Source organism: Fistularia commersonii, chromosome 36 (genome assembly GCF_037954325.1).
Source record: "Fistularia commersonii isolate RoL2024-O1a breed Wild chromosome 36, RoL_Fcom_v1.0, whole genome shotgun sequence".
Lineage (NCBI taxonomy): Eukaryota > Metazoa > Chordata > Actinopteri > Syngnathiformes > Fistulariidae > Fistularia > Fistularia commersonii.
In genome coordinates, this window is record NC_141319.1 from 5,199,675 (window position 1) to 5,341,183 (window position 141,509).

The following is a 141,509-nucleotide window of genomic DNA, read 5'->3' on the forward strand; positions in this document are numbered from 1 at the left end:
GGCCACCAAATAATATCCCGAGAGAAGGACTTTACACCTACGGCCGATCGTCGTAAAAAGCGATTAACGGGAAAAAAAATAAAAAAATAAGGCGTTCACGCTGTTAATGAGATTTCCCAGAGATGAAAACAGCGAAGCTGTAAACACGGGCGTCCACGAGTGAGACGCCGCGAAATGTCAAAGTGCTCATTAAATATTAGCGGCTTAATCTCAATATGTCAATACGGTTTCTAATTACACAGCAGGTTTGTGTGCTGAATTTCTGGCAGCCGGCGTCGTGCAGGAGAAAACGGCTGCTGCGATGCGGCGGCGCCACCATGTGGTCGATTGCGTCGGACGAAACAGGAAGGGAGCCAACTTTGACTTACGAGTTTCAATCCATTTGCTCGTATATCAAATAAAATTTCCCCCCCGTTAAAATGCTAAATGTTTTAAATGTTTCGCTAGCTCACACGTTCACACGTGTCATGCCTGAACTCTGTTGTCTAATTTATCCTTTTCGATCTCAGCCCAATCACATCCTGCTTATTTATTTTATTTTTGTCATTGCTTTTGTTGTCACTCTGTTTATGTTGCCATTTAGTTTAATGTCTTTTTTTTTTCCCTCTCTTCTGTTGTCCATTCTTATCCTTGATGTTGTTGTTGTTCTCTCTGTCGTCTATTTATTTGTTGTTTTTTTCTAATTGTCTTCTGTCTATTTATATTTATACTCATATCTATTGACACTATAACTGCTACGCTACCGTGACAAAAGATTTTCCCCTGTGGGGATCAACCAAGTTTATCTTATGTTGTGTTTTTAAATCAGAAAAACATACCTTATACACATCAAATAATATAATATAATATAATATAATATAATATAATTCAATACAAGATGAAATATAATATAATATAGTATAATATAATATAATATAATATAATATATAAATAGATAATAATAATACAGAATAAAAGAGAATGTGAAGAAATAAAGTTTTAAGTGCATTTATCTGGAAGATGGGATAAGGATGTTGGGGGAATTTGGAAGTTTTTCATTTGGTGCCTCTATTGCTTAACTTATTGGCTCCACACTTAATGCTACAACGTGTTGCTAAATGTAACTTGCACACTTTGCCACATTTTAAAACTTAACTTCTTTCTACGCCTGACGTTCCGGCGTTGAACCGCACTTCTACAACCTAACTTCTCCATCTCTTCACGGAGTCCACAACCTCGCTAATGTTACTCCGTCATTTCCTCCGGGCCGACTGGCGGCGAGTCCCGTTGATTTTAAAACGCCGGTTCACGGCCAGCGGCGCCCACGTCGGTGTCAAACACTCGAATCATAAAGCAAAAAAAATCCACTCAAGCGGCAGATCGTATCTCGGAAAACTCATAAGTTGGGCTGTTTGTGAGTCGAGGAACTCACTTTTCGCGGGGGTTCTTGGAATGTAACTCCAGCGAAAAGGATTTCCGCAAACCATACCATTTTTAAGGTATTTACAGATAAATTAACCTTCCCCGAACCTCACTTAACCCTTCACCAACCTCCCTGCGAATACGCCATGTGCTTTTTTTCTTCAGAAGTTGCTGCTTCTGCTTTTTTTCTGGTTAAAAATGGTTTATATAAACTGCTCAAGTTACAAAAGCGGACCCGATCTCGCGACATATCTTGCAGGGGCTTTTGTGGCGTTTTTCGCGTGAGAGTGGTCTCTTCCATTTCATCCTCTTTTCGTGGCTTCTCTTCCTCATCTCGTCTGTCGTCAGTCTATTAAGCCATTAATGTCACGTCGGAGAAGCCATCTCCTCCAAAAACACGTGGCAGCAAAGGAGATCTCATATTTTATTTATTTTATAAAAAAAAATACTAGTTTAATTTCACTATATTTTCCACTTTTTTTTTATCTTCTTAGGCTAGAATATGGCGATTTTATCACAGGAAAAAAAAATTAAATACTCCAAAAAAATTACAAAAAAAAAATGAAAAATTCACGAAGTAGCGAGGGCGCGAAAGCCGAACCAGGAAGTAGCGAGGGTGCGCCGTATTATGTTAGCATCTGCAAAAAGTGTGTGAAATAAGAGTGACATAACTGCATCGTTTGTTTACCTGAAGCGACGGCCACACGTTGAAAAAACGACGGCTTCAACATAAAGTCGTCCGGACGCCGGCGAGGCCTCAGCCGGGCCGCAGCGACAAACCCGCGCCGGCAGAAATGGGCGCCGCGAGGCACTTAAAGGTTGATTTGTCGTAGGATGAGGCAGCAGTAAAGCAGGATCCACAGAGCCGCCAGTATTTCCAGCTCTAACGGGGTGATTTCACAAGAGGCCGGTAAAACCTGAAGGAAAAATCCTCGCTGGCTGTTTTGGGGAAAGGAGAGAAAACACAAAATACGATCAAATCGAAAAAACGGGCGATAAAAGACGACCGGGAGAAAAGAAATCGCTCACCAAGTTGCAGCGCGTTAATCATTGGTTTACCAAATACTCACCACCGTTTTTGTTTAAAAAGACGTTAAATATTTTCCCATTGAGGCCGAGCAACGGTTTTTCACAGGGTTAGTTTGCTGCTGGCGGTGGAAGGTTTACTCGTCCCGAAATCTGGCACTCAAATTAGAGTGGAGGGGGAAAATAAAAGGCTCTAATATGAGATCGGGAGTGTCAGTGTGATTTGACGACCTTCACGCTAATTATTATTTGGGCTGGCGAGTTTAATTCAGCGAGATCGGGACAGCATATGTTGATGGCGACCGTCGTTGCCGGCGGTAACCGTGATGTGAACAGCGCTGAAAGTGGTGATTGTCTGACTGAGGGAGTCAAAATCCCAATCATGGCTGCATTGTATCATCATAATAATAATCATAATCATAATTATGATTATTATTATTATTATTATTATTATTATTATTATTATTATCATTATTATTAGTGTTATTATTTTTGTTGTTGTTGTTGTTGTTGTTGTTATTATCATTACTATGGAGTTTGGATGACACTATAACAATAATAAAAACCCAATCAAGGTTGCATTGTAATAATAATAATTATCATTATTATTATTATCATTTTTGTTATTATCATTACTATGGAGTTTGGATGACACTATAATAATAATAAAAACCCAATCAAGGTTGCATTGTAATAATAGTAATTATCATTATTATTATTATCATTTTTGTTATTATTATTACTATGGAGTTTGGATGACGCAATAATAATAATGATAATAAAAACCCAATCAAGGTTGCATTGTGATAATAGTAATAATAATAATTATTAGCATTGTTGTTGTTGTTGTTCTTGTTATTATTATTATTATTATTATTATTATGGAGCTTGAATGACACAATAACAATGATAATAAATAATTATTGTAATAATTATACTTTTTTTAAATGGTGATTTTAATTAACAATTTAAATAATTTATTTTTAATACACAACTTAAATTATGATTATATTATAATTAATCAAAATAAATATAGTAATAAATAAAATAAAAAAATGATGATAAATATAATTGTCATCATTATTAATGTTATAATTATCTGTTATAAATCTGTTATATATCTCTGTTATAATTATGATAATGTCTGTGTGGTTCATATAAAGTCGAGTCCACCGCGCCCTGCCAGGTCGTCCAGTCGCTCACGCGAGCCTTTCAGTTTCTAGTTCGTATCGCGCCGGATGTTGCACTTGGGCTTGTCTCTTCCATTGCGCTACTTTTACATGATTTCATGAATATGTAATTCTATCTTTGATAAATATTTGAGCCTGCACTGATCCAAAAAGAACTCACACATTCACAAGTACAGTCAGTCCAAACTCGGCTAACAACTCAGAGTTACGAATTTGACCAATATTCATTTAACGATATAAATCGGTTTGAATTGGTGTATTAAAAAGATCTATAGCAATAACACCAACTCTATTGGCAACATTAGGCTAGGCTAACTTTTCACCGATAGCGGGTTAACTTTTAGGCTACCGTAAGGCTATACGGTATATACGACATAAAGGGAATCCTTCGCTTAACAACGAATTCGCTTAACAGTGCCGTCGTTGGAACGGATAATATTCGATAATATTCACTCACCTGCGGGATGGAGGGGAAGCACCACGTCCTCCATTTTTGTGGTTTTTCAGTCCGGCCGCCCCCGAGCCCTCAGCCGTCCCCGCCGGCTTACATCCCTCGATCCCCAACATCCGATGTTTCAGGTTCGGGCCCAAAGGCGCCGACCGATCCGGCGCCCCGTTCGACTCTCGCTCCTCTCTTCCATTTTCCTCCTTGTCACGAGAAACAAATGTCCTCTCAGTTTCCATCTCGGCCGTTGCTAAATTTAGGCCGCGGCGCCGGCGTCCCCCGTTTCCATCATCCCCCGCGCCTTTCTTCGTCCTCTCCAACGGCCATTTTTCTTCCTCTCCATCTTCGCCTCGCTCCGTCTCCCGACAATCCGCCTCCACGGCGGGCGAAGCTGCGTTATCGCGGCCGTCCGTCAGCGCGCCCAGATTCTCCTCCCGATCCTCTCCGCGCTCTTTTTCACCGTCATTCCTCCGACCCGTAACAACTCTCTTCACTCGGCCTTCCCCGCCGCTCCCCTTCTTGAGGACGACTCCTCCGCCGACGCTTTCCTTTCCGTCCACGTGGAATCCTCCGCGGCTTCGCGATCTCTCGGCGGAGTCGCGTTCCCTTTTCAGCCGGCCGTACGGTTGAAAGACCTCTCTGCTCACGTCCGGGATGAAGCCGAAGGCGTCCTCCTCGTCTCGGTCCGGCGCCGCTAAGCTGTAGATTCCCTCCTCCGAGCTCAAGGAAAAGCTGCTCTGCTCCGCCCGCGGACCGCCGGGGTTTTCCTCCATCCACGAGCGGATCTCTTGGCCGACCCCGCCTGCATCCAGCGGACTGGGCGGTCTCCGGACGTGACCGCTTGTCCTTTTCTGCAGGCCGTGAAGACGGTTCCCCCCGGAAGATCTCCTGGCCCATCGCCTCCAGAGCTCCAGCTCGCTGCTTTCCTCCAGGCGACGGAGCAAATCTCGGGCTTCCGCGTCTTCGGCGAGCGTCTCTCCGAAGCTGACGGACTCGACGGAGCCATAATTTGGGATCTCTGGAATGTCAACCTCCGTATCGGTCGATGGAACCTATAGATGGAAATAGTTAAAACACAATAGTTATAATAGTTAAAACTATTACACAAATTGACACAAATTAATTTTTTTAGAGTTGACTCGCTAGCGTTTTTTAGCGTTTGTCATTCAAGTTGTGTTTTTTTCACCCTCACTTTTTCTTGATGTTACCCATTGTCATTTGTTGTCCACTGCCTATTTATTCGTAGATTTGTTTCTCTTGGTATCTTCTGTCTTTCTATTTATATTTACATTCATATATATTTCTTTTTTTGGGACATTATAACTGCTGTGCTGCTATGAAAAAGGAATTTCCCCTATCGGGATCAATAAAGTTTATCTTATTTTATTTAAAATCAATATCATGTTTCAAGTGAATGGATGTAATATTGGAGCCTTTGGGATTAATAAAGTTCTATTCTATTCTATAGGGAAATAAAGTCATTTAATAAAATTATTCACTCATCCATTTAGAGCAGGGGTGGGCAAACTACGGCCCGCGGGCCACATCCGGCCCGTTGGTCTTCTCAATCCGGCCCGCCAAAGATAAGATCCATCGAATGACCGGATCAAAGAATGCGGGAGCTCAAACGGGGGATTATTATATTTTTGGAGCTACTTGAGAATTTTCCTGAGCTGAATGACACCGATTGACTTCGTGATTTAGCCTTTACTGCGGACACACCGACACATGTACGAGCTGCACGTGAAGCTACAAGGGAAAAAACAGTTTGTTCATGAAACGCAAACAGACGTCGGCGCCCTCAAAACCAAACTGGTTCCATTTTCAAAGCAAATGTCAGACAATGTTCAGACAAATGTCAGGGGAGTTTGATATGTCCTGTTAACAAATGTTGTTTTTTTTTATATGTATCATATCTTGTATCGTGCTGACCTGGCCCGTCTGTTTTGAAGTTAAAATTAAAATACCAACCAGGGACCTTCCTGCAGCAGCCAAAACGGTGCTTCCTTCTGCGTAATCTGTTTTTATCTGAGCCAAGACCTCATTCTGCGTTAGAGGTCTATTTAACACGTCGAGAAACAGGAAGCGGAGAATCGACAACAGAGACGGGACCGGTTTTCTAGATTGTATATTAATGGGGATTCGGCGGAAACCCGGTCCGGGGTGAGTCAGCGCTGGGAAAGGCTCCAGCTGTGTTGAAAATGAATCGATGATTTTTTTTTTTTGTTTGTTATATTCAGACAATCTTACACAGTGCAGGTTATCAAACCTCTCAACCACAGCCTGCTAGGATCGGTGAAATTTCCAAATAATATGCGTATGAATGATGGGGCTCGAGGGGAGACGACAGATGAGTTATCTTCATTCACTTTTTTTTTTTCCCGTCGTGACGCTGAGCTCGGTCGAACCCGGATTCCTATTGACAGACAAATATTAAACTCCGCCAGGGGCTGTTTCTGTGATTTGAAATCCGCCCCGGGCGAACAACAAGCAAGAGGATCTTTCCAATTTAGCTTCACGCTGCCAGACACGCCGAATAAGAAGCGGGTTCGAGTAAGAACCGTTGACCGGAGTTTGCAGGAGCTCAAGAACGCCGACGAGCAACGCAGCGGAGCCTCTGTTATGGAAAAAATACAGGAACGCGACGTTGCCATTTTCCATAAATTACATCAAGAAAGTCTAGTTCCATCATTCCGACATGCGCCGTTTAAACTAATTTCATCCGGAAACGTCTTTGCCGTCGTTGTATTTTCGTTTTCGATTGTTTTTTTTGTGTCGTTACGACTTACGGCAAACGTCGCCTTTCCGTCGTACCGGAATTCCGATGTTAATCGAGGACACGTAAATAATTATGCTAACATTGGCGAGCTAACATTACCACAGTTAGCTTTGCAAAGTACACATAGCGTCATTCTAGTCAATTCACATTTCACGAGAGTGACATACGGTAATGCAAAATAGCTAAAACTAAAGGTAAAGACCGTTAGAATTGCTTCCTTCGTTGCCTTTGGCAAACATCTTGGGGGAATAGTTTGATAATGCTGGGTGTCAAGGTCGCAGCTGAGGTCAGGTACATAACGCTCTGCGCTCTGGTCATGTAGATACGGCACTTTACGACTAGCGTGAGTCATCTTTTATGCTAGCCTCGAAATTAGGAGAACGCGAGATAAGTTAAAATAAGATAAAATGGGGTTACGTGTAAATATTGAAATGATTTTAAGACACTTTTAGGAGGTTTGGAAGGACACTTCCGCATGCAGACACGAGGAAACTGAAAAGTACTACTAGCGTAGCAACATCTTTCGACAGAGGGCTGGAGACAGAAGCAATAATCGCATTTTCGAAGATGGCGGTTTCAAAGAGGCCGCACCAACCTCGTCCGCTCGCGAATGGCGAGCCAGGAACATGGACACGTAGGTGATTATTGACCGCTCATCTGGTGAAGAGCACGCCACATCTGCGTCGGGGAGAGGGGAACATGAGACATTTCAGGACAAATATATCTGTCCCACATTGGAAGACAGAACGAAGTTGAAAACACACACATATTGATCACTTTTGCTTGTTATTTTCAGTCTTAAGTGGTGCTTGTTTTACCACAAGTGAGCATACAGGCCGCTGTAGTCGAAGCTTGTGTAGTTTCTTGAACCTTTTCGGGAACCCGATTTTTCAGCTTAGAAACCAGGTACCAGTGTTCCCTCTAAGCTGCGCCACTGCGCAACTGCGCACTGCTCGCACACTCTCAGCGCACGAGAGCGCACTGCAATTGATTTAGATATATAACATTTTTTTCTGTATTCTTTTGCTGTGTAAGTCTGTGAGTGACAGGTGTCCGGCCAATCATACGATACGATGCAATTACGCGACACAGCCAATCACGGCATTGATGGTACTTGCGCATGTGCTCTGCCCATGCACGCTATATAACAATAGTGACTGTATGAGTTAAGTGACGCTAACGCTAACATGCTAACCCCTTATCATGGCGAAACGAGCGGTGAATGTGATACGTCCGCTCACAAAACCAAAGTAAAAAAGAAATGCGGTTCTTTTATGCGGTCGGAGTACGTGCAAATAGAAGAAGGAGTGTTGAAACCGGGTGAGATTTTTTATCTTTTTAGAGCGAGAAAGTTCTACGCTGCAAAACATGCAGCGAAGCTAAAGTTGTAAGCGAGTTTTCTGATGGACAAATATGGACTAAATGGAAGCTATAATCCCAGGGGTGATACTGGTGTGTGGCCACAACATGCACATCTAATGTTGCTCAGTGGTCCTCAGTGTGCAGAGGGAGGTTGTCTGCATGCCTAGACACATGAAAATTTAGAGGGAACATTGCCAGCTACCATAGACTTTGGCTCCCAGAACTAGTTTAGCTCCTATTTCAAGGCAGGGTCTTTTAACTGTTCCACAGGAACTCGTGATGTAGGTGCTTGCTGATTGGTGGAACTCATAAGCCATGCCCATTACCAGAGACCTCTTGAGATGCACCATTTTCTTAAAAACTATTTTAGTCACTGGTCAGCTGCTTTTTTGGGACTTGTGGAACCAGAACCAGCAACAATCGGAGTGACTAATAGGTCCAAGCTCTTCTAGGCTGCTATGTCACAGAGGAACATGAACATTCTGGACAAAAGAAGTCTGGAGTTGGCTAACACACAGCGTAGCAGTTCAGGGAGGAAATGAAAAGACCTCAACCTATCTGATCGTCAAGAACATGACCGCTGTGGCAGCTTCGCTCTCTGTGTTGTCGGTGTCGTCTTCTTCTACTTCTTCGGGTGTTTTTTTTTGAGCGTGAAGCTCAAGGTGCAGACACTTGGGTCACTTCGGTCCCCAAACCTGGTCCCTTACTTCCTGTGACAATGCAAAACTAAGACATTCCCTTGGGGGAGTCTTGTTCCTGGAACGAAATTCGACGTTGAACGGTTCTTGGAGGTTTTGCGCCGAAAAGCAGCAATTGTGCGCTCATCTTAACTTCATGTCGACTTTTTAAAGATCCGGACAGAAACGTCCGGTGAAAACTAGCCTCTCAGGCAAGGTCTGTCTCACAATGTGGCTATGCATCGTGTGCATTGTCCCTGAAATATAGAAAAAAAAAAAGAAAAAAAAAACTCCCGTAGTGATAGATGGCGTCATTATGAAATCCTAGCAGCTATATGTGGTCGCAAATTAAAGAGATTTGATACACCAGCTAAAAAAATAGGATGAAATGTTTACCTTCAGGCTCTAGCAAACGTGGCATATGCAAGCCGTGAAGGGCAATCATGAAAGCCTGATGAATGATTTCTGGTGGCTCTTTGGACAGGCTCTCCCTCAGGTTCACCAGCGTTGGGTTAACGGACTTAATCATGGCCAGAAACACCACTCCGCTCCTCCAGCTCCTCCCAAAGTCGTGCACTTCAACACCGAACCTTGGAGTCGAGAAGGGGAAACTCGGGAATGTGTGTGTGACTCGTGCTTCTGAACGATTCTCTGACTGAAATTACCGGATTTTCACGACTGTAAGGCGCACATAAAAGTCTTAGATTTTCTTCAAAATATGCGGGGCGCCCTATAGTGCAATGGGTCCTGTGTGCGTAGTGGAGAACACCATGAGAACGTTGAAGAACGGTGAAGACGGTGAAGAAAGTGAACGTGGCATGTTAGCTGGAGATTTAGCGCAGCTGTTCAAATCAGAAACAGAGGATGAGGACTTCCGTGGGTTTGACTGATGACGATTAGCGGTAAAAAAATGTGAATACCAAACTCAGTTTAGCTCCCGCTCTATTTTTTTTAACTTGTATGCTCGTGTGTGTTGTTGTTGTAAGGCGGACGTAGTAGAGGACACCATGAGAACGTTAAAGGGGGAAGTGTGGGCGTGGATTGTATATAAAACCCGCGCCTTATAATCAGGTGCGCCTTATATGTGTGTTAAATACAGTAATGGCACACATAACTGAGACTGTGCTTTTTGCTGGCTGCGCCTTATGGTCGTGAAAATACGCTAATTTCTTGTTTTGTTTTGTTTTTTTTCTTTCAGACTCACTCAGATGTGCATCTTTGGACCCGCTGCAGGAGAGTATCGATCTCCTCCCGGCGGTACCTTCGCTCCCCGGCAGCCCTCCTGCTTCTGCTCGGCAGAGTGTGACCGCAACAGCTGCCGTCGTGATCCGGCTGGAGCGAGAGGTCGCCGGAGGAGGGGCGAGCCGTCCGCGGTGAAGACGGGAGGCTCAAAGACAAACCCCGGTTTAAACCCCCCGTCGCCTTTCTCACCTGCATCAGATGGGATGTGAGGGGAGTGAGTCACCGAGGTGAGGGTTTTTAAACATGATTTGACAGGAAGAGGCACCTGGAAATGCAAAATGACGTTCCAAATGAGGCCCAGAACAACCGAGGGGACGCCGTCGACGACGCCGGACGCGTCGATGCCGAGCAGCTTCACCTGAGGGGGGGGTTTAACTTCATACGTGGGTCTGGGAGATTTCGCTGGAGCTTCAACGCAAAGTGAAACGCGAGCTCACATTGCGATCATCCAGGAAGGTCAGAACCTTGTAGATGTTGTCCAGTCGGAAGATGCGATGAGGAGACGACCTGAACCTGTAAAGCTGAGACACGAGCATTTCAGTGATTGGTTGATTATTTTCTGCACGGCATTCAAAGCAAGATGACTTGCTGAGGATAAGATATACTTTATTGATCTCCATAGGGGAATTTCTTTTGTCACAGCAGCAATGACAATATCAATAAATGAGAGTATAAATATATTTTTTTTTCATAAATTTTAAATAGTTTAAAATATTATTTTAGATATTTTTTTAGTTTAAATTAAAAAAAAAAAGACTGTTATAGCATAACAATTACAGTGTCAATGAATATGGGGTACAACTATAAATACAGCAACGATGAAAATAGACAACAGAATTTGGAAAAACAAATACAAAAAAAAACAACAGCACGGGTGAGAATAGACAACCTAAACAACAACAAGGATAAGAACAGAAACAGGGTCAATAACAAGGACAAAAATAAACAAGATGCGAATGGAGTGACACCAATAAGGATAAAAATAGACAACGGAGTTTGTGCATCAGGAGATGGATGATATAGTCGACTTTAAATATTTCTCCATGACCCTTGTTTTTAAAAAAAAATAAAGAAAAATACAAAAATATATATAGAAAAAAATATAGAAAAATTCACCCTCTCATTTGCACTTTTTGTATAGATATATAAAAATTAACTTATTAACTCCGCGTTCACATTTCATAGACACAACCATTTACCCATTCATACAAAACTCATATAGACATTAGAAATTCCCTCTCATTCACGCGTCAGAGATTGATTGATTCATTCATTCATTCATTTATTCACAACTCTTTCACATGCCATATAGACATATAAACATTCATTCATTCACACCTCAGATAGGCATTCAACCATTCACTCATTTATTCAAACGTCATTCACACGTCATATAGAGGCACAGAAAAACTCACCCTCTCATAAAGACATACGAACAGTCCCCCTCCAAATCACACTTCATATAAATCTACAAATTTTACTCATTCACATTATACCATAATTTCTCTGCCTAAAAATAAATAAAATATATGTACATATATAGGTCGCACTCGTCTATAAGCCGCATGTTGTAACACGAGCTATTTATACAGAATCCTTATTTTAAACTTTTAATTAAACGATGAAAAAATGAAAAATAAATAACACTAGGAAAAGTCCATCCATTTTCTATCCCCGCTTCATCCGACTCCAGCTGATCGCTATCTACATCCCGCGCAATAAAACCATAAAAGTCGTCTTCTTCGGTGTCGAAACTAAACAGCGTCAGAATTTCACGGTAATTTCATCAGTCCAATGTGATGAGGTTAAATAGTTTGGCGGCTTGCAGCTTGTTAGCCCCCCAAAAAATACATATATTAGCTGCATAATTTTCAAAACATGTGAAAAAAGTAACCGCTTATAATCCGTAAATTACGGTAATTCATTCATTCACGCCTGGGCAACTAAGGGGCGCCAATGAACCTCCTGCATGTTTTTTGGAATTTGGAGAAGCAGGAGGAAACCCACGCAGACATGGGGAGAACATGGAGACTCCACACAGAAAGTGGGAATCCAACCAGGAACTTTCTTGCTTTTAGGCGGAAGCGTCTTCAGGTTGATCTCCGAGTGAAAGGAGCAGCTGTTCTTAGAAGCCGCAGAAGAAAACATGCCACCGTTTAAGGTTTTGGCCGTGTCACTGATTTACTGGTTTTCAAGTCAACTCCCAAGTCTTTACACGCCGAGCCGCACGCAGGCGTCGACTTGCACGCCTCCTGGATGACTCCGAGTCTGGCTATGCCAACGGCGCCGTGCCGGGGAGTCTCACATTCAAACAACCTTTGGGTTCGAGTCCGTACCAGTTTGCATCCGGACAGCTCCTCCAGCAGGGCCATCAGGATCCTGCCGTCGCGAACGTCCGTTAGCAGGTCGCGCACTTCCAAGGGAGGCTCCCGCTGGAAATCACAACATACACTGCTCAAAAAAATAAAGGGAACACTTAAAAAACACATCCTAGATCTAAATGAATGAAATATTCTTATGAAACACTTTGCTCTTTACACAGTTGAATGTGCTGACAACAAAATCACACAAAAATGATCAATGGAAATCAAATGTATCAACCCATGGAGGTCTGGATTAGGAATCACACTCAAAATTAAAGGGTAAAAACAAACTCCAGGCTGATCCAGCTTTGATGTAATGTCCTTAAAACAAGTCAAAATGAATCTGTGTTGCTTCCTGAGTGGACACTATGATTTCACAGAAGTGTGATTGACTTGGAGTTACATTGTGTTGTTCAAGTGTTCCCTTTATTTTTTTGAGCAGTATATTTCACGGCGCTGGCCCTCCAGCACTCCGAAAAAACAAAACACGTGTTGCCTTACTCTCTGCAGGAACACATTCATCCACCGGGCGAAGACCCTCTCCCGCACTGACTCCTTGCCATCTGAGAGGGGAAAGGAAAGAAAAGCAGATTTTGCCGTTTTCCACGTGAAGGCTTGCATGCAAACGTGTTTCTGACCCAAAGCCTTTTGCATCAACAGGACTGAAGATGTTTTGCCCGGCTGTCGGACAAACACGCCTGCAACTTTAAAGAGGTGGAAATACTGTTCGGGTAAAAAACACTGCACCCGTTTCCTGCAAGTTGAGCGATAAAACACATTAACGCAGCGGTTTACCGTTAGCGTGCTAACGCCAAAGGAAAAAAGGGATTGCATCCAACCTCGAGGCCGCTCCACTTGATTTGTGACTCCGTGCACGTCGGCCCCGTCCTGCATCCTTATTAATCCCTCGGTCACACTTGCTGCATTTAATCCGCAGAGGCTGTAAAAAGAGGAGAGCGGCCTGCCGCACCGGACACTCTTGACTAATTAGAAGCGTTTCTCTTGAGAGACGCGCTGAAGGAGAGGAAAGACCAAGTCATGCCTGGACATGAGAGGTGCTCTGCACCACACCTCCAGGATCCGTGGAGATGAGTCTCATTGGCAGGGCGGGGGGGCTTAAATTCAGAATGCAGAGGCAGAAACATACCATCTGTTGCCACGCTAGAGAATTTAAAAAATGTTTTCAAGTTAAATGAGATTATTGGCAGCGTCAGCTGATTCACTATTCTTCACTCTCGGAGGGGACACTGATTTTATTTGTGTTTTTATTGATCGATTTTTTTTTTTTTTTTTTACATTGTATAAATGATTTAGGTGCAAGTTAATTGATTTGGTGGTCTTTGGTTAATTTTTAATAAACACAATTTATAAACTTAATAAGTTACAAAAATGATTACTTTGTTATTTCTAATGTAATTATGCACAGAATATAATTTGCAAAGAATAGAGATAATAACCAGATAAGACAGTTTTATTTTCTGGTAAAGAATGTGTGCTTTGTTATATTTGTTTGTTTTTTTTTTTAATGGAAAAAAAAATTCTCAAATAGGGAATTAGTTTTAAATGCTTTTCATAACTTTTTAATTTTTGTTTTTTTTTCTTGTTATTTTTTCAGCCCCACCACAATCTCATGCTCTAATTTCCTGGCAAAGAGTGACACAACAGACAGATTCTCAAAAATAATTATATTGTTAATTATTTTTGTAATTTCAATTGAAAGAAAAAAATAGGTCAGCGCAGGTCAATGCTTCTTTAATTTTCTTGTAAAACTTGTTTTTAATCGCCAACGCAAGATTTTTTTTTCCATTACTTAATCATGGTATATCAATTTTCTTTTTTTCTTTTCAACCAGCAAGGACAAAATAGTGTTCTGGGTTTGTCATTTACCTGAGCTGTTCCTCGCGTCTCGGTCACATGAACCAAGATATATTAGACAGAGGGTTAAGAAAGCTGCTTCTAAAAGACAACCAAGCACAAAAACCGTTGTTCTTCACAGTCTTAGCATTTTATTTAGTCACATTTATCAATCACTTTAATATGTGAAACATAGACTTCCATGAAAGTTGCCAGTGAGGTAAAAAAAAAAAAAGGCTGCATTTACCCACAGACGGAGCTCTGGAGCTTCAAGTGTGCCAGCCGACAGTGTCCGACAGGAACCGCTTCCCCCGTTACAAACAATATCTAGCTGCCAGTCTTTTTTTTCTTTACCTGCCTCAAGAAAGATGATGTCTATGGAGTAAGACCATCACCGCCGTGGGAGGCAGGAGACTGTCCAAGGAACATCGCACATGAAGCTCCTGAGCCTCCAGGAGTCACGCCTTTTCATTCTTTGAGTTGCTTTCTGCCGCCTGGTTGAACCCGCGAGCAACGGCCATTGCAAGGGGCTTCATCTCAGGCTGCAAACACCCAACACGGTAAAAGAGCAGAAACTTACCTGCACTGGAGAGAAATCATTATCGTCTTAATGTACATTGATTCATTGTAAGATGGAATTTTAATAAAGGAAGTTACCGAAAAGTGGGAACTAAAAAATTGAGCTTTTGAAAGTCCAAATTCTTTAAAATTAGATTTAAAAAAAAAAAAGAATTAGTAACAAACATATTAATACGCATTTCCTTTGGGCTGCTCCCTTCAGTGGTCACCGCGGTGAATCGTCGTACCATATCACCCTCTCGTCTGCATTCTCTTCTCTCACACCAACTAACTTCATGTCCTCTCCATCCCTTCATGTCCTCTGTGGTCTTCCTCTGCTCCATCCCACAGTGTGTTAAGACAACACATTCCAAAAAGTTTGAAAGGGAGTAAAACTGGCACCCAGCAAAGGAGACAAACTACATTTGGGTCAAAAAACATTAAGGATTACTGATAATGAAAATGTGGCTTCTATAAACGTTAACATTCATTTCATTCACCCTGAACTCACTCTCTCACTCACTCTCTCACTCACACTCTCTCACTCACACTCTCACTTTTTGAGGGAGCGTAAATGAGCGAAACAAACAAAACTGCTTGATGCTAGAATGTCCAGGTTGGATATTATTTTTCTTTATTAAAAAAATATTCTTTTGAATCTTTTGAACAGATCCAATTGCATTTGAATTTTGGGGATTTTTACCTTAAAATCCAGAGGCAACAGGGTATCTGGCTAAAAGAAATAAAAAATAAATCAAATGCATTGAGGTGATGTTATAGAAAGTATGACGAAGATCAGTCTCAGATGTCCTTTTCCCTATTGGACTCTTCACTATAGTTACCATGCTTGACTGCAGAGGCCATTAATGCGCATGCGCCGCCGGAAGTCAACCATGTTTGTAGTTCTTTCTGGATTGACTCTACTCTAGAAAGAAACGCTTGTATTCCATTTATTTCCTTCCCATGATGAAACTGGGCTCCTCGGCATCATCGTCGGCCTCCTTCTCCTCTTTCTCCGCCTCGTCCTCGTCTTCACTAGACGCAGAGCTGCTGTCGGAGTCGGCCTTGTTTTTAGCGTCTAGCTTAGCTTTCTTAGCCATTTCCTTTTTCAGCTTCAGTTTGTCCCTCTTCTTTCTGCGCTTGGCGGTTCTCTCCTCGGCCTCCACTTTGTTCTGCTCGACTTTGTCCAAATAGTCCAGGTCTCTCCTCTGCTTCTCGGAGAGCTTATCGAGGAAGTCCTGCCTCTGGTACTCCCTGCGTCGGAGGTGCCGGTAGACGTGGAACTCGCCGCTCCCCGCGCCGGCGCTGGAGCCCATCACATCACGGACGAACTCCGGCGGAGCCCGCGGCGTCCACTCCTTCTGCCGGTCCGGGATGGGAGCGAGCTTATCCGGGTTCCGCATCAATCTCTCCAACTTCAGCCGTTGTTCCTCCGCCGCATTCTTAGCTATCACCAGGGGCTGACCGTCCTTCCCTCCGGTTTTCTTCTGAGTGTTGTTGCTTTTCGGAGCCTGCGCCGCCATCTTTCGAACCCCAATGATCGGTTTCCTGCTGACCGCATGACCTCGGAAGTACTAAATACGCATGCGGGACGTCACATGTACGAACCCTTTTAAACACATATTTTCAAAACATTATTAGCTCCACAAAATGGCCTAGCTTCGAAATTATTCATGTGTATCCTAATTAAATATAATTCTATTTAAACAAAACGTCAATCTAAGCGATTTTTCCTTGTGTAACCATTGTGATTGACTTGTAGCTCCACCAATGATACATCGGATTGTATTATGGCTGACAGGTCGTTGTCCAATCAACATCTTGGTCTCGACTCTTGCTGAGACTTTCGTATGTGTTAACCCACCATAACCGGTATTGCGTTGAGGGACAAGTTTGGGAGTTTTACGAGTTGTTTCGTCGTTTAAATTTAAATAATAATCAATCGAAGACAATGAACAGTCTGATCGGCTATACCGCTCGGTGCTTGCGGACCGGTGCGCTGCACTACGTGCCCAGACAAACCGAGGGACGCGTATGGACGGCCTCGACTCGTCTCCTGTGTTCGGCAGCGGACCGCCAGAAGGACCTTGGTGAGATGGTGAAGAAGGACAAAGTGGTGGTGTTTATGAAGGGGACGCCGGAGCAGCCTATGTGTGGTTTCAGTAACGCCGTGGTCCAAATTCTCCGAATGCACGGAGTCGACGGCTACGCTGCGTACAACGTGCTGGACGACCAGGAACTCAGAGAAGGTCAGCAACGCAATGTGATAAAACCGGTTCGGAGTCATGGCTGAAACTAGTAGTCACCGCGGAAAGTTGGATTTATTATATGTGTGTTTTTATATTGATTTATAAATTATGGGTTTGAACTGAGGTGTTTTATCCATCGTTCGCCTGCGCCACACCCATTAGGTAATAATGTCACTTATCTTGTTGTGCTCACCGACCTAGCTAGCTAGCTAGCTAGCTATCTTTGTTGTTGTTTATCAGCCGTCTGCAGGAGCACCGCGGGTGTGGGTGTTTCTGCCAAAATGGTCATGACTTGCGCTTTTTTAACCGTTCAGATAACTATTGTCAGTTGGTCTCGTTAGAAGTCGTACGGAGGACGTAGGGGGTGTTTCGAAAGCGACGCCATCGCCGTCACCAGACCGGTGAGTCTTCACCAGACAACCGGAATCAGGACGAAACGGCGTTTTAATCGGATCAGTAATATCATTGAATCTTTTATATGCTTTGGTTCTCAGGGTTCGGCTCACTAAGAAGAGTTGGCTCAAATCGCCGTTTCATTCGCGACCGACACACAGTTGCATTGTTCTTGGATTCCAGCCCCCCTTGTTCATTTCTTACTTTTTTCGCCATTTAAATAAGAAATGTTGATTAATAAAGTTTTTTTTAAATGCACATTTACTGTCTGAAAGGGTCCCTTTGGACTCTGAAGGACGCAAGGAAGACTAATGTGGATGGCTTGTGATGGTCGATTCTCTGTCATATTTCGTTGGGAGTCAGCATTAAAAACTAGTTGTCACTGCTGTCTGTGTCCCACAGGGGTCAAGCAGTTCTCCAACTGGCCGACCATCCCGCAGGTGTACTTCAACGGCGAGTTCGTGGGGGGCTGTGACATCCTGCTACAGATGCACCAAAACGGAGATCTGGTGGAGGAGCTGAAGAAGCTGGATATCAAGTCTGCTCTTTTAGACGCTGAGAAAGAGGCCAAGTAGAGGAGCAGGAGGAAGACCAACACACTGACAGAACAGAGGATGCATTTTTACTCCCCTTCCTCTTGAATTAGAATTCTCTCTGCGGCGACAGTGAACAGAAAACACATTTCGCAGTGCGAACGATTTTTGGTTGCGCCCGTACATCTGAGCTATAAATTCTTGCGCTTAACCGCTTTACCTCCAACGTGGACAGAATGACCCGGTGCCCTGCTTCTACCCAGTTAAGGCAGGCAAGAATTTGTGCTTTCAGCTTTTAATAGCAAGGTTGTCCTCATCTCATTGTTCTGGGAAGAATAGTTTTTTTTGCTAGGGAAACAGAATCTTTTGTAAACAAACCATACGAGAAAAAAAAACTCAACTCAGATCTTTGACCAGGACTGCAGGACAATCTCTTAAAAAAAACAATCCATATCAGCATGTAATCAATAAACCTTTCAAGAGATGTGGTTCTCCCACCTTTCCTGAAAATATCAGGTGACCAACGGGCATTGTTTTTTAAGCACTCACCGGGTGCTCCTCCTGCTCACAAATCCAAAAATCCAAATTTTTAACCCTTCATGAATCCATCACACTAAGAAATGCACTACTGGCCCACAAAGGTTCACACCAGGGAGCAAATCTGTCGTGAGAATGTCACCGCAGCGGGTTTGTAATATCAAAACCAAACGGCTCGCAATTTGTGACTCCTGACTCAAAGCGCCCCCCTGCTAACCGTGCTCAGACTGAACCCGCGTCACTGTTTCCATGTAAAATGTGCGTCCTCTTGTTTTAATGTGAAGACCCGCTGAAACGCAACAAGCATACAGTGATACCTTTGTCTTTTTCCTTATTTACTGTGTGTTACGGAAAAAGAGATTCAATTTATAGGCTTGTTTTGTCACAGTCCTAAGATCCCTCACATTCAACAGTTCATAATTCCATTTGCTGCAGTCACATTACAATAATGAAGTACACTGTAAAATATTGTACATTGAGAGTGTCAAATGTATTTTAACTGCATTTAATAAAATCCTGTACCTATAAAATATATTGAGCGATAAGTTATTTATCAAAGGTGTGCTGATTATTATCGTCCCATGACTCTTCTATAGTTGGACTGACACTCGTTTTGAAGGATTTAAAAAGAACATTTATGGTCTATGTTTAAGGTTAGATACAGCATCTGTTAACTTGTCAAACTTTTGGTTGGAGAGTTGGGGTTCGCCTCAAGTTAAGAGCTCCTGCTAATGTGGGCCTTCCATTAGGTAACGGTACTACGTATGTGATCCAATAATGTTGAAATATGAGACAATGGGCCTGAAATTAAGAAAAGAGGGTAAATGTTTATCACAGCAATGGCGCCGTGCACGTCATTTTTTTCAATGCATGATCCATCAACGCTACATCTGCAGGAGCCTGGTTGAATATCATTTAAATCTGTTGACGGTGTGTTTTAGTTCAAATCAATCTGAAATTGACACTAATGCTCGAGCTCATTCCCATGTGCTAAAGATAATTATTTTCAAATAATGTACTTTGCAGAACAGATTTTTTTTATATTACCAGTACTTGATCCCAAACCAGGAGGACAGGGTAAGGCTGTTGGCAGCTCTCCTGCCTCTCAGAAAAAAAGTTCCCAGTGCAACTGTGTGAGGATTTAGCACGTTTCCTGGATTAACAGCCCTTCTACATGCCGGAGGTTTATTAAAGACTCCTCATTGTTCTCCAGGAGAACATTAATGGAGGTTCTATGATCATTAAAACAGACCTTTTTTTCGAATTTTTAATACAAAATGCTGATTTTTGTAAAATATATCTGCTAGTACTGTACAGTAAAACTACAGTAAACCTGTGAGCTGGAGACACTGTAGTCTAGAGGAGTCCGATTGAATCCCCGCAAAGGAGGCGAAGAGTCAGAGCTTCTGCAGGAAGCGCAGCACCAGGTCTCGCAGCGTTGTGCGCAGTGGCTCGTTGTTGTCGCACACGATGTGCGTCCCGTCCTCCTCCAGCTGAATCAGTGCGTCCTCTGCCTGGAGGTGGAGGATGTGTCCGTCCGCCGTCTCCTCCACCTTTACCTCTGTGATGCCGTGCTGCAGCAGCAAGGACAAAAAAAGGGTTAACAGAACCCTCCTAACAACGCAGACATGTTTCATTTTACAAAACAAATAAAATCTTTTTTTTTTTTTTTAATGCTGCAGACAACAAGCAGTCCCAACAAGAAATCCCCAACTGCATTTCTCACAGGAAAGTGCCAGTTTACATTTTAGTAAAACACTCCCGACTTCATTTAAGAGTGAAAACAGGCAACCTGCTGAAACATTCTTCAGTGCAAGAAAGACTTGAATCCCAATTGTACCGGTTTGACGTTCACCGCTTCTCAACCCAAAAATACATCTGTTCCGAATTTGAACCACCAATGTTGATGTTACCACCGGGGCTTCTTGCCTGAGGAAACATCCATCCATGGAAACTAAAGACTTCTCACTCCGATCCGTTTTGAGAAATGCTTCTCTGAGCCGGACTCATCCGTCAGCAGTAATTTTTTTTTTTTTTTGATTAGATTTCCATCGCTCTGGATGTCGGTGGGCTCTCAGACCTTTTGCAACGTGGCGAGGAAGGCCTCCAGGGGTACCGCGCCGCTTAGCAAGGGTTTGGGGGCGAGCACCACCGGGGGTTCCTCCAGCACGCGCTTCCTCTTCTTGCTGGGGGGCGCCGGAGGGGGTTTAGGCACCAGCTGACAAAACATCGAGGGGAAACGTCAGCGTGCTCCTGAACACGAGAAATGATGATATCATGTTTTTTTTTTTATTATGGTCGCACACCTGGAGCATGTGTTTGTTGTCCTTGGAGTTCAGCATGGCAGACACCGTTGCCACGGAGATACCAGGTTTGATCTCAGAGGGCACCAGAGAGTGAGCGAGCTGTGAAAAAGGGCACGACATGATGTTTAGATTTTTAGCTCCTTTTTTATCAGACAGGCTAGAGCAGGGGTCGGCAACCTGTAACACCCAAAAAGCCATTTGGACCCGGTTTCCTCGGAAAAGAAAACACTGGGAGCCGCAATTACTTTTTGACGTCTAAAATAAATAAAGGTACCACTGTATAAATTGCTTTTTATTACCTTTACACTTTATATAAACAAGTGTGTAGTGTGTTGCTTCTGAAATTCACAAAGTATTACGGAGAAAATTAAATTTTATTTATGTAATGAACTCATTTTGAGCTTTGGGCTTTCAGAGCGTTTAGCGGAGCCTTGACCCGAATTTTAAAATTAAATCGGGAAAAAAAATCACTGTGTCAGTGAACAATAAAAAATAAATATTTGCAAAATATCTTCATAAATATTTATTTTATCTTGTTTATGGGACTTCTGCTCCTGAACTTCTGCGCACGGCATCTGCAAATCGGGACTTTACCGGCTGGCAGGTATACCGGCTACCGCCAGTGTGACGTTATTTTGAGCGGCGAAAAATAATAAATATAATTTTATTTAATATTTCAAGATCACAATAATCTTCCAACTTAGACCTAAAAGTTAAAAAAAAAGGAATTAACACAAATGAAATATACTTCAATCAAATATTTATAATTTATTTTCCCAAGCCACTCGGAGCCGCAGTGTAAAGATGAAAGAGGAGCCGCGGGTTGCCGACCCCTGGGCTAGAGGAAGCGTCCAGACGTGGCTCACCTCGGGCAGGATGTAAACCCGCTCGTATCTCCTCCTGAAGGGCAGGCTGAGCACGGAGCAGCGCCTGTAAGGCATGGGGGGCGGCTGCAGCTCCAGCATCAGGTCCGAGCGGTGCGACTGGGTGAGCGGCGGCTGCGTGTACTGCTCCGGACAGACAACATGTAGGGGCTGCAGGGGGGGAAGAAGGATACATGTCTGCTAATGGCAAAAGCGCACACACTTCTGACGCCAGTAAAATGACCTGAATCATAGATCTTTAAGCCAGAAAATATACAAAGTGAAGCAGGTGTTTTGACAAACTCATTCATATACATACCGCTTCAAAGTCTCCTTTTTCAATCAGTGGAAAGGGAGCTGATGAAATAAACAAATGAAACGCGTTCCCGGCTGACACATTAAACTGGAAGTTCATTGGTTCGAGTTTCCGCCTCACAGCAAGACGGCCCCTGTCTGGAGTCTTCACATTCTCCCTATATCTGCACAGGGTTCCCTGCCACACTCCGAAAATCTTTGTAAATCAAATCTTTGTACTTAAGACCTTAAAACACTTGATAGCCTTAACCTTGACATTTTATATTTTATTGTATTTCTTATTCTCCCTCCTTCCTATTATTGTTATGTTTTTGCTTGAAACTCTGGCACAACAATTTCCTTCGGGATAAATAAAGTTGTTCTCATCTCATCTCATCTAAAAACACGCTGGGGACCATAAATTGTCCAGACGTGCAGATGAGAGGTTGAATGGTTTTATGTGTATATGTCAATGAATGAGTGAACGGTTGCAGATCTGAATGAGAGTGAATTGTGCCGATATTCATTCATTATACCACTCATCCTGTGCTCAGGGTCGCAGGAGCCTATACTTGCTGTCATTGGGAGAGACCGGTTTCTCACAAGGACATGAAACCACACACTGAATACATCCACACAGACAGGCCTTTTGTGGCAATTAAATCTTTTGCTTTGAAGGGGAAACGCTAACCCTTAAACGTCCAGTTAAACGAGTCAGCCGGGAACAGATATGTTTTTTTTTTAAACTTTTATCAGCTCCAGTCCCACTGATAGGAAAACATGTTAAAAACAGTCAGCGAGAGCCGTCTCATCTGGGTTTCTGTGTGACCGTCCGGACAGAATAACCGTTTCATCTGGCAACATCCCTCATCCTCACACCCACTGATCCTAACGTTCAGCTGGTGTGAAAATCTCAAGAATCTGTCTTTGACCGTCTACCTGGACTTCCTTGAGCAGTTTTGATACTTGGTGGAAGTTGAGGCGCGTGTCGATGGGACAGTAGACGCACTTCATCGCCAGCGGCTGGTAGGGAGCCAGAGCGTCAAGGTAGGAGAAGTCTGGTTCTAGTGGGGCGAAACATTCGGGTGCGTCAGAATTACAGAGATGTCGTTCTTCTTTAACGCCTCCCGTGTGGAGGACAGAGAATCCGCGTCACGTTCGCTGTCCTCCTTACCCGTGAAGATGATGGTGTTCAGACTGGATTTCCCCCACAGCTCCATGAAGTGAACCACATCGCCGAAGCGCAGGGACGGGTGGCCCGTGAAAACCACGCACGGCTGACGGAAGTCGCTGCTGAAGTCTCCGTGGATGCTGGGGTAGTGCTTCAGCTTGTTGGTCTGGATCAACTACCATAGGAGGAAAAGTTCAAATTGAATTTTCTCAGGAAAGAAGCGATCGCTTTTGCATCAACTTGACGGTGACCATGACGTTGGGCGAAGTAAAATATCACTATGCAGTAGTCCCTCGATTATCGGGGGGGTTACGTTCCAGAGCCCGCCATGATAAACAAAAATCCTAAACGTAGCGACCGTATTTATAGGTTATTATTCATATATACACTGCCAAAGAAATAAAGGGAAGCCTAAAATAACACATCCTAGATCTGAATGAATGAAATATTCTTATTAAATACTTTGATCTTTACATAGTTGAATGTGGTGACAACAAAATCGCACAAAACTTATCAATAGAAATGAAATGTGGAGGTCTGGATTTGGAGTCACACTCAAAGTTTAAGTGGAAAAACACACTCCTGGCTGATCCAACGTTGATATAATGTCCTTAAAACAAGTCAAAATGAATCAGTGTTGCTTCCTAAGTGGACAGTTTGATTTCACAGAAGTGTGATTGACTTGGAGTTACATTGTGTTGTTTAAGTGTTCCCTTTATATTTCGGAGCAATATATTTTAAAGCTTTATGACCCTCCACACACTCTTATTAACCTGGTTAGCATCTTGCTCATTTGGGCTTCATCGTAAAGACTGAAATAAATTAAAAACTTTCACAGCTAATTCACACAAACGGAATACAGCGGAGAAACACTACGAGTAGCAGAGAATGATGCTGCGGTCGCTGAGCCAATCAGAGCCCAGGATACAGAACACCACACTCTGATTGGTCGCCACCCTAGAAAATACTTATTTTACCATAAAAATAATTGGAACAATAAACATATAAAAATGCATTTATACCGCAATAAATCCTGCGATAAAGCGAAAAAAACTAATATAAAATTAGATGAAAAAAAGCTTAAAATCCGCAATGCAGGGGGGATTGTAAGGGAATTTCATTAGTTATATCATAACATTTATCATAACATGCATTCTAGAAATCACCTCGGCGTGGGGGAACGGAGGTTCTGGGAGATACACTTTGGATTGCTTGTTGTGACAAAGCCTGAAAAGGGAGAAAACGGTTAAATTGCGTCTCCGGTCTGAATATCAAAGTGGATAAATCAAAAACGAGATTTTAGGGAAAACATTAGGAAGTCAGAATGACCTGACTTTTATGAAACTACCGAAATTTTCGTTAAATGATATTCAAATAATCCATCTGCCCGTCTAATGAGGACATTTATATTCTACCGAGGAGGAAAAATGCTGACCTTTTTTATACCAGTAACTGTTAATGCGACACTTTTTTTTAAAAGCCATATTCAAATTTACACAAGCAAATGCTGCCGTTTTAGCTTACCGCGCATTTTGTACTGCTACTTCGTTTCATTTACTGCCGGGTTTGCAGCTGTGTGGGAAACACACTTCTAAATCTTTGTCCCCGGTTCTCTGCTGAGCAGCCAGAGTGAGGGATTCCAGGTTACTGGAATGGGGTCGGCAGCTGCGCGGCTCTGAAAGAGGAGCCGAGCTGCAGGGTAAAGCTCTCGACTTGTCAGTATAATCACACTCTCCTGTTCACCTGCCGTCCCTCTGGGTAGCGAATGAAAGAACGAGGTCACGCCTGCAAGCAGCTTAGAGATGGAGGAGCTTGAACAGGCAGGAGAACCAAAGAAGCACGTCGCAAATTGTTTTTTCCTTCAATGTCGGGAGAAAAATCATGAAGCTGATTTTGTTTTTTAAGAACAAAGAGAACCTGTCGGTGTAAACCTTCCTTACTAATTCAGCTGAGCAGATATCAAGATTTTTGTTGATTCTGCCTTGTGGTTTTTTTTTTTTTTTTTTTTTGCAAATGAGGAGAAAATCGTAAAGGAAAGCTCTTCACCACTCGGCGAAGATCTGCGAGAACTCCAGCGAGCTGTTTGCCACGGGCGAGATGAAATAAAAGGGTGTGGTCCCCAAGTTGGCGCTCTCGATGAACTGATACAGGCACTCCAGCAGGTCGTATATCACCCCCGACGAATGGCACGGCACCAGCACGTTCCCCCCGGCGCGGATCGTCATGGCTACAGGGACGTGAGCAGAAATGGAAAAAATGAATAACGGACAGGAGCCCTGCTTTTTGCTTCACAAATCAACGAATCGATACCAAGGTTACTGCAGAATTCCCCCAGCATGCCGTCCGGGTTGGCGGTGGGCATTTGTGTGAGGCCTGTCAGGATGAGAACATCGCTGTTCTTGAGAGAGCTTTGGTCCATGGGCTGGAAGAGGAGCAGCGGAATCAGACCAGTCTCAAAGTCACGACAAAACTCGAGACTTTTCTTTTCAGACAAACGTTCTCCCAAAGACCATCTTGACGAATCCTTATGGTTGCGCTTTTCTGACTCACTAAATAATTTTGGTGGAAAATATATGATTCAATCCAAACTCTCCGGTGGAGGTTCTGCAAAGACGAGGATTAGGAGGGTCAAACCGAGTGCAAGGTCTTTAGAAGTGAGAAATCTCACACACTTTGCCCATTTAGTATATTTATGTGTGAGATACTGGCAGAGGGAAATGAGAGGGGGTCAATTTCACAAACACATTGTGATCATCGAAGGCTTGAAGTATTAAGGAGGTTGTAACTGTGTCTGCTAAGTTATATGTTATTAGGACGGTAGTAGCTAAGGCGATGCACAAAGCTGGATGCTAGAATGTGAGTTTTTTTTCTCACCCAAATTGTGTTTATTTCTTCAATATACCATTTTTTCTATTCTTAATTTCATCTCTTCTTGCTCACTGTTTACAAATGCACCTTTTTTGACTTCTCTGGCAAAAGCCCAAGGTACTTATTTCTTTCCTAATCTCCTTTAGCATAATCACTTTGTCCCCACCAGCTCCGAAAATGCTTACAAGACCATAAAACGTAGCATTCAAATATCAAGTATTGATCTGCATGATGTCCCCTCTGTACGTACCTGTGGGTGTGTGGTGAGGAGGGAGGACCCCGACACGTAGGAAACCTTCTCGTGGTGAGACTGGATGATCCAGTTGGAGCTTCCTAAGGAGTAGCCGGAGCTGAGCGGGGAGATCTGCACAGCTCCGAATAACTCCTGCGGGGAAAAAAAAGGACAAGAAAGCTTCTTGATACGAGCAGGTCTAAAAGGAGCTTCTGCAAAAAATACACTGATTTGGACATGTGGAGCAACAGAAGAATAATGTTTACGTAAAAGAAAAAGCCATGACTTTCTTAAAAATTTGATTTTTTTTTATTTGAACTCAGAGGAAGAGGAGATGTGGTTTAATGGTTTGATAGTCAGAGTGATGAATGTCTTACCACTTTCTGGGAATAACCAACAAGCTGCACTTTGCTGAGGGCCGAGTTGACCTCCTGCATGCTGTAGCATCGCTTCCATGTCCACACGTCCACCACGTCCTTCAGCGGCCCAGGGAGCAGCCTAACACAGCATTATAACTTCTTCATTCATATTAAATGAGTAAATGAGACGACTATTTATTATGATCATTTTAAATCTCCGTTTTAATATATCACATTACCTGTCAAGGCATGGACAATATGAGCAAGCCTTCTCAGGACAGAGCATTATGTTAAATCAACATTTGATTGTAGTTAGAATTCAAATAATGCAAATCCCCTCCTTATTGTCTGATAAATTCCCAATCGTTGCCCTGTAACACCTTACCGCTGACTTGTTTATTTTCCAGTAATTCCATTGTGATTTCAAGGCAATATTTTCCTGTTTTTTTTTTCTATTTATCTATTTTTGTTTACAGCATTGTTGTTGCTAGTGTAAAACATGCCTCAGATTTATTCACATTATTTCATGTCAACCACAAAAATATATGAATGAATCCAAAATGCGTATAATCGGTGAAACAATAAAGAAATCAGACATGAAACTTCCTTTTCTTTCAGCGTCTACCTCTGTATTTCCTTGTTCTTCCAGCAGGTGGCGGACTGTGCTTTGGGGACTCTTTCCATGAAGTTCACTAGCTCTTCCATCAACAGTCTGGAGAAAGATAGATACATTTGAAAATAGTCTCAGACAGGAAATGATATAATTACGCTTGTGTAGGTTTTCTTTTTATTTCTAATCAATGAAGAATGACCTCTGGTGTTTACTTACCTGCCAATCTGCAGGTTGGGCTCTGTGGCGTACACTGTCCCCGTGAAACCTGTGTGCTCAGTGATGTAGGGAAGGGCCATCATGCAGTGGTAGTTGGAGATCAAGATGACGTCGATGGTTGACAGATCCAGCAGTTCTTTCTGTGGTAAGAAGGGACCATTTGGTTGATTTGGATATAAGTGTGCATTTTAAGTATTTACGACAGCAACATTTTCCATGAACCAAAAACCAAACATTCCAGAATAAAGATTATTTTCTATAATTCTGAGCATCTGTGTCATAAATTGAAATCAAACTATGTGGCTAACTATGTGTGATGTGTTTGTGTTTGATACCTCTGGGAGACAGAACTCTGGCTGCGAGTCCACAAACACTCTCCCTGCACACTCCTTCAGCTCCTGGAGACACAGGTGCAAACAGCTTTTCGATTCCAGTCAAAAAAAAACCTACGTCTTGTTAACTTCCTATGTAAAACCCTAAACGGTATGCACTACTTTACACTGAAAAGAAAAAATACAGAAACACTTCCATTCATTGCTTTGTAAATAGAATTAACCCAAATTCTTGTCAAACCTTTTCCAAGTTCAACGTTCCATCTTTAGATATCCAGCCAGGCAGCTTTGACAGTCTTGGGCTGAAATTGACAAGTTATTCAGTTATTCTAAATGATTTAAAAAAGTTTTGGAAAATATGTAGAACAATCACTGCTAATATATGCAGATTTGCCCTTTTTCAGAGTCAACACATTTCACAATGTTAGCCTCGACAAGGACAACCACGTGCATGAAAGAGGCCACAAATTAGTCAGCATCCTCCGAGATGTAATAGGGAGAAGGCTAGTTCCACCTCTCTCAGGAGATAATCCTCACATCAATTATTTTTAGGCAGCGCTTTTAAAACTCTCTGGTAATCTCATTCATTCATACACTCATTTGTGTTACTAATGCAAGTTTCCCTTTTAAAAACAAGGGTTTACATCTTTTTTTTTTTTCATTTTCCAATACTTTGCATGCTGCTGTTTTTTTATTATAATATTTGTAACTTCACTACCTGTTCTGCACTGTCCACTTACCTCTGTGCAAATTGAAATAGGACGATTAAAGGTGCATTCTCTTCAATGCATTGCTTCATTTTCTAATGCAATCACTTTCCAATTTTCAGCAACTTTCAGACAAACGTGGGCACGGTTTTTTTCCAGTTATGTTTTATTTAAGTTGTTCAAGTGAATTTGCTGCTCTCTGACAGGCACGTCTGGTATGTGGAGGGGGGAACAGCAACACTAATACAGTACTGGATTGGCAGGCTCTCATACAAAATAAAATTAGCTGTGGATGATAGAATGATGGCAAAAGGAGTGATGTCGGTGTCTTACCTGTGTACGAGCGGAAGGGGCAAGAAGTGGAGGACGGAGGTTGTGTCCAGGCCACAGTCCAGCATGATGGTGGTGGATTTGAATTTGAGGACATTGCAGGGCAATGTAGGGTGGCCAGACAGGCAGTACTGGAAGAAAGTCAGTGTAAACTTAATATGCGTTAAGTGTAAACACTAAGCAGCGTTTTACGAGAGACCAGAATCCAAATATAAGGATAAAGGCGGTGTTTTTTAAAAGCACTATAATATCTACAAAATATAGCATAAGAAGCTGGGATGTCAAGCTAACAGTAGCTGAGACAAGCGGGTTAGTGGTTGCTAAGCTAACAGTTAGCTATACTTATGATAGACTTATTTGCGATTTAGTTGGGTAAAGCTAGACTCTGCTGCTTAAAGACAGTAAAAGATAAGTCACTAACTCACCAATTTCATATTGAACACACCCTATTAGTGGTTATTTGGGTTTAGGTACGCCAGGTTTTAGCTTCTTTTTTTGTTCCTTCTTGTGTTTATTTGTGTGTTGTGACGCAACGTGAAATGCTAAACAGCGCCCTCTCTGTTCGGGAGGTCCCCAATTCCAGCTTTCGGATTATATTTTAGAAAGACTGTTCCTGGCGTGCAAATACGTAACAAATAAACGTATATGACAGTGGCGACGGTACGTTTTAACCGACCAGGAAATCACACTGCGACACACGCAAATTCGATAGTACTATCGAGTATGTGATTTTTGTCAACAAATCCACGTGTCGACCCATCTGTCAATCAGGCTAGCCGCTCTCTCACCAGATCGATCCTTTAACAAGACACACGACAGAAGGATCATTCCCATAGAAACCCCGATATGCAGTGAATATAGTGTATATGTGATGTCAGAGAAGGAGTTAGAAAAACAAGAGTGTAAAAGTCATTGGCGGGAGTGGCCCAATTCTCCCCGCCCCTCTGTCACTGTTGCCACCACATCCTGCGAGACCAACGGCTAGCTATCACCCCGTCCATAACCTTTGTCCCTGTAAAGCCACTCCCTGTTGACGCACATCGTCTGGAAACCCATGTAAAACTCTTTCAAAACGAGTCATGTCGCTTGTAATGCTGCGAAAACGATAGGAGTCATCCCGGGGTCGAGTGAGGCCACATCTTTTGAGCGAACTAGCTTGTATGTGTCATCGAGGCTAACAGCTAACCGCGGCTAACCCCCCCTGCTCACACCGCCGGGGGAGGGTGGGAATTCATGTTTTGTAATGGAGGACTCGTCCAGGTGTTAGTCAAGAAGATCTACGAGCACACAAGGACAGGTAAGGCTTGAAACTCATTCTATTTCCCCACACAAAATCACTCTTTACATTTCCATCCCCCTTTTCCTCGCCTGCTAAAGCGTTAGCTACTTTCCTGGAGAGCCACCAGTCCCATGACAGTGGCAAGTTTTCTCCTGTCAATGAAAATGGGATGCATTTTAGATTCAAACATTACCTGTTTCACCAGACATGAATGATTACATTTATAATACAAATATTTGTAGGACCCAAACTACACCATTTTTTAGGTGCTTAAACAAAACACATGGGGAGGTGAAGAGAGGCACTGTGGAACTTTTCATTGTATGCTGATATTTAAACCGAGCTAGCATTAGCCCTCTTTTAGCTTTTACTTTTTGTTTCATGTAAATTGACTCATCACCCTTTCTAGTCACCGACATCATTTATTTAAAAAATATGTGTATGTCCTTGTTACACAGAGCAGTGGAAGCTAAAACTCGGTCTCTTCATCATGGGAAACTCCAGCAGTAACAACCTTGGGATCCCTCCAGCCAAGGGCCCCAACGCAGTGGGATGTACAGACTTTATGATGGATCACACCTTGCAGGTACAGCAATATGTCACGCAGAAACAAAGATCTATACTGAAATATTAAGGTTAAACAGGGTTTTCAAACTGAAACCACTTATAATGGATAAATGAGGTTTTAATAACATCCCTTGACACACAAGCAAGTTTCAGAGTTGAGGGATCTGAGCTGTATGACAAGGCATCTTTGGAAAAAAAAAATATATATTTTTATTGATTAATTTCTGTTTCATTACCAGGGCACCTTCTTCCGCCTTTACTATCCATGCCAAGAGACTGAAAATGCAGAAAAGCCAGATTTGGTCCCGTGCAGAGAGTATTTTAACGGACTGGCCGACTTCATGAAAATCAACAGGACTCTCAGTGAGAAGATTTTCAACCACCTCTTCGGTAATCTTTTTCTTTTTCAACTATCATTCAACACACCAGGTTAGATGATCTCTTAAAATTCACTGGGTTGAATCGTGCCTTAGGTATTAAACCTGGGTCGGTCATTCAGGTGTACTGCAGGCTGTTCCCTTGCCAATGTTTACTCGAAGCTCTGTTACCATGGATACACTGAACTTTCATGATTGCCCACCATCATCATTCATCAGTTATGTTTCTTTTCAAACAAAAGGAAGAATTAAAGAATTTTGACATTACCGAATGCGGCCATAACCACGACAGGAGTATTTCAGAAATGTGAATCAGACTTGATCGACAAGAAATTGAGAAATAACACGGATAATGGTAATCAATTAATATATTATCCTCTTTTTTTGTAGGATATTAAGATTATTTTTTTTCTACTGGTACTATCCCGAGGGAAACATTTGGCAAAGCATTTTCCTTTTTTTAAAAAAGTCTTTTCATGAAATATTAAGTTTAACACTAACAAGTCTAATGTCAGTGGGTGCAAAACACTGTCTATCCATGTCGTCTTTTTTTCATCCATATTTTCATGGAAAGAATTTTATGAGAAATGTAATTTTCTAAAATCTGAGAATGGAATCCGACTGTCATTGGTAAATTTAAAGAGTGTAGCCATTGTTGTTCAACATCAGTTTTCATGATAAGGCAAGTGAGTCTGCAAGGCCTTTGGCACACAAGCGAATCATTTCATACAGGACATTTTAAGTTTGAAAGGAATGTTAAAAAGTGAGGGAAATTGTTTGTAAATTATAGAGGAAGTTTGAGGGATAAAGAACTTGAGCAGTGGAAAATTGTCATCACCAAAATAAAGTGCACAAACGGTCACAATATGTGATCTTTGCTTTATTTCAGGGGCCTGTCGGATTCCAGCCTACTTGGACGCTCCACTGAAATCAAATGGAAAATGTCCTGTGATCATCTTCTCCCATGGACTGGGAGCCTTTAGGTACAGAACGCACACACACACACAGAGTCTGTTTTTGACACTGTTGCATTTATTTATAATCCGAAGTCTCCCACTCACTGTGGGTACCTTTTTTTTTTTTTTTTTTTTTTTTTTTCTAGGACTTTGTATTCGGCTATATGTGCAGAACTCGCCTCTCAGGGTTTCATTGTGGCCTCTGTGGAACACAGGTATTTCATACTGGACACACTCGTACGACCAACTCGCGAAGCACGTCACGTCGGTTGATCCGAGGATTCACTTACAGACTGGAGGAGACCTGTCACCAAAAGTCTACCATTTAAAACAGTCAAGTCATGAACCGTGTAAAAAAAGACACTTGAAACCAACATGTCAGTTGGAAGAAATTCTTTTTGTTTGTCAGCCAAGCAAACAATAACAGGTTAGTGTCAATAGACAAGCGGCTGTCTATCAGTGGAGTAGAAATGGAAAGAGGGGACAGACAATAGAACAAACCAGGTCATCGTTTCTTTTCAGTTTAGAGACAAGAGGACCCGCTGGGAGATAAACAGAGTGGCCACATTTGGTCCGTCAGCCGTGCGGCGTGGAGCGGTGTCACTCTGAATCTCACTGTGGTCGAAGGCTAAAGCCACAGCGACAGCATGTGACGGCGTGACCCAGTAAATCTGCTGGCTTGGGAGTCACGACACTGATCCCGTCTAGTCATGCAGTCACACTGCCGTGTGGGGAATAATCAAACACACACATTTATTCCGTCACATAACAAATGAAATCCAAGATCAGTCCCTCATGCTGTTCGAGGTTTTGCAAAGCAGAGGGAAAGCAAACAGTAAGATTAATGATTGGACAGATAGTGAGAATGTTTTACTGTCTTTGTTTTTTCAATTCAGTTTTAAATTCCCGCAAATTCTTCTGGCTGTCAAATTGTAATGGTACTTTGTCAAAATATTACATTTAATACAAGAGTGTGAGATTTCAGACGAGTCTAAGGAGGTTCATTTTAAATACAGGCTATCTATTAATGCGTTTCAAATAACATGCAACGGTACCCAGAATATTTTAAGGGAAAATTATTTTTTGACTTGACACACTGAGATTTTTTAATTGCAAAAACATCTGTGGAAAAAAACCTGTCTAACACTTCTGTGTACAATGTACACTTCAGCATGGAACATATATGTAATTCCAAACCGTTTAAAGATGTGTGTCTAAGCTATATCAGCTCTTTTGTCTTTGACAAAACAAATCTGAATACTCTTTTCTTTTTCTCCCCTATGCAGGGACTTGTCTGCCTCAGCTACTTTTTATTTCCGTGACAGAATTGAGCTAAACAAAGGCGGCGAAAGCTCGGCCAAATGCTCTGCCTCCGAGCCAGACAGGCCAGTGAAGGAATGGCTGTACTACAGACCTCTGCAGCACGGAGAGAGCGAGTTCCCTCTCAGAAATAAGCAAGTATGAAGTATTCGGTCCTTTGCAAGTAAACCTGCGCGCGTGAGCCAAACGCACGTGCTTGTATTCTGTAAATCCTGATCTGCGTTCAGGATTTATGTTGCATTACTGGGAGGCTTCATGCAAGTATGATCACAATGCTAGTCATCCTTTATACGTCACTAAGTGAAAATACTGCCATGTGCTTGTGACCTGTTTCTCCACAATTTCTCCACAAAGAAAATTGGCTGGATTTTTGTTGTTTTGAGGAACTTTTCAACATATTGACAAATCAGAGTGTGTATTGTCGGTCAGGCTGTTTGCGTTTGTGTAAGTCCCAGTGAAAACATTTTGAAATAAAAAGCTCCGCTCATCGAATAAAAGGTGAAAATATGACAATACCATCCCCCATCTCATAAACCCTTGGCTCCATGCTAAGCTCTCAATTCTAATCTTGATATACTTTTCCATGTCAGAGGTCATATCTTCTTAAGAGTTTTAATAAGTTTGTGGCGTAAGAAACAAACTGCCTTGTTAGTTTAGCAGAAAAGATACTTTTGATTGCCGTTACCAGTTACATTTTCGGTCATTTCACCCCTTTTGAGCCCGAAAGAAGCAGCCTTCGTACAAGTTTTAAGTCCTTTGGTCAAACTGAGCGCTTAGCTTATAGATTTTTCGGAAAATGGATCTCCATTAATAGTTTGACATTTGCTGGCTTTGCGTCAGCGGCAAACTCGAGTCCCCTTTTGACATAAGACGCCTGTTGCAGACAGATGGGGAGGGATCTGATTACTCAACAATGAACTTTGCATTCATGTGGCAATCGAACATGCAGCCAAACTGGGCCCGTTTAAACCACTTCCGTGTTTCTTCATGGTGTGTTGATGTGTATTTTAGGGGCTTCAAGCTGCATCTCTGTTTGCTAATTCAACTTGGCCATTCACATAGTTTTCTGTAATGGTATGCAAGTTACTTTGATTATTTGGATCTTGCAATATTAAATTTTCTCTTTCTCCTTTCCTCACCATTCCAATCGTCCCAGGTGAAACAGAGAGCAGACGAGTGCATTCAGGCTCTGGCTAAACTGGCAGCCATTAACTCAGGGACCGCAGTGGAAAATGCTTTACAAACCAAGTTCGATTGGAAAACAATGGAGGTGAGGTTTCTGTCAACTCAATTGAAGAAAGTAAATACATATCTGCTCCGCTAGAGCTAATAATGATCAGACATATTGATTTAAAAATATTTTCAAATGTTTCCTGAGAAATTATTTAATGTAAGAAAAATATGATTAACATAAGGACAACACAGCGCCACTGAACCTTTTAATCACTGGGGACAAAAGGTGAGATTTATTTTATATTTTCAGCAACTGACCATCGGGGTCACTTTGTTGTTGCTATTTAATATTTTCAAGCACAAGTTGTTTTTTTTTAAATTTTTTTTTATTCCACCAATTTATTTCGAATTGCATAAGGAAGGTCAAAGGGGATCAGAAGTATTTCAAAAACCCTGCTGAATAACAACAAAAGCATTTGTGCGTGCGAGTGTGTGTGTGTCCATCAGTAGATGTTTGAGGGCTTGAGCGGTTATACGGGTTCATATTTCATAAAGTGTTGAAATACTTGGGGAAGCAATCTAAACAGTTTATTGTGTTAAAGTACATAGTCAGGAAGCGCAGCTGTTGACCCTAATGTTTAACTTGCTGCAACCAAAGTATTCGGCTGAGCTTTACAGGCTTTCATTTAGTTTTCTCAGGTCAATACAAATATAGAAAATACAATTCTTTCAATCTTTCTTTTAAAATCAGGCAAACCAATGGTTTGCATCATGGGAAGTTTTTTTCCCTAAACACAATAACACAATAACACATTAAAACTTTAACTACAGTATAATGGCATCCAGATTGTTCCTCATTTGGCTGGATGTTGTGGGGGCTCATACTTCAATAAGGGGATTTCTAAGATCCATTTTAAATTGCCCTCTGTGGAGTACCAGGTCTCTATGAAATGTCCAATGGTTGATTTGGCCATTTAAAAGTTTGTGTTTTCAATCTTGAGTGTTGAAACGGTAACTCCTTGACTTTTACCTTCACATCACTGTCTACATTTAAGTCACAGCCTGATTGCTTCATTTGAAAAACCTAGAGGTAGCTTTTACATAAATGTGTACTCACAGTCGAACAGGGCATTGGTTTGCAGCATCTTAGCCCTCGTAGTGTTTTGCCTGGGGTGTGATCTGCTGGGCGGATCATCTGACCACCTCTCATTCCTCCCGTTCCCCAGAACACCATGGATCTGAATCGGGTAGCGGTGATGGGACACTCCTTCGGGGGAGCGACGGTGATTGAATCCTTGTCCAAAGAAGGGAAATTCAGGTTTGTTGGCATCAAATACCTGGTTGTGTTTGCAATATGCGCTTGCCTGACAGAGGACTATAGGTAACGTGTTTAAATTTCCGCGTGAAAGGTAACTGCACCTATATTGCCGCAGTCCGAGCCACTGCCATTTCAGATTAGTAAACAGATAAAGCAGGACCTGCTTGACAAGGGAGAAACACTACAAAGTAAATTCAGGGCTTCAAGCATTTCAAGAATCCTATAATTTTTCCCTTGAAGGATATTAAAATAATGGCTAGTAATCCTAGACGTATTTTCACCTGCTTTCAAAATGCACGTCATTTCAAATGCAAATACTGCAATAATGCATAGTTGGGACAGAAAAGGTTCAAATGCTATTCCATACTTGCAAATGAAATGCATAAATAAAGGTAGTATTACGCAACTCAGCCAGTGTGTGAAGTCCGTACGTTGGTGGATGTCGTGGACTCTCAATATTTTGCATCACTCTCAGGTGTGGCGTGGCACTGGACGCTTGGATGTTCCCTTTAGATGAAGAGATTTTCCCCCAAGTGAAACAACCCATCTTTTTCATCAACTCGGAGAAGTTCCAGTGGGCGGGCAACATCAGCCGAATGAGGAAGCTGGACTCCACGTCGGTCCAGAGGAAGATGATCACCATCAAGTATGAGATCTGCACTGAGCGGCGCCCCGTCTGATTTTTGAACTGAGTTTCTTCTAATAAGATCCCGTTTGTCCACGCAGAGGCTCAGTCCACCAGAGTTTCCCAGACTTCACCTTCCTGACAGGCAACTGGATCGGAAAGTTAATGAAGCTGAAGGGAGAGATTGACCCCGAACTCGCCATCGGCCTCTCCAACAGAGCAACGTTAGCCTTCCTGCAACGGCATCTCAGTGAGTTTTGAGTTCACTGCCCGCTAACGAAGCCTCACCCTCCCGAGGAGCTTCAGTGCAGGAATGACAATGCATTTACCGCTGTCTATGGATCTGCAGGTTTGGACCGGAACTTCAATCAGTGGGACGGTCTGATCGACGGAGCGGACGAAAACCTCATACCGGGAACTAATGTTACTGTGCTTACCTCTTCCATCTGACCCGTATCTGTGGCCTCACACACTGCTCTCATACCTGGGACGTCCTTAACAATCTTGCCATATACACCGGAGTCAGCGGAGTGACCCCAAATGTCAACAGACCTATGCCATTTTATGCACACGTGATTTTAAAAAGGGCTACAGAAATGTTGTGTTTTTGCTCTGCCAAACTAGAGAGATGATGGAACCCGGGGTTGTAACGGAACACTTCAGGCAACTTCCAATCAGACGTGCCACTGTATCAGGTGAGTGCAGTGTTGTTTTGAATCACTGCACTTGAATCACTGCACAGGTGTGGACCTCCTTCTAGAGCACGGTTTCCCTTTGGAAAGCCCTTCTAGAAACTGTAGGTTATCTGTGTGTTTGGGCGCGCCACAGAGCGGCGACAAACCGGGAGAAATCCAAATTTTTATCCTAACGCCGCTGTTAGGGAATACTGAAGTCAGCATAGAAGATGAATGAGACGAACTCATTGGACATAGCAGACATCCTTTGAACGTCAACACGGACCAGAGTGAGACATTTTGAAAACAAAGTCTTGGCTCTACCCTTAATAAGCCTAATTATCAAGATCATGCATAACATTAATTGCTGCCCACAATTGTTGATAGTAATTTAAGGGCATATTTATTTTTTTTATTTATTCAAGAAAACCGAGGACAACGATTGGCAGCAGCAATATTGGACTTTTAAATCAAGACAAAGCCATAGTTTGTTCAGTAAATCTATTGCACAGCAGCAAGTGTCCTGAATCACAGTCCCTTCTTTGTGAACCGTTACAACCCTCGTAGGAACGATGAGCTCTACCTCGTAAGCAGAAACCATTTTTCTTGACACTCACTGTACCAATGTTTGTTCCATGACGCCAGAATGTTGCCTCCGAGCAGCTGGACACTTTTCCCCGTCAGTGATATCTTTACATTTTGCAACCAATCTCTCAAAGGAAGTCTTCAACCACAACGCGATATTCTACGAGTGTGTAAGATATGTTATTCCTCACAAATACTGTGTGTCTCTGAAATGACCTGCGAAGAGACAAGCTACAGGTGAATGCTGTGTGATGGTGTGTCTTGGATGAGTCTTAATCCAAAACCGGCTAGGGACGGTTGATTAATGACTATTAAGCAGATACATTATAAATCTAGCCAATTTGTTAATTTCTACACACACGCCATTACGCACCGCAATGCAACTCAGTCAGTGCCAGTTAAGGGATATAGACAATAAACACTACAAGGTCAAATGTATGGGAATGCATGGGTCAATAACAGCCTTCCACTTTTATACACTTCCTGTCAACAGAAATCCAATAAAATCTGGTTTGTAATGTATACAGATTGCCCCTCGCTGAGTCAATCAAAAACATGCAGCACTGATACAGAAAATTGTACTCGCTAACAAGCGTTAACGTCAACAAAAGATCTGTTATTCCAAATGTTTCACAAAGAAACGCACAGCTTGAAATCCTATCCAACACAAACATAACACAAATGTAACAGCACATATTTTTCTATTACAGTCATTTTGAGCAGCTGCTATTTAAGGGACAACAAATGTTTTCCAATTGAACTGTGAACATCACATCTGAAATCAGTAAATTTGATTTGGAGAGCATCTTAAGTGTCCCGTGGAGAAAACGGGGCTCTTATTCTCTCAGGTGCTTTTTCGGCATCAAGAGAGAAAAAAAAATCACAGACAACCAGACACGTGAGATAAGTTGGACAGTTGGGCCTCTGAAAAGGGGAAAAAAGTTGCATTAAATATAAAGCCTAAAGCGTTCTCAGCTAGAGTGTCAAACACAACATGACAAATACCTGACAAACCATTTGACGCTGTTTATAAATCCTGAATATGAAAACATTTAGAGGGTCCTAAAGGCCATAAAACAGGACTTTCAGACAATCCTAATAATTGGTTCAATAGTGGGGAAACTTATTTTGGCTGCTTGGTCTCGAGGGTAGGAATGTAGATCCAACATTAAATCGAAGCTTCGCCTTTTGGCTCCTTCACGACAGGCCGGTGCAGGATCCGAATTACTGCTGACTGCGTAATACGCCTGTTTTTCCCCTCACTCGTGAACAAACGCCCGAGATACTTGAACTCGTCCACTTCGGGTAGGATCTCATTCTTGACCCAGAGAGGTTCAGGATTAGTAATTTCTTAAATTAGAAACAATTCCATGGATTTTCTTAAAGATTCCCCCGACTGGGGAAGAGGCGACCTCCGTTTCAAATATACAGTGAAGTCAGTGTCACGACTTGTTGCAAAATAGCTTCTTCCAAATTTTGAGCCTGACATGATACTGATGTTGGACTCGTGAAAAAAAAAAGCCCAGCCTGGTCACACGCACTAAAAACAATAACGAACCTCCAATACATTGATTGCTATGAGGACCATCTGGCTCATGATTTATAGCCAATGACTATAACTTGGTTCATAACTAAATAAATACACGTCACATGGGTTTGTAAATTCATTTTAACACACCCCGCCCATTGTTTCCAGCTAAAGTGTTAATAAATCACCCACATTGAGTGGGACTTTACCTTAATTACATTTGACCAAAATACTTTAATAATTACTTACCAAAGCTGTCACTGTCAGAAAATGTCAATTCTTCACTGAAATCCTGGAAAAAAAAAACACAACACCCGCGTGTTAGAACCATTCCAACTTTGACTAAGGCCCTTGTAAGGAACTCTGAAAATCAAAGTATTCACAAAAGTTTTATTCAAGGACAGCGTAGCACCAGGTCCCTCTAGGCGGGTATGGATTGCAGAGAGATGGGTGCACGATCACTCTCGTTCAATATCAACTCGGGCTGAGATCGAATCCTGACAGGTCTCAGGGCGTGCAGGCAGGATGCGCCTCTCCAGACACCCAGAGGAATGTTTAGGGATAATCAAAAGCAGCCCAAAAGGAGAAGAAGATCAAATGAGTGATTTATGATTTTTGGAGCAGTGTTCAACGGTTCACTTGATTGATTTATCACATTTCTTCCTGCACGAAGCCAAGATGATACCCGGTCTGCTCTTGCTCTGTAATTCAGCTGTTTTATGAGCTGCTCAGGTTTTACTCCGGAGTCGGCGGTATAAATTTTTCTTTCCACAACGGGTATCCATACGGAAGGCTGGACCATCCCAGCACCCTGAAGACAGACCACCAACCACAACAAAGGGGGGTTTTAGGAAAGCTTGGAAAAAGCCACTAAGAGAAATTAACAACATTACATCATATTACAGTCATTTGGCAGACGCTTCTATACAAAGCGACTTACAAAAAGTGCAATTCAGTCACCGAAGATCCAAAGTACCAGTAGTTGGAAGTCACAAGTGACCACTCAACCGAATAGCCATCTCAGAACAATATAGATACATTCATACATTTCATCCTTCTTTTTTTTTTTTTTTTACAAGCAGCCAACTTTCCAGCCACCTCCTCCTGTGGAACATCAGCTTCGACAGCCTCTCCTGTGAAAATAAAGAAAAAAAAAACAGCAATTAATTAAGACAAAGACATTTGGGGCTACGGAATATGAATAAATAAGAAGAGCAAATAATAATAAAGAGGTAAATGATTTCAAATAATCCCCTCTTCAATATGATGCTATTTGTTATGTAAAGATAGTAGCTCACCAACTGACTGTTGCTTAGGAACAACACTAGAGAGCAGCACTGATTCACTTTGGACCTAGAAGAGATCAAAACTGGAATACAGGAAGGTTTTTTTTTTTCCAGTAAGAACTATAGGAGGATATGACAACATGTACTTGTATAGTAAGAAAACACAGCTTCCCACACAATAACATACAAAAAAAAAAATATATATTGTAAATTTCTGATAAATTGAGTTTTGGCCTATCATGCTAAACGGTATCCCCTTAGTATATAGATGGATAAAAATCTGCAAACTCAATTTCCAATTCTGACAGCTCAGATGTTTTATCATCTGTCTTACTAATCAATACACAACTGGATCTTTAAGAACACCAAACATTTTCAAGTAGGAGCATTTGATAGCTATTTGACAAACATGGACAAACTCTGTGTCTTCAGATGCTGGTTAGTGTCAGGTGCTGATTTCAAAAGTTACATGATTTCAATGATGTCTTTGGCATTAGAATGACTTGACTTTATAAAATAATTCCAGGAAAAATTCTATGAGCCCACCTTACTTTAAACTGCAAGATGTTCAGGTCATAATCTTAGGTTTATGGATATTTTGTATATAGTTTTAGTACCAACGGCAGAGATTGTCAACTTTTAACTGGAGAGCCTTTATCGTCTCAATGTTCCTATCAAGTTGACAGTAAAACCAACTGACACTGTTCCTACATGTGACTGCGACCTGCTCCTCTGCCCCTATTTTGATGTGATGAGTAACAATATGTGTCAAAATGAGAAGATTTTCCATTAGCTTTCCTCGGAGGTGCACTCTTGACAAGATTGATCATAGCGGTGGAGATATGCTCAAAGGGAGTTTCTAGATTCACAATGTTGAAGACAATGTTCTGCTCATCGCACAGGACAGCATGTATGGTACACTTCAATGTCCCAAACTTGAATGTAGCAGACATCACAAAGTCAAAAAATCTTTTGTTTGCCTCTTCAGTCCAAGCGTTTACGATGCCAACTTTGATTTTTGGGCCTGACACCTGCCAAAGAGCATTTCAGGGCAAGACATGGGAGCTTTTTGAACTTCTCAGGAAGGGTCTTGAGATTATACATCTCAATTTCTGCGGTATCTCCGTAATCCACAAAGAACAACTTGATATGCGTTTCACAAACTTTAGAGACAAATGCGCTGTAGAATTCGCCATCCTGTAGTTTGGCAGCACAGCAGAGTCCAACCTTTGGGTTTCTAATCACATTTTTGTTCCCCAAGTGTTTGTAAAGATGGTGGATACTGTCCATTAGTGTACCCAACTCATTTGCGTAGTTACGTCTTTGAATCCAGAACTCTAATGGATCTGATACGTGCTGTACAACAGCCACGTATGCAGAGTTGAAACAGTTTTTCTACAGGAACCTTCACTAGTTCCTTTCCTTCTTCAACCACAACATCTGGTCCAGAGGGCAATTTAAATGTTTGATCATTTTGCTCCTGGAAAGGAAGCTGGCTAAGTGCTACGCTTTAAATAGCATAATCTCCAAAGGATTTCTCACACTCGAGCAAGCAGCTCTCTTGAGACACAAAAAAGTTATTAATGTTTGCCTTTTCATCCACATATAGCGTAATATGGTAAATCCCCCCAAACATGCTTTGATACTCAAATTTAGCCATCACTGTCGTGTGAAGAACACGAATCCTAAAATTGTCAATCTGGGTACTAGTCCAAGCATTCTCTTTCGCGACAATCCCATGGAGTGAGTAGGTATAAGTCACAACACGCATTCTGAAAAATTCATTTGCTAGTGGTCTGATATTGTCAAATTTGACATTTTGTTTAGTTCCATGGTCACTATTCAACAGTTCCACCATTTTGCTAGTTGTAGACACCTGTAACACAATGCATCAATACCGGAAGTGGAAGTAGCATGATGGTCGAGTGCATTAGCTATTAAGGGGGTCATATCAATTAGCTAGCTAGCTAGCTAAGCTAAAATGTGAAATTTAGCTAACATGAAATTTGCAGATTTAGACATTATTTATCATATTAATTGGGATGTGGAAATTACTAAACTATCACTCACCGGTTCCGGTGTCGCTGACTAGCCGATTTAAAAGTGAAGTGAGAAAGTCTGTCAGCTTCGAAAGCACTGACGGTGGCGTTGAACGATTCTCCCCGCTAAAGTTATCCAGTTCCTGTGCTAATATATGCCCTCACACTGTTTTGTCAAATAAAAGCGTTAGTGTCGCGAAAAAATTGAATAAAAATTAATATTTGTGGCGGCTAACACATGAACCGACACCACAGCAAAAAACTTGTCGGCAACGATCGGTCAAGTTTAGCCGTGACCCAGTCACGTGCCAAAAGTTCTTACGGGTTCTTTTTTTAAGCCACGCCCCAAAGCCGGAAGTGTTTTTTATTTTAATTCGTTAATTAATTTTGTTATGAATAATAAATGTAATAATAATAAAGGATTCAAAGTGTTTATTATCAAATGTTGAGTGAGAAAATGTGTTTTTTCCCTGTAAAATGAAATTTTGTTGTCCGCAGTGAAGCCAGACATTACTATTACTACTAATAATAATACATATCAATAAAACAAAAATCTATTATTATAATTATTATAAATGTCCTCCATCTGACCCTCTCTTTGTCCTCTTCTCTGGCACATTATTATTATTACAATTAAAATAAAACAAAAACACCACATTCAATGATGGTTCATTAGAGGGACATTACATATTTATCCATATTTTTTACATTTGATATATTTGAACCTGCCTAATGTGTTGGCACTTAATCCACTGTGTTTCAACTAAAATGTATTTTTGTCCCAAGAGGCCCTGGTAAGGAGATTCTTTGTTGATCATTTTTCAAGCCGGCGCAATGAAACATTGAATGAAGCCCCCGCAATCATTAATATTACGAATGTGAGTGGGGTGGATTATTTAATTAAGGTAAGGAAAAAAAACAACCTCCATTTTTTTTCCCAGTTTTGAATCCAGTATAGTATGAACAACGTAAAGGCACTTACTGAAGTGTTTCAATTTGTGATAAGTCTTAATTTGAGAAATACTTTTCAAATGGGTGACACAGGAAACCTCCTTTCAAAATGAATTTCATCGCATCCTTTCCCTGTACTGTGGGAGTACAAGACAAGTTCATGAGTTCATCTTCATACAGCAAGTCTGATATTAAATGAACGCTTTCATTAATGTAAGAAATTAGTCCGATTGTGTTTCTTATTTGAACAATTCCTTACTTATTTCCTCATGTTTTTCCTCTGTTAATGCTTGTTAAACAAATGTCAAATGAACCCTCAGTAAGTAAAACAACTGTAAATGACTTTGTGGCAAAATAAAACAGAACTGAAATTGAAGGACATGCAATATAAATTTTGTACACGTTTAGTGCTATTTATGTTTATATTTATTATGTTGCAGTCAAGATATATCCAGAATGACTTGTTTAAAATGGCTTCATTGTGGTTTCTGGATCTTTTCTTCTATGATGATAAAGCGTACCACGCGGAAACAACAACACACGAGCATCACGTTTGCATTTTTGCATCACAAAACACGATCTGATCCACAGAGGCGGCGAAAGCAACACACAATTACGCGACACTCGACCTTCTTCTTCCCCTTCCTTTGTCTTTTTTTTTCCTTTGGTTTATTTGTTTTTACAGTCACCAGCCACATCTTTTTCTTCTTAACACCACTGTTACACATTTGTCGACGTGGGTTTCCTCCCGCATTGCAAAAACACGCAATAGGTTTAACTGTTGAACAAAAATCGCCTGTGTGTAAGTGAGAGAGTGAATGGTTGCATGTATCTATAAGACGCCCAGCGGTCAACTGACGACCTGTACAGGGTAAAACCATCCTATCGCCCAATATCGCAGGGATAGGCTCGATAATGGATGAATGAACCATCAATTAATATATCAGTATTTGCAACCCAATTTCTCATGAGACTTGTTGTGGAGGGTTCAATATTCCATGGGTTTGCCTTGAGACATTTTGCCATTCAGTTAAAATTCACGGGGCCACCGGCACACAGATTATTAGACTTCAGACTTGGCTTTTTTTTTGTTTTTTTGGAATCGAAGTCAAGGTCAAGATTGACCAATTAGAATAGTTGGATCTTGTATTGGGGGCCCGTCATGCTCGAGAAACCTTAACTGTTAATAAAAAAAGCCAGGAAAAAAAAATCCTAGTGTGGTTTGTAGACTGAGAACAAACAAGGAGGCAGGACTTGAAGGCCTCAGCAGTTATGAAGACAAATATTTCCCCTTTGGATAAGTAAAGCAGCGAAAGGTGTGCTTGGAAGTGAGACAGAGAGGCGCTTTGTGTCCCCTCCTCCAACAGGCCCGGCACTCACCAGGCCCCACAAACACTCTCCCTCCTCTGGCGCTCCCTCCCCTCAAACCCACCTCCCAGCTCCCACATCCCCCCCGAGCGCTCCTGGAGCTCACACCGAACGACGTACTTAAAGAGATGCTGTCGTTCCTCTGCCGTTCCGTCCTGCTCGTCCTGGCTCAACAGGTAGGATGACTTTTATTTATTTATTTATTTATTTATTTATTTATTTATTTATTTTTTCGATTCGAACCCGGCGGCGGGAAACGACAAAGATGCTGGATTTGTCTCCGTGTCAACCGGCCCGGCATCTCGAAGTATCGCGTCAATGCAAATAGCAGCGCGGCGTGGTCTTTAAGTGTCCATTTTAATTACTAGCTTCGCATATTTAGCATGAATCAGGAGTGTGCAGTAGCAAAGGAGTGTGTGGAGTCTTTCTATTTAAAGCTCCCGTGGATCTCCTCACACCGCGCAATGAGCTCATTCAGTAAACCTGGCAGAAAGGCTTCAGATTTTTGGAATAACCCTCGGTAACCCCCTCCGACCCCCGACGCCCAGCCACCCCCCTCGAATGCACGGACACGACAGGGGCACTGGAGCACGACAAGTGAGCCACATGTAGGGGTTGCGTCATCGCAAACAACAAGCGGCGTCGACCAAAACCGAACGGTCCTCGGTGGAGGCCTGATGGGAAGATGGGGCGACGCTCGGCGGCAGAACCGTCCCCCTGGTGCAGATCCCTGGTGAACAGACACCGATCTAGGTTTAAACCTCCACATCTTGCGGCAGTAATACAACGACTTATGTCAAAATCTTGGAAAAGCGCACCCAGTGGTTGCGGTACATGGGAGAAAATGCGGCAGAGGATTTTAAATCACGCTTATAGTTGGACAACAATGTAGATTATCCGCATTGTAGTTTGGCATCAAGATATGGAGCGGAGCAGTAATAAGAGATTTAGAAAATGTGCAGCCCCATTAGAGTAGGTTTTCACTAAGCAAAGATCCATCGCCATTTTTCTTACATCTTTAATTCTAAACAAAATCACACACAAAGCTTTTCAAACTGCTCTCTATCACTAGCCCCTAGATGCCTTTCAACTGTTTTGAAAAGGAAGGACGCCGTTACAAAAAGAAGAAAACAAAAAAAAACGGGAAATTTTTCAACTACTTTAGAAATTGTATTGCAAGCCTGACACTGGAAGGGATAAAATAAAGTAAAATTAAAATAATGTACATACTAAACAAAACATAAAAATCAGGCAAAACAAAATTATATAAATTATAGATAAATTATATAAAATAAAATGACAAAATAAATAATTATAAAATAACATAATACTTATTATGTTATTAATAATAACACTTATTATTTACCATTATTTGGGAAATTCAATTAAATGTCTTATCTTCATATTTTTGGAAGAATATGAACAAAAAAAGAAAAATTTGGAAAAAAAAAATTAAAATCACTTTTTGTGTTTGATATTTTGGGGTAATATTATCAGATAAATATTATATCATGCTCACCTTAGTCCAGAAAAATAACATAAATATAAAATAACACTTCCATTATTTGGCAAATTCAATTAAATGTCTTATCTTCATATTTTTGGAAGAATATGAACAAAAAATGAAAATTTTGAAAAAAAAAGGAAAATTCCTTTGCTGGTTTAATATTTTGGGGTAATATTATTAAATAAATATTCTATCACGCTCACTTTTATCTAGAAAAAAAACATGCCTGCTTGAAAGTAAGGGAACTTGAATTATGCACTAAACATCTCAAACATTCATATTGTCATGGTTCATGCTGAAACCATGTGACGGGAAGTGAAAACACTTCCCAAAATAAAATGCAAAATATCTATATTTTGAAGGAAAGGAGAAACGTTCCTAACGTGCCGCGTGTTTACAACTTAATTTGGCAAGTGTAAAATAACGGCGGCCGTGTTCCCGCTGTCTCAGTGCCTCAGCAGGGCTCAGAACAATGGCCACCCGCTGGTTCGCCAAACCGGGGCCGCCGCCGCCGCCGCCTCCGAGAGGCAGCAGTTCTGCCACTGGCCCTGCAAATGTCCCCGGGACCGACCTCAGTGCGCTCCGGGCGTCAGCTCCGTCCTGGACGGCTGCGGCTGCTGCAAGACGTGCGCCCAGCAGATCGGGGAAGCGTGCAACGAGAGGGACATCTGCGACCCCCACAAGGGCATGTACTGCAACTTCTCAGCCGACCGGCCCAGATTCCAGATGGGAGTGTGCGCCTGTGAGTGCCGCCGCCGAGCTTTCCTCTCTTTGTCCGACCGAGACGTCACGCCTTTCCTTTTTCGAACTCCGGGCTTCAATTTCTGCAACAAAGCATCTGCAGGTTTTGAGTTGCCCTTTTCTTTTGGTTTGCAACTAACAAACATAACAGAAAAGGTGGGATATCTCGCGTTTTCCCCCGGTTCTCCGACTTTCACGGTCGGCAGGTAAATTGAAGATCTTAATTCTTGTATGTTGTATGTTGCTGTGCAATCGACAGATGAAACCCAACCTCTGGCCTACTGTCTGCAGAGACTGAATCAATTATTTTAGAAATGGTCTTTGAATATTTGGTTCTTCACCAAAGCTCATCTTCAATAGTACTATTCATTCTTTTGATCACAGCATACGTGACTTAGTGCCCCGAATAAATTCATGTGAGGTTTAGTTTTCAGCATCATGACATTAAATTCTTCAAAATCAATGTCCAATATTGATACAAATGGACTCTGTCAACAGAAGTGGGTTCATTTTTGTTTTTTAATCAAACTTTATTCAACTTACAACCATTTGCAATCATTTTTTTTTCCCCAAATCTAAAAGAAAAGAACAAGAAAACAACATGATGATGAACTTGCCTTCCAATGAGGGTGACATTTGACTGACACTGAATTTGTCGTTTGCAGGGAAATGTAATCAGAATATGCTAACCAAGAGTGAATCTGAAATATAAAATAATATAGATATATATATAAAAGTCCCCTGTGGTTGTGCCAGATCTGATGGCAGTGGGCTGCGACCTGAACGGAATTCACTACGAGAACGGCGAATCCTTCCAGCCCAGCTCTCTCTATAAGTGCACTTGCATCGGCGGCGCCATCGGCTGCACGCCGGCGTTCTTCCCGAGGCCCGCGGCTCTCCTGGGCCCCCAACCCCTCATGAGCAAGATGCCGGCCGGCCTCCGCAGCAGCAACAAGGGCCAGAAGAAGCACCAGCAGGACACGACCTACATGTCCGGTGAGCGTCCGGAGGCAGGGGGCGTGGAAAAGGGACGCGGGCTTCTTTCTTGGATCACCTCAAAGACACCAACCCTTTCTGAATATCGACTAGATCCCTTTGCTCGACACGCCTCTCTATCGGCGGCATTCATCGGGTAGAACGCTGCTTTAAGCCGGACTTTGTGAGCTTTGGCGTTTCCAAGTGGGTCGCTTCATTTAATAAATGAAGGAGGTAATTCAAAAAAATATATATACATGGAGGAATTGAGCAACGTGTGCGAGGCTAAGTACCGCGGTGGGACAAAATCGATTTATTCGACAAATATCCTGTAAGAATGAGCCGAAAGCATTTCAATAACATCTAAAAGGATGATTTTATTCCTGAGGAGGATTTTTTTTTCTCTCTCCGAATTAAACCCGGCGCGACATCCGATTCCACTTAAATCGAACATGAAAAGATCTGGCGGTCGGCGCGGCCGGGAGCGAGAGCTCGACTCTTTTTGGGGGGTTCTGACACGAGACAAAGAACCTATTTGGCCTACAGCGGGGCAGGATGTGCACGGCTCGGCTTTGCACAAGCGGGGCCTGTGAGTGCAGGATGTTGTTGACACAGTGCCTTTTAACTGTAACGCTGAAGCTTACAGGGATCCCCCTTTAGCCTGGAAGAAGAACTGCCTGGTCCAGACCACCCCGTGGAGCCCCTGCTCCAAGACCTGCGACCTGGGCATCTCGGTGCGCGTCAACAACGACAACAGCAAGTGCGAGATGAGGAAGGAGCGGCGCTTGTGTCTGCTGCGGCCGTGTGACAAGAGCCTGCTCCGGAGCGTTAAGGTGAGGACAAGAGCTTCTCCGAAAGGCAAACGCGGACACACACACACACACACACATACACACACACCGGCATCCTCTTATCTCCAGGTGCCGAAGGGGAAGACGTGCAGGCCGAAGTTCCAGGCCAAGAAAGCGGAGAAGCTGACCCTTTCGGGCTGCACCAGCACCAAGAAGTACAAGCCCACGTACTGCGGGGTGTGCACCGACAAGCGCTGCTGCCTCCCCAACAAATCGCGCATGATCAAGGTCAACTTCGGCTGCAAAGGCGGCGCCGTCACGCAGTGGAAGATGCAGTGGATCACTTCCTGCGTGTGCCAGAGGAAGTGCGGCAATCCGGGCGACATGTTTTCCGACCTGAGGCTGCTGTGATCCGCCCGCTTCCCCCGAGACGCGGCCCTCTGCTTTCTGCCCGGGTAACTAAGATGCATCCCAGAGCGATCCCATCGGCGGTGGGAGGAGCCGAAAACGGCGAGGAGCGTCGAGACGCATTTGAGGACAGGTTTGAAATGTGATCGCACGGAAACGCATTCACGATGCACGGCGGCCGCTTCCTTTCGGTGGCCGTTTCCGTCCTGCACAGAAATATCCGTCACGTCTAGATTTGAGCCCTTCTTCTTTTAAATTTAGATTTCTTGATAATCCAACTCTTAAATGTGTCTCTAATAACCATCGACCCCCTTCCCCTTTCAGTCCTGGAGCCAGACTAAGATTCCCCTAAAAGCGGGATTGAAAATTATACGATTCTTCCTGGCAGGAGAGCCAGTGTCTTTTGTAATAAAAAAACAAACTAACAAAAAAAAAAAAAAAAAACGCAGTCCCAAGTAAAAGCATCATTATTTCGGTTCGCTCCGATCACAAGCAGCCGCTCAAAAACATTGAAACGGAAGCGAAGCAGCCCCACCTTTGACCCGCTCGCTTGGGGATGCATCTTGCCGCCAGGCCTAAAGCAGGGCCGCCGACGGAGGGTCCGGACGCGGCGCTCTGGATTGACACGATCAGTAAAGCTTGGTTTATCGGCGTCTGCGCCACACCGTGCTGTCACTGCAGAACATCTGCTGGGGGAGGTCGTCGTTGCCCTCCACGAACACTAACATCCGGACTTCTGCGCCTTCCGGCGGCCGACGCGCGGCGCTCAGGCTCAATCCCGAGTGTTACTTTTGAGTGATTTTGTTTAAAGCGAAAAGATGTGAATTCGGATTCACGAAACGCGTTATTATCCGTGAAATATTATGAATATAAAATATAAAAGTCTTCAACTTAGGTAGAAATGAATGTGACACTTTAACGACCCTAGCTGTAGCTGATTTAATTCAAGACCCGTGTAGGGAGTGTTCAGCGTTTGACTCGTGCTGCTCAGAAGTTGGATCTCGCGAGGCAACGGTGATCCGACTTCTGCCCGTTAACTTCAAAATCCCGTTAAAGCCTAAACTGGAGACGCCTGTGACCGTGTTCACCTCCAAACGGATCCGCGCGCCGCTGCAGTTTTGATTGACATACGTGTCCAGCACTCAAGAGCTGGATGGTCACGTGGCGATGCTCAGTCTGGTCGCGTCGGGCATCAGCGTCCCTTTGGTGGCGTCCAGTTGGTTGTACTCCTCGATCAGCGAGCCGAGGGAGGCGACGGCCTCGGAGAAGAAGCTCTGCTCCATGCCCTCCACATGCAGGTAGTGATGGAGGTGAGCCTTTAGGGGGCGAAATGCGAGAACGCGGGGTAGTCAGCCGAGCCGAGGACGGTCAACAGGTAATCGCACGCCGGTACGAATTCCAGCTTTATGTCAAAAAAAAAAACAAAAAAAACTAGCTTATGGTAGTGCCTTTACAAGAGGCACTAAAAACCTTGAGTCAGGAAACAGCAGAGGCACCTTCTCAGTCGAAGGTCATGTTTATGAAGCGACCGAATCCTTGCAGCCAGTAAAGGTTTTTGAAGAAAAATCCCCGCCAAAAATGTTTCCCAGTGGACGTAAAGCAAAGGAAGGGGGACAGAAGATGCCTGCCGCCCCACCCCCACCCCCCATGTTGCCACTGACAACAGCCAGCTGTTCAAACAAGACACATTTGGGGACAATTGCATGGAGGTTTCGAAACGACGGCGCAAAAAAAAACAGAGGCGCCCAAACGGATAACTCACCCTCTTCCTGTAGAGCTTTGCGAAGGACTCCTTCAGCTCCACGAACGTGGGCTTCACGCAGGTGTTGTTGGCCAGGGCCAGCAGGGCGTGCGAGTGTCCCGCGGGCGGCACCGAGCACAGGCTGGTCTTCCAGCCCTCCGCGTTCCACGAGACGAAGGGCAGCGAAGGCCTGAGCCTGTGGGGCGGGAGGAGGGGAATCACACTCTCTAAAATCATTTATAAAGCGAGTATACGGATGGATTCAAACATTGCTTTCATTGTGACGTGTGAAAAGGACAAATAGGTGAATTGTTGTATTTTCACTGCAAAAAAAAAACAACTAAATAAAACAGGAATTAAATATGTCTTTTGGTGAACATCTCTGACTTCATCCTCCAATCCCGTGCTCCAGCACCGACCTCCGCTCGCGGCTCCTTGGCTAAATGCTAAATGCTGAAACGCGAAACAAAGTTTAACGGGCTTTGTTGGCTGTTTGGACGGGACAGGACAAGGACGCTCTGACCTCTCGATGTTCCTGCGGAGGTCCGACACCTGGACTTTGCCGCGGACGACGAGCGCGCAGGCCAGGTAGAGGCTGCGCTTCGGGTCGGCGCGGATTAGCATGTGGTTTTTGTCGAAGGCGTCGCTGAAGACCTGATCCAGCCTGGGGGGAAAAAAGCGAGGAGGCCGGCTTGTAAACTACATCCTACCACTTTTCCTCTCGTACCGCGTTTACATTTTCCGACAAATCGGTGCGCTCGCCGTCCCCTTGGGCTCACACTGGGCCCCATTTATCAATCGCGGAACACACACACTTGTGTGGGTCCGGGTGTAAAGATCACTTCATGTAGGACTAGGACGCTCTTTTCATGTAGGGGGTCGTACGCGCGTTTCCTGCCGGACGGCGAGCTCGACGGCGCGAGCTGAGATTGGGGGGGAACGGGGGTTGGCGCGGGGGGAACGTTTGAGGAGAAGAAATTTTTCATTCACCTTGTATTTACTCAGGGAGGTTCTGCTGAGCGGGAGAGGTATTTTTAACCCTCATACAGTCCCATACATTCATATCACCTGGGTGTTAACCGGCGCAAACCGCCGGGCCCGCTGGCCAGCGAGCTGCCCGGCTGCAGTGTGCTGCCGTACGTGGCTCGCACAAGGCCACTTTCATAGCAGTTGTTGTTGGGGAGGAGGTGGTTGGGCAGCGGGTTTTGGGGGGGGTTGTTTTTCCTATCTAAAACTCTTAGGCAGTAAAACTTAAGCTGCCGCAATCTCAGTAGATGGGCTGTTTTACAGACTTATAACTCGAGTCGCATTTTTGCTTACATCAACATCAAGTCTCGCACCTCGGGGGAAACACTTGATTAGGGAATCTCGAAAATGCAGCGCAACACAGTAATAGTGGAAAAACATCACAAGCAGAAACATGAATAGCAACTTGATTTTTTTTTTTTTTTTTTGGTCATTCGGTTATCTTTTAATGAGGGAATACGCCGGGTAGACGTTTTAAGTTTTTTAAAGAAATAAAGCAGCTTTTGAATTACAATTTATGTGTCTTTTTTTACAAACGTCAAAAGAAGCTTTTTTTTTTTGATTAGCCTTCCACCTTTTGTCGCTGCTGATCATCATCAGTATCATCAGAAAGGGGATTCACTAGAAGAAGGTGACGGAGTTAATTTAATCGTCAACACTGAAATAAAACCGGGAAGAAAACAGCAAACCTCCTGCTAGGAACGTTGACGTCGGCCAGCGTGTACAGGGGGGTGAGGCTCGGCACCAGGTACTGCAGACGCGGGAATGGCACCAGGTTGGTGGCAATTTCATTCAGATCCATGTTGAGGCAACCCTCAAAACGGGCCGAGCTGCAAGGCAGTGTTCAGAAGAAATCAGGTTCAAAAAGATTCCAGATACAAAATTTACATATATATACTGCTCAAAAAAATAAAGGGAACACTTGAACAACACAATGTAACTCCAAGTCAATCACACTTCTGTGAAATCATAGTGTCCACTCAGGAAGCAACAGATTCATTTTGACTTGTTTTAAGGACATTACATCAAAGTTGGATCAGCCTGGAGTTTGTTTTTACACTTTAATTTTGAGTGTGATTCTTATCCAGACCTCCATGGGTTGATACAATTGATTTCCATGGATCATTTTTGTGTGATTTTGTTGTCAGCACATTCAACTGTGTAAAGAGCAAAGTATTTCATAAGAATATTTCATTCATTTAGATCTAGGATGTGTTTTTTAAGTGTTCCCTTTATTTTTTTGAGCAGTATATATGGATCATTAATTGGTATGTATGCATATATCTCACACACACACACACACACACACACACACACACACACACACACACACACACACACACACACACACACACACACACACACACACACACACACACACACACACACACACACACACACACACACACACACACACACACACACTGCCTGCACCATCAGTACAGTGATAATCCTCTACCCAGTATCACTCCCTTACCTGGTAAGATTGAGTAGCATGTTGGCGACGATGTTATTCATCCCATCGAAAGGCCTCTCTGCCCCGCCGACGCCGCCCTGCCCGGTGATGACCGTGCTGTCGTTCCTGATCGCCGCGGCCGACTTCCCGCCGTGAGACATGTGTTTGATCTTGTTCACGATTTCAATCAGCGACTTGGAAGGAGAGTTGAGAGGTCAGGCGGGTGTATTGATGACTTGCAGAAAAGGGGCGGGTGGAGGGAGCTCGCGAACCTGGTTCTCCACGGGCAGGACGCAGTCGGCATGCTCCGTGAGTTCTCTCATGGCGAGGACGGTGTTGTAGGGAGAGATGATGACGTCGTCCTCGGCGGACGGATAGATGGACGTGACGATTCGACACACCTTGGGGAACTCGTCCTCCAGCAGGCCAAGCACCCGGGTGCCCAGGCCAGAGCCCGTGCCTTCGAACCGCAGGCAACACATTTCACGTTTACAAATAACGAATATCAGGAACCAGTGTAAACACAGCTGAAAAAAAAAAAACTTAATTTTTAACGTGGTCGGATATGCCTCTTTCAGGCATTAATATTCAAAACCAAACAAAATGTAGTGACAAAAATAATCACACGAATCAGAAGCGGTGCAATTTATCATGAATTACATGCCCAGCATATTTGATCCAGGATCACCAAATCATGGCATGTTGGGAGTTATAAAACTACAAACTAAGTCTATGCTCCCTTCTCTTTTTTTAATTTAAACCAAAACTGGGCTTCTTAGCTTGGATCGGATGCCTCACCTCCTCCCATGGAGTGGATGAGGAAGAAGCACTGCAGACAGTCACACTGTTCCGCTGCCCTCCTCAGCTTGTCCACTATTGATTCCCTGTAGGCCGAGCCGTACGTCATGTAGCCGACGGCCCTGCACGGGGATTAAACATGTTACCTAGGACGTGCGATAATTATCCGTAATTCAATATTTTGAAGGAAGCGCTGCTTAAAGGATTCATTTTCTGACATCGGTCAGATGTCAAAGGGGCGGCGTAACTCAAGCTTCATTCAGGAAGGGTAAAAAGGCAGAGCGTAATTTCCCCGCATGGGATTTGTAAAGTATTCCCAATAACAAAAATATTCAAAAATATGGTTTAATTTGTGAGCTTGAAGATAAACAGCAGCAGAGTGATTCCAGAATCGATGACAGCCTGGTGCCATGCTGGTAAGGTTGTCGAAGCGAGTGTGACCCCTGGTGGAAAAACTTGGTTTTAACTTGAAACCGCTCTTACAGACGCCAAAGGCAGCCCAGATCAGTCAGTGTCAGAGAGACGCCTGCAGGCCCAGATCGGGACGTAAAAATCAATATTCAGATTCACGGCAAACAGGCAGAAGGTGATTAGGCCATGCATGAATGACAGGCAAACAACACAATAATGGATTGTCAGTTCATGGATCGTAGCTCAAGGCTTATAGCGAGGAGAGTGCAAATTTAATACACTAGTCATGCAATGCAGCTTTATTATCATACAATTATAAAACAAAGCAAATATCCTGATCAAGTAATGGTACCTGTCCCTAGAATACAAATACAATCACTTTTAAAGCGTCTTTGAATACCATGAAAAGCGCGATACAAATCCTATGTATTATTATTTATTATTATTACTCTAATTTGAAAGGTGACCGGATGCGTTGTCAGCTGTTCTCTCACCAGTTGTTGCCTGACCCTGAAACGTCTGTGAGGAGCTGAGTGCTGTCGAACACCTCTCTCAAAGGGCCTTGCAGGATCTCATTGACCACACCTTCCTCCATGTCCACCAGCACAGCCTGCGGATGCAGAGGGCATTACAAATCCTCCCACAGATCCCATATCTACCTAAGACTTGTAGCCAGACCCTCTCCAGATATTTTCAGGGATACAAGAGGACTTACTCTGGCTTTAAGATGTCGGATTCTCCCCCCAACAGCACACGTTCTACCATCATTGCTCCTGAAAGACATGAATTGTAACACTATGATTTGGAAGAGTACACCCGTGTTTGCATGCATTGTCGCTGAATTAGGGTTTGTGTGATCACCTTGAGTCCACATTCCTAAAAAAGCTGCTGAGGGCCTCATCATATACTCCATTCTAGGTATGGGGGTAAAAACAACAACAAAACTTTATTCACGGTGAGGTGAGCAAATCTTAGATGTCTTGTACTGCTACTGAAGCACAAAGTCAACTTTATTGTCATTACTGCCACATGTTTCACACATATAGAGGTTTGAACTGCGTTCCTCTAAGACCAGCAGTGGACTTTTAAAAAAATATAAATATCACATTAAAGAAGTGAAAAAGTGCATATGCAATTAGTGATTGGTGTAGGGTGGTGTAGCCTCCACCTAACCCTCCATCAGAAGGACACCACATGTTAGATGTTCTGTATATATATTCAGACTGCGATGGTTTAGTGCCAGTGTTAGTATTCAAGTATTAAGGATTTTTTTTTTGTGTAGTGTTGCGTTTATGGAAGAGTAGAAACCACTTACACTGTTGACATGGGCATGTTCTCGTAAAGCCAGATCCCAAAACCTCGAGCCAACCTGATTGCCACACTGCCCAACTAAATAACATAGTTATTATTATTATTAATAATAATGATATCGATACTATGGTTTAATGATATTAGACGCCGTCGATGCAAAACTTATAGATCACAGCGGTTTGCTAACGTTATGAAGGCTAGGTTCTCTACTCACCTTGAACTACTATTGACTGTGTCATGGCGGCAGCGGTTCACTAACTTCTTTCAGCTCATTGTATAAAACATTACTAAATTTAAAATGTCACGAATTCAATAATAATAGCGATAAAAAACACTAAAGTCAACAGATTGAACACTTGTTCCTCTGGCGGTTTGAGTTTCGTGTTCAGTCGTGAGATGATGACGTTCAGTGATCAGGTGATTTCATTCGGCACAGTGGAAATCCCTCACAGATACTGGGATTCGATTGGCTGAGACGATATGCATTTGTCCAATCACAATGGGTGACATCAAGCAGAGGCGGGGCATAATGTGTATGGAAGCACTAGCTCTTATTATTATGAAGGAGAGAAATGTGCAGAAAATGTGATGAGTAATAACATTATTCTATTTTATTTTATTTTATTTTACTTTATTTTATTTTATTCGAAATGAACCATCTAATTTTCAATTCATTATGTTTGTTTCAGGGATAATATCGAAGGGGTGTACATTTTTTTTAAATGTTACGTTAGTGGAAGGGTGACACGAATTTGAAAGCTGTACTAATCTAACCATTTTTTTAGCGTTTCATTTTTTGTCTTCTTGTTCATAGAGAATGAATAATAATCACTGAGTGTTACTAATGTATAATAATTTATACAATGAATAATTACCAAACCAAATTATAGGAGGGTCATTTAAAAGTAATATATCTAGTAATTGATATTTTGAACTGTGAGTTTCAGAGGAGAGATGTTGAAAGGAAACAAATAAATGAGTCTTTAAGAGTATACGAGGTAAACAAGCAAAGAACATCCGGGTTACTTTTCCAAATAAAACGTTTTCCATTACTATTATTATTAAAAAGTAGCTGCCTTACTTCCAGGACTAATGTCAGATCATAAATGGTTTAATTTTCCCCTTAATTTTACAGATCATAATTGCTATTTGCCGTGATATTCACATAACTAATATTCATCTAATATCAACGATTTGTTGTAAAAAATGTGTGAGGCGTGTCGTCGTTTGGAGATTTTATTTTGAAATTGCACACCGGAAGTTGTACGGTTTGACGAGCGATGCCGTCCTCAAACAGCTGGTAGCGACATGGAGGCTGCAGCTTTTTCCGTGCATTAGCAGAGGAGAGATGGAGCTGCACCAACAACAATGTTTGCACGCCGAAACAAGGCATCCCGCTGAAGGTTTGTCATAATTTCACGACGGAAACGCTTTAAGGAACTTGTGCTGCTACTAAAACGAGCTAAAGCGTCCATCTGGAGCCTGTTAGCTGCAGCATGCTCCCAGTTTAAACTGTAATTTAGTGAGTCATCAATCCAAGATGCGTTTTTGGGAAACAGTTTTCCAGCTTTTCTTGTGTGTTTTAGTGATTGCATAAACCGTGCGTTTTGAAATGCACACCGAGTTGGAGGGTTGGTTGGTACTGAAACACCTGTACTGATGTCAGTTCGCTTTGTAAGTTTTCCCAGAGAACAGTTGTACCCCTTGCTATAAATCAATTTGAGGTTCTGCATGTGCGTTTGAGTTATTATCCCTTTGCAAAATCTAACCAAGTCAGATTTTATTTCCATGGCACTGAATCACAACACTGTTAACACAAACTCTTTAAATTTAAACCTATGGAAAAGCACTCGGGGACAGGTCTCCGCTCAGTGTGGGCGGCCTTCTGTCTCGACCGGTCGGGGTAGAAATAAAGAACGTGGGAAAAACGTGAACTGCAGCTGTAATTTTGTGCTGACACTCCTCAAACGTTATCTTTTCTGAAGTTAAAAAAAAAAAAAAACATGAAGACTTTTTAGAATAAATCTGCCTGGAGAGGAACTGGCTGCAGGTTAGCGCTGCAAGACATCCATGGAGGTGTCTCAGCACCAATGCAAATAATAAGATTCTCAAGAAGGGACATTTTATATATTTATCTTCGCAGTAATATTACTAATATTTGTTTCCAGAGTTTTGCTTGTTAATTGATTGCCGTGTGCTGTTTTTTTAACAGCGATCGTCGACACAAGCGATCGGCAACCGTGGAGCTCCGGCGCACCCACGGAGGATGCAGAACCACAGCACGTCAAAGAGGAACGTGAGGAGCTCCGGATCGACCAGCTTCGGAGGCCGGAGGACGGTGGGATCGGCGGTGCCCTGATCTCTGTAAAGAGTGAGGAGGATGGAGAACTTCAGCAGACTCCAAGCAGGGAGAGCGGAGAGGCAGAGCCTGGAAGCGGCATTGCGGTTTGTTATATAAAAACAGAAGTGGACGCAGAATCCTACGGAGCATCGGCTTTCGGATTAGATGGAGATACACTTTTACGGCTCCGGACAGAGAGTCCTGAACCTGAGACGGACGACAGTGAAGACTGGAAGGAATCCAGCGAACCTGTGGAAAGTGATAAAGACCTCAGAGGTGATACCAGATTTCACACTGGCAGGAAAGCGTTTTATCTCTGGCAAACGCTCGAGAAATGCGTCTTTGACCATCTCTGTTTCTTTAAATCATCCATTACAGTTTTAATGCGCGGCAAAATCGGGCCACAAATATTCAGGACTGTCTCAGAAAATTAGAATATTGTGATAAAGTTCTTTATTTTCTGTAATGCAATTACAAAAACAAAAATTTCATACATTCTGGATTCATTACAAATCAACTGAAATATTGCAAGCCTTTTGTTATTTTAATATTGCTGATTATGGCTTACATCTTAAGAAAACTCAAAATTCCTATCTCAAAATATTAGAATATCATGAAAAAGTAATTTTTGTTTTTTTCATTGCATTACAGAAGATAAAGAACTTAATCACAATATTCAAATTTTCTGAGACAGTCCTGTAGTCATACGACTATTCGCTCTCTTATTCACGTGACATATAGAGACATGCAACTGTTCACCCTCTAATCCAAACGTTTTGGAAATTTCAAGTCTCCTTTTAACCTGCAGCGTGTTTTGGGACTGTGGGAGGAAACTTGAGAACCCTGATGAAACACAAGCACCTGAACTGTATTTTGTAGGCAGTGCATGTGATGTGATAATCCTGATGGCCAGGAGATGGTGATATCGATAGTTTGGAAAGGTTGTCGAACGTTATCAGACCAGGGATCATGAAGCAGCTATTATTTGATGAACTAAAAAAAAATGTTTTGAAAATAACATGAAACTTGGAGCTGAAATTGGTTTCCTGGATATATAAAGCTGGCTAGTTCATTTTTTTGTTTGTTTTTTTGGATGCGGATCTGTCTAAGTACTGGTCCTTATGGTCCTGATTTGAGCTGCATTTTCTTTTTATAGCGTCTGGATCGATGTCAATATTGGACGGTCGCTCGTTTCAAATAAAACTTTATGATTCTGTTCGTGCTGGGGGGTTTAAACTGAAAAACACTAACTTTTGTTTTCCATGTGAAAGCTTCAGCCATGTCTGGCAGAGATACTATGCTAACAGAAGCAGTAATGCTAACAGATACAGTAATAACGCTGAAAAATGCAATTGTACATGAATCGGAGGGTTTTAAGAGATGTTTAATAAGAATATTATGAATTATGTGACTTGTTGAGATTAACACAAATTAATATTCACACCCTTCCCTCTCTTTGTTTTGATTTGGTCCAGCAGATTGCCCGAAGATGCCGCCAACTACAGAAGACATCCACCTTAATGTTAAAGAGGAACGGGAGGATCTCCGCATCAGTCCGGACAAAACGGAGCTCCGAGGCCTGAAGGGGATGGACGCCACAAGGTGTCCCTTCACGGTCGTCTGCGTGAAGACTGAAAACCACGAGGAGGTGCTCGACATCAAGACAGAAAGCGATGGATGCCGCCGCCAAACCTCCGAACCAGCTTCCGTCTTAGACGCCGACGCACCTTTACTCCAAGACGCTGCCGACAAGACGTCGGACGCTACCGTGTCCGACTCCGATGACAGTTTCGTCTGGTTCAAACCCAGTAACACTAAATCGGGCTTAGATTCACAGAAAAACATGGATTTCCCCGTGAATGATAAAGGAAGCAAAAGAGAACAATCGACCACCTGCATCGAATGCGGGAAGACATTTAGCTGCAAGTCGAGTCTAAACAGGCACAAGAAAATGCACTCGGGGGAGAATCTGTTTTCTTGCTCGGTGTGCAACACGGGTTTCACGGATCGCCACACGCTGGCCCGCCACACGAGGACGCACACCGGGGAGAAACCGTTCATCTGCTCGATCTGCGTGAAAAGGTTCTCGGAGAAGGGAGACATGACGAGGCACATGAGGATACACACCGGCGTGAAACCGTTTTCCTGCTCCGCCTGCGGGAAAAGATTCTCGCACAAGGGAACTATGACCAGACACATGAGCACACACACCGGAGCCAAACCGTTCAGCTGTGCGTTTTGCGGGAAAAGATTCTCGATAAAAGTGAACATGACCACGCACGTCAGGATACACACGGGGGAGAAACCGTTCGGCTGCAGCGTTTGCGAGAAGAGATTTATTCGAAAGTTCCAGCTGAAAAGCCACAAGTGCGCCGGTAGAAATACGGTTAAGAAGGTGTGAATGTTTTAAAATCTTCAAGCCGGTTGCAGAGATGAGAAAAGGAAAACTCATTCTAATTCCTCATATATTTTTGATATAGTTATTGACTGTATTCGAGGTCATATTTATTAGATCCGTGTGTACCATAGCTCCAAGAGTTAGTCAACTTAAATGAGACTACACACGGAAAAAAAATATATCAGCACCGACACTAACCTCCCGGGAGGTTTGCTTGTACACACACTGCACATACAGACACTGCTGTGTATGCGCGTACACTCAGGAATAAAAGATAAGTGGTTTTTTTTTGTTTGTTTTTTTTTTTTCAGATTTTTGCGCACTAGTGGTACATACAGAAATAAAACAATTTTAACTACTTGTTTTCTGATTGCACAGATATGGCTCATTGCAAAGGGAAAACACAAAATCATGGATTAATCAGATATACCAACAAGTAAATAAATGTGTCGTTACCACCGTTTATGTCTCTTGAACTGTATCATTGTTTAAAAAAAAAAAAAAAAAGGCAAATGAGCCAAAATCAATGTTGTACATGTTTGAACACATTTTCTGTGTAAATGTGCACCAATTATTCAAAACCACATACGCTCACCCGGGGCGGCAGCATTGGATAAAATAGGTGATAATTAGATAGAAGTCACCTTAAATTGTTTTTCTACTACTTTTGGCTTGCTGCCTGAACGACAGTGAAAATCATGTCATTCACACCTTATTGTGTTTGTCACTACAAACACAGTTTGAAGCTTCAGTCTTAAAGAGTCAATTCTCCAATCAGCTGTTAAATTGAAATCGAATGGTATGTTTTTAGTAGCTCATCATTTAAAAAAAAAAGTCTGAAAAATAAGTCAGGATAGTTAATGGGAGCATAAAAAAATAAATGCACTAGGCGAAACCCTGACCACCACCACACCAAACAATAAACTCATCTGTTCTGAGAGGACAAAACTCTGTCCATGTCTCCAGCATTGTGCCTTTCTCCCAGAATCATTTGTGTAAGATAATCTTTGGAATGTTTTGCATATTCAATAGAAAATCGCTTCAAATTCAGTAACGTTTAACAAGGAAGACCATTCCAAAATCGTCACATTTTAGATATAAATCTAAGGAGCACGGATTGGCAGTATAAGCGTTTACTGCAGACCTTTATTTTGAAATGCCGCCGCCAATTTTGCGCTTCCGGAATAAATTATTCGCACTTCCTCTTATGTGTTGATGTCTAGCTTGACGCAATGATAGAAGAAGAAGCCGTGGAAAAATTCACCGGCGCCCTCCGACAGTAATAACGGCTTCGTTAACTTGTATGGAAATAAATAAGAGATGGGCCGATACTCTCACATTGCTTCGTCCTCTCAATTGAAGCTACCAAATGAAGGTTTGCCTTTTTATTTTATTTTATAAAACACCGGAAACGGTTTTACGCACGATGTAGAGATGAGGCTAGGATAGTGTTAGCTAAAACATCTGGACAGCTGCTGCCTCGGCGGTGTTTGTTTTGCCACCGTCAATGTTCAGCAAGTTTACCAAACGGTTACACGTCGCTGTCCAATTACTTCTCTGTGTGTTTTCTGTATAAATAATAAATATTTAACTTGGAATCAGAACAGCCCTGCTACGTGTTTCCTCATTACCTACAGTAAAAGTTGCCCCGGTGAGTCGATGCCAAAACACCGCTTACCTGAAGCTAACGAAACTAGCTAACTGGCGTCACGGAAAAAGCAATAACTTATGATATTAGACTTAAAAACAACGGAGACATGCATTGGGAGAAATATTGTGTATCTGTATACATAAGAAAACTGTGATTATAAGAATCTGGAGTTAAGTGATACCTGTTCCAATATGATCCTCATCATTTTTGTGCCCATCGAATGAATGACCCGCAGTAACTTCATTAACCAAATACACTCAATGAGTTTGCTGCAGTGGATTTCAGAATAACGTGTCTTTTAAAGCCACAATCTTGTGTTTTTCATGTGTCATTAAAAATCTGATATTCTGTTTTTGTGTTGCCGGACAGATTTCGCCAAGATTCAAGTCAAGAGTGTTACACACCTGGTCCCAGGAGGTTTTTGTGTACTGAAAACCTACAACTGAGCTTTCACGATTTCACAAGGGTGAGTAACATTGTTTGTTTTAGTGTAGAGGTGTTTACTTGGTTTGCATTAAATCAGTTCAGGTAAACTCCCAGACTGGACTGGACCAGTAAAGCCTGAAATTTTACTGATACATTATTATCATCCGCAGTGTGTGAGGGTGTGTGATTTTTTTTCATATTCATGATCTGCCACTTGAGATGCTGCTGTATCCGTTTCACACACTGTTTGACATCAAGAGGGAGAAAACAGCATAATGTTAAGAAACATTCAAAACAAAAACTTCACAAGTTTAATAGCAGCACTTTGTAGATTGATAAATATATGTGTTGACATGCTGATGCATTGACAAGCACTACAGACTCACAGCAAGAGGGTTCCTGGTTCAATTCTGACAGGACGTGGCTTTCTGTGTTGAGTTGGCATGTTCTCGCCTTGTCTGTGTGGCTTTTCTCCGGTTTCCTCACATGGTCCCAACATTAGGTTCATTGAAGACTCTAAATTTCCCAGACATGTGAATGACAGGGTGAATGTGATCGACAGGCGGCCGGTCCAGGGGTGAACCTTGCGCCGCGGCCAATGATTGCTGGGATAGACTGCAACCCCACCTGTGACCCTGACTGCAGGATAAGCGGTACGGCTACTGAATGAATGAAAGATTGATGCTTTATTCGTCCCCTAGGGCAGGGGTGTCAAACTCATTTTCAGAGAGGGCCACATCAGCATAATGGTTGCTCTCGAAGGACCACATGTAACGACAACTGTGTTAATGTAACTAAATGTAACCAAATTTAATGTAAAATCAATGTAACTACTCCTTCATGTTAAATAACTCTGAATTTATAACTCACTCAAATCCAAAATGTTACATATGCATTCCCATCTTTCTTGAAACAGCCTTCTATCTGCATCAACTTTTCTCTTCCTGGACATTCAGGGATCATTTGTATTTCTCAATTCCACGTGTCGAAAATGGCATTGATGTGGATAAACTGCGATCTAATGGCAGGACGCCGTCACTTCGCAGGTAACACGATCGGCATGAATTGTGGGAAATGTAGTTTATGGTCAATGCGCGCGTTTGACTTATTTATCTTAAGACAATCAGACCTTTTAAGACGTTCTTGTGGGCCTCATAAAATGACATGTCGGACCACATTTGGTCCGCGGGCGTTGAGCTTGACACCTGTGCCCCAGGGAGACCCAGAAATTCCAGCCGACACGCAATGTTGTTTGTTTCAGCTTTTCCTTTGGAGGCCCAGATGATGATCATTGGTGAGGAGGAGCAGCTGGAATCAAGCCTCGGTCCAACCACAGAGGATCCAAGCTCCGCATTCATTAAAGAGGAACAGGGAGATCTCTGGATCAGTCGGGATGAAGAGCAACTCCAAGGCCTGGGGGCTGTGACCACCGATTCCCCATTCATTCCCGTCCCTTTGAAGAGCGAGGAGGATGAGGAGAAACCCCGGCCCTCACAGCTCAGCCACAGTTACAGTCAAACCGAGCCGAGCAGAGAGACCGAGTCCTTCAGTCGCAGCTCAACTCTGCAGGTGAAAGCAGAATGCGATGGAGACGACCGTGGAGGATCAGAACCGGACAGAAACTTTGACCTAAATTCACTTCCACAGCCTCACAGCGATGACAGGATATCAGATGCTCTGGAAGCTGAGACGGACGACAGTGAGGACTGGATCATACCCAGTAGCACTCTTTCAGGTTTACACTCAGGAAAAAACACACCGGTCCCTTTAAGCGATTCAGAATATGACATGAACGACAAATCGACCACCTGCACCGAATGTGGCAAGACATTTAGCTCCAAGTCCAAACTGAATAGGCACGTGAAAATTCACACGGGAGAGAAGCCATTTTCCTGTCCGGAGTGCGGCAACAGATTTTTACAAAAGGTACAAATGGTGAGACACATGGTGGTTCACACGGGAGAAAAACCATTTAGTTGCTCCGAATGCGGTAAGAGGTTTGGTTTCAAAGGAGACCTTAAGAAGCACTTCAGGATCCACACGGGAGAAAAACATTATTCCTGCCCGGTTTGCAGCCACAGCTTCACCCTGTGCCGAACCCTGGTGAAGCACATGAGGACGCACACCGGGGAGAGACCTTTTACCTGCTCAGTTTGCGGCAAGAGGTTCTCGGAAAAGGGCAACCTGACCACGCACGCGAGGATGCACACCGGGGAGAAACCCTTCAGCTGCACCGCCTGCGACAAGAGATTCACGAGAAAGTTCCAGCTAAAGAACCACAAATGTGCTGCCAAGGATGTGGACGCTAACTGACGCCGCCACCGAATCAACGGAGAAAGTGAATCTCCCAGCTAGTTTGATTCGTGGAGGTAAAAAACAAGCATAGAAATATTATAATGTGTAAAACCACACTCATCTCTTGAGGTCTGATTTCCTGTGGTCTTCAGAGTGGCCATCCTGTTCTCTCTTTACTTGTCACTGTTGTTTTTACCTGTCAATAATGTCACTGGGTATTCTGTGCAATTACAGCATGTCTAATTTTATATCTTTTACATCACTGTCACTGTACACAAGACTGTATTAACTTGATGTTTAATGTATAAAACGCAAACAACGACTGCCATCTCATCTCACTCAACTCAGGGGGAGTTGTATGTAAATTATGGGGCGTCGCATACCTGCCGGTGGGAGGGGTTGAATCAGCCCATCCCTCGAGGCACCTGGAGGGCAGCCAGGTGGTCGGGCTGGAGCCGTACAGCAGAACACATGGTTGCAAATCTTTACTTTTTTTCCCCCCCCCTAATGTATCCTTGTAAAGCGCCAGGTGAAAGGAAATGAACATCTTCACCGTGATCTGGGATTATGAGACAGCAGGGCGGCGGCGAACAACAGGTAAGAGGGCTGTTTTTGATGTTTTAATTTAAAAGCTGGGGTTCCTGTTAATGTGCTGGTTCAAAGCTAAAGTGTGGAATATCTCTGATTCTTGTCATCGTATGGCCTTCAGCAGTCTCCTCAGCAGTAGATGAGCATTGTCATATTTTTTAGTTCTTCTCTTGTGATGGGCTGATGCTATCTGCAGCACGTGCACCTGCGTACACGTACACTTGTGTACTGTTCCTTCTGTACTCAACACATGATTTGCATGTAACGCTGCACTTGTGTGCTGAGGTTGCAGTGGGACATTGACTTGATTTATTGCCACCAATTTCACAAACAGCTCCCTATGCCTGCTTGGAAAATGACCGACATTCCATTAAATATAAAGCATTAAAAAAAAATCAACAACGTGGATGCAAAGTATTTATTATCACAAATACGACAGTGTAAATCTTGAGCATAAACTCAAGCAAGAAATGTGCCATTGTGTTTATAAAGTCAGTGGAATCGAATGCATTGACATTATACGCATCTTTAATATAAGGCAAAGTACAAGTAAATGAAAGATGGATCATCAAGACGTTTTTAGTTTTTTCCCCAATGATTATCTTTTTTTTTTTTTTTTTTTAATCTGGACGTCTTGGCAAGGTAAAGCGCAAAACAACAGAAAAGAAGACACATACAGGACAAAGCTTATTAACATTACTTTCTAATGTTTGGTCAGTGCTGTATTGGGGTCAGTGGTTGGGGGGGAAGGTTAGGTAGGAGGGGAGGCTATGCGGCCGGGCAGCTTCCTACGCTGACCGCTCCGCTCACAAGCGCCGCTTTGGCGAAGCTCACTTGGCTGCCGTTGACGATCACGTTCCTCATGCAGCCTACGAAGGCCTCGCCGGTGGCGTTGGTCTTGGCGACTGACAGATCTGAGACAAGGGAAGAAGTTCGTTGTGAGACGAGAGGCTCGATGATTGTTTTAAGCGTCGGGGAGGAAATAGTGCGGTCTAACCTGGAGCGCCGCCGATGAACAACGGCTTACTGGTGTCAGCGGAGCTTGGATTCAGGAGACCCACCACGTGGTTGACCTCAGAATCGACGTCCAGCTGGACAACGTTGGCGTCTCGGATAACTGGTCAAACAGGACAGGAGCGGTCGGTGAGCTTGTTTTTATTCGGATAGAAAATCCGTCAACAAGCCACTCCATATTGGATTGTTGGATGTAATGTTGCATTTTATTGATCGGCTTTGTTGATCTGCTTTGATTTAACTTCCACCGGGTCCACATTTCCAAAAGCAGATGTGACGGAAGCGATTTTAAAACACTGAAAAGCTCAAACATGGGCGAAGATTCAAAAATGGGGCTTTGTCTTTCCCACCTTTCTTTCCCACTTAAACTAGTTCTATTAAATCTTTGTACTTAAGACCTTAAAACACTTGATAGCCTTAACCTTGACAATTTATATTTTATTGTATTTCTTATTCTCCCACCTTCCTACTATTACCTATTATTGTTATGTTTTTGCTTGAAACTCTGGCACAACAATTTCCTTCGGTATAAATAAAGTTGTTCTTATCTTATTTATTAAGCACCCAGGATTAGCTAAAAGCTAAGAAGGTGCCACTTCGGCTCAAGGAGTCAGAAGAGAAAAAGGGCCCATGTGACTGTCGCAGCTTTCAAATCTTGTGTTGATTATGGGATGGCTCACCGGTGACCTTGTGCCAGTGGCCGTCACACAGGCCTTGCCTCAGAGATACATTTGTGGAGAACTGCTGAGTCCCGTCATTCACAACCGCCACCACCTTGGGGGGGGAAACACACACACACACACATTTTAGTTCTCCCGGTGTGAGCGCACATCAGTGTGAGCAGCAGCCGCGTGAAGACTCACCGCGTCTTGATGAATGTAAACAGTGAAGAAGCCCTGTGATAGGCGCACGTGCAGCAGCACACCGGAGGCCGCGCGAGGACGCACCTCCATCTCCATCTCAAACCTCAACCCCAGGTCAAAAGTATCTAAAGGAGGTATCAAGGGCAAGATTAATTGTTTGCGGTTGTACGCGATCACCTCGTCCAGGGGTCGGCAACCCGCGGCTCTTTCAACTTTGCACTGCGGCTCCGAGTGGCTTGGGAAAATAAATTATAAATATTTCATTGAAGTGCATTTCATTTGTGTTAATTCCTTTTTTTTTTTTACTTTTAGTTCTGGGTTGACCTGAATTTTAAAAATAAATCCGGAAAAAATCACTGTGTCAGTAAACAATAAAAAAAAAAATATTTACAAAATATCTTCATAAATATTTATTTTACCCGGTTTATGGGACTTCTGCGCACAGCATCTGCAAATCGGGACTTTACCGGCTGGCAGATATACCGGCTTCCGCGAGTGTAACGTTTATTTTGCGCGGCGAAAAATAATAAACATAATTTTATTTAATATTTCAAGATCACAATAATCTTCCAACTAAAAGTTAAAAAAAGAAATTAACACAAATGAAATACACTTCGATTAAATATTTATAATTTATTTTCCCAAGCCACTCGGAGCCGCAGTGTAAAGATGAAAGAGCCGCGGGTTGCCGACCCCTGACCTAGTCTATAGATCGCTCACGAACGGAAATAAGTTTTACCCTTTTTGTAAAATCCGTAAAGGATTTTTCATGTGTTGCGTTCATTAATACACAGGACAAGGTGTCACCGTCCCTTGTGCCAAAATCCTTGGTAAAAACACGTCTAGAAGTCCAATCCAGGCTGAAGGGAAGCTATCCAAAACAAACAACAAGCCGGCTAACAGCTACCACTTACCGACACAAATCGACAACAGCCTGAATCTTATCGTCTGGATTTCCAAATGGGCACCTTCCATCATCAGTGTTTTGTCAAGTTAGGCCCGTGACACCTTACGAATGCTTGACGGTGCAATCCAGCGTCCTGGAAACACCCCTTCCATGCTACTTAGCCGTTCCAAAAGCTAACTATCTTTAGCAACCTCCCCAGCTACCATGCTTCCTCTTAAGCCACAACCAATCACTTGCTCGTTCGGCTGCCCGAGACACGTTACTGACCGCAAGTTTCAGGCTCCGTCTGCGAACGCCCAACTCGGTCAAACGCCTACCAGAGACTCACCTAGCATGATGTATCCCCCTGCTTCTGAAAAGAATGTCCCCTGCTCCTCTGCTCCCTCAAAGCACGGGGTGACGCCGAAAGTCTCGGCCACTGACGACAGCCACTCGCCGTCGAGCTGCAGGTTCTTCAAGCAGCCGGTGAAGCTGTGTGCGGAGTTTCTCTACAGAGGGCCGCGGATCGAGTTTGGAGACGTTCAGAGAAGATATATAGGCGCTCGAGTCAGCGTGGTATCCAGGGCTTAAATGTTAAAATTTACTCCCTGCATCCTCATACCTGGATATTTGTCTGAGCTCTGCCCGGGGGAACTCCTCCGAAATAGAGGGGGCTGCTGACATGCCAGGAGACGTTGCTTTTTCGAGCCCTGTCTTCCAGCAAGGTTACCCCATCGATTATCAATCGTCCCGTATTCTTATCGCGGATAAATAACACCTTCAGAGAGAAAGAGAAAAAGAAATGATTTCCTGATCGAATCATTGACAGCAAAGTAGAGGTGCATCCATCAGGTGACGGGTCTCACGTTATGCCATTCGTCATTGTTGTACTTCTCCTCGCTTCTTATTTTGACCCTCTGATCGCCCACATTGAAGGTGTACACGAGTTTGCCGTGGGCGAGGTAGAGCGCCATGAAGTTCTTCTCTTGCATATCAGACACATAGAAGATGAGGCCAAATAATGACTGGGTCTTCAGGGACAGGGAGAAATGGGACCTGGTTCGGTGGAAGACGCACCCAGTCAGGCATCTAGCCTACATGTCTACGGCGGTGCGGCGCAAACATACCCTTACAGATAGCATACCTCTCGGCAAAGGACTCGGGGAGGTCGGTGTAGTGCTGCCTGCTGTTGGCGATGCTGCCGTAATGGAAAGCTTGAGGGGTTGCTCTGGGACTTTTGGAGAGGTAGCAAGGGGTGGCCACCTCTATTCGCTCTTCATCGTCGCTTTTAAGTTCCGTCAAGCCCAGAGGGCGACTGGGGTCGTCCCTGCTCACCTGGAACAACAATCAATTCAGGACAGGGGAGACACATTCGCACAATGATATGGATTGGAAAACATTGATCGGAGTCTTTTTTTTTTTTTTTTTAATCATTTTTTTTTTACTCTCCAACATTCGGCCTCAATCAATTTGAGCCTAACAGCAAAATAAAACTTTTTTTATTTTATTTTATTTTATTTTTTTTTTTGGTGAAAGTACCATAATTTCCGGACTATTGAGTGCACCACCTTCCCTCAGCCGCGGGGAATCTTCAAATCTTTGTTCTTAATCTTTGTACTTAAGACCTTAAAACACTCCTTGACAATTTATATTTTATTGTATTTCTTATTCTCCCTCCTTCCTACTATTATCTATTATTGTTATGTTTTTGCTTGAAACTCTGGCATAACAATTTCCTTCGGGATAAATAAAGTTGTTCTTATCTTATCTTTCCTTAATATTAGCCGCACCGGCTAGCCGACCGCTATCTCGGGCTTCCTCCCGCGCACTAAAACTGTCAAAGTCGTCTTCTGTGTCGGAGTTGAACGGACTCAGAATTTCTCGGTCATTTCATCGTCCCGATGTGACGAGGATAAACGCTTTAGCGGCGTGAAGCTCGTTAGCGCCCCCCCCACCCAAAAAAGTCCATACATTAGCCGCATCGTTGTTTACGTGAAAAAAGTCGCGGCTTATCGTCCGGAAATTACGGTATTCAGAGGTTTCTCAAAACCTCATTACTCAGTGCAGTCGATTGATCAATCACTTAAACATAAGCCTAGAAAAACATCGTGATGTCATGTATGGCAAATAACATAAATGAATATACTGAGCTGTTTTCATGAGCAGATAAAGAGCCATTTTTAATTCATTCATTCACTATCCATGCTGCTTTTCCTGCACTCTGGACTGCTGGGGCTGATCCTGGCTGTCACTGGGCCAACAGCAGGGTTCACCCTTGGCCGGTCATAATATTCTTTTGGGTGGATTTGTTCCTGTTGTACCTTCTTGGAGAGGCTCTGTCTGGCTCTTTGTCTGGACAGCAGAGCGGCGGGCGGCTGCTGCACCGGACACTCCTGCAGGGTGGTCTGGATTTTCTCTGTGTACCTCTGGAAGTCCTCGGGCTCGATGTCACGGTCTTGTCTACAGAAAAGAATAGGTTGAGAAGGAGGGCTTGGGTCGGGATGTGAAGATAACTCCAAGATGTGGACTATTTATGACGACATACATCACATTTAGCGCTGTCTCTTTGTTACAACACGTGAGAAGCACAATGCAAGTACAGTAAACCCTTGTTTTTTGCAGGGGTTACGTTCCAAAAAGAACCCGTGATAGGCAAAATCCGTGAAGTAGAAACCTTTTTTTTTTTTTTTTACAATTATTATACAATTAAATACTCTATTATACATTGCTGCTGTCGTCCTTTTTTTTTTTTCTTCCTTCTTTATGGGACGAACGGAAGTTTTATTAATTCCGTAATGCCGACCTACAGCCGCATCGCTTTTACCTTCCCTTAGCATGTCCAGAAGTTTAAATTTATCTGCGATAGATAGCATCTTCCGCTGCCTTTTGTCGCTCCAGAGCGTTTTGTCAACATTATGGGTTTCAGAGAAACTCGAAATTGTGAGAGAATTTGCACGTATGTCATGTAAATTTGGCAAGCTGTTTTACGTACGTGTACATATTAAACTGCAACGTTATTGACGCACAGGTAGAGAAGAAGCGGAGTGACTTCTTAGCCAATCAGAATGCAGAACACAATGCAAATCCGTGAAGTAGTTAAACCGTTCCGCGTTATAGCGAGGGATCACTGTAACCCAAATATGATTTGGGGAAGACAAATTTGACTTACCTGTTGATGTAGGCATGGCTGATGCAGCCTGTGAAGTTCTTGAAGCTGCTGCTTGGAGATCCACCGTAGTAGAAGCTCTTTATAGCAGGCGTCGATGAAGATCTTGCAGCTGAGGATGGACGTTTCTTCTCCTGCTTGTCCTTGTCATCCACCAACAGGATATACCTTTGGGGGGGGAAACAGAAGAGTCCCGGTCTCGGTTCTGACACTTCGAAGCGTTATCTCCTGATCTTGCTTTCAGCTGTTGGAAAGTACCACTGAGTACTTGTAAGAAATGACAAGTTCTCAGTCCAGTGATCTGTCGCCTTAACAGATGGCCACTGCTCTGGCACCTTTTGTTGAAAAATTCATTTAGGATAGAAAGCCAATTATAACAAACATTTCAAACCTGCTGAGTCATAGAATAAGACACATTGCCGTTACATGACTATCGCACCCGCCTGTAGACGCATGCTTACTTTTGGTTGGTCACAGACGCCACTAAGAAGTGTGGTCTTCCGTCGCTATATTGCTTCTTGTGCGATTTGACCCTGGTACCTTTGGTGTTCATCACCACGGCTCCATTCTCCAGAGAAATGCTAAATTCATCGGCCTGCGGCGGAAGGAGAATATTTTGATGCCGATGACATTTTTAGAAGTATTGAAGCAATAACATGCATTCTTAATCTACGGGAAGTCGATTAAGTACCCCTTCGCTGTGGTAGAACAGGAGTCCACTCGGCTGAAGCGTTCTAAAGTTGAGGCCTCCTTCAAAGTTGTCAAACGGTGAAATCTTGGCCGTGGATCCCAGGTAGCTCTCGCCGTTGAAATAGGCTTTTCGGGACATCTGTCACACAGAGAGGCGTCATGCTTCTTCCCCGATCACAGATCGGTACGTCCTCTAATGGACGGAGAACTCACAAAGGACTCTTCAGGGCAGCCGCTGCTGATGCCGATAGTGCCGGGCTCCTCCAGCAGGTTGAAATCCTTCTTCTGGAACTGGAAACCTTTGATGCAGCCCTTCAGGCCAACCACGGCCGACAGCTCGGGCCTGCGGGAGCATACGTGTCAACACCCCTAAAGCTGTACTGGAACTACTTTATTTCAGTAGTTCGGTAATTTCGTAATTTCGGTAATTTCGACTCCCACTGAACTCACCTGGATTTCAGAACGTGTGAGGGAGCCCCGCCGATGTAGATATCGGAGAAGGGAAGAGTTGTTTTCGTGTTCTCCATAGATTTAACGTGACTCTTGTCCACCAGCAGGATAACTTTCTTGTACTGGTGGTAGATTACTGACACCTGCGCCAACACCGAGCAGAAGGTCAAACAACGGGAACTAGAAAATCGGGGTTCGTTTGTTTGAACTTTGAGAACAAATACCTCATGATATCTTGCATCATTTATTTGCAGCTTTGGTATGTTATCCTCCAGAACTTTAGGCCCGTCACTGAAGCCAAAGTCGTACATTAGGCGCAAATAGCCATTCTTTATTTCTAAAAGGAAGAATTTTTCCTGAAAATAAAAACATCAGAATACATTACCACGTGCTTGTTCGTGATGCAAGCATACAAGTTAGAGATGATGGACAGGGGCAAGAAAGTCAAAGGGTCTTTGGACTTACCTCACTGGACATGAGGAAGAGAACGCCGTCGTTCACGACCGTTCGCACCGAAATGTCAAATCTCGTGACGACTCCAAACTTCCCCCTTCGCTCCATTTTACTAATGAGCGCGTAGCCCGTTCCGTCGAACAGGTAGCTTGCGATACGACTCTGGGAGAACGCCAGTTTGTACCTGAGAAGAGAAGGAGGAAGGCAATTGGCTACATTTACAGCCTCACCTCTGCGTAAATATGACTCCCCAATAGTCCTTTTAGTGTCACTTGACTAAAACCAAATTCCTAGATTATTATGTTTCCATTTACAGAGTCATCGTGGTGTTTTGGGTTCACATAGCTCGGGCAGCAATTCTGCGTACCTCGGGCACGGCGGCGATGCCGTGATATCCACATTATGAATCTCCTTAAAATTGTACGCGCTGATCACGTCATTGTTTAGCGAGGCCAACTCGATGCAGCCCACGAAAGGAGCGAGACTCAGCAGCGGCGGGAGCTGGAAAACACAAAGAGGGATGTCAAAATGTGATAGCAACAACTGGTGTCGATGTACGCTTGTGAACGTCATGCGAAACACGTCACCCTGACGCCTGGCGGGACGCCGCCGACGATGAACACCATGTCTTTGGGGTCTATGTCAAATAGCGAGTCGGTTCCCGGAGCTTCGCTTTTCTGGATGAACTTCTGCTCATCTGAGGAGCTCTGACTGGGGATGGTCAGGAAGACTTTGCCGTGTCGGCCCAGCCTGGGCGAGACAAAGGAAATTAAGACCTGAAATTCACTTCTGCCAGAGAAAAAGACTGGCGGGAGCTGGCGTAGGAACGGCACCTTTCCAGTTTAATGTAGTTGAAAACCGCAGGCCATTGGCTGACAGGCTTGGAAGCCAACGGGATTTCGACATCTTTCCCGCCGAGGTTGTACATGTACACCAGGTTGTCGTTCTTGATGGCCAGTCCCATGTAGTCTCTCCTTCCCTGGGGAGCGATGCAGAAAAAACAGGCAAAAACATTTAGATAATAGCTTATTAACCGTTTTAAAGTCTTCGCCAGGTCATTCTCAGTGTCATTTACGCAGGTGAATTACTAACAGGCAGGGTAACTTACAAGAGTAGTCAGATTACAAATGGATTGGGGAGGTTAAACGCTAAGAAGAGTCTTCAATGGACTGTTTCGATTGGTCAATCATTCAATACATGTCTGGTTTAAACGTAGAATCCTCACATTTCTGTCTCCAAGGTACAAGATGAAGCGATCCTCAATGGGATCCTTGTCTGGGTCGACTCTCAGGAACAGGCTGATTGACGTCACAGTCTTCAGGTCCTCCAAGTTCGAATTGGGGTGGATCTCCACCGAGGACTGACCATTGAACTTCATGGATACTTGGACCTGGGAGGAGGGAGCGAGACCGTCATGAATAATGTCTTCAGTCATAAACTCTCAGTGGGACTTCCTTCCAGCACCTTCCCACTCAGTTCATGAATAAATGTAGTTACTTTACAAGGGGAAGAGTGTTTGGGTTAATCAGCCGGTGTTCTTCTCAAAGCATCAATTCAAGTATGCTTGAGGGACCCAAGATTGCACTGACTTTTCTGGCCACGCTCCTGGCCTGGGCGATGAGTTCCCTGATTCTTATGATGTTGGTAGTCACGTTGTTGACGGGCTTCTTCTCCTCCACCACCTTCAGCTTGTCCAGCAGCTCGGGAACGAGAACATTGAGTTTCTCCGCTGCGGCGCACAGAGAACGTCACTGCGACGACCGACACGCGAGACTCGGCAAAGCAAAGAAACGAGTCCTCGCCAGCATACCCGCTGCCCCGGCAGTGTCCACCGCCTGGTCAAAGGCTTCCGTTGAGTACTCGTTGTTGCTCAGATTGGTAGCCCACTCCTCCACTTTGCTTCTGATGGGTGAAATAGCCTGAAGCACTTTGGCCGATTGGTTGAGCGTCCCCTCGGCCACCTGCAGGGTAAACTCCAGCCGCTGCGGCGTTCTGTCTGGAATATCATTACATGTTAGAATGGAGACGCCATTTGTCGTAAGGTTCCTTGTAACAAGATGAGGAGCCGTTCTTTTCTCTAAGCTTCATTACGGAGGTGTCTGAAATGTCCGCCACCGCTGCTAGGGTGAAATAAAATGAGCCGGAATACTCATTCGGACTCTTTCCGAACCGCCGCGGCGTGCGAGCGGATCGTGCATTCAACAGCTTACGGGCTCATAACAAGAAAAAGACAAGACCTTGTAATTCTTATCTAACTTTATAGCCATTGTTACTTTCCTGACTGAACCACCGATTCCAGGAAGCTCAAAATATACAGACGGTGTCAAAGGAAAAGTAATCTTTTTGCAGCAGTAAAATGATTTCATGCTGGTGATTTTTATCATATGTTGCTCTATATCACTTTTAGTGCCTGTAAATGTATGAGGTAGTAAAGACTGCTTTATATGCTGCTGGTAATTAAAGCCATGAACTTCACATGTGTAAAATCAAATACCCCCAGGGAAATAAAAAAGAAATGTGAATCAAAACATTTATTCCAATTTTTTTTTTTTCCCCCATGAAGAGGGCACATTTTTACCTGCATGGATTCCGTTGATATCCTCCACCAGCTCCTTGAGCTTCTTGCTGTCTTTATCCATGGTCTCCTTGGTCTCCTCGATGTACTTGAGCTTGTCGACGACTTCGGCCTCCACATCTGTAACAGCAAATCACGTTTGCGTATTTATTTTTGACACTTCGGACGACGGTCGTGAAAGATTAGCGGACAAACACGGGACCTCCTCTGTGACGGAGCATACCGTTCTGTTCCGCATGTAATGAGACCGACTCCTTGAAGACGTTCTCGCTCTGCGTCACCAGGTACTCGAGCTGCGTGCTGATCCCAGTTGTAGCCTAAGGCAATCGGAGGGAGGAGGGGGAAAGAATATAAAAGAAATATCGACAACGATGCAAGAAGATAGATGGGGTGCGTCGGGTGTTTTGATCCAACCTACATCTTCAGCCCTTTCGGATAAGTTCATGGTGGTGAGCGAAGTGATGTTGGCGTCGTTGATGTACTTCACGATGTTGTTGTAGACGTTGGCGGCGCTGATGGCCTTCTGGACAAAGCCATTGGCGTCGCTGTCTCTCAGGTCCCTGGGTGAGACGAGGTGACGGACACCACAGCTGGATTTAATGTTTCTAAAATCCATTCCGACGTACTCGTGTCAACAAAACTTCATTTTTGGTTCATCTATTCTTCAAAAAGTCATAAACCAAACGTCGAACTCGAAGAACAGAAATGCTTTGGCTCCTATCACCTTTCAGAAACCGATGTATGGCGACAATTACAGGCCGCAGCTGAAGAACTTAATACACAAATGAATATAGAATTAGATGTTTGCGTAAAATTCATTATCTATAGTGCTCATCAGGGTTGTAAATGTAGAGGCATGCAACCGTTGACCCTGTCATTCATACGCATGGAAAATTTAGAATCATTAATGAACCCCTGCAATGTTTTTGAACTGTGGAGGGAAATTAACCACTACCGTGTCGTCCGTTATTAAATGTAACATTATGAATTCATTTTCATGTCAGTTGTCTGAAAATACTCTCTACGATGTGACTTTTGGCAAGACCTTCTACAGATGTCCTTCAGGGGGAGCTATAGTTGTTTTTTTTTTTTTTAAATACAATCTGATACTCATGCTGATGTACAGGACTGTCTCAGAAAATTAGAATATTGTGATAAAGTTCTTTATCTTCTGTAATGCAATTACAAAAACAAAAATGTCATACATTCTGGATTCATTACAAATCAACTGAAATATTGCAAGCCTTTTATTATTTTGATATTGCTGATTAAGGCTTACATCTTAAGAAAACTCAAAAGTCCTATCTCAAAATATTAGAATATCATGAAAAAGTAATTTTTGTTTTTTTTAACTGCATTACAGAAGATAAAGAACTTAATCACAATATTCTAATTTTCTGAGACAGTCCTGTATGTGTATACATGTCCCTGTATATGTATCCAAAATCATTTCCTCAATTTTATTATTTTATACACTCGGCCTCCGACCCTGCAGCATCCTTCTACCCACATCTTCACCATCCTTCCTCTGTACGAGTCCAAACCATCTCAGTCTGAATTCTTGTTGAAATCTTCTTGTCAAGTCTTGGCAGGTGGACTTGGATTTGATAGTTCTGCTCTGAAGAAGCCTCTCAGATGAGGGGTGAAATGTCTTTTGGGGAAGAAATTCAAGTCCAGTTGTCAAGACAAGATTCACCATGACCTGGATGACTGAGAACTTCCAAAGACATGTCAGTCTGACTTTATCGCCGTGATTTAACAGGTGTTGTCCCTCTGATGGACACATTCCTGATCCTATGATCACATCATCATCTGCAAACATCGCGGAAACATCCATGGCAATTCCTCTTAACCTCCTCTGTCTGCCTGTCCATCACCGTAGAAGAAGAAGAAGGGATGCAGAGCTGATCCCTGATGTGCTCCCCTACCCATTATATCTTTCATTATACAGTATACCCTTCTTTTTCGCTGGGGTTACGTTCCAAAAACAACCCGTGATAGGCACAAATATTATACAATTAAATACTCTATTATACATCGCTGCTGTCGTCCTTCTGTTTTTTTTCTTCCTTCTTTATGGAACGAACGGAAGAATAATTCATTCTGTAGTGCCGACCTACAGCCGCATCGCTTTTACCTGCCCTTAGCATGTCCAGAAGTTTAAATTTATCTGCGATAGATAGCATCTTCCGCCGCCTTTTGTCGCTCCAGAGCATTTTGTCAACATTATGGGTTTTAGAGAAACTCGAAATCGCGAGAGAATTTGCACGTACGTCATGTAAATTCGGCGAGCTGTTTTACGTACGTGTACATATTAAACTGCAGCGTTATTGACGCACAGGTAGAGAAGAAGCGGAGTGACTTTCTAGCCGATCAGAATGCAGAACACAATGCACCATGCAAATCCGTGAAGAAGCGAAACCGTGAAAAGTAAAGCTCTTTATAGCTAGGGATCACTGTAATTTCAAACTTAGACTATTTAGCAAACATTGGTCATTTTTCCATCAATAAACTCCTTATATACCGTAAACATTAGCATACGCCGACACTGCAAAAGGATTTTTAAGTTGGATCCAGGCTACGGTTTCCCCTCATTTAAACTCAAAGCCATCGCATGATTTGCGTGTTTTCAGCCGACAGGAGCTCCTCTGGATCACCGCAGCCTCCGAGCCGTTGTTTGCGGACATTTGTTTCAAGAAAAGTGCTTCATTGTGCTCATTGAAGTTGTTGTTTATGTATTTCCTTTCCCCCCTATTCCGTGACTAGATTTCAAACATCAGGTCGGTTATAAATATTGACCTCCATAGTGATCCGCAGTGTTTACGCGTTGTCAAAAACATGAACTTGAAGTTAATTCTCTTTTCATGGATGGCATCTCATGCAGTTAAGCTTAATTCGGACACGATTCTTACTGCTCCAGGTCATCGGCCTGTCTCTCCAGCTCCTCGGCGTGCTCGGAGGCCCTCTGGACCAGATCTCTGTCCACCAACGAGTTTCTCTCCATCTTCTCCTGAAGCTTTTGGCCGGCGCCGTCAATCGCGGCATGGTACTGCGTCACATTCTGTCCCGATAGACGGACATGGCCGGACACACGTGTGAAGATATGCAAGCACAGATAAGGATAATACCTTAATGATCCCCATTGGGGGAATTTGAGATGAGTGAATTCTCAATATGTGCATTGATTGGATTGTATCCTTAAGTCGAATGAGTAAATTCCAATCAAACCCCATGATATGACACAAATATGATAAATAAATTCATAAATTCTCAGCAGCCCTGCAAACCCCTCCCCCGCCGACTGTAATGCTGCTCATTATATTTTTATGATCTACTGCTCAAAAAATAAAGGGAACGCTAGAATAACGTATCCAAATGAATGAAATATTCGGATGAAACACTTTGTTCTTTACACAGTTGAATGTCAAATCACACCAAAATGATCGATGGAAATCAAATTTGGAGTCGCACTCAAAATGAAAGTGGAAAAACACACGAAAGGCTGATGCAACGTTGATATTATATCCTTAAAACAAGTAAAATGAGTTGATGTTGCTTCCTAAGTGCGAAGTTTGATTTCATAGAAGTGTGATTGACTTGGAGTTACATTGTGTTGTTTTAGTGTCCCCTTTATTTTTTTTTTGAGCAGTATATAAATGCAGAGGTAGCTTACTTACAATTTGCACAATTCTGTACAGTCATTCATTTATTTATATAATTCTTATATTTTAATTGTATTTTTCTTTATTTATTTACATTATTTATTTATTTATTTATTTATTATTATCATTATTATTACATTTGATTCTTTGGTATTCACAATTTGATACTGCTACCCTTATGTGCCCCCCCCCCCCAAATTGCTCCTTGGTGACAAATATTTGATTCTGATTCTGAAACCTTTCCGTAGGATTAGACTAAACACGTAAAGGTTTGCACATAAAACTCATGCCTCACTTGCACCATGACGTCCATCTCGGCCGCGATACCCTCTGCTTCGGAGACGTGGTCTCCGGCCGTCCCCAGGGTTTCGTTGACCTCATTGTAGTCCTCGATCAGCCTCTGCTGCTTCGCCTGGGAGGGTTTTACAAGGATCCGGTTAAAGTCGGGCATTGTTGCAGGAGTCCAGGGTGCGGCGTTCACCCTCCCCACCATACCTTGAGTATGATGGCTGCATGACTGAGCAAGGCATGATGGGGAGACCATTTGATTTGCCCGAGTGGCCCGGCGGTGTGTTTACAGCCGATGTGCAGCTGGTGTAAACCGGTTTGTTTTGAAGTGAGGAAGAGCCACAGATTAGCCGGGGCTCCGTGTTTGCTTAGCAGACCATTCATGGCCTTTACAGCGGAGGGCCTGATCGTGGAGATCCCTGCCCCCGATAACACACATTCAAAGACTGGAAACTGAATTTCTAGGTTTTTTTTCTTGCTGGACCATGTGACCTAGCGTCATGCTAAGCGCTCCAAAACGACTAGAGGATTCTCACGTGAAAGCACAACAAGAAGTTCCACAAGACCAAAATGTCAGATTTGGAGAAAGATTATAAATAAAATGGGATTTTAAGGAGCCCATATTACTATCATACCTTGCTTGACTAAAAGCATTAAGGATTAAACTTAAATTACAGATATAAGGGTGCCTCTTTATTTATTATAGTAGTAGAGCTTCAACTATGTTCTTTGGCAGTTACAAGAGTAGTCAGATTACAAATGGATTTGCGAGGTTAAACGCTAAGAATAGTCTTCAATGGACTGTTTTGATTGGTCAATCATTCAATACATGTCTGGTTTAGACGTAGAATCCTCACAGGGATCAAGGAGACATCAGACGGACCGTTGTCCTTAAAGCAGGATTCTCCTTGTCGTGTCCTCACCGCAGCCTCTTACCCTGTCATTTGGGAAACTTGTTTCACGGCTTGCACAAGAACTGGAGGCAGACGTGGGAATATGCACAAGACGTGATACGGGAGCGCGGTATGCATGAGAAGAACATCTCTCATGAGCCCTTTTTGCAGTTCCTAGAACCTTTCCAGTAACTATTTTTTCATTCAGGGGCCGCAGACTTCAGCTCTTAGGACCATTTTAGCTCCTACTCAACGGAGAGGGTCTGTTTTTACATCAGAACTATGAGGGGTAAGTGCTTGTTAGAACTCATAAGCCACGTCCGTTATCCGATAACTTCTTGTGGACCACAAAGCACCATTTTTAAAAACTTCGGTGGTCATTTGTTGTCTTCCGACTTGGGACAAAATGGACGGAACCAGCTAGAAATGGACCAACCGAGAGGTCCAAGGCCTTCTGGCCCGTTAGGCTACAGAGGGGTTTCCAGGGCTTGCAGCAGAACATCAACATTTCGGCCAAAATAAGTACAGATTTAGCTAACGGAAGCAGTGCAGGGAGAAGATGATAACACCTCAACCCATCTGATCATCCATGAACACATTGGCAACTTCACTCCATGTCATCTTCCTCTTCTTCACAGTATATTGTGTGCTAAGAGTGCATGTTGCAGATGCTCGCGTCACACTGCTCTCCGCCGTGGTCCCTTACTAACTGTGTGGATGCGACACTAAAAGGATCCCCTGGAGCAGGCCAGTTCCCGGAGCCAAAATTCAAGCTGGGTAATTCGAAACCGTCCTGTCCGAAAGCGGCTATCCATGCACCGAGTTTGGCGTTTCGCGCTTTCTCACCCGAGTCCGACAGGAAGCCGTGACACAAACAGGAGCAGAGCGACAGCTCAACAGACCATTCGTCTGAAACCGAAACCCCTGCAGCATCGGAGAAGAACCATCCAAAAAATTCCAACATTTTTTACTGCAGCTTTGACTTTCTCAAATTTCTCTTCAGCGGTGCCTTTATCAGAGCTGATTAGATCATATAAAGGTGATAAAAGGGAATCACCAAATGGTTGATGAGTCTGTGCCTTTTCCGTTCTCTGCAACGCGAGAACTCCCGCTGGTTGAAACTTTTACAAAGAAGGTCAAATATCTGTGCAAAAGCCCTGGAAATCAGCACGGATCGAAATTTCGCCGTTGAAACTAGCGGGACTGGGACTTTAGCTTCTCCCCCTCGCTGGGCCTCCACTCAGAGCAGCTCCTCCAAGCCACAACAGATGGTGTTGAGTTACATTTCTAAGCGCTTCGGTACCGACATTGATATCCCGATTTGACACGCCAAGTTAAGCAAAACCCGATATCTGTTTCTCGCTCCCACAGTCTTTTACAAATACATAAATGAGCTGTGTTTGAAAAACGACGTGCAGAGATAAAGCTGGCGGCGAGGAGGAAGGGCTTTCACTTGGTTTATCATCAGGGAAGCCACGGAGGCGCCTCAGGGAACCCGAGGCCGTCCGATCGACCCCCGCTTTTGGTGTTTTAGCACGTGAAGGGTGAAATGAGACAAGAAAAACAATATTCCATATAGACCAAATCCATCCATCAAACACCCTGTCCTTTGGCTGATATTACAACTATTGTTTTTTTGTACAAGTTGTCAAAGTTTATTCGGTAAAATGGTCGACGCCTGTTGTGATATCACATGTCTGGATGTTTCCTTTCTGAACGTGCAGTTTTGACGTGTTTTCAGGAAACCGTTGGGGATCTGTAGTCATGTGTGTTGCGTTGTCAGGTACCGATTTTGAAATATGTGTATTTGTGTTAATGTTTGGGTGATATTGCCCACCCACTAATGGTATCGCTAAAGACTACATCGAGTCAGCTCCCCGATGGGGAATCGGAGGGGCAGCATGAGTTAGCCACCGCGGTTTGCGACCGCATTGTTTACATAACGTCGACCCAAAACTAACAAACACGGAGCAAGAGGGGAAGCTGGAGGAGGTCATGGGAAATCACCTCATTCCTCTGGAGTTTCAGGAGGTTGGCTCTGTTTTTGTCCCCCGTCTCCTTTACCACGCCGTCCGCTCTCCGGAGCGATCCCTGGGCGGCGGACAACTTGGCGGTGAAACGGGAAAGGAGCTCCCGGACGGGCGGCAGGCGGCCGTTGGAGCTCATCAGCTTCTTCTCCAACTGACGGACTCGCCTCAGCACTAAATTCCGAGTTTGGAAAAAAAACAAAGCGCGTCAAATCCGCGTCTTTCTGCGTGAAGTGAAAACGGACACATTTGATCGATAATGATTCGACAGTATCGAAGCGTGTTAAGCTCAGCACATTTTTTTGGTCCTGTGTGTGTGTGACGGTCAGCGCGTGATGAGATGCCAGCCGGCGATTCGGTCCTTTCAGATTTCCAGCGGGTTTTAATAACAGCCGCGATTGTGCGGCGGACACAATCGGCCAGATGTACGCCGTATTTGAGCGTTTCGGGAGGAATGTTTTTCTTTAATAGCTAATGGCCGGTCCCCGTGTCGATCCCATCCCATGTGAAATTACCGGTTGTGCTTGGTTGGGTGAACCCTTTGAAAATGGGAAGCTGGGCGAAGCGGATTTGTGCGGTTGCAGCTATTTAAGCGCTCGTGGACAAAGTGGCTCACAGTCATGGGCCTCCGTTGACTCGTCCGTGGTGATGGGCTCTTTCGGGGACAGGTCCAGTTTCCGCATCCAGGACACCATTCCCTCCGCCTTCTCTGTGTTCTGTCTGACCACCTCCGGGTCCACGTCCTGGTGAACGCTGTACAGCTCCCAGTCGTGGACCATCTCTGCACACAGATACAAAGCGACTCAGGCTACGGCTTTTGGAGGTCGTACCTTCGAAAGAGTAGCGCGAGTCTTAAGCGTCGGTGTTGACATCGGCGTGAAAACCGACGAAATGAACGATTCCGAGTCAGCTCGAGCAGAGAGGTCAAGCACCTTCTATTTGTGTGTTGAGGTTGGTGAGGTTTGTGCTGAGCTCTTTGGCCACAGTGAAGGTCTGCAGAGAGTTCTCATCCAGCGCCGAGCCCAGAGCCTCCACCACGCTCTCCTGGGAAAGCAAAAAAATAAATCAGCGTCCAACAGCTCTGGCTTCTAATGTCCGGTTGAAAGCGTTCTTCGCTCGCCTCGGTTAGCGGTAGCTATCGGAGAATTCCGGCCAAACATTTAACTTGTGCTTCACTTGCGTTTCGGGTCTATAAAATAAAACAGTCACGTGAAGGCTATCATTTCCTGGTATACAGGAAACCCTTGTTTTTCGCGGGGGTTACGTTCCAAAAAGAACCCGTGATAGGCAAAATCCGTGAAGTAGAAACCTTTCTTTTTTTTTTTTTTACAATTATCATACAATTAAATACTCTATCATACATCGCTGCTGTCGTCCTTATGTTTTTTTCTTCCTTCTTTATGAAACGAACAGAAGATTCATAAATTCCGTAATGCCGACCTTCAGCCGCGTAGCTTTTACCTTCCCTTAGCATGTCCAGAAGTTTAACTTTTGGGCCCTGCAAGGTGCTTTTGTCGGTCCAAAACCTTTTATTCAACATTATGGGTTTTAGAGAAACTCGAAATCGCGAGGGAATTTGCACGTACGTCATGTAAATTCGGCGAGCTGTTTTACATACGTGTACATATTGAACTGCAACGTTATTGACGCACAGGTAGAGAAGAAGCGGAGTGACCTTTTAGCCAATCAGAATGCAGAACACAACGCACGACGCAAATCCGTGAAGTAGCGAAACCGTGAAAAGTAAACCGCGTTATAGCGAGGGATCACTGTACCTTGTAAGTCTATCATGGTAATATAAATACAGAATCGTCTCTTCCAGGCTTATTTCTGGCTTGGTGAATCCATCAGAAATGCATTTTGTGAACCGAATCTTTGACTTTTGACACCGATACGAAAACAACCGACCGAGCCGACTTATGTGTCGCGAGCCGTCGGATGAAAGAGGCCAGAGCCACAAACCATTTCTCCCAGCTGTTTGATGTTTAACACCACAGCGTCTGCATCCTCTTCCAGCTGCCCGGTCTGGACCCTCATCATCGACGACTTGTTTCTCCACGCTTGAAATTGTTCCTGTGCGGACGAGGCAAATGGTTTAAAAAGCCAGGGTACGTGACGCTCAGACCCAAGACAATGCCCACATCCATTCATCCAGGTGGATTATTAACAGATATGATGGCAAAGGAGTGGTATTAATAGAGACTAATCTATAATTACCGATTGAAATTGGATCCTCTTAACTTTACAAGCATTTTATTAGACTACAAGTCTCAGTCAAACGGCGCCTGATTTGTTTGGCTCGCCGGTCATTTGCCGTCTCGCCTCGGAAAAGGTTCTGTTTCGTTGACGTTCTTCCACCGGGAGCAGCAAATCTTGATCATAAGATAATTATTTTTCAAATGCATTCACATCAGCGCGTGTACCTGTAAGCGGTGAGCGGTGTAATTGTAGTACTTGAGGCGATCGTTGGCCGCAGCCCCGGTTGAAATGTTCAGCACTCCGACTCTCAGCTGGTCCAGTGTGTTATTGGACAACTTCAGGTCTCCGATTAGGTGCCAGATACATTCATCGCAACCTGAAACCCGGTCGGATGCGACGGTTACGAAGGGGCGGTTTTACCGTCGGGAGTGTTAAGTTTGTGTCTGTGAGCCCTTACTGATGTTGCAGAGGTTGACCGTCGCAGCTTCTGGCAGACACTCTCCGGTATGCATGTCACAGTGACTGCTCTCGCACTCGCACTCTGCAGAAACAAACGCAGATACGGGCTTTCACAAAGAACGAAAGTTATAAAAACTATAGTCAGACTCGCGTGGAGCCGGAACTGCATCTGCGCGCTTGCAAAAATACAGTATATGTTCAGAGCCACAGATGGCTTCTTGGCTGGAGGCACTGCACATCTGTCTCGTGGCTTCTCTTGTGTGGGACTGATGTTTTAGTAGCTGTGTACAGATCTGGACTAGCTGGTGATGTTATCCCGCTCTCTGCTGAGAGAGTCTGCGGCCAAAAGGGTCGCAGTTCCGAACAGATGCTTCCTCTGGCCGCGGTAGTGGGTGTGGGAATACGAGTACATCACGGAAGTTCTCTGGGAATACCCTAAGTGCGCTGAGTGTTGCACCAAATGGTCTGGGAACAGTTCAAGTGAGCCGGAGAACATTCTCCACGCTGATTGATGGATCGCGGGACTTACTCTTGCAGCCGGAGGGGCTGTAGTCCCAGTAGCCCGGGAGGCAGCGCTCGCAGTAACGCCCTCCGGCGCCGGGGCGACACAGGCAGCTGTGGGTGAGAGTGTGGCAGGTGGGACGAAGAGATGCCGGCCCGCATTCACATCTCCGGCACCCCTGACAGCTGGAGAAACCGGAGTAACCCTCCTACGGCACATGAATAGAGCATTGTTACCTCGCAGTCGGTCGCCGTTTAAAAACGTTCAAGTACAGCGTACGCTTGTGGGTCCCTTCCTCGTCATGCTCGCTAATCGTTCTTATCGTTACCGTTTACAGCCACTGTTTGTAAAACTTCCCTCGTTCATCATGTTTCTGACGGCGAGCCAAGAAGACAGATGCTCTTCTTGGAGCTGGAGACCCTTCCTCCCACTGATGACGGCTTAGCGTTTGGAATTCGAAAGCCTTCGGTGTCAGAGGTCATCAAATACGCATTCCAGCAACTCCGGCGTCCCCTCATCTGCAGAGCATGTCGGGGATCGTCCGGAGCTACTTTCCTGACAAACACGCCATACGAAAGCGATGGCGCTAAGCTTCTCCGCCGCTATGAGATTAGCCTGAATAAAATAAGCGCAATAGTGTTTTTAACCAACGTTGGTGCATCACAGCAATGCCGAATTCACCATCTAAAGCAGGAGTGTCAAACTCATTTTCACCGAGGGCCACATCGGCATCATGGTTGCTAACGGCTACTCTTAAGACACATTAAAGTTAGCTTTCACCGCCGCGGTGTTTTTGGATGCGGCTTTCGTCAACACATTCTGCTGCCATCGTAGTTTGGCCTTTAATTCGTGGACAAGTTGTTGTTTTTCTGGAAGGCTGATTTTAGCATACTTAGCTCTGTGCTAGATGTCAAAATGCCGACGTAGATTGTACTCTCTGACAAGCAACACTGCCTGATAACACAAAGGACATACGTTTTTTTTTCCCCTTGAAGCACAAACATGTAGTCATGTATTGACTTTCCCATCTTCCTTGAAACAGCCTTCCATCTGCATCAACGTTTCTCGTCCTGGACATTTAGGGATCATTTGTATTTCCAAATTCCACTTGTTTAAAATGGCATGGATGCAGTTTGTGGATTGTTGTCTCCAGATCATCCGCATCCTTTTACCAATATATTCTCTATCTCTGTATATACCCTAAACTGAGACATATGGAATCAAATCACCAAACCGAACACTATATCGAGCCTTCGTTTTAAGAAGGTGAACCTTCTTCCTCCCAAGGCCACCCTGTGAGCGTCAGTCTTCTGATGAGGAGGTTTTTATCGGAGGACGCAAATGTCTTCACTTTACGTCACGACAAAGTGAACGCATGAAGCAAAACACACACATGGAATATTTGTTTGGTGACTGTTGGAGGCAGGAGTGTCACGGTGGTGGCGTTCATCCCGGACCGGCTGCCACATCTGGAGACAAATGTTGACAATTTAGCATCTCCAATGAACCCGGGATCCGGGCGGACCGCGCTGCCCGTTCCCTGTCCGGAGCAACACCTCGGCAGAAGTCCCATGTTGTGACACTTGAGCATAAACTTCCCCTCGGTTTTTCCTCACCTCGCACCGGTCACAGAGTCGTCCGGTGACCCCTGGCTTGCAGTGACACACTCCGGTTCTGTCGTCGCACGAGGAAGTGCCGCATTTGTCACACTTGCACTCTGAGACGGGGCGCGGAGACAAAGGCGTTAGAGGTCAAAACCATGTCAGGAGCATGGAAAGGGGTATTTTTGGACATGGGCATTAGAAGGCTCCCAAACGTAATCCATATATAATCTTTGATTCTCAGTTGTGAACTTCAGCTTCTGTTACATTGCCACAGACCACTTTGCTGAAAAGAACATTCCATGCACCATTTATCATCATTTTTATTTTACGATTGTTATTTTTATGCGCCAAGTCAGACTTGAGGTGATGTCACAAAGAATGCTTTCTGCAACTGACCCCCCCCCAAAAAAAACCCCTCTGCAAACAAAACGACTGCCCCCGATGCAATGGGTCAACATTCGCGGCTCTCCTACCTTGGCAGTTCTTGGCGTGGATTGCGTCGCCGTGGAAACCGGGGGCGCACCTCTCGCAGTTGGACCCGGAAGTGTTTCCCCAGCAGTGTTGGCACTTGCCCGTCACGTTGTGGCACTCGTTGAAGATCAGGTTGGGGTCCGAGTTGCCGTTGCAGTTGCATCTCTTGCAGGAATTGCCGACCGTCATTGGGTTTCCATAGTGACCCGGCGCACACCTGGAATGGATTTCATGTCATTCCACCACGAAGGAGTTAGCGACAAATACGTTAGCATGGGGACAAAAGTGGAATCAGAGGACTGTTGCATTGATTCTGTCCGATACAGTAAGACAGAAAACGAACCACGGCTTCTTTCCCTTTGAATGTTGTATGCCAGTTTTATTTGGCAAGTACAGTAAACCCTCGCTAGTTCGCCGTTCGGCTTTCGCGCCCTCGCTACTTCGCGTTTTTCTTTTGCAATTCAGTTTTTGCGATTTATCGTTCTTTAGTGTTTTTTTTTTTTTTTTTTTGCGGTATTCGAATTTTTCGCTTTCATGACGAAATAGCCATATTGTACAGTAAAAAAAAAATAGTAAAAATATCATAAAATTAAGCTAAAATGAATCTCATGAGATGAATAAAAAAACAAGTTCTCCTTTGCTTGGAGGAGATGGCTTTTCCAACATGACTCCGACAAGAAGAGGGGGAAATCGATCTCGCGCTCAAACCACTTGACAAACGCCGCAAAAGACCAGCAAAATACGTCGCAAGACGGCGATATGATTCTGTCGGTCCACTTTTGTAACTTGACGGACAGTTTGTAAAACCAGAAACAAAAGCAGAGGCAGAATCTGCCTGTAACGATGGTTTCTGAAGAGAAAAACGGCAGTAAAGAAAACAGTGCAGGGAGGTTCGTCGCGGGTTAATATATCTGTAAATACAATCAAAATGATCACGCAGAAATTCACTTTTTTTAACACCCGCGAAAAGTGAGGTTCCGCTGAATCTGGAAACCAGACACGTTTAGAGCTCCGATCCGACAAAAGCCGGCGGACAAACAACACCGAACAAACAGAGAAGGAGCGCAGGCCACGACTTGGCTGAGCCCACTCGGTTATAGCTGTTTTGTTTGTTTTTTTTTCTCAAACTGCTGCTTTAACAAAGGGTCGACGCATTAATTTTGTATTTTGTCTTTCCCTTTATCCCTTTTTTATCGAAAGACGGCGACACTGAACGCGTCAGGTCGGGTGAAAGCCCTCCGGCACTGACCTCTCGCAGGAATGTCCGGCGTAGCCCTCTTTGCACTTGCACCGCACAGCGGCGCCTCCCCTGTCACAGTACACTGCAAAGCTGGTCAAACAGACGGGAAAGTATTTCAGTGCACACACACACACACACACACACACACAGGGGCATTGTTTACCAACGGGCAACTGTCTGGCTGCGGGGGGAAAGAACAGACTGGCTCACTTGTTGGAGGGGATTGAGAGCGGGCAAGGGCAAAGTTGACAGCTGTGGCGTCCGCTCGGGCCGGCGGCCAGCATGTAGCCGTCTTCGCACATTTCGCAGAAATCGCCGGTGCTGTGGTCCCTGCAATTCTGAACACACACACGTTTGTCAACGGTAGCGCTCCGAAAGGTCAGCGCGGCCCGGGAGGCGCAAACATGTATCTCTGGCTATCTGGTGTCAAATGGGCAGGAGCCACATTCGCACTCAAGTTGGTGGAGTCTTTCAGTCTCACGTGATTTCGTTATTTTTCACGTTATTTCCACGTGATTATCATAATTTAAATAATGATAATACGTAGGATCTGTATTGCGCTTTTCATGGTACTCAAAGACGCTTTACAAGTGACGAAAAGCCGCAACTTTCTTCACTTAAACAACGATTTGGCTAATATATGTATTTTTTTGTGGGGGGGGCTAATTAGCTTCACGCCGCTAAAACATTTATCCTCGTCACATCGGACCCATGAAATGATCGGGAAATTCTGAGTCCGTTCAACTCCGACACCGAAGAAGACGACTTTGACGGTTTTAGTGCGCAGGAGGAAGACCGAGATAGCGATCGGCTAGCCGGTGCGGCTAATATTGAGGTGCGGTTAATAGTCTGGAAATTACAATATTTTTCCACCTGATATCATTTCGTCAAGGGCATGAAATGGTTATTTTCCCAATATGTCAACATCTTCTTGTCTTGGCAACTTGAATTTCTTCACTCGAATGAGTTTCACCCCTCGTCCGAGAGGCTTTCTCGCTTTTCGGACGAGGGCCGAAGCATCTTCGAGTGTGGAAATGCAAGTCCGGCTGCCAAGACGAGAAGCTTTTGACAAGAATCGCCATCATCACCTGGATGACGGAGAACTTCCACAGACATTTTCTTTTTGCCCGAATAAACCCTATTGTTATCCTTCCTGCCATTTCAGTGCCCAACATTTAGGTATCAACGGTGTCATATCATACACCGGTATATTTTGACTGTTTCACATCCGCTGCTACATGTCATTCATTGTCTCCGCTGCTTATCCAGCACTTAAAGGGGGCTGGAGTCGATCCCAGCTGTCCCTGGGTGGGAGGCACCCGATGACAAACCGCCGTACGCTCACTCATTCACACACCCGGGTAATTTATGGTGTCTAATGAACCTCCTGGATGGGAGGAAACCGAAGAAGCAGGGAGAAAACGGACACCTTGGAAAGGCCTCGTGTCGGAATCGAACTTCTTGCTGCGCCGCCGTGCTCCTGCGATATGTAAATAGTCATATTGAGCCTTGCTAAGTTCCTTAATTATATAATAGTGCAAACTAAAAGCATAAATGAAGGCACAATATAACCTTAAATCACTATTATAGACCCGCCTAGAGAACCTCAGTGTTTCAACAAGAAGCTGCATGTTTATTTAAGTTATCAGGCTTCCTCGTCCTCCCTGCTGTTGTGACAAAATGACGAATAGCTGCAAACATCTTCCTGACGCTCGCAGCTTGCGGCCAAAACAAATTCACGGGCAGGCCGGCCGAGTCCGGGGGCGTAAAAGAGGCGTAAACCCTTGGCGAGAAGGGACATAATGTGATGGATCACATAATGATACTTTAAACGTAGCCCAAATTTAATGCCCTGCTATTTTTCCTCTATTAAAAAAAACCCGCTTCGACAATACAGATCACGTGGGTTTTGTTTTTCCCCTTTTGGGTGTCCGGTAACTCTGCTGGGGTTTAGTCTTACCGCGAGTTGCATTCAAGTGTCTGGCGCGCATGTTTGAATTCGTAACACCGATTAGTCACAGACACTGGATGAAAGAGTTCATGCAGTCGACTTCTTCTTCTCGTCCTTTCGGCTTTTCCCTTCAGGTGTCGACACAGTGAATCAACCTTCTCTGTCTAACCCTATTCTCTGTATCCTCCTCCTCTCTCACCGACTACCTTCATATCCTCTCTTACTACGTCCATAAATCTTCTCTGGTCTTCCTCTAGACCTTCAATTCCAGCATCTGTCTACCAATATATTCACTATCCCTCCTTTCTACATGACCGAACCATCTCAGTCTGGCTTCTCTGACCTTCAAAACATCTAACATGTGTTGTTCCTCTGATACCCTCATTCCTGATCCTGGTCACTCCCAAAGAGAACCTCAACATCTTCATCTCTGCAACCTCTAGTTCTGCCTGCTGTCTTTTGGTCATTGTAACAGTTTCTAGGCCAAACATCATCGCTGGTCTCACCACTGTCTTGTACACCTTTCCTTTCATTCTGGCCGATAGTCTTCTATCTCTAGGTACCCCTGACACTTTTCTCCACCCATTCCAACCTGCTTGGACCCGTCTCTTCACCTCTTTTCCACACTCACTGTTGCTCTGGACTGTTGACCCCGAATACCTGAAATCCTCCAGCTTCTTGATCTCCACTCCCTGTAGTCTCACCGTTCCACCCGGGTTCCCCTCATTCACACACATATATTCTGTCTTACTGCGACTAACTTTCATTCCGCTCCTTTCCAGAGCATACCTCCACCTCTCTAGATTTTCCTCTACCTGTTCTCTGCTCTCACTACAGATCACAGTGTCATCTGCAAACATCATGGTCCATGGGGATTCCTGTCTAACAAGAAGGGGCTCAGAGCTGATCCTTGATGGAGTCCCACCTCCACCTTGAACTTCTCTGTTACCCCTACCGCACACCGCACCACTGTCTCAGAGCAAGCATACATGTCCTGCACCGGTCTAACATACTTCTCTTTCCGGTGATTAAAATAATGACGTGTAGGCACAGCGGCGCAGTGTTTAGCGCTACTGCATCACGGCAATGGAGGCTTTCTGTGTGGAGGCTCCACGTAGCTCCACTCCTTCTCGACGGGTTCCTGCCACGGTCCAAAAAACACTCAGGAGGTTCATCCTAAATTGCTCGGACTCGTGAATGAGAGAGTGAGTGGTTGCAGGATAACTGGGAATGGATGAATGTTATTATCGTGATGCGCATGACAACAGTCTGATGGCCCGTGACGTCTTCAGATTTATTGGTTCATAAACTCATTCACCTTTCGCGTGTGTGTGTGCTGAGCATGTGCTTTCTTTCAATGCTTGCATGAGGTCTTTGGGAGAAAAAAAAAAATCGACAAACGGTGAACTTACTATACAGATGCCGCTGATGTCCTCACAGTAGTCGGCGTGGCCCTTGCAGTTACACGGCAAGCAAACGTTTTTCTCGCTGAGAAACGTTCCCTTCTTGCACACCTGCAGGGGGGAAAGAGAGAAATTAAAAATATTTGCAAGTTGCTGTTTAAATAGCTTTTCTCTATCTGCCCGCTGTCTTTGGAAAACAAAATCCGGTGTCACGTTGTGATTCGCCCCCCCCCCCCGCCGACACAATGGCCTCTTTGTCGCCTCCTCGAAAGCACATCTTCGTGTTTGATCGTGTTTATCCCGAGAACGGAACGTAGTTTGGCTCGCGGCATCTTTGCCGGGACCCCAAAACACTTCCGACAAGCACAAACGGGTATATTAAATCAAATTCGTTGTAACAAAGGTTTCAATTTCTGGTTTAAGCAGGTTTAAGTCCCGTTGTGCGTAAACCTTTTTACGGCGAGGGTTAAGCTGTTTGTGCGCGTAGCTGCAAAACCGATGCTGTAACCTCAGGTGTTGGTTGACACCGAAATATATAAATCATCCTGGACTGTGGCAGCGGTGGGAGCGGGAGGCCACCCAAGTGTCTGCAGCTAGAATTATTATTAGCTATAAGCTCCGTTTCCTGCCTCCTAATCTCTGTCTAATGGCTCCAACTGAATTATATGAATTGAATTTGAGGATAGAATCCGATAAAGTTGACTTTATTGATCACGCAACTGGGAATTTCAAGTCGAGTGCAACATTTTTATAGAGATATGAAAAAAAAAAACAAAGTTGACCCGCACAGGAGAGAATGGATGGTAATAAACTCCCCAAAAAATTAAGGGAACATTGAAAAAACACAATGTAACTCCAAGTCAATCACACTTGTGTGAAATCAAAGTGTCCAACATTGGATCAGCCTGAAGTGTGTTTTTACACTTTCATTTTGCATTTAAATCCAAATCCAGACCTCCATGGGTAAAAAATTTGATTTCCAATGATAATTTTTGCGTGATTTTGTTGTCAGCACATTCAACGATGTAAAGGACAAAGTATTTAATGAGACTATTTCATTCATTCACATCTAGGATGTGTTATTTTAGTATTTCCTTTATTTTTTCAGCAGTGTATTAATATAGATCTAAATATTGCACAGAGGTTGGTGAAAGATCAAGATAGGAGGTGGAATGGTAGTGCATTTTTTTTTCAAATCCATTAATTTATTTTTTTTATTTACCACATGATGTCACTTGATTTGGATCTTTATTCAACTGGAATCAGCCTGAACATGATGAATTGTCGTTTCACTATAAGATAAGATATACTTTATTTATTCCCATAGGGGAAATTCTTTTGTCACAGTCGCGCAACAATGTCAATATAACTAAATATGAGTGTAAATTTAAATAAGAGACAATTAAAAGATAGCAAAAAAACATCCGCAAAAAATAGACAGCAAAATGCACGACAACAAGAATGAAAATAGATGGATGAAAATAAATTAAAAAAAAGAAATAAGAAGAAATAGAAATACAGGAAAATAAGAGATTTTATAAAGTACCTCCCTCCAAAAGCTATTGTACGTTCGCTTACAAAATAAATCAAATAGCATCGTTTATGCTTATCATGTCACCCTTTTGGATGCTTTACAAATGGCAAATAAATAAATAAAAAATGAAATACAACGTAAATATTTTTACGGAAAAATAAAAATCCTGTAAGCAAGTGAATAAATAATAATAATAGTAATAAAAATTATTAAATTGAAATCAGCACAGGGAGAATTCTTCGGTCTTATCATTTGCACTAATATTAATTGCGCTGCTTCAGATCCGATGTGAGCTTTTCCATTTTAATAGTTAATAGGAATAACAACGGTGAAATCTTCCCCCATTTTTGTGGCGCCCCCTGGAAGCCACAGCGCCGTCACATTTGCCGTCATTGCCCGACGGGCTGGTCGGCTCGGGACGGAAACCATTATTTTGCAATCGCGGCTTTGTTTCAAAATCAACACGGATTAAAAGGCTGTAAAAAAAAGACGCCGTTCGGCTTCGCTAACTAGCGTGTCGCAGGGGAGCTCGGGTAAACACCGGTGACCGGCCGGTGATGAGGATCTCTAGTCTGCCGGCGACTCACAACTCTCACACTGGACAGGATTTAATCCAATTAATGCGGGGCAGTTTGACCGAAACAAAAGGTCCCCGAACAGCAGGGAGCCGCAGAATCCCCCCGAGCGCTTGGTGCCCAGGTGTGAACTCCAGCCCCATTGGTTCCCTCTGGGAAAATACAAAAACGGAATATCGTCTGAATTCAGATAAACATGTTTGGAAACCATACAGTTTCCTGCAAAGGAAATCCCCCGCAGTTATCGCTAGATGTGTGATGATTTTAAGGGTTTTTTAATGGTTTTTGATTATGGTTAGCGCGTCACAGGAAGAAGGTCCCCGGTTCGATTCTCCGCGCTCTTCCCTCCGTCTGCACAGGTTTCCTTAAAATTCTCCGTTTCCTTCCCACAGTCCCCCAAAAACCTGCAGGAGGTTCACTGGAAACCCTGGATTGAAGCTGGCCCGCTGATACGTTGCGGCCGCTGTTAATACTACAAGGATTTTTCGACGATTTTTCTACATCAACTCTTCAAACACAATGAAAATAAAAGCGGAGTTAGTATTTTGCGCGTTTTTTTGTTTTCTAAAGGTGAAATTGTGCTCCTCGACTGATGCGACGAGAAAAGGGGCGGCGGTATGTGACGCATGGGAGTGTGATGTCAAAAAATTTGGAAAAAAAAATTAGACTGTTCTCCAGTTTCATCCAAAAATGATGAAAAATGGGCGCCTGATGCGACGCAGAGGGAAGCAGCTGACAAGTCGGGATGAGATTGTGTTGCTTATAAAACCATAAGAAATAAATGAAAGTGATTTTTTTTCTTAATGTTTAATGTTGTTTCTTGGCAAGAAAGTATAATAATAATACATAAGATTTGTATAGCGCTTTTCATGACACTCAAAGACGCTTCACAAGTAAAAACAGAAGAAACAGAACATACACAGAATTATTGGGAAGAAGTCCATATAAGTCCAAGTATAAGTTTTGTTCAGAAAACTGAGCTGTAATATGTTTCTTTTTTGTACTTTTTTTCATGTCGGATTTTTCTTTAAAGGAAATTTTCTTATAGTCGTGGAAAAATATTTTCATTAGAAATTACCCCGGAAATGCTGCAGATAGAACCATAAGAAATCATCGCAACTGATTTTTAATATGTTTCATGTTGTTTTAATAGGGTCAATATGTGCCACAAGTTCATTTTACTGTGTAGTTGAGTTTGACACCCCTGCGTTATAGCGTTGACAGTTTATTAGCTCTATTATTATTTAAATGTAAGCCTTCTCTGAGTTTGACTCGGTGTTTGTTCACCGAGGTCTCACAGGACGGTGCGATATCACGTTTTCGAGCCACGACCCCCTTTTTTTTTAGGATTGCGGTGCAAACCTAAAATTATCCAGGCTTCACCCGGCCGGGGCCGGCCGTGGGAAAAGCCAGCGCGGCGAATGAAAAGTCACGTGCGGAAATGCGACGGAGGGGGGGCGTACGTGAAGGCGAAAGATATTTTTGAATTCTCAGATGAAGAAACCTTGGGGTTCGGGGACGGCGAGCGGCTCACGTATCCTCGTAGACGCACCCCTGCTGTGTGCGGCGTTTGTGAAAGCGAGACGCCGGCCCTGATTTTCCGCTTATTGACCTCAGTTTATTTACGCTATACACGCATCCCTTTGAAGGCATTGTGACATTTGAACCTGAATGTCTCAATGAGATGCAGAACTGAAGACTTTCAGCTTCACAGTTGGAAGCGTCGCGCAACTGGATAGCACGGACGCTCCACATAATGACGTATTACCACCGGTTGCACAATGCCTCCTCGTCATTCTTTGTCATAACCAAGGTTTGAAGCCCCTAAACGCCAATAAAAGACACCCGCTGCGATAAACTACGCATTTATGGAGGAGAAACCGCCGGGGCTTTTAAAGACCGGCTGACACTAGTTTTTGGCTGTTGTTAGACGTCTCAGCAGCGTGACAGTTTGATGGGTCAAGCAGCTGCAGCGTGCATCCACAGGAGAGCCGGGGAAGGGGGTTGGAATGCCCGGGAGACGTGCAGCAGATGGTATCCAGGAGAAACGCGGGTAGTCTTGAATATTTTCTTTTTTTTTTTTTTTTTTTTTAATATGAAGTCGTAATCGTTTTCATTTTTAAATCAAGCCAAAGGCTCAGGTGCGATAGGGTGAAATATCTACTGTCTCAGAAAATGAGAATATTGTGATAAAGTTCTCTATGTTCTGTAATGCAATTAAAAAAACAAACAAAAAAAATACTTTTTCATGATATTCTAATATTTTGAGTTGGATTTTTGAGTTTTTTTTAAAGATGTAAGCCATAATCAGCAATATTAAAATAATAAAAGGGTTGCAATATTTTAGTTGATTTGTGATGAATCCAGAATGTATGACTTGTTTGATAAAATAATAAAATAATAATAATAAATAATAAAATAATAATAAAATAATAAAATAACTAAAATAAAGAACTTTATCACAATATTCTAATTTTCTGAGACAGTCCTGTAGAAACGCATGCACTTTTCTGTTCTATAGTAATATTACACGGCTAATAAAGTTCATAAACCTTCCAAGAGGAAAAAACACGGGTGCTGGATGGGTGCTGGATCAAGAAAAGTTGACTGAAAAAAATGCACCAAAAATAAAAAAATAATCTACATATAGTACAAAAAACGTATTTGTGCAAACATATGCTCTTCCTCAGATGTTTACCAGACATATGTGTTAATATATATATATATATATATATATATATATATATATATATATATATATATATATATATTTTTTTTTTAGCTCTTGTTAGATATATCTTATTAACCTTTTAACAGCATAACATTATCTTCACCATTTTTCGAGACCAGTACTAAGAAATGGATACTTTTTCACAAATGTGCAGATATGGAGACTAACACATTCTTAATCGAAGGGTTTCAGTGTACAATAAAATATCAATATATACACATGGGAGGAAGAATTAGACAAACCGAACAAAACAGGACGGACAGAAACAACAAACGGACATGCCTATGTAATGTTTTTGGTCTATTGTTTTTGGCTCTGGTCTTGAAAAATGCAGATTTTAATGTGGATATGTAAATATGACATATTTCTTAACAAGAGGTGCAAAAAACAAACAAACAAGGGAATCAATCACATGATCATTCCCGTTAAAAATGGTGCCACAATAACATGTTTGTCAACACATATCTCCGGTAAACATCTGAGGAAGAGCCTACGTTTGCTCAAAACGTCACGCAAAAATAGGTTTTTTGTACTATATGTAGAATGATTTATTTTGGGTGCATTTTTTAGTGTGCGGATCTTTTTCAAGCCTCTATAAAGTTCATAAACTTAACAGTAACTTTTAGCCAAGTAACTATTAGTCACTTGTTACTAAGACACTTATAGTTTTTTATCACTTGTTTACTAAGACACTTTATAGTTTCACTGAGACACTTTATAGTTTATAGTTTATTTTCATTTCTAATACTGCCTTTTCTTTTTATTATTTATTACTGTTATATTTTCTGTAACTCTGGCACAACAATTTCCTTCGGGATTAATAAAGTTGTTCTTATCTTATCTTAGCCTAGCCTAGCATTAATAATGGTAAATGGTCTCAACTTTACGTCGTAAAGATACCGATGGCAGCAGCGTCGCCATACAAGGCGAACTGGACCGTCCGCTCTTAGCAACGAGCAACGACCTCCCCGTTATGCGTTTAATGATCGTTTGAAATCGAGAAGCTAACAATCCCTTTTTACTGATTTAAACGTGAATTCAACAAATTCCTATCCTACAAGTCGTCCTTGGAATTTAAAAGTCGTACGTATGCAGGAAGTCATTAGCAAAAGCGTCATGAATTTTGTCTTCAATATGGCCCGTTGTCCGTGACATTTGATGATCATTCAAATTAAATCACTTGGCAACCAAAGGATGCCGCAAGCTCTCAGAAATGTCAGATGTTTCCGTGGCGCCTCGCTGCTCCCGCTACATCGCGAAGGACAATGATGACATTCAGAAGGCGATATAACCTCCCTCTGTTTCCCAGCCACTCCGGTTTTGCAGTGTTTCTCGGGGTATTTCCCGGGTGTCCATAAAGAGTCCATGCGACGGATCACGTGGCTCGATCTGCGCACGTGATCTTGAATCACGTGCGCAGATCGTGATTCAGGATGGGTGCTGTTGCAAAGCCGGACAAATCTTGGTGAGACCAAGACGCAGATGAAGCCGGAGGAAACGACTGCGGGTCATAGAAGCGCCCAGTAAAAATGACCTAAACTAGCATTGAACTAGCTGCCACAAACTCTGGAGCGGGTGTCACTTTTAAGCCAAGATTGACCAGCGGGTCCGCCGTCCCCCATCGGACCAAACCGAGCGGGTTGACTGAAGACTCTGAAATCGTGCGTCATCGTGAATGAAAGAGCAGGAATTCTTGTTGAAATCTTCTTACCTCGGCAACTGGACTTGAATTTCGAAACGTCTTTGAGTGAAGAAATACAAGTCCTGCTACCAAGACAAGATGCCGACAAGAACTGACCATGACCTGTATGACTGAGAAAAGACCGAGTTTTTTTTTCTCATTTTTTTACATTTGTGTGCTTTTCCCGGATGTCGTGAAGTGAATATTTGCGTCTGCATGGTGACATTTTTTTTTATTTATTCATCCATTTCTCTTATCCTACTTAACGAAAACTTTGAAACGTAGCTCATACTTTTCTCGACGTCGGCGTGTTATTTTGCGCCGCCGTACATTGAACGCGCTCCCCGGGGTGGAAATGGAAGCGGATTATATGCCGCGGCTTAAAAGTCTGAATCTAATTTCCGTTTTGACTACCGACGGGAGATGGCCCCTGTACTCAGACTGACCTCAACCGTGGGCTTAAATACGACGGCTGCCCTGAACATTCTCAAGATGGGACGGATTAGAGGGTCATGAGAGAGTCATCCTGACTAAATAACTATCATGCTGTCTGCATGGGGCCTCTTCTGAGACGCATTTTAAGAAATAAACATAGAGCAGATAAAAAAACGACAACTTTTTTGGACACATTTGGCGATATCCTTTGGTTGGACGTTTTCGGATTAGCAGTTTGATTATGGCCCGATTGTCTCATTTCATCTATCTTATAAATGTCTTAGATGGTGCTGGGTTGTCAAGAAAGCGAGAAATCCGGGTATGTCTGGAGGTTCTCAGTCATCCAGGTCATGGTGAATTCTTGTGGAAATCCTTTTGTTTTGGCAACTGGACTTGTATTTCTTCCCTTGAAACAGAGTAAACAGTTTAGTGCTGCTTTGCCTTCCACTGCTAGTGTTTTATATCCTCACAAGCGAAGCTCGCCGGGTCACAAAGACAATCTTAAACCCTTCCCTGACTTAGGAGGAAAATCTCCATGACTGGACATTCTAGACTGCACCGTCAGTGTCACTTGTTGCACACTTGCACAAAGAGCATCTGGCAAACTTCCTCTTTTACACAAGATGGGATAGAATTTGGCGTCAGAATGCCACATCAGCACAGGGCCGCCTTAACGATTGCCGTTTCTCCGAGTCGATGCCGTTCGTCCCGTGCGAATCGCGCTAATTGTGCAACACGACAGGGTTTCACCAAAAGCCCAGCCGGTACTGATGCGCCATTCGTCGCCTCCCACGGGCGGGTTCGCATGAACGAACTCCACACAGGATGGGTGGCTTCAGACGGCGAGCGCGTTTATGGCCGATTGTGTTTGCTTTAAAATTAATGTAGGTGTTTATTCAGCGGTGTTCAATGGCATCTCATGCCTGCGAAGTCTTTCATGTCTCCCCCCCTTCTTTTGTTTTCCCTCGATGGTGTGTTTGGCAGCTGCTTTCCATTAGTGAACTATCAGGGAGGGGCGGGAGGAGCATGACAGCGGCGGACAAAACTAACTTGGAGGTTTAGCCTTTGGGCTCTTCTACATACAAACAAACCCCACACAGACTGTGAACACAAAGCATGGCCATTGTGCAGAGGGAGCCGAGGCAAACAACCCAAAACACCCAAATCGACTAATATCAGCGGCAAAGGCCGGGAAATATTGCACGATTCTACCGGCCGGCGTTAAATGAAACCGGCGGATCTTACTTTCAGCTCTGTCCGTTGCTGTTCCCCGAGCCTGGCGGCGGAAGCCGGACAGACGATCCCCGAGAGGATGCCGAGCAGGCAGACGCAGGGCAGGGATTTCGCAGCCATATTTGCGTGATTGCCAGCCGGAGTGCCGATCCTTTCCTGTCTTTCTGTGGGGAAAAAGACACCGGGCGGCTTCCTCCCCCCCCCCCCCGGCTCCGCCGCACCCGCTGAGTTTACTTTTCCGCCGCTCCGGCGTCCAGATGCGACACGGCTCCCAGTCCCAGCCCGGGCGGCGTCCGGTTAAACAAACTCGCACGGGTCGTCCTCCCTCTTCTCTCCCCAGCCCCGATTCCTCTCCCCCGGCGGATTTACCTCCCCCTGAGTCTGCGCGCCTCAATCACACACAGATGGGAAGGCTGGAAAAGCCAGAGCGAGGGAGAGAGAGGACGAATGACAGAGCGAGAGGCAAATGAGCAGCAGAGGACTTGTCTTGCGCAGGAGGCTGGCTAGAGGTCCGGGCTGACATTTCTCCCGTTTCTGAGCGGGCGGAGGCTCCGACGCTTCGGCGTGTCGAGGTCGCCCTGATGTCCAGCTTCTGCGGTACTCTCCGTTTACTCAGGTCGCGACATCCAGACCCGCCGCCGTAGACGGGAATAGCACGGCAGTTCCCGTCCTTGTGAGTTTCCGGAGTTCCCGGTCGACGGCGCGATCGCCTCTCGATCATTAACGCCCCCGGTTTAAACCGTCAAACCGTCGCTCTCGCGGGCGGCAATCCGAACACGACGTCCTCAGCGGTTTCATATTTGTCGTGGGTTATGCCGAGGCGGCCCTCGCACCACGTGGAAGTTGCCCGTCTCAAGTGACTAATAAACAGCTTGTCGCATTCCAGTTATGTATGGCGCGCATGCATCTCTGAGTGCTAGCACAAGATGCATCTCTGAGTGCCAGCACAACATGCATCGCTCTAAAATCGCTAGCACGTTCTGAAATCTCCTAAATCTATTTGAAAGAGGCGTCTTTTCACGATACACCACCTTGAGATACCTCCGTTCAGCTGATAATCCTGCTGTCCGGTCCGAAAGCCGAAAAGTTTTCTTCTTTAAAAATCACGGGGTGCCGCTTATGTTAGCTTTCTACTTTGGAGGATCCGGTTTGAGTCAATAACCAAACTGTTATCACTCAAGATTTTTTTTTGTTTTCATTCCTTAATGTCAGTGTACACCGTCCACCCTCATGGATCACCTCTGTGTAGATACACAAAGCGATGGAGGAATGTTTGGGTCATCCCGCTGGGTGGGTTGACCTCGCCGTGTAAGGAGGTTTCCTCTTGAAAACCCCCAAATAAAGTTCTTGAGATTTTGCGTCTCTGGCGTAAAAAGTTCTGATTCAATATCCAATGTGAGCAGCCTTAGCACAAGGTAACTATAGTCATTTTCTGACCATATGTGGTGATTTTCCCAGATCTTAATACATCGAAGGACCAAATTTGGGGTTTTCAGCCGAGGACCCACGAATCTGTGACGGTCAGGAACTCGAGGGGAAGGTTTGAGAAGAAACAAAATTACACCAAGACAAGGTCATTTTGCACAAAAGGCAAACGGAAAATGGTCGTGTTCGTCCCTTGTTCGTTTTGCTTAAGCAGTAAAAACCCGTCTGTACAAACCCTCGAGGTTCGGCGCCCTCGGCTTTTCCGCGGAAAAACGAAATCCCAGCCGGGCGTTTAGTAACACCGTGAAGTCATCTTTTCCCACTTCGGGAGCGAAGTCAAAAAAAACAAAAGACCAACAATCCCGGGCTTCTGTTTCGTCCGGGACCTCCAGAAAGCTTTCTGTGACTTTCTGTGACCATTGCGGGGAAAAGGCTTCATTTCACTTGACGTGAACTTTTATGACGTCGGACTTTCGATACGATGATATAAGTAAACGTTTCAAATCTGGTGGATTTCCGCCCCACGTTGGAGGTCTGCATTCTATGTGCACTTTCCCTTTGTCCACATCCCCCGGGGCAGCTCTCAAAGCTTTCCAAAAACCCGGATTATCCTTCATCTTCTTCTCGGAACGACCCCCTTCTCGTGCCCCGAAGAAGCAATCTTGAGGAAACATCTGACATGCGTGAAATTGTCGGGCAACCGACACCAACAAAAACAGGAAGCGTAAGCAGATGGACAGGTTTCACGTTTCAGCAGGATAGTTTCCTTTCAAAAAAAAAAAAAAAAAAAAAAAACAACTTCCGTCTTGGACCTCATTACGAAATGTTTGGAATTCTGCGTTTCGGGACTTTTTTTAATCCCGGGGTGCGTTTATGTATCCTCTGTTTGGTTGTGTGTGGATTTAGAAGCGAGAAATATTAATTTCCGCAATAAAATCCCCCTTTTGTAAATGAGAGAGTGAATAGTTGGACATCTTTCGCCCAATGACAGTTGGGATCAGCGCCATCCCAACCCCTGAGTGCAGGATAAGGGGTTTAGATAACAAAATTAGTTTAATTTCCAAGCGTCATAACAAAAATACCATTTATTTGAAAGGTCCTTTTTACCACTGTTATTATCCGTCGGGTTATTTAAGTGCGCGATGACTTTGTGTTTGTCCCTTGAAGATGTATCTGCATGAGTGGAAGGTACTTTTATCAAGATTAGCTCAGTTAAACTCTCTGCGCTTCCTCGAGCAGCTTGACAGATGCTACACAGCCGATGTGATTATCTGTTAAAAATGAACAAAAAGCCAAAGTCTGTTGCGCTCACATACACTTTAAACAATCTGGGTGCAATATTTCATGATCATAGGTGCAATAGCACAAACTACCACCTTGCTTTCACGTGTAATAACAGTGCTAACGGTGCTAACTTCAGCCGCTACTTAATTGTCGGTGTTACTTTGTTTATATTTTTGCTCTTTGTTTTTTGTTGTTTTTTCATGGCTTGAAACCGGCCCCTCTAACTTTAAGCCGTGCTGGTATGACAATAAAGATTCCTTAAATCCTTGACATGCAAGGAAACATAGTAGCTCCGAGGCTAAGGTTGCGCTTACGCTTGACTTTTCACTTGCGTTGAGTTTTTCCTTTTGCGACTTTGCCGAGCCGGAAGCTCCCCGAGATGACCTCGAGACCAATTGTTTTCTTGTTGACGCAGGCGCGCTCTTAAAAACGCGCACAGACCACCGCTATTCACTGCTCCGGGGAGGGTTTTGACTTGGAAGCGCTTGTTCCGTCTGGGTCCTCCACGGCAACCGATTCAGCGGCGGCCATTCGAGTGATCGATGGCGACGGCTCCGTCTCGCCGTTGAATAGCAGAACAGACGAGGTTCTGTGTAGCGCTCGCCCTCTCCGCCGCAAGCTAAAGGGTTGAATCGCGCAAGCAGTTGTTTGTCGCGGCTTCATGGTGCCTCTAGGTTCATCCCTCTGAGCACAAGATTATGTAATTTCGATGGCGCCGTTGTACAACTTAAAAGTAAAAACATATCAGCACAAACAATTATGTATATGTTTGTTTGTTTTTTTTCAATAGCAACAATTGCAGGCGGGGCAGTGGTTAGCACTTCCACCTCACAGTGTGCAGTGTCAATGTTTATATGTTTATATGTCATGTGTTACCATATGACATGAATGATAGAATGAATGCAAATGTAAAATATCTCTGACGTGTGACTGTTTTATTTTGTCACTATAGGACGAGTGGTTATATGGTACGTCTGTAGGTGATGTGTTAGTGAGAGGGTGGATGTTTTATGTCTCTTTATGATGTTTGAATGAGCGTGAATGAGAGGGCGATTGTTGTAAAGCATGTTACCGTATGACGTGAATGACAGAGTGAAAGGTTGTGTCTTCATATATGATGCAAATGAGAAGCTGAATGCATTTTTTAGCCGCTACATGATGTGTGAATGGCCGAGTGAATAGTTGTATAGTATGTCTGTTTATGACATGTGAATTAAAATGTAAATGGCTGTATGTCTCTATATGACATCTGAATGAGCAAGAATGACTTTTTGTCTCTGTACGAAGTGCGAATGAGAGAGTGAATGTTTTATTTCGTCACTATATGAAATGTGAATGACAGAGTGAATGGTTGCATAGTACGTCTCTCTGACGTGTGGATGTGAAGGTGATTGGTTGCATGTATATATATGACATCTTAAAGAGGGCGAATAGCTTTTTGTCTTTATATGACGGGTAAATGTTATATAGCATGATTTTTTTTTTGTTTTTTTTTTAGATTTTGTTGTACTTTATTAATCCCCTGCTGGAAATTCCTGTCTGCATTTAAACCATGCATATAGCCCCCACTTAGCATGATGCTATATGACGTTTGAATGACAGAGTGAATGGTTGTAAAGTATGTCTGTATGACAGTGTTTCCCAACCACTGTGCCGCGGTACATTAGTGTGCCGTGAGAGATCGTCAAGTGTGCCGTGGAAAAATGCCCACTTTCACCTGATTGGTCCGAAAATGATTTATTCAACGCAAATAATGTGTCTTCCTATGTCTATGTGGACAGAATGCAGTGACAGGCAGAACAATTACCTTAATTTCCGGACGATAAGCCGCGACTTTTTTCACATAAACAACGATGCGGCTAACATGTGGACTTTTTTGGGTGGGGGGCGCTAACGAGCTTCACGCCGCTAAAACGTTTATCCTCGTCACATCGGAGCGATGAAATGACCGGGAAATCCTGAGTCCGTTCAACTCCGACACCGAAGAAGACGACTTTGACGGTTTTAGCGAGCAGGAGGAAGCCCGAGATAGCGATCGGCTAGCCGGTGCGGCTAATATCAAGATGCACTCAATAGTCCGGAAATTACTGAGAATGCTCTTCCATTCCTTTGCAACGGGTAGTGAATTTACCTGTGCATCTGTGTATCAGAGTGATTAGTGACGCTTTGCGTGATACATTTTTAAAATAATAAGTACTTGTATCTGCGTAAACAAACAGGCAGCGTTGTTGAAAACTACCAAGACGAGTGAGAAAGCAGTGAAAGCTGCTATAAAGTTGCTGAACTCATCTCTAAATCCAAACAGCCACACATCGTAGCAAAACATTAATACTACCTGCCGGCAAAATCATTGTAGAAGAAAAGCTCGGCACTGGCGTTGATAAAGAAATAGCCAGAGTTCTCTCAAATTATACCATTTTCAGACATATTGATGTCTTCAGACATTGAAAATAAGTGTTCTGGAATAGTTGCACATCAGTGGGAAATTTGCATTGCAACTTGGCGGATCTACAGATATTAGATATGGGGCTCTGGTTTTATTCTAATTCCTTAAAAAATGTTTGACATATTTATTTGGTGGTGTGATTTTTCTAATGTAAAATATGTGCCGTGGCTCACAAAAGGTTGGGAAACACTGCTCTATGATGTTGCGAACCTCGCCTCTCGCCCGATAACGGCCAGGAGAGGCCGCAGGATCCCACGGACCTGAGTGGCGATAATGAAAGAAGGAATGAAAGAAAAACAGCTTTGCTGTACTTTGGGTGGAAAAGGAAACAAAGGTCAGCGGTAAGAGGAGTCGTGTGGTCAAAAAAACATCCTTCGGGAAGAGACTTCTGCCGTCTCAAGGGTTCGTCGAGGAGAGATCACCCTCGGCTTTTAAAAACGCGTCATTCACGGTTTGAACACAAATCTCCGAAGCCGGTGTGTTTCCTGGGCGCAGCTCCCTCTCGCCGTCTCAAATGTTCAAAGCGCAGCTTCGTAATTTTCTCCCAGCTTTCTCCTCGCCTGCGGGAGCGAGCGTTCCTCACTCTTGAGCAATGAGCGGCGATTGAAAACAGGAGGGGTGTGTGTGAGAAAGCTATTTTTTGAAAACGAAGAGCCGAAGTCCATCCAGCCGGGAAAAGGAATTATTGAATTCCGACGCCGCCCTCGTCCTCCGCGTAAAGTAAATTCAAATCTGTGGCTCGGGGGGTCTGCAAATACAGTTTACATTTAAGAAGGATTCTTTTTTTTTTTTCATACGAAACCTTATATTTCACAGCACCATCAGGCTGACGTGGTTTCTATCCAAGTCGGCGTTAAGTGGGATATTTTTTTTTTCAAGCCAGACGTGTGATCACGCCGCAATGTCCGGCTTCCTCGCGGCCAATTTGTCCCAGTTTTCCCTAAAGTAATAATTCAAGTTTAAGCTTAAGTTAACTTATGTTTAAGTCCAATAGAGCGACTCCAGTTAAATTTCAAATTGCGTTAAAGTTTAATTTTGAAGCTGTCAGCCTGCTGGAAAGATTATTATCACAAGCTTTTTTTTTCTCAAGCTTGAAATCCACACTTATAAATACACACATTAATAAAAAAAATCACCTGATTTCAGGCTAAAACTGCCCTTTATTTTTGGATACACAGATCGGATTCAACCGATCCGAAAATACTAAAGTGCTTATATGCTATATTTTCCTAATGTGCTGTATTTTGAGTATGTGTTTGTATTTTGAGGAGTATTTTTACTAAGACACTATAGTTTCACTGAGACACTTGATAGTTTATAATTTATTTTATTTCTAATTCTGCCTTTTCTTTTTATTATTTATTACTGTTATATTTTCCGTAACTCTGGCACAACAATTTCCTTCGGGATTAATAAAGTTGTTCTTATCTTATCTTAAAGTGTCTCAGTGAAACTATACAGTGTCTTAGTAAACAAGTGATAAAACTATAAGTGTCTTAGTAACAAGTGAGGTAAGGAGTGCACAATAGTATGATAAAAGGAAAAATTGTAGTGTAGCTGTTATGAAATGAAATATTGCACAGTTTTTGTTTTTTTTTTAGGTTAAAGATAGGTTTTTATGGTTGCCGGCGGCTGAATGGAGAGGAATTAAAAAGTCTGAAAGACCTCCTGTGGCGTTCAGTGGAGCTCCTCGGTGGTATCAGTAATATCAGTGATAGGTGATAAACTAGGTGATAAAATAGGTGATAAACTAGTTTGAATTTAAAGCAGTGCTACGAAATCATTCATTCCTTCATTGCTCATCGGCATCCTATTCTGAGGTTACGTGGGAGCCGGAGTCGAGAAGGTCAGAGAGGCCAGACTGAGATGTTTGGGTCAGTGAGTGAATATATTGGTAGAAAGATGCTGGAATCGGAGGTCTAGAGGAAGATTTCTGGACGTGGTGAGCGAGGAGGATGCAGAGAGTAGGGTTTGATGGAGAAGGTGGATTCGAGGTGGCGACCCCTGAAGGGAAAAGCCCAAAGGAAAAGAAGGAGACGTTTAACATTCACACATCTGGACAATTTAGTCTCCAATTAGACCCTAAACCTCCAATTCTGGAGGTTTTTTGGACTTTTTGAACCTGAAGGGACTCCAAACAGGAAGCCCCCCCCTTCCAGAATCCAACCTTCTTGCTGTGAGGTGGAGTTGCTAACCACTGCGTTGTTTATGAAATGACTACACATCATGTTTTCTGATTTAAAAAAAAAAAAAAAGAAGTTTGGAGAATCTAAAGTTGATAATATGCTGCCCCTTACTGGTGTGTGGATTGACAGGCATTGGATTGTTTCAATGCGGAGGGAGAATCTATAACCGCGTGGTATTTCGACGTACCGCAGAGGGCTATTTTAAATATTTAGGGAGAGAAAACAGCCGGCAGACAAATCGAGGGGAGACGAATCGGTGATTACAGATCGGGGGCGGTGTTTGGATCCAGCATATTTGTGGAGTCGCGTCACCGTGATTGCGCAAGCGCGACAAAGAATTCTCACGTTAGGACAGCGTTATAATGACCGACGCATTACGGGCCCCGAACATCTGTGTTCGGTCATTCGGGGAATCCAACCTTTTTCATTTTTATCTCATGCATTCAGCGGCGTTAACCGCGGCCAGTTTTGCAGCCGTGTCTTTAGACCTGGACCTTCTCTCTTTTGTTTTTTGTTTTTTTTTTCCTCTGAAATTGAGTTTAGCGTGTCATTGCAGTCCCCGGACCGGTTGCTAATCAATCACAGTGGACACATAAAACCGTTCACGTCGTGTACAGACGTACAAGTCTTCGCTCAATCGTTCACACCAAACATAGAAAAAACAACCATGCACAATTTTAGGGTCTCCAGCGAAGAGATACAACAATTCATCCTCTCATTCACACGTCCTAAAAAGATATAGATACAGACATTCATGCATTATTTAGAGATAAGCAATTCTTCACTCTCTCATTCACATGTCAGGATAATTTATTGCAGGGGTGTCAAACGTACGGCCCGCGGGCCGGAACCGCCCTGTCAGGGGAGCCAATCCGGCCCCTAGAATAAATAATTTGAAATAATTTGTAAAAAATATATAAAAATCATGAGCTTTTTAAAGATAAAGATGCAGTTCCTATATCATCTGCTAGGATTGCACTGTTTTAGTTTAATGTTAGCAACATGCTACAGCAATATGAGACTCAGAAACTTGTCAGATGGCATCAATTCGACTTCCGGGTCCGTAAATCACATTTTTACTTCTTGTTAGAAATGTCCATGCCTTTCCGTTGGACCCGACACCCTCATCGGCAAGAAAAACAGAAAAGCGGACACGGAGTGCACGGTTTTCCAAGAAAAATGGGCCGCTTCTTATTTGTTGGTTGAGGTTAATAAGAAACCTGTATGCAGCGAGTTTCGGTGCCACTATGAGACTCGCAAAAAATACAACAAAATACACGGAGAACTGAGAAGACGGAACTTGCACTTAGTTTTCTGAATGAATCTCAGGTTGTTCATCATGTTTTTTTTTTTTTTTTAAAAGAACAGTTCATTACATAGAAAGATTTTTATCATGTATCTATTCTCCTTTACGCTAATAGAAAGGAAAAATTCGGACTTGGTGTTACTTCTAGGTACTTACGCAATGATTTTACGGGTCCGTCCCCCTTGATATCAAATTAGGCCGGACCAAAATGATTTAGTGTCTCCAATGAATCTCCTGCATGTTTTTGGACTGAGGGAATACGATGTGATAAGAAAAGAGAGTACTTTATTGATCCCCATAGGGGGAAATTTGTTGTCACAGCAGCGCAACGGTAACCATATCAAAAAATATCAATATACTGTGAATTCTGGCATATATATATATATATATATATATCTAAGCAGCTACTTATTTCACACGCTTTGAGAACTGCAGCTTTTACAACAATGCGATTAATTTATGGATTTTTATCGGGTAATAACGGTAGCTTTCTTCAGCCAACACCGTCACAGTGGACAAATAAAACAGTTTCTGCAAACCCACTCTCATTTACGATAATTCTTCAGATCAGCCACTCTGCGCTTTTTGCACACACCCATCATGAAAAAAGACGCTCAGAAATGTATTAGATGTGGTTTTTTTGGAGTTGAAAGAGATCAGTCTGGCTGGCGAAGAAGAAAATAGAGCTGCTGCACGTAAAGTTGGCATCTGTTCTGAAAAAAAGCATCTGCGTTGTGGCCGACGGTAGATGTTGCCGTCATTTCGATAAAAGTTTTCAAAAAGAATCTTTCCTGTAACATCTTGCTGTGTTATCTCATATTTCAACAGGCACACCTGAGGCTTATTGACAAGTACGCTTTATTTGTGTACAATTTCTTATAGGTGCGGCCTATATAAAGGTGCGCTTTATAGTCCAGAATTTACGGTAAATAGAAAATAGAAAAATAAAGTGACAACAACAACAGCAAGGATAAAAATAGATAACAGAATGGAAAAAATACTGGGGGAAAATTGGATAAGAACAAGATGAAGATAAAGTTTATTGATCCCAAAAGGGGAAAATTATTTTGTCACAGCAGCGTAACAGTTATTAGTCCCAATAAATTTGCCTATACATAGACAGACAATTAGAAGGTTATTAGAAAAAATTAAAAACACCCACAAATAAATACAGCAGAGAGAACAACATCATCAAAAAAAACGCAGTAAGGGTGAAAATAGACAACCGAAATTAAACGACAACACGGACAAAGTGTCAATAGCAATTACAAGAATAAAATAAACAAACAAAAATGGTGTGAATGGAGAATGAAGATACAACAAAAAAAAAAAAAAAAAAAACAACAGAAAAAACATAGATAACAGAATGAGGGTATAACACATGTGAGCGGGGGAGGTAGTGAGGTCGTGGTCGCGGCTCTATTGCTTTTATATTTACTGCAGAAAAGTGAACGGGAATGGAAGTCTAGCACATTTCCGGCCTTATTGTTTACCGACAATGCCTCGTATCCTCACGGGACTTTATTATGTTCTGAATACATTCATGCCGTGTGGATGAGACGGGAGGAACCGCTTCACTCGTAATAATCAGAATCAAATATTTCATTGATCCGTGAGCAGAAGGAACAGCAGTTAGCGACCGTTATTCTAATACTTGCAATACTTACACTTGCAAATACACTTACATCGTGTATTTGCAAGTGTATTTGCAGTCCCTATGTCCTCTATTAAGTCGCTTTGGATAAAAGCGTCTGCCAAATGCAATGTAATGTAATACATCGGATTTCTGTAGCGTATTTTAGGACACTCACAAGGTGCTTTGAGTCAGACGACGGGTTCTCGATGTGCGACTGATTCCCGACGCCGCCCTGCTCGACGTTGACGTCGCAGAATCGCTGTAAAAACAGATGCGCGTCTGTTCCGATTCGCAATTCTCACATCATCATCCTGAAAATCCCAGATCTTTCTATGTCGCGCCTCAGAGTTGCATTTCGGCGGAATTCGCCTGAGAACTCCGCAAAGATCCCCGCAAATTCCTCCGTCAGCGGTCTCGCAGGCCGGCCTGGGAGAAAAAACTCCGAGCAGGATGTGATTCATCAACAGCACTTTTGCATCAGGGGGGTCAAAGAGGAGGCGCTGGCCGCCCCCGACCCCCCGGCAGACAGCGTCGCGGATCCCGGGCCGAGCGGCGTAACTGCCGGGGGAAACAGGAAACCGCCGCGCAGCTGTGTCCTATTATCCGGGAGGCTCGGCGCAAACGAGACGAACACCATGCGGAGTTGAAAACAATACCTTTAAATTGACAGGCGAGGAAAGATCCGGTTTTGGAAAAGTCATTATTTTTAAAAAAACAAAACCCAATCGATAGGCGAAACGTTTAACATGAGGTTTTTTTTTTTTTTTTTTTGGAGGAAACTCGGTTTTGTCATCGGTGGTTTTTCGCTCCGCAGCTTCGGGACGCTGGACGTGCTTTTTGCCTCTGCGACAGGCGGTTTGTAATTTTCTTCGCAAAAATTTGGCAGCCAGACCCGGACAGCTCGGCCCGAGTTTCATTTTCTGTTTTCTTGTTTCTTTCTTTTTTTTTGTTTTTTTGTTTTGTTTTGTTTTTTTTACCGTTTTTTTTTTCCGCAAGCCGCTACGCCACTGCGGTGCACAGGGTGAAGATTTGCTTGCAGTGATTTGCCGAAGCGTCGGTACGCAGCACATAGTTTGGCTCTTTTAACAACCGCTGTGTGATGTTTGATCGGCAGAGAAACAAACAAATTGCATTTACAAACCTGATTTATGTTGAGGTTATGTGTGGAAACTCAAAGAAAACCCAGAATATCAATGGATATATTAGCAAAACATGCAGTTACTATCTGGATAGTCTGACCTTGTTGGAAGCAGATAATGAATCCACATCATGTTGTTTACATGCATGTTTACCCGCGGACACATTTTTAGTGTTTGCTTTTACGACATTTACAACTGACAAGGCATCGCACGACACAAAAGAGCAAAATCAGAAACAGCAACAGGATTCTCATTCTCATATTTTCTTTAATATTTTATACCGACAGTTGACTCAAAGTCCAACTTCTTGCTCTCCACTCCCTCAGGCCAAGAACCAGTTGAAGCTACATGTCCAAAAAAAAAAAGGTACTCCAATCCTTGATTCAGAGATGCAATTGCGTAACTATCGCTATAAAATACTAAAACGACATTTACAACTGACAAGGCATCGCACGACACAAAAGAGCAAAATCAGAAACAGCAACAGGATTCTGATTCTCATATTTTCTTTACTATTTTATACCGACAGTTACGCAATGGCATCTCTGAATCAAGGATTGGAGTACCAATTTTTTTTTGGACATGAAGCTTCAATTGGTTCTTGGCTACTGGCAGTGGAGAGCAAGAAGTTGGACTTTGGGTCAACAGTCCGGTGCGTAAGAGAGTGTGGAAAAGAGGAAAAGAAATTGGTTCAAGCGGGTTGGAACGGGTGGAGAAAAGTGTCAGGGGTACGAAGAAATAGAAGAATAAAAGAAAAGGTGGACAAGAGACCAGCGATGCTGTATGGTTTGGAAACAGCGGCACTGAAGAAAAGACAGGAAACAGAGCTGGAGGTCGCAGGGATGAAGATGTTGAGGTTCTCTGGAAGAGACCAGGATGGACAGGATCAGGAACGAGTCCATCAGAGGGACGGCACATGTTAGATGTTTTGGAGAGAAGGTCAGAGAAGCCAGACTGAGATGGTTGGGTCGTGGACAGAGGTGGGAGAGTGGATATATCGGTAGACGGATGCTGGAATCGGAGATCTCGAGGAAGACCAAAGAGAGGATATGAAGGTAGTTGGTGTGAGAGAGGAGGATCCGGAGAGCAGGGTCGGATGGAGAAGGTTGATTCGTTGCGGTGACACCTGAAGGGAAAAGCCTAGAGGAAAAGAAGAAGCTGATATTTACAACTAGCGGGCCATTGACACTTGGACAGCAACAGTAAATCAATACAACAGCAAAAGCATGAATCCAAGATGGCGGGCGGGACGACGCTGGCGCGTTTGGCTGCCGCTTCCCGCTCTCCAACCAATCAACCAAACCAAAGACGAAGGCTCACCTGGACAATCTCCAGCAAGCTACCAAACTGCCGGGTGAAGCTCGCCGACCTGAGCTGGCTGGCTGGCTAGCTTGTTAGCTCCTCCAGCTTGTCCCTGGACTGGGGCTCATTAAAAGAGTAAAATCAAAATCAACATTCTGATTTTTCTTTCCTATTTTTTACATTACATTGCATTTGGCAGACACTTTTATCCAAAGCGACTTACAATAGAGGACGTACTATTTTACACCGACATTTACGCAATTGGTTCTTTGAACCAATTGGAGTTACTTTTTTAGACATGTAGCTTCAGCTGATTCTTGAAGCTCTACCATTGACCCTTCTGTGATGCCGCCCTCTCCCAGAGCTTTCTCCAGAACTTGCTGGAAGACTGGCAGTTTCCCAGCCTGCAGCTGCAGCTTGTTCCGGCCAGAGGGCAGTGCTGCTGCAGGATTGAAAGACCAAAACCCCCTGCGCCGCCCCCTCCTCTCCACCCAGCAAACAGACTGTCCTCCTCCTTTGTCTCCCGGCCCCTTCGCCCCTGCCAGCCTCCCTCCCAAATCCCGACCGACATGAAAAAGGAGAAGGGAAAGATCTCTAACAGGCTGCGACGGCGGCGGCGGCGGCGCTCAGCCGCTCATTGCTGTTGTTATCGTTTCATTTTTTTTATCACACGCACGGGAAATGTCACACAATCCTTGAAATTATTTCAGGGCACATTTGCACAAATCAAAGGCCATTATATAACATATAATGGCCTTGACAGTAGTCTGTGCCGTATGTTGTTGTTTTTTTTTTTACTACCTTTTACAGGTCACAATCCAAATTCTGTCCATATCCAAGCCTATCCATATTTTTTGGATTAGAAAAAGCCCAGCTTTGCCATACATTTTTTTTTTTTTCGTTTCAAATGTATACATATATCTTCTTAGAATGACCATAGAGGAACAGCTGGGAAAGGGTGACCAGTACGGCACTACTTAGCACTCAGTCAAGGCTCGCTATCCCACAGGGAGCGATGGCCGTCCGAGACAATGACCTTGGCATATCATCGCCCCGAGTGTGATTGGACGGATGTGGTCCGGTGCCTTTTCCAAGCCTGTGTTTGGGACAGAACTTGAGTTTTGTGCAAGGACTGGCCGAAGAGAAGCTACACGTGAGCTCACGCGTCGTACCCCAACACCTGTAGCCAAGGAGCATCGGTGGAGAGTATGGGCTGTATGTCTGGGACACTTGGACGAAGAAAACCCAAGGGTGGGAGCTAGCGTTGAAGAGCTACACCTCAGAAATTCTGGCACTTTTTGTCCGACTCGATTGCTGGATTCCGTCCGTATTAGAAAAGAAGGGGTTACAGGGGAGCTGCTCCGGCTATAGGTGGCTCGTAAAGCTCAGCCTCGCCCGGAAAGTCCATGTCTGTGACAAGTTCCTGTAGAGGTATGTCTGTACGGCAAGCATAAACACACCTCCAGTGTGTTTGTGACTCAGCCAGAGCTGTCTTTTGTCAGTGATTCTGTCAGTGGTCTTCATGGACACGAGGGCAGAAACGCGTCCCGTCAGAATACCTCCGACTGCTTTCTTTCGCAGACGATGCGATGCTGTGACCTCCATTGTCCACGGAGATGTTTGCGTTGTCAGCGACCGGGTTGAGGGTCATTACCTCCGAGTCAGGGGCCGAGGCTCTCTGCTGGAGGCTCCCTCCGAGTTTGTAGAGAAGGCATACCTCGGGGTCTCGCTCAGAAGCTAGGCTACGCTGGACCTCGATCTTCTATCGGCAAGAGTCGGTTCTGGCAACAAAGGAGAAAAGAGTCAAAAAAGCAAATGACTCCCTTTATCTCTGGCCTCGCGCTCTAACCCTCGTCTTTGGTGTCAAACCTCGGGCGGTTGCTGAAGTAACGAGTTCCAGCACAAAAGAGGTCTAAATTATTTTCCACCAAAGACTTTCTGGTCTCGCAACTTTGAACTTTGACTCACGGACAACCCAATCAAGCGTTTTCATCATGCTAAAAGTCATCATGCGTTTCTCTGCTCGCTGCGACGTCTGAGAAACAAATTAAGAACTACTAAAAACAGGAGAATCCTCTCCTGGATCGTTTTACGCAGAAAACTTTAGGTGGCGCATAGCGGTTACGAGAGAGCGCGGGGATGCTGGCAGCTACAAGAGGGAAGCTTTGGGAACCCGGTGGGGAAAAAAAAAAAAAAAGTTTTTTGCAAACACCCCACATTCCTCCAACAGATGTTTGACAGAGAAAATATTTTCACAGCTGGAGCGGAAAGGGAGGGAAATATATGTTTTATGATACATCACACTGGAGGTGGCAAACATGAGAATAACCCACACAATTGATATTTCACACTAAGGCATTGTCCTCCAGGCCGGTCGGACGGTCGGTGTAGGAAAGCCGGAGGAGAAACGAAAAAGCCGGCCCGTCCAGGGATTGTTGTAACAACAGAGCATCTGGTCTCTATCAGCGAAACACTCCTGCGAGGATGTGAGCGGGGTGATAATGTTAACGGCTACGAGAAAGCGCGCTTTCTCAAAATTTACACACAGACATTAGGAAAATATGATGAGGTTCCAGCGCGCGAGGTGAACGTCAGGAGGTTTCCAATAAATTTCATGCGATTCATTTTGACTTTCACCACGGATATTTGCATTTTTTTTTTCGCTCGCGTCGTTCCTCGGCGTTCTTTCCGCGAACTCGGAGGGGTTGAAATCCTTCGGCCGATGATGTCGACGTCTCCGGATATTTCAAACACGTATCGCTCCGGCAGAATGTAAACTGTGGTTTGACATCGGGTTTGGACGAGAGTCAACCGGGGGAATATCTGAGCGCAAAACAAGACGGCCCGCGGAGGAACCGCCCACGCGAAACGATCCTGAATCTGATTACGTACATGTTATTAGATTAGCGGTCAAAATGCGAATGTGTCATTTCAGACGTTTGGATGACTTTCTGGAAAGTTACCGCCGCCGGTCGGCTTACCTGAGTCCCAACCTCCAGTTGAACTGTTGTCACAGCTGTGAGGCAATTGAGCTTGAAGATCCACTCGGCGGAAAACACCCCGGGAGCAGATCGATATCGCCGGTTGTTATTCCTGGTGTGTCCTGGATGAGCGCGGGGTCCGGCCGCGGCCAGCTGTCAGTCATCGGGGCGCCCATCAGCCAAGTCATGAATAAAAGTCGTGAAGGTTTAAACATTTATGACAAAGCGAGCTCCTCTTTCTGAATCTCACCCATTTTCCGCAATCCCGATGATGAGATGAGTATATAGATGACCTCTGCTTGCGCGTCATGGAGCTGCATTAGCTTAGCTGATACATTAATAGTGATAGCTTACATAATGATGTGACATTTAAAGGCGCGGCAATTTTTCCGATCAAAGAATCTCTACCAGTCGAGACAAGCTTTATTTACATTGCGCCAAATCACGATGCAGTTGTCTCACAACACTTTCCATGTAGAGCAGCTCTGGATGAAACTCTTTTAGGCGACAGTGTTCGAGGATAGACACGCCGGGCGGCCTTTGGTCTCGATCGGTTGGCCGGCGACAGCGATGAAAGGAAATTACCGAAATGATTCGTTGGCGGTGGACGTCCGGCAAGACCGCCGCGGTACATCAAGCCTCATGGCAGAAACCAGGGTCTTCGGGAGAAGCAAATTGGTTGCTATCCTACATGGCTGAAGGGCGAGGCTTGTGGACGGAACAGTGGGAGGAGTTAGAAGTGCATCAGGGGAAATCCCGAAGCAGAGTAAGCCCGGTAGAAGCGTGGCTCGGGTATTAGCCTGGAGCTGTGAGCACTTGGATCGAGGTTGGAAGACGATACTACCGAAGAGGAGCGCGGTAACTGAATTCCCCCGTTCTGCTTTTAGAGCAGGGGTGGGCAAACTACGGCCCGCGGGCCACATCCGGCCCGTTGGTCTATTTAATCCGGCCCGCCAAAGATTGGTACAGAAGTCATTCTTGTTGTGAATGATTGGATCAATGAATACGGGAGCTCAAACAGGAGATTATTTCGTTTTTGGAGCTACTTGAGAATTTTCCTGAGCTGAATGACACGGATTGGCTTTTTGATTTAGCCTTTTACTGTGGACGTACTGGGACACATGAATGAGCTGGACGTGAAGCTACAAGGGAAAAAAAACAGTTTGTGCATGAAATGCAAGCAAACGTCAGAGCCTTCGAAACCAAGCTGGATTTATTATTAAAGCAAATGTCAGACGAGTCGGATATGTAATGTTAACAAATGCGTTTTTTTTTTAAATTTTTTTTATCTGGCCCTTCTTTCAAATTTTCAAAAGTCAATGCAGCCCCTGAGCAAAAAAGTTTGCGCACCCCTGTTTTAGAGACTTGCGGTGCCGCAAGTAGCCCCGCATCCTTCGGAGCGTCGAAATCTTAATGGTCGGTAGGGCTCTAAGAGTTCTTTTTAAATCGGCTCAACTTTTAAAGCCAATTTCACAAAGGGTACAGTATTTTCCCGGTGCGTTCCGGCAGAAATCTTTCATAGCTTCGCTCCGTTAAAATGTTTGGTACCATCTAGTGGCCGGAGGTGGGGATTTTACTTGTTACTCACGTTATGCAATTGTACAAAGGAAGCAGGAAATGAGCACTTAGCCACATAGAGGACAGCGGGCTGTTGCTCACAAACAGACCTGTCACAGTTTGCTTTGCATGGCTGAACGATCTGCTTTGTGTATGTGCAAGCCTGCATGGCCACACATGGCAAACCCGGGCCGTCACCCCCAACCTCCGCCTCCAAAACCCCCCAAACCCACCCCGACCTCGTGCATGATACTGACCCGGTGATTAAGAGGTGCAACCACAGGTTTTTTGCTCCTTCCGTTTCTTTTTATGTTCAATCTAATTGCCTATTTCCTTTATCTCATGCAAAGCGGTAGGAACACGTGGCGTCCGGGGGATTTTTTTTTTTTTTTTTTTTTTTTTGGTCACAGTTCCTGATTTGTGACATTAGCGCATGACATTGTGTAAGATAAAAAATGATTTTTTTTTTTTTTTTTTTTTTTTTTCAGTCATCTCAATATGAAGCATGTGTCACTGCAACTACGTTGTTCGCAAAAAATCAAAACGCGCCGAATCAGATTGGACAACCCTGTTCAAACTGGTTAAGAAAATGTAAACAAATCAATGAATAATTGTGCGAATGAAAACAACGGCATGTGTTCGGTCTGCCGGGAGCGCCGAAGGGTATTACGGTCCGACAGCTGCAGGAAGGAAGGACCTGCAGGACGTTTCTCCGTCACACAAGCGTAGCGGCCTGTCACTCAAAACAAACGAGGTCGTGCACGATGGCGGTCCCTGTCCGTCACCCATGACACTTCGGTCATCCCCCTCTTAGCAAACAACTCCAACGGGACACCGCTGACGTTCCCGGTGATTCGTCGGGTCGTTTCCTGTCTGCGGCAGATACGCAGTCACCTCTTTGAATGAGGAACTTCTCTCGGCATTCGAAAAAGTCCGGGCCTCCCCGGTTTAACAAGACGTCCCTTTCCGAGGCTCTGCGCCGTCAAGGGACCGGATGTCACAAGACAACTCCTGCAGGTTCATTGTTGTAAGGTATGAGGAGAAGTCTGCAGCGCTGTGGGGAGCAGGAACAGAACTAGAGATGTTCCTTACGGAGCCTCTCTGCCGCAGAAAACAATATCGACCACTTAGACCCATGTGCCGTTCCCTCTTGTTGAGCCTTCTCCTCAACTCCCTTTGCACAGAAGTCGTACGCTACCCTCTTCCCGACTTTCAAACTATCCGGCGAGCTCTGCTTGGGATTTTGTGGTCGTTTTGCACACGAAACCCGTCCCAGCCCGTGATTTAGTGCGCGAGCAGGTCAGCTTGCTCTCTGTGGAATCCGAAGGATCCCTTCACAGTTGTGTCAAAACAGGCCTTCGGGCCATCTCCCCAACATATGGGTGACAGCTGGTTGCCCACATAAAGAAGGTTTGAGGTGAACCACAGCCTCCTCAGCGTCGCTATAATACAAGTTCAGCGATTCACCATCGGCGCGCGGGCGCGGGCGCCGAGGTGTTATCGGCGTCCCCAGAGATAAACTTTTGGTGACGCAGTGGAGGTACATGGTAGGACCCAGCTGCAGTATCAGAGGGAAGGGGAATTATCCAGCGCCTATAATGGCTTGTGTGAATCCCCTCTGTGGGATGTAAGGCTGAATGTCAAGCGCTAAATAGCTCAGTTTCTGTGCAGCGGAGATGTTGTTGTTGTTTGGGCGGCCACTCATGAAGCATCACAGAGACTCTCCAAATATAATTTCCAAAGAAATCATTCTTTCAGTTCATTCAACTGGCCAATATATCCAAATAATTATTCGAATCAAATTAAAATGATCGCTGAACCCCAACCTCTCGCCCAGCGACGGCCTCGGATCGGGTCCGGATGCTCCCCGGAAAAGACGAGTGAACATTTGTTGAGCCAAAAAAAGAAGAAATGTAAACTTTCACATTTCTCGACGCGTGTGATGGTTTTGGTCTTCGCTGCTTGTTTTGCTCGGCCCTTTTACACGGCTTATCTTTTGGGAAACAATCAAATGTGTACTTGCGCTGTCCATCCGTGTAATTGTTGCGACACTTCCTTCTCTTTTCCGACGAAGGAAAGAAAAAAGAAGAGAAACAGGCGAGCGGCGTTCATGCTTGGATGACTTCTACATTAAAAAGGGGAAGCAAGAAACCAGCTGCGGTGCAGCCATGTGACCCCGGTTGACCAATCAGGGCTTTTCTTGAGGGAACTTTTGTTGATCTGTAGGTACCGTAGGAAAATGGTATTTTGATATATTCGTTTTACACTGAAAGAAACAGGCTAAACAACTGAATAAAATGCAACCTTTCACTGGATCTGTTTCAGAAAGTTTGTCCGAGAGGCTGCGCGATCCGTTTGGGAATATTAGAATGGCAATTTCGGCACTGTTAAAGCCATCAAGAAAGGATCTAGCTAACAGATGCTAGCGGATGCTAACTGCCCCCAAATCAGACATGTAGTTGACAGTTGCTAATACATTGAAACTAACAGTTTACATAGAATCAGCCGAGTCAAATTCGCGATTGGAAGTCGCTCAAATGATGTCAGCTAATAGCGGCTAGTCGACGATACTGCTCTCGGGATGATGGGGCGCTAGTCGGTGGTTAAAATGGCAGCCAGTCACCTAGTTTAATGTCAAGTGCGTCAGGAGTCAACTATTATGCCACAACTTCTCCATTAACCTCATTGTCTAGCGTCGACTGTGACGCGCTGCTATCACACTTCATTTTTTTACATTAGTTAAATCCTCTGACACTCAGTTTCTTCCCCCGTTAGCCTCTGGGCTTTTTTTCATGGCACCAGGGGCCAAACCTCCCCGGGAACAGTTTAGATAAAGACAAAGGCGGAAACATTGCTCCTCTTCCCACAATGACGCCGAACAATGGGATGGCGTGCTCTTTTTGGACAATGCCGGATGTCTCTTCTCATTGCTGCTGTGCAGAACTTCCCAGCATTGTGTGTGGGTCTTAGCTATTGTGGCCCTTTTTTTGCAATACTAATACCTTGCAGATATTTCACAGTGGGTGAGCAATTTCTTTGCACCCGGGCAGCCTGGTGTTCCCTGGCTACCAGGGTCAGGAGGCATGGTGGCCCCATGGATGACTAGCCTGCAGAGCTAACAACTGCAGCTGTGGGGGAGGAAGAGACGTTTGCTTTTTCTGCATGGCGAGGAAATCGCTAATGTAAATGATTTGAAAGTCCTTTTTTTTCTCCCCCCCCAACATAGTTTTTCTTTGCGTATCACCTGTGGCTCCCCACACAGCGCTGAAATTACTCTTAAGCTGCAAAGCCCTTATATACCGATGCCAACACATTATTTATTTTGTCGTCTATTATTTGTATTTGTTTTCGATTGACTTATCTTATTTGCAAGGAAATGAAATAATGGTTTATACCGTAATTTCCGGACGATAAGCCGCGACTTTTTTCAGGTAAACAACGATGCGGCTAATATATGGACTTTTTGGGTGTGGGGGCGCTAACGAGCTTCACGCGGCTAAAACATTTATCATCGTCACATCGGACCGATGAAATGAGCGGGAAATTCTGAGTCCGTTCAACTCCGACACCAAAGACGAAGACGGTTTTAGTGCGCAGGAGGAAGCCCGAGATAGCAATCGGCTAGTCGGTGCGGCTTATATTGAGGTGCGCTCAATAGTACGGAAATTACGGTAATTGTATCCCTGACCCGCGACCCCGAGTGCACGATGAGCGGTACGGCTAATGACTGAAAGGACAAATGAATTGTAGCCTAGCATGCCATCATAGCATATGTGGTGTATCTTATACGTGATAACAGATAAACTCCTTACAAGCAGGAATTTTACCGCATCCATTGAGTTAGTAAAAATGAACACTACAAAAACAGGTGTAAATTCATTTTAGCTATTATTGTATCATTTCAGCTATTACCACGTAGCTGTTAGCGCTACTGCTACGAGTGCTAAAACAATATTTGTGCCAGTCTCTCCCAACCCTCTATCTTACTCTTTCTTTTTTTTTTTTCTGTTATTTTCTCTCGCCTTCTTCCTATTTTTGCCAGTGGAGGCAGAAGGCCGCCCATGTTGCATTTGGATCCGGCAGATTTTTCAGCAGCGTTTTGTTTTTGTACGTCGGGGTTCCCGTTGTTCAGGCCCGGCCAACCCGCGGCTCTTACGTTCATGGCGATTTTTGTGTTCGTGTGTTTTTTTTCGCTGTGCGCGGAAAGCGCCCTAACAAGCAAGCGATTCCGCAAATACGCAGCTTTGAGGGAATATTGTGCACGTACTGTAAAAAACACATAAACGCAAAATTTGGAAAGGGCCACATACAGAAAATGGAAAATTAAATGGGGCGAGTCTGATTAGGCGAGTACATTTCGAACCAAAAGACCAATTGTTTGAATTACATTATTATTAACTTTTTTTTTTTAAGGTCAAACAACCTGAATAATTCATATTTTGTACTATCCAGACTTGTATCTCACAGCAGGGAAACTTTGCTTCACTTCAAATTCACCTCTCAAAAAGAAGAAAATGTTTTTTGTTTTTATGAATCCAATGTTTTAAAACCGAAAAAATGTAAGTGGCTCCGCGGCGCTCCGGGGCTCCCAGACTTCTCATTCCTGCAGCGAGGGACCTAATTTATGATGCTTTGTGATGATTTTTTTTTTTTTCTCTTCAAGGAAAGAATCCCGTACAGACGTTCGAAAAGAGCCAAAGCAATTTTTGCATTTATCGTTCCAGACCGAAGCAGGATTCTCCAGTGTGTTACCTGGCAAACATCATTTTTTTTTTTCTTTTCCAGGGAACACAAACACACTCACCCTCCCTTAATCCTCGTTTGTGGGACCGACTGCCGGGGAACATGTGTGGAGTCGCCGTGGAATCAGCTCAGCACGTGTCCTCGCCAGATTTTGGACGTTTGTGAGTGACACCCCTTAAATTGAAATTGCTTTTTTTTTTTTTTTTTTTTTTGCTTTTCCAACATCAGTGCCGTGTTCGGTTTCGTATTTGAGCTCGACACACAATAAAACAGATAAAAAATGAACACCTGATCCAATAGTGGACGTGCAGTGAAACCGATAGTACCTGTGAGAATACGAGCGATATATAAAAAAATAAGAAAAAAAAAAAAACAGATTGCACCACGTATGCAGCTTCGAGTCTCACGTGCACAGTATCTAGACCTTTTTATATTTTCTATATCCTCCTCTTTCACCTAGAAAACAATCAATCCTCTCTTCTATTTGCTCTTTTCATAGCAAAAACCCATTTAAGCCACATTTCATGTCCGTTGCGATAACATTAATCATAAAAATCCGACAAACCGGCGCTTTCAATACCGGCCGTAAATGAACTGATGAATATGAGGCCGTGCACGTTTTCATTCGCCCTGATCAATCCGGTGTGTCTCACAAAGAGTGTGTGCAAGATTCTTAGCCGTGGGAGTCGGGGGAGGGAGGAAGGGGTGGTGAAGTTACAAAAAAAAAAAAAAAAAAAACGTGTAACATTATTGTGGTTCTACGGCTGGGCTAGTTGCTGAGTAACCGGTTGCCGGGGAAACACTTTCATTCCCATTATAAAGCCGCCGCCGCCGCCGCCGAGACCCCCGGCCCCTCGCTGTTTATTAGCGGTGTGTGTGATCTCCGTCACGGGGAGGAGGGCGCGGGGACGGGTCGGCGTTGTCGGCGCTTTGGGTCCAGATGTGCTTCGGCAGATGGTCGTAATGAGGTTTTAGCGGCGCCTCCGTCCAGTGGCGTCACCCTTCCGAACCCCGAGCGAGACCGCGAGGCCTGTCTGTTATCATAAAGCCGCGTTACGTATCCGGCAGGTCGACCGCCTCCGTGCTAACGGTATTCGTCCACTGATGCAGTTTTTGGGCGCAAGATAAACGCAGACTAAAAATTAATAAAATTAAAAAAATGCATTTGATATTTTGGCGCTGTTTTCACACCGTGAAGTGAAGAAGAGACTCGATTGGGGAAAAAAATTACATTAAAGTTCATTTCACGTTAAAGTGGAAAGTGTTAGAAATTACAATGATTGACTTACGAGTGTTTCTGCTTGCGTGTTTTTTGAGATTGTTGATTTTTTTTAATTTTTTTTTTTTTTTTTTTAAATTTATTTATTTTTTTGTGCTTTTTTTGTGCTTTTTGTGTTTTTTTTGTCGAGTCCTGATCTGACTTTGGATCGAGCGGGATGAACGTTGACATCGATGTGTCGCAGATGTTACGTTTAAAAATAGTCGGACGTACTGCCCGCTGCTGGGTAGCCCAGAGAAAATCACGAGCGAGGTGTGTGTGTGTGTGTGTGTGTGCGTGTGTGTGTGGTGGACTCGTCCATGAAGAGATGATGGAGAAGTTGCTGAGATACGGTGATGGAGAGCATCATCTTTGCGAAGGGAGGAGACGTTTTTCGGGGATTTGGTGCAGAAGACAGCGAGAACGTCAATGGACGAAACGCCGGAAGAGTCGGGGACGGTTTGATTGTTTAAAAATAAGGCGAAACATTCATTCTGTCACTAAATGAATTCTAGCCCTAAAGTTTAGCAATTACAAATTAGCAACACATCGTAGCATCAAGTGCGTAGAAAGTTAAACTCCTCCAACCTCCGCAATCCTCATCCGATCTTCAAGGTAAATAACATGACCTTTTATGTTTGTTTGTTTGTTTTTTTCTTATCATTTGTTATTTATAAGAAATACATTTCTCTTATTGAAAAACACATAAAAACTTTGGGGCTGGAACAAATTCATAGCTTTTCAATTAATTTTAATGGGAAAATTCAATATGATACGCAAGCAAATTGAGTTAAAAGCTCGACAATGGATCCAATTAAACTTGTAAGTGAATGTTTTAATACATATATATATATATATATTCACCACATCCACAAGTCATGTATTAATTAAATAAGTTTATTTCAAAAGGGTACAATGCAATTTCATAAAGCACATGAATTAAACATGAGTAAAAAAGCCAGAAATAGCCAAAGAGGCTAGTTTTCATCTGTAGTCCCCCGGCCATGATGTCAAAAAGAGCAATAAAATGGACAAAAACGTACATTGTTGGACACAACAGCAACACAAAGATAACAAAAACCAAATATAATATTTACAAAATATACAGTGAGCGGTACAAATGGGCGAAGAGAAAGCTTTAGTGCGTGCATGTAATTGTGTCCATTCTTGAAATGTTTCTGAAATGTTTTGTAAAATGATATATAATTGTGTTCCGCTCACTGTATATATATATATATATATATATATATATATATATATATATGTATATATATATGACTTGTGGATGTGATGAAGATGTTGGTCATGTTAGAGTCGTGACAAAAACATAATTTGCATGTAGGTTGAACCCAACGATGACATAATCGTGCGTTTTGTTTTTAGCGTTAGCCTCCGCCGTATGAACATAAAATCAGATGTGAAAAAAAAGAAAGAGACCCATGTCTGTGACCGGAATCCCCACAGCTGTCTAAGAGGATCTGAACCACTGTCCGTGTGTGTGTGTGTGTGTGTGTGTGTGCGAGATGTCGCATGTTTGGGGAAAATAACTAGCAATGAAAAAAAGGAGCATACAAGTCATCCGGTGTGACCCCTTACAAAAGGAACGCTTGTCCCGCCGCTGATGCCGGAGTGCAGCTGGAATCGTAAGATTTACACTGGCTGCGCACAGAAGCTTATCACAAGACCCGCGAGGGGTCACGGCTCAGACAGGCACTGGGCGGAGGGGGTGACGGGGTTTGGGGGGAACCAGCGAGGGCGGGAGGGGGGGGGGCTTAGGAATGAGGCACCCCTTAAAACGGCTGTGACCGTGAAAACCTGAGCGAACAACTGGTGCAGAGGGGGCGGCGGAGTTAATATGTCTGGAGCAAATCATGGAGGCGATAATGCGGGCGTCTGCGCGGTGGCGGCGGCGGCGGCGGCGGCGATATCCGGGGTGGGTGATTTACCCAAAATCGAGCACAACGCCCCCCATGCTCCTTCGGTATCTTCACGTTTTGGTAACCTGAACCGCCGTCGGACATGAAGCCCAGTGGTTGTCTGGGGAAAAGGGTGGCCCCGGGCGCAGAGCGCCGCCGCCCCCTTTTCAGACAGCAGGAGATTTTGTGTGTCTGGAGCAGCAGGAGGCAGGAAGTGGCCTGAATACGACGCCGCGGCAGTCACTCCTTTTTTTTTTTTTGTTTGTTTACAAAGACCGGACACACAATTCACATTTCCCGTCGCACCAATTAGATATTTTCAGCGTCGACCTTGTGCCCCTCTGTGTTTTTTTTTTTACCGGCAGAAGTTTTAATTTTCCAGCGTAATGATAAACACATCAACACACACACACACACACACACACACACACATCTACTGTGGTTTCCCACGCTGTGAGTTGATCCGTGATAAAGAAGATTTAGGAGCAGTGAGCTCGTTGTGACGCCTGAGATGACGTTCCCTGACATTTGCTTTTGGGGGCACGCAGCCCGGAACGCCTCCGATGGACGGCGCTAGCTGGTCAGCTGCCATTTTTATTTTTGGGATGCTGCGGGTTTTTTAGTGCAAATCTGTTTATGTTTGATCCATTTTCTAATTTTGGTCCGTTTTGTTCGACCTCCGATGAACCGCATCACGGCGCAAACCAGGATTCGCTGTCTCTGTCACGGCTTATCGTTATTCTCCCTTCCTTCCCCAGCACCGGCTAGCTTAGCTTTTCCAACATCAGTGCCGTGTTCGGTTTCGTATTTGAGCTCGACACACAATAAAACAGATAAAAATGAACACGTGCACAGTATCGAGTCTCACGTGCACAATATCTAGACCTTTTCATATTTTCTATATCCCCCTCTTTCACCTAGAAAACAACCAATCCTTTCTTCTATTTGCTCTTCTCATAGCAAGAGCAGTTAGAAGCGGTATTCTCCCTTTCTCTGCACCGGCTAGCTTAGCGACGACCCGCGTTTCGGTTCCGTCCCGGTTCCTCGTCACGCCTCGTTTGACGGTTCGTGCAATCGAGCGGCGACTTGATGACTTCCGAGAGGACGGTCGATAACCTTTCCCAAGTTGGGGAGACCCCAGCTCCCACCAGAAGCATGGAGATATGCTAGCTAGCTCCGGTTGTTTGGTTACTCGCTGGAAACCAGAGAGTACGCTAACTGCAGTAGCCTACAAATATGAGGATTCTCTGCGGTAGCAGCTGCGGTGAGTCACCTGCGTCGCTGACCGAGGGGTTGGACGGACGTCGAAGCTGGTTGATAAACGCCCGAGGAGGAGCCGGAGATCTTTCGGCTCGGATCCCCTCCCCGGACCCCCGGCGAGGCGGGAGTCGAACATCTGCCATGTGGCCTTGTCACATGGCCCGGAGCCGGGCGTGGAATTCCAGTCCGGAGAGACTCCCGCCGGCCGCAGCTGCGCGCATGAGGTGTGGAGAGTGAAAGCTTTATCGAGCGCCGGGGATGAAGAGTTCAAGGCGGACGTCGGCGAGGCAACGGTTTTCACTTTACGTTACATTACATTCCAGTCATTTGGCAGACGCTTTTATCCAAAGCGACTTACAAGAAGTGCAACCCAGTCACCGAAGAGCCGAAGTGACCGCTCGACTCATCTCAGATCTGTATCTATACATACATTCAGTTCATTAACTTCTCGACCGGTATGCTGCAACAAGTTTCTTAAAAGTTATATTGTCAAGTTACTGGATTTCAGAATGCTAGTCTCTGGACTCTTCTGTGTTCGCAATCAAACTTTGGTTGTTTCAGCGACAGATAAGAATCAAAAAAACTTGTATTTCCAATGGATGATTTGATATTCATTCATTCATTTTCCATTCGACTGAACCGGCACTCAGGGTCGTAGGAGTGCCGAAGATCCCTGCTGTCTTTGGGCGAGAGGCCAACCTGGGCCGGTCGACCACAGGGTCACGTTTAGAGACATATAACCAAACGCCCTGAAAAGTTATTACATTTTGGACGTTTATTACAAAACGCACCGATATTACAAATTACGTCTCAACACGCTCTCTCATTAACATCTCATATTATGATGTACAACCTTTTCCCATGTCTGGTCAGCCTAAGGCTGGGGTGTCAAACGTACGGCTCGCGGGCCGGTACCGGCCCGTCAGGGAGTCCAATCCGGCCCGTTGAATAAATCCGCAATTTGAAAAAAAATACATAAAAATACTTTTAAATAAAAACATAGTTCTTAATTTTGTCTGCAAGGGTTGCACAGTTTTAGTCAGTATTAGCAACATGGCACAACACTGGTACTTACAGCAGATGGCAGCAATGCGGCTTCCGGGTCTGAAAATAGCATTTTAACTTTTTGTTAGAAATTGACCTGCGTTTCCGTCGGCCTCATCAGCAAGATGTGGAGAAGTGGACGTTGTATTTAGGGATTTCCAAGAAAAATGTACCACTTCTTATTTGCTGGTTGAGGTTATTAAGAAACCCGTACGCTCGGTGTGGATGCAGCGAGTTTCGGTGCTGCTATGAGACTCAACATGGCGAAAAATACTAGTCACAGAGAACTGAGAAGAAAGAACTGAGGCATGATGTTGGTGAAATTGCACTTTTCTTAAAGAATCTCAGGTTGTTCATCATGTATTTTTTAAAGGAACAGTTCATTACATGTAAAGCTTTTTATAATTTACCTGTTGCACTTTGCGTTACTTCTTGACGTCACACTATGATTTTACCAGTCCGGCCCCCTTTGACAACAAATAAAGTTAAAGACAACAATCAGAAGGAAACGAAACAGCGACCCTCTTGCTCTGAGGAAGGAGCGCTAACCGCTGCGACCCGCTTTAATACGATCAAGGGAATTTATTCTGGCTCTTGACGAGAGATGCTAAACTTTCAGCTACGACTTTATTCAGGCCCCGGGATCTAAAGACGGAGAGGAAGGCCACAGCGACGAAGGTTGCGGATCACAGATCACAAAGCGGCGTTCGGAGAAAAGGGGGACGAGGCTCGAGGGGGGAGCTTGGCGTCATCCGTCGTTGCCGCCCGAGATCGTCAAAGTGAATTTTCCTCGTTAGCATGGCGTCTGACAAACGCGGCGCTTTTGATGAAAATCTTCATTTTCGGCGCCAAATTAAAGACTGTAGATTAAAGACTCTACCACCAGCGAATGCTAATTAGCGGCGGCTAATATTCTTTCACATCCAGATGAGATTCGCCTTCGGACGCGCGACAATGGACAGAACGGAGCGGAGCTAGCGACAACAAAACAAAAGCCCCGTTACACCCTTCGCTCTCTGACAGACGTGGACCGTTACGACGCAAACCGCCATGAGAAACCACCGCCGACCACAGATATGTCAAACATCCCGAGCGGGCGAGAAGCCGTTCTGGATTCGCTCCTGAAAGCAAACCCGATGCCTTCGCCGTCCGCCGGGAACCGTCCGTTTTGAAACGGCCGTTCGCTCGGTGTTCTTGCGAGGACCATCTCAGACCGGCTCCGGCCCGAAAACGTCGGATATTACGGATTTAAAGCTCGATCTCGGCTCAGATGGAAGTTTTCCAGAGTCCTCATGCAGATTCATATCTTCTAGCATTTCAGTTTCGTCTTAACGCAGCCTCACCTGACGGATCGGATGCTCTCACTTTCACACCCGCCTGGATTTTTAGAGTCTTTTCACGCTTTAATTGAGCGCAGTTGATAAAACCACTTTTGCACGTCAGCCGATTGCTTTCCTTAAGCAGTTTTCCCAGCTGGTCCTTCATGAAGGGATGAATTTCTCCCCACGTGTTCATCCGAACGTCTTCGCCCGCCGGGATCAAGTCGTTCCACAAACCCTTTAAAAAGCGTCCGCTCTGTAAAAATCCGATATTCATTCATTCATTCCCGGTTTTCGCTGGAAGCTGCAAGCCTTCAGAATCATCAATGTAACTTGGCGATGACGTCTCCTTTTTTGCACGAAGGCAAAGAAATGAAAAACGCCAGCGATTAAAACTGAAATCCAAGCTGGATCCATGAAAATGAAATAAAGCCGGTCTTAGATAAGGTTCTTTGCGCGGCGCGGTGATGTATTGCGCTCTGTGTTGTTATTGGACGCAGTCTGGACCGGGTTTCTTCCAGCTTTCCAGAACGCAGACAGAGACGCACAACGGGGGCTGTAAATTTAGCATCCGGACACGGCGTCTTGGCCGCCTGTCGACAGCGCAACCCTTCTGGTCGGCTTCACGGGAACGTATCGCCACGTTTTGACCGTTTTCCTAAAACCACTACAAACTTATTGCGAAATTTGAAATATGAAACTTTGGAGAAAGTTGGCCGCCTCGGCCGGATTCTGCACGGCGACCCCGCCTATCAGCAACTTACATATGCTGACAAAAGAAATAGTTAATTCATGTCACCAGATTTATTAAAAAATTACCAATAATTTTTTTTTTTTAATTTAATGAAAATCTGAAATTAAAAAAAAAAAAAACCCTGTGGATAAATATTAAAAAATTTAATTTTATTATTTGCTGTAATATTTATTATAATATTAATACTACATTTTGAATCAATGGTGTCGCTTTACATTTGCGAGGTTTTCCATTTTATGAGTTAATATTACATTACATTCGGCAGACGCTTTTATCCAAAGCGACTTACAATAGAGGACATAGGGACTGCAAATACACTTGCAAATACACGATGCACAGGAAATATACAGAACAGTAAGCTTGGGTTAGTGAGTTGTTTTTTTTTTTTTGACAAAGACATACACAAACGTACACACACACACACTGCATAGCCTAACTTGCTGCCTAACCTGATCTGGGGCATCAGCGCCGTAAAAAGTCCTGAAAGAGAAACGTTTTTACCTGTTTCTTGAAGGTTGAGGGAGATGATGCTCGTCTTTTTGCTTCCGGAAGTTTGTTCCACCACTGAGGTAGTAGAACTGAGAACAGTTTTGCCTGAGATCGCTTAGAGCGAGCAAAAGGTACTGCTAGTAGGTTTGTATTAGAAGAACGCAGCTCTCTGCCGGGAGCATAATAGTTACTACTTTTAATATAACCGCATCGAAACGTTGATTATTTTTTCCGATTTTGCGCCGCCCCTTAGAATCGGCCCGTAGTCCCAATCGCTGCATTTTTCTCGGAAAAACCCCGATTCTCCGTAAGTTCATGAATCGCACGTTGAGCCCGGAGACGACAAGCGTTTGCGAGATCCGGGAAGGAGACGAACCCTCGCGCACGCCAGCTTTTTGTGGACGCCATTAGCTGTCTGTCCGTATTGTTGAATTAATGAAAGGGATTCTTTCCCTCTGAGATACTCGCAGCTCCGCTCGCATTCCTGCAGGGTTCATGGCGGCGGCGGGAGTTCAGAGGGAGTTTTTGTTATGTAACTGAATTCACGGGCACGGAGGAACCGGCGTTCTGATGTTTTTGACGGCGCAGAAAGTTACAGGAAGTTAATGATTAGTGATGTTTGTTTTTTTTGTTTTTTTTGAATCCAATCCGAGCTCCTGCTGGTGATCGATCGAGAGTGACGCGACCGAGAAGAATCGAGAATCCGGTAATCCCTAGCGTTAGCGCCGGTCGCGCCAAAGCCGCGGTTTCGGGTGGCTTTCGCCGGCGAGGTGACGTGATCCTCGCGGTTTGAGGCACAAAAGAATACAACTTTCACGGGTCTAAAAATATTCTCTCTCTGAAGCGGACGATCCGGTCAATTTTCTTGTTCCCACGAATTTCCCTCGCCCTGTCATGTCGGCGCAGGGGTTTATTTTTGCTCCCTCGCCGTCCCACGAAATCCGCTCCGGAGCCGTCTGAGCAGATGGAAAATATTATAATCACTGAAATCCAATCTCCAGCAGGAATAATGAAAGACACAACAGCGTTGAAAGGGCTTCTGCTCTGCTTCTTTCACTCCAACTCCGAGTTTGTTTTTCAGCTAATTCGTTTCGGGATTAAAACTTTCATTTTTTTGTTGTTGTTATTCGTTTGTGTGTTTTTTGTCATTGTGGCGTCAGGTGAAACAACCTGAATCCCCCTGGCTCTCCTTCCTTTCGGACAAATTGTTTGCCGGGTTGGACTGATTTGTATCGATGTATTGTTGCCATAGTAACCGTATCCAGACGAGCGAAGATGTCCATATGTGATAACATCAGACCGAAGGGACACATTTTCCAAAAACTTATAATATATGTCTTTTCAGTCAAAGATGACTCCATCCCTCCATCCATCCATCCTTTGAGTCATGCACCCACAGGTCGCTATCTATCTAGCTAAAGCTATATAGCCATCCATCCATCCATCCATCCATCCATCCATCCATCTACCTAGCTAGCTAGCTAGCTAACTAGCTAGCTAGCTAGTTAGATGGCTATAGCTATAGCTATATAGCCATCCATCCATCCATCCATCCATCCATCCATCCATCCATCCATCCATCCATCCATCCATCCATCTAGCCAGCTAGTCATCCATCCATCCATCCAGCTAGCTTTCCTATCATCTAAATATAAAATCACTGATCTATCTGTCTATCTGTCTATCTGTCTGACTATAAATCAGTTTAAGATAATATACAAAACACACATTTAAAGTAAATATAAGGATGAAGAGTGGCTGTTTCATCCGGGACTGTAATTAGAAAGGCAAAAAACACAAATACTGTCACGTTTTGTTTTTTTGGCATTGTTTTTTTTTTTTTAATTTTATTTTTTCTATTTTTATAGGATACAGTTTGCTTGTTTTGGAATTATAAAACAGTATTATAAATTATAAACAAGTGTACACTGTCAGGAGAATGACATGTGGATGTGGAAAAAATGTGATTTTTGTAAAATAACTGAATATTTAAAAAAAAAAAAACAATCTAAATAAATAAATGTATCACAGTTCGGCTTAGAACAAAAATAGCGGAACACATTGTTTTGGAGTTAAATTGAATATATAGACAAACAATGGCCTGTTGGTTGAATTAACGGAAATGCTGACCAGAAGCTCAGACCGAAGGTGTCGATGTATTTCCTGTCTTCAGCGTCTATTACCAGTGTAACTTCCTTTAATTTGTCTTTATGGACTAGATCCTGCCAGTTTGTTGTTTGTGACTCAAACACAGGGCGCATGTTCATGTCGAAAATCCTTCTCCTCCGCTTCTCCCCTGATTGTTGTCAAAACCATGAGTCATGCTGTTCTTCATCTGCGCCGCGGTGCTTCTCTTCTAATCAGCCTCCTGCCTGCGCTCGAGCTACTCACCCTGTCACCGTCTGATTACTTCAACTTCGGGTTCACTCTTAAGCCCTTGCCTTTTTTTTTTTTTTTTTAATCCTGTGTTTTTTCTGGTCTCGGATGTGATTATGTGACTTGTTTTTGTTAATTTTCTTTCCATCATCTTTCTGTTCCCGGTCCAGCAATGTGTTTGCTTTCGTTATCGTGGTAGGTTATCGCTTCCCGGAGTTCTTGGTTGCTGCTGAGTCATGAAACGGGGTCGGCGTTTCGCCCTCAATCCCGACGAAAACGAAATAGTCCAGCACTTGCTGCTGAGGCGGTCGACTCTTCATTGTTGCGTTTCTGGGTGTCAACGCAAGTTTGGTTGCGTTGCGGTCGCCCGTCTCATGGGAACGCCATTTGTGGCACCTGAAAACGGGACAATGCACAAAACGGATGGAAGGATTAAAAGGATAGAAAACTTGGTAAATGCGGAAGGGTTGCGGTCAGTCGCCATACGCAGGTGGGAAGATCGTAACAACAATGGTGGACTCCAGGGCACTCCAGAGGATTTCCACTGGCATGACTCCCAGTCTACATCCTCTGGGAAGATACCCTTCCTGTAACTGAGGGTCACTTGAAGCAACATTTCCACTTCCATCGTTGGCCGGTACAAATACTCGATTGCCGTCTGATTATTAATTTTCTTGATGGATGATGAAATTCCGCACTCTATTTTTATTAGATATCATGCAGATATTCATCTGCGCATGGTGCCGACAAACTTCCTCTCATTTCTGTTTTAGTTCTTATGCAAATACGACTGAAGGCAACCGCAGGGCTCTTTAGAACCTGTTTACACGACAATGTTCAATGTTCAAATATTATCACATACAGACGGCAGCGTTTTGAATCACAGTGTTAGGAAATACCAGAAGCGCAGTAGTACACACACTAGGCAAGTAGTGGTATGGTGATCTGAAACATATGCATGCGTAGGGACATTTCCTGCCTGGGCGCAAAAATAAACATGGGTACTACTGTGAGTGTAAACAATAACAACGGAGAGCAAGCGAGTATTTATATGGACCGATGATGAGGTGGAGTTATTGCTTGGACTGACCCGAAACTACAGGGAGGGCAAATTCCAAGGGGATGTAGCCTGGGAGTCCTGCCAGCACTCCGGAGTACCAGAGTGCCGTCCGCCATTGTTGCGATGGTCAACCCATTTTTTTAGCGATCGGCGTTTCGAAATCTTTCCACTCCGGAGCCCATTTTCGTCGCGCTCTGTTTTCGGGACGTGCGAGTGCCGTTCTCGGTTACCGAACATTGTCACGTAAAAGGCCCTCAGACTCTTTTGGGAAAGGGTAAAGTCAGGGGAAGGTTTGTGGCCTGCAGCTTCCCCGTTGGATACCGCTCGATTTGCTGTTTTCCTTTTTCTTTTTTTTGGTCAGGCTGTACCGACAACAGTCTCGCTCCCGGGAGAGGGACTACCCGAAAGTTGAAAAGAGGGCCGAACCTTGGCCAGCAGATCACTTTCAATCGAAGAGCCAAAACAGGAACTCCGCCGAGTGCCCGTTCTCTGGTGCGTGATAGAAAACCCCAAGCAGGATGTCAGCTGGAGTCGCAGGGGCCAAGGAAATGACATTCTGATGGGATGCTGTCATGGTGTCACCCTGACTCCTGCCTCCGTCCCCATCCGAGCCTCTTACGCCGGTGGAACATGATGATAGAAAAACAAGAGGCTCCGTGAGAACTCGCGTGCAAAAAAAAAAAAAAGGCACCGAGTGTTTAATGGACAGCGCAAACGGTGACCTTAGGCAAATTCACCGCAGTTGATAAGTGGACCTTAAAATAATTTCTCAGAGACAGGATGAAGATTTGTACACAGGAAAAAGCCAGCGAATGAGATTTGCACACTTCCTGTAGCAAGCCAAGATACAAGGCAGCGGGCCCTTAACCCCAACAACCCCAATCCAGACACATCTATCATCCCCAGACAGGTTATGAATGTATTTCCAGTCTGGCCTCTACAGCACACAGGGGATGTTTTCTGAATCTCCAGTCAGAATGTTTTCACAGATCTTTTCAAAAATAACCTCCGTGTCGTATCGCCTTTGTCATGTTCAGCTTGAGCGAAGAGTCGATAGACGCGAGACCCGAAACACGGGGGCGATTTTCAGCCGTAACGTTGTTGTTAGCGTCTTCCCAGGAGGCTTGGTAGTGGAACCGATGGGTGACGGAGCCTCTCTGGCCGCTCAGACATGCGTTGGGATTGAAAAGATGCGAGAAAAAACAAGGAACCCTCTAGCGCAGAAGAGGAACTAATACTTGAGAGAAGAAATAATGAGGGAAATGAAAAAATGGTGAGCAGCTTCTCCGTTCCTTATCCGTTCCGTTTGAGCCGATGACGTAAAATGATGTCCGAGCCTGAGGTTTCGACCGACCGGCTCCAGTTCACAAACAAACACAGGACACATTCAAACTCGCCGAGTCGTGTTTTATACAAGCCGCCCTTATTGTGACTCGGCATTGATCGGGTCGGTTGCCGAAAGCCAATTTGAGCCTGTTCAGCGTAAAGCAATTGCGCCGGTCGGCGAACAAAACACGAGGGGTAAATATGGGCACCCGCCAAGGAAGATTATCTTCAATGAAAGGCCGTGAGCAAGAGAGGGCCAATGTCAGCAGAATCTGTGTGGGAACTACTAAAGTCATCGTTGTTTTTATTAATTTACTTATTTTAAGCCGTGACCTTCCACAGGCGCCATTAGCACTCCTGTCTCTCGGCAAGAAGGTCCCTGGTTGGATCCCGACAGGGGGCCTCCATGTTCTCCCTGAGTCTGCGTAAGTTTCACGCCGGGTTCTCCGGTTTCCTCTCGCGGTCCAAAAACATGCAGGAGGTTCAGCGGACACAAAAGATCCAGATGTGTCAATGAGTAAGTGAATGGTTGTATGTCTCTGTATGTGCTCCGGGGCAAACTCTTGCCCTATTATAGCTGGGATAGGCTACATGTGGTAGATAATGAATGAATGACCTACTGTTTTTGCTCTACAAGGATATTTCAGTACTTCCCAGGATGCCCATCACAGTACCTATCTGAATAGAACTAGCTAAGTATGATTTCTTTCCCCCGGACCATTGTTTCTATTCAGTGTAGGAATTTGCACCGTAGCCTCAGGGTAAGAAGCTCCCCGGTTTGATACCTGTGGCTGACTAACTGATGCCTCTCTGTTTGCCGTTTACAAGTTTGCTTGGAGTGTTCTCCATGTTTCCGGCGGGGTTCCCGCAGGGTTCCAGCTTCCTTCTGCGACTCCAAAAGCAGTCAGTAGGTTGACCGAAGACTTTCAATGGGGAATGCGAGTGATAGCAAAAAGCAATCTCACCCTGGGGGATCAATAAAGTATTCTGATTGGTTGGATGTTTCCATAGCGCTGCTTTTCCATCTCACGTTTCCATCGACTCGACCGAGCGTCTGGTCGCTCTGCGTCATAGTACTTGCACAATGCGGGCAGGGTCGTTGTAGCAAAAGTGCCTCGACGTTACTTTACCTGCTACTCGGTCTGAGGCTTTTTGTCACACAATAACCAGCGATCGGCATCAGCGGCCATGCTAGCGAGTAGCGCCTCTACCGACTCGGTGATGGTCTGCGGCCAATCGGTGACCGGAAGTCTGCTTGGATTGTTTGGAACCTGTTACAAAGAGAACCAGATGCTAACCCTGATGGATACGCTAAAAGAGCCCAGTTGCGGAGAAGCAGCAGTTTTGGCACTGTGATTGACAGTTACCTGGTTCAGGTTCAACCTCACCTTAGATCAGGCTGTTAATAATCTATTATTAAAAGTAGAAGAACATACCGCATTTACCTGTCTTACAAATGTTAATCGACGAGCCTAACAGAAGGTCAAAAATCTTTTGTGTTTGAAATTTTCCAAAGAGGCAGAGTGGATTAAGTTTGAAAAGAAGGTAAAGAGGAATAGAAAGAGGAAGGAGAAAAGAGGTCTCAGCAGCTGGAGGAGAACACAGTACTTCGCTTTCATTCTCTTTGACCTTCAGGATTTTGGCCCTATAGCTCAGTACCTCTTTCTACCGTAGCTTCCCCCTTCAACTCTTTGAGGCTGTGCTTACAAAGACCTCCGAAGTCATCATCGGCTCCGCCTCTTCGGCCGAAACGCTTCACTTTCCTTTTAATCCTCCCGTGAAATCCCGAGAGTGACCGGGAAAAGAATATCTTTTTACCGCTTTTTTTGCTCCTGCGGCTCACAGATTCAGCCATCTGCGATCCGTGAGTACACGCCACTCAGGGATTGGTACTGTTTACTCGCCAAAAGTACATACAAAACTGGTATTTTTGCACTGCCGCATCTGCTGCTTTGCGTTATCGGCCCGCAAAACTCAGTGCCTTCCCTGCCACGTCTCATTCTGCCTCCAGGTGTCCTTTTTTTTTTTTTTCTTTTTTCTGGTTGCGTCAGCATCTTCCACGCCGTTTTGAAGGGGCGTCGCTTTGCCATTTTTTTTTTCCAGTTCAGCTCTGGCACAAACTTTGCCGAGTCATTTTGTGACTCATGTCTTTCCTTCATGCCGCTGTGAAGCCAGACCGGCATCAGCGGCGTGATCTTTTAGTTTTTTTTCCAAACTGATATTCCATTACTAACAGTTGCAGGGCTTGCGCTTACAGAAAAGTTACAAACCTGCTTTTTTGAAACTATAAAACAAAGAAAATGGTAACACGTAAAGGTACGCTAAAGTTCTGGAAGTGTCAGGGGAGGAAGATGAGACCTTTACAAGGCTCTCCCTTTTAGGTACCAACGAATTCCCGATGCCAACATCGTCAAGTTGCCGAATGCCCAAAGGTGCCTGGAAGTTAGCGGAAGAAAAAGGAAGCAAGCGCGATTCTGGCTGCAGGATATAGTTCTGCAGGCGCAGAAAAAAACAGTTTATATAATTATTATTTCAAGGTGTCAAAAGTACTTGGGCTGAGCAGAGGTCATTGTTGACATCACTCTTGGAGGTGGCGCTGATTTATGAGCTGCCAGGAAAACATCTGCGAGACAAGGTATGGGAATATTGTTGAGGGCTTCCTGAGTCAGAGGGTCGCTTTGGCGGTGGGGAGGCTCAGGAAGACCGTGGGCTTTTTTTATTTTATTTTTTTTTCCTCCTTTGTTCGTACACGTGTGGAAAAAGAGGACACCGAATGAAATGTTTATCTGAAAAATATCTCCGAGGGAGTTCGGAGTCCCTTCGCCAGTTTCGGCAGAAGATTTCAAGCAAGTGCGGGAACCTCGCGAGATGCCGGAGGGAGTTAGAAGACGCAAAGAAAACAAACCGAGACAAAGGAGACAAAAGATTTGACCTGCGAATCGAGGATTTCCTCCTCGACTCCTATCTGGAGGTCGGAGTTCTCCGGAAAGTATTCCGCCGGACGCGTTCATCAGATGAACGCTCGGTGTATCTCGTCGGAAAGCGGAGGAGGGGAACGTGGGATGCGTCAGCCCAAAAAGAAGAAGGAGGCTGTCACTGATGTCCTGCCAGCAATTTCCCGAGAAGTTGCCCGCCGGCACGAATTCGACAAAATTCGCCGCTCTTTCCACGCCCACGGAATCTCAGCTCTATTATTATCTGAACACATGAGATCCGAGCTTCAACCTTCAGCTGCGACCTTTAAATCAGCAGATTTTTACATTTTTTTTTTTTTATAGCCTTTGACTCGTTGCTCTCGGCGAAGTTTCACTGTTGACAACCGTTGACTTTTATTTTAGAACAGCGGTTCTTAACCTGGGTTCGATCGAACCCCAGGGGTTCGGTGGGTCAGTCTCAGGGGTTCGGTGGAGGTCGAGACACACATCGGTGATGACATCACTGGCCGCAGGTGATCACGCTACATCGCTCGGCCTATCCGTGCAGCGGGGATTTCGGCACGCTCAGTTGTAGTAACTTGTGACTGTCGTGATGGTACGTCATGTGATTTCTTTCTTAATATTTTAATCCCTTCATACTAATTATGTCGGGCAAAAAAAGAAAGCGGTCGGAAGAATACGTACAATACGGATTCACATGTATGACGGAACGCGATTGGAATCGATGTCCTAACTGCATGATTTGCAAAGACAAGATGAGCAATTCTAGTCCGGCACCGGCAAAACTAAGGGAAGGCTTCCTTCAGCTGCATGGAGATGGGAACTACAAGAACATAGCGCTTGCTGAATTCAAGGTGAAGGAAGCCAGATTCCATGAAAAGGCTACTCCGCCTGTTCTTTGTACCCATCGACGAACCGATCCTCGATCCAATAAAGAAGGGTTCGGTGAATGCGCATGTAAAACAGGTGGGGTTCAGTACCTCCAACAAGGTTAAGAACCACTGTTTTAGAAGCTAGTCGAAATATTTGGCTAACCGTCGTGAACGTACCTTTAGCTCGCCTGCATCTTTGACATCTTCCCCATCTTTGGACGCCATTTTGCTTTTTATCTCCCCGCCCGGTTGGTCCATCCGACCCGCGCCTCGTGGTTCCCACCGCGCAGTCGTTTCCGGGAAGTAAACCATCCTCGCGCTTTGCGGCCTGTAATTTCACCATCACGCAGGGGGGTCAGGATGGCGCCGTGGGAACGACCCGGCCATCAAAGGGAGGGTGGATTTTCCTCAGATGAGGGGGCTTCATTTTCTACTTCCTGCAAAACAAGGAGAACATTAGCATAGCAGAAATATTTTGGACTTTTTTTTGCACCCCGAGCGGCTTCGCCTGGATGCGTGCGTGCGCTCGGTCGCTGTGCTTTGCTTCTCCGACGGTCACGGGCCGTATAAAACTGTCTTTGTGGGGACGGAGAAGAAAAACAAATCAAACAAGGCGTCTTGTTTCTGCCTTCATACCAGCATTCTTTTACTTGCCAGACACCCTGATAGTGGAAGTCTATATTCCCAGAAGACATTGTCCCTTCATTGTGCGGGGTCCCTTTTTTTTTTTTTTGGAACCCCATTCACCAAAGTGCATTGACTTAGTGCAGAACCTCTGACTCTTCTGCAGTGACCGTTCCCTGTACCACAACTTAAAAAAAAAAAAAAAATTCGGGGGATAAGAGCGCCATTGTATCCCGTCCGCGACCAGCGACAGCGGCTGTCACAGGCATTTCATTAACTTCCACAGCCGCCATTTTGCAATGCGAACACAGCCGGGACGTCCAACCCCAAGGCAGCGCTCCTGCACAAAAGAAACCAAAGGCTCAGAACTTGTAAGTGGGTGTCTGGTGGTGGTGGGAGGGGGTGAACTGTGAAAAGACTTCCTGCATTCTTGTCATTTATACATGACAAGAATGCATTTGTTCATTAATTGCGGCGAGAGAACTCCCTGTCTGCCAGACATCGGATTCCTCCCGATTATCCAGTTAAGCCGATCCAAATGCGAGGAAAGTCTTCTCCCCGTCTTCTTTTTGGACCTCCTCTCCGCTAGCCGGGGCCGGTAGCCTCCTTTCCGAATGGTTTTTCCTGCCCGGCGCGTTATTTCTGCCGGTGGCGAGGCGGGGGGAGTGGAACGCTCCCCATCCTGTTCCTGCTATTTATCCCGCTAACTTTTCCTTTCGGAAAAACCTGTTGTAAAAAAAAAAAAAAAAAGAAAAAAAGAGGTAAATAAGGCTGTGAGAACATCCTGTGCCGATTTGCAGCGCTTGCCGTTTAGCCATAGGGATGACCGTGGACTTGTGGGGGAGCGCTTGTGGTTCCGCGCACCCCCCACACACACACACACACACACACACACAGATCACTCTTTTTAATCACTCCTCGTGGCCGCGGCCTTGAGATGTCCACATGCTCGGCCTGTATTCCTTCCCGAAGCACATCAGAGTGCTTGGAAATCCCGCCGGACGCCCGCTTCGCCGTCCCAGCGGTCCACATTTACAACGATTCAGAAGTAGGTCGCCTAGACGGACGGCCGGCTCCTCCGTCAGACTGATGAGCCAGCGGATATTTTGGCCAACTAGCTTTCTGCTCATGAAGGAACTTCCCGTCAACCGCGACCCTGAGGGGTCGGCACCGTCCCACGCCAGGTTTTCAACATCTCGGTTCAAACCCTCTTGATGTCGCCTTCGGGCGCTTCTTCTCGTGTCCTTCATCGATACCGAGGAGACTCTGGCTGATCTTCTGAACGGTGGATTTCCAACGTTTGATAGTCTCTTAACCCCCGGGGCTTTTTGCAGCCTCCAGATATACCGCTAACAGTTTGATTCTGGAGGCGGCGTTAAGGCTCATTGATGCTCAACTTTGAATACGGAGCTAAATTTTGTGTCTTTCTCGACCAAAACGGGGGGTTTTTAGTCCAAAACAAGTGAAACTCAGAA

General features: G+C 44.2%; 9 protein-coding genes and 1 non-coding gene across 13 annotated transcripts; 4 read left to right on the forward strand and 6 right to left on the reverse strand.

Annotated features, from left to right (window-relative positions):
• Window positions 1-4,070: 4,070 nt before the first annotated feature.
• LOC147213401 (uncharacterized) lies at window positions 4,071-10,456 on the reverse strand. The gene is made up of 5 exons (XM_086143028.1): window positions 10,388-10,456; window positions 10,085-10,311; window positions 9,277-9,470; window positions 7,437-7,519; window positions 4,071-5,114 (listed from the first exon to the last, which is right to left on the reverse strand). The coding sequence occupies exons 3-5, from the start codon at window positions 9,407-9,409 to the stop codon at window positions 4,071-4,073; spliced, it is 1,260 nt and encodes a 419-aa protein (XP_085999154.1). The 5' UTR covers window positions 9,410-9,470; window positions 10,085-10,311; window positions 10,388-10,456.
• Window positions 10,457-14,001: 3,545 nt separating this feature from the next.
• On the reverse strand, window positions 14,002-16,420 carry prkrip1 (PRKR interacting protein 1). The gene is made up of 2 exons (XM_086143074.1): window positions 15,146-16,420; window positions 14,002-14,924 (listed from the first exon to the last, which is right to left on the reverse strand). Exon 1 carries the CDS (start codon window positions 16,418-16,420, stop codon window positions 15,848-15,850), a length of 573 nt encoding a protein of 190 aa, XP_085999200.1. The 3' UTR covers window positions 14,002-14,924; window positions 15,146-15,847.
• LOC147213403 (small Cajal body-specific RNA 13) lies at window positions 14,611-14,890 on the reverse strand. The gene has a single exon (XR_015104535.1).
• A 298-nt stretch (window positions 16,421-16,718) lies between the features above and the next one.
• On the forward strand, window positions 16,719-19,139 carry glrx5 (glutaredoxin 5 homolog (S. cerevisiae)). The gene is made up of 2 exons (XM_086143075.1): window positions 16,719-17,146; window positions 17,942-19,139. Exons 1-2 carry the CDS (start codon window positions 16,849-16,851, stop codon window positions 18,112-18,114), a joined length of 471 nt encoding a protein of 156 aa, XP_085999201.1. The 5' UTR covers window positions 16,719-16,848; the 3' UTR covers window positions 18,115-19,139.
• A 605-nt stretch (window positions 19,140-19,744) lies between these two features.
• Window positions 19,745-29,760, reverse strand: ints9 (integrator complex subunit 9). Its single transcript, XM_086143073.1, has 17 exons — window positions 29,326-29,760; window positions 28,904-29,031; window positions 28,105-28,165; window positions 27,867-27,929; window positions 27,532-27,671; window positions 27,328-27,414; window positions 26,721-26,841; window positions 26,362-26,496; window positions 25,554-25,665; window positions 25,290-25,470; window positions 24,410-24,470; window positions 23,247-23,418; window positions 23,012-23,136; window positions 21,782-21,949; window positions 20,916-21,014; window positions 20,690-20,827; window positions 19,745-20,183 (listed from the first exon to the last, which is right to left on the reverse strand). Exons 1-17 carry the CDS (start codon window positions 29,332-29,334, stop codon window positions 20,007-20,009), a joined length of 1,977 nt encoding a protein of 658 aa, XP_085999199.1. The 5' UTR covers window positions 29,335-29,760; the 3' UTR covers window positions 19,745-20,006.
• Window positions 29,761-29,841: 81 nt separating this feature from the next.
• pla2g7 (phospholipase A2, group VII (platelet-activating factor acetylhydrolase, plasma)) lies at window positions 29,842-37,703 on the forward strand. The gene is made up of 11 exons (XM_086143062.1): window positions 29,842-30,197; window positions 30,638-30,765; window positions 30,986-31,136; window positions 32,013-32,106; window positions 32,226-32,294; window positions 33,366-33,537; window positions 34,556-34,669; window positions 35,799-35,890; window positions 36,366-36,536; window positions 36,617-36,765; window positions 36,865-37,703. Exons 1-11 carry the CDS (start codon window positions 30,134-30,136, stop codon window positions 36,963-36,965), a joined length of 1,305 nt encoding a protein of 434 aa, XP_085999188.1. The 5' UTR covers window positions 29,842-30,133; the 3' UTR covers window positions 36,966-37,703.
• A 7,350-nt stretch (window positions 37,704-45,053) lies between these two features.
• On the forward strand, window positions 45,054-51,474 carry ccn6 (cellular communication network factor 6). 2 transcript variants are annotated; one of them, XM_086143066.1, is made up of 5 exons: window positions 45,054-45,122; window positions 46,904-47,195; window positions 47,951-48,190; window positions 48,809-49,002; window positions 49,090-51,474. In XM_086143066.1, the coding sequence occupies exons 1-5, from the start codon at window positions 45,075-45,077 to the stop codon at window positions 49,369-49,371; spliced, it is 1,056 nt and encodes a 351-aa protein (XP_085999192.1). In that variant the 5' UTR covers window positions 45,054-45,074; the 3' UTR covers window positions 49,372-51,474. The 2 variants fall into 2 exon arrangements, with proteins under 2 accessions (XP_085999192.1, XP_085999193.1); XM_086143067.1 differs by having other exon boundaries at window positions 48,830-49,002.
• On the reverse strand, window positions 47,707-56,500 carry tube1 (tubulin, epsilon 1). 3 transcript variants are annotated; one of them, XM_086143064.1, is made up of 12 exons: window positions 56,326-56,500; window positions 56,116-56,189; window positions 55,662-55,714; window positions 55,516-55,573; window positions 55,295-55,410; window positions 54,390-54,511; window positions 53,864-54,051; window positions 53,613-53,785; window positions 52,825-52,965; window positions 51,633-51,773; window positions 51,131-51,305; window positions 47,707-50,684 (listed from the first exon to the last, which is right to left on the reverse strand). In XM_086143064.1, exons 1-12 carry the CDS (start codon window positions 56,348-56,350, stop codon window positions 50,526-50,528), a joined length of 1,425 nt encoding a protein of 474 aa, XP_085999190.1. In that variant the 5' UTR covers window positions 56,351-56,500; the 3' UTR covers window positions 47,707-50,525. The 3 variants fall into 3 exon arrangements, with proteins under 3 accessions (XP_085999190.1, XP_085999189.1, XP_085999191.1); XM_086143063.1 differs by having other exon boundaries at window positions 47,707-51,305; XM_086143065.1 differs by lacking the exon at window positions 56,116-56,189 and having other exon boundaries at window positions 47,707-51,305.
• A 914-nt stretch (window positions 56,501-57,414) lies between these two features.
• Window positions 57,415-66,480, forward strand: LOC147213409 (uncharacterized). The gene is made up of 6 exons (XM_086143029.1): window positions 57,415-57,514; window positions 58,324-58,728; window positions 59,928-60,849; window positions 62,871-62,967; window positions 63,490-63,580; window positions 64,189-66,480. The coding sequence occupies exons 1-6, from the start codon at window positions 57,460-57,462 to the stop codon at window positions 65,238-65,240; spliced, it is 2,622 nt and encodes an 873-aa protein (XP_085999155.1). The 5' UTR covers window positions 57,415-57,459; the 3' UTR covers window positions 65,241-66,480.
• Window positions 66,223-101,566, reverse strand: lama4 (laminin, alpha 4). The gene is made up of 40 exons (XM_086143068.1): window positions 100,808-101,566; window positions 92,616-92,717; window positions 89,463-89,590; window positions 89,262-89,342; window positions 88,015-88,229; window positions 87,554-87,654; window positions 85,965-86,145; window positions 85,434-85,517; window positions 85,201-85,352; window positions 84,740-84,850; window positions 83,710-83,821; window positions 83,394-83,558; window positions 82,758-82,951; window positions 79,865-79,981; window positions 78,820-78,968; window positions 76,326-76,467; window positions 76,131-76,224; window positions 75,911-76,027; window positions 75,143-75,328; window positions 74,922-75,061; window positions 74,558-74,722; window positions 74,166-74,311; window positions 73,920-74,082; window positions 73,700-73,833; window positions 73,345-73,516; window positions 73,104-73,235; window positions 72,880-73,022; window positions 72,643-72,772; window positions 72,431-72,568; window positions 72,201-72,334; window positions 71,743-71,907; window positions 70,895-71,033; window positions 69,718-69,908; window positions 69,440-69,629; window positions 69,196-69,351; window positions 68,923-69,082; window positions 67,688-67,812; window positions 67,505-67,598; window positions 66,808-66,927; window positions 66,223-66,724 (listed from the first exon to the last, which is right to left on the reverse strand). Exons 1-40 carry the CDS (start codon window positions 100,913-100,915, stop codon window positions 66,579-66,581), a joined length of 5,622 nt encoding a protein of 1,873 aa, XP_085999194.1. The 5' UTR covers window positions 100,916-101,566; the 3' UTR covers window positions 66,223-66,578.
• Window positions 101,567-141,509: the final 39,943 nt, after the last annotated feature.

Excerpts from the sequence above, each read along its gene's own strand:
- LOC147213401 (XM_086143028.1), bottom strand. The coding sequence starts at position 9,409 with ATGATTAAGTCCGTTAACCCAACGCTGGTGAACCTGAGGGAGAGCCTG. Across the intron at positions 7,520-9,276 it reads ACGTTTGCTAGAGCCTGAAG|ATGTGGCGTGCTCTTCACCA; the intron begins GTAAACATTTCA and ends TCCCCGACGCAG. Across the intron at positions 5,115-7,436 it reads GCCATTCGCGAGCGGACGAG|GTTCCATCGACCGATACGGA; the intron begins GTTGGTGCGGCC and ends TTCCATCTATAG.
- prkrip1 (XM_086143074.1), bottom strand. The coding sequence starts at position 16,420 with ATGGCGGCGCAGGCTCCGAAAAGCAACAACACTCAGAAGAAAACCGGA.
- glrx5 (XM_086143075.1), top strand. The coding sequence starts at position 16,849 with ATGAACAGTCTGATCGGCTATACCGCTCGGTGCTTGCGGACCGGTGCG. Across the intron at positions 17,147-17,941 it reads CGACCAGGAACTCAGAGAAG|GGGTCAAGCAGTTCTCCAAC; the intron begins GTCAGCAACGCA and ends TGTGTCCCACAG.
- ints9 (XM_086143073.1), bottom strand. Across the intron at positions 23,419-24,409 it reads CTCCGTTCCCCCACGCCGAG|TTGATCCAGACCAACAAGCT; the intron begins GTGATTTCTAGA and ends CTCCTATGGTAG. Across the intron at positions 20,184-20,689 it reads TCCTCGCCACGTTGCAAAAG|CACGGCATCACAGAGGTAAA; the intron begins GTCTGAGAGCCC and ends TTGCTGCTGCAG.
- pla2g7 (XM_086143062.1), top strand. The coding sequence starts at position 30,134 with ATGTTTTGTAATGGAGGACTCGTCCAGGTGTTAGTCAAGAAGATCTAC. Across the intron at positions 35,891-36,365 it reads TCCAAAGAAGGGAAATTCAG|GTGTGGCGTGGCACTGGACG; the intron begins GTTTGTTGGCAT and ends CATCACTCTCAG. Across the intron at positions 36,766-36,864 it reads CTTCCTGCAACGGCATCTCA|GTTTGGACCGGAACTTCAAT; the intron begins GTGAGTTTTGAG and ends ATGGATCTGCAG.
- ccn6 (XM_086143066.1), top strand. The coding sequence starts at position 45,075 with ATGCTGTCGTTCCTCTGCCGTTCCGTCCTGCTCGTCCTGGCTCAACAG. Across the intron at positions 47,196-47,950 it reads CCAGATGGGAGTGTGCGCCT|ATCTGATGGCAGTGGGCTGC; the intron begins GTGAGTGCCGCC and ends TGGTTGTGCCAG. Across the intron at positions 49,003-49,089 it reads GCCTGCTCCGGAGCGTTAAG|GTGCCGAAGGGGAAGACGTG; the intron begins GTGAGGACAAGA and ends TCTTATCTCCAG.
- tube1 (XM_086143063.1), bottom strand. The coding sequence starts at position 56,350 with ATGACACAGTCAATAGTAGTTCAAG. Across the intron at positions 55,411-55,515 it reads TCCGACATCTTAAAGCCAGA|GCTGTGCTGGTGGACATGGA; the intron begins GTAAGTCCTCTT and ends CTGCATCCGCAG. Across the intron at positions 54,052-54,389 it reads CATCCACTCCATGGGAGGAG|GCACGGGCTCTGGCCTGGGC; the intron begins GTGAGGCATCCG and ends TGCGGTTCGAAG.
- LOC147213409 (XM_086143029.1), top strand. The coding sequence starts at position 57,460 with ATGGAGCTGCACCAACAACAATGTTTGCACGCCGAAACAAGGCATCCC. Across the intron at positions 57,515-58,323 it reads AACAAGGCATCCCGCTGAAG|CGATCGTCGACACAAGCGAT; the intron begins GTTTGTCATAAT and ends TTTTTTTAACAG. Across the intron at positions 60,850-62,870 it reads AGAAATACGGTTAAGAAGGT|ATTTCGCCAAGATTCAAGTC; the intron begins GTGAATGTTTTA and ends GTTGCCGGACAG.
- lama4 (XM_086143068.1), bottom strand. The coding sequence starts at position 100,915 with ATGGCTGCGAAATCCCTGCCCTGCGTCTGCCTGCTCGGCATCCTCTCG. Across the intron at positions 86,146-87,553 it reads GACTCTGTGACCGGTGCGAG|GAGGGTTACTCCGGTTTCTC; the intron begins GTGAGGAAAAAC and ends CATGTGCCGTAG. Across the intron at positions 74,083-74,165 it reads AACTACATTAAACTGGAAAG|GCTGGGCCGACACGGCAAAG; the intron begins GTGCCGTTCCTA and ends TGTCTCGCCCAG.